Consider the following 116,449-nt stretch of genomic DNA (forward strand, 5'->3'; position numbering starts at 1 on the left):
GAGATCGTGACCTGAGCCGAAGGCAGACGCTTAACCGACTGAGCCACCCAGGTGCCCCAGAGATAGGGTCTCCAAAGAGGTAAGTAAGGCAAAATGAGGTTATTTGGGTGGATCCTAATCCATTATGTGGTGTCTTTATAAGAAGAGATGAGATAGGGCGCCTGGGTGGCTCAGTCAGTGGAGCGACTGCCTTCGGCTCAGGTCATGATCCCAGGGTCCTGGGATGGAGCCCCGCATCTGGCTCCCTGCTCAGCAGGAAGCCTCCTTCTCCCTCTCCCACCCCCCACCCCCGCTTGTGTTCCCTCTCTCGCTGAGTCTTTCTCTGTCAAATAAATAAATAAACCTTAAAAAAAAAATAAACCATCCTCAAATGATCCTCTGGAGGCATCAGAAAGTTCTGGCTGAATGAATGAAAAATGTTCTTATTGGTGAATGATGCCTACAAATGTGTTTGATAAACAAACTAACAGATTTTTGCCTTGCAAACTCCTACTTACCCTTCAACATTCTCCTTAGATGCCCTCCGGGGGCATTAGGGTCTTGTGGCCACTTGGAAAGAAGCTCAGCCCTCCTCCGACTACAGGTCAATCGCCCTGGAGGAAAAACGGAAACCGAGGGGGTGGGGAAATTCTGTGGTCCCTCCTGTCACGATTTCCGGGGCCCCTTTTAACCCAGTCCTTCCTGCCTCCCCCTCCCTGCAGCTAGTGAGGCATCTGAAAGTGGGGCAGCCCTAGGGGCATATCCCGGCTGGGTTTCTGGGGCAGCAGGAAGGGGCCCATAAAGGCACCCTGAGGACTTCCTGGAGTAGGGGGCAGGCAGGCCAATCTGGGTGTGCAGATTTGGCATGGGGAACCTCGGGGCAAGCTTCAGATCCCGACTTTGATAAGGGTAGAAACACCACCTCACCTGCTCATACACCTGCTTTGGTTCCCCAGTGCCCTTGGGAGAAAGCCCAGCCCTTCAACCCGGCTCTGGAGGTCCCCGGCTGCCTTAGCACCTTCGTCTCTCCTGTGGAGCCCCAGACCTGCCATGTTCATCCTGATGTTCCCCAAAGCATCCCTTGAACTTTGCCTCTGCTGTGCCCTCAGCCAGGAATGCTCTTTCCATAAACGAGTTCAAGAGCCCCCTTCTCTGGGCCTCCCTCCGAACTCCCCCTTGGGACATCCCCAGCCTCTGCCCCTCCCTGCACCCAGCCCTGACGCCAAGGAGCTGGGGGCGTCTGTGTCCAGCTCTGCCCCCTCCTCCACTTTTCTCCCTCCCTCAGTGTCTTTCCAGTAGCTGCTCTGACTTTGGGGGGGCTGGGAAACAGCGGCAAAGGCCACTGGGGGTCCCCCAAAATGATTAATTATATCATCTGCCTGGTGGGCATTACCTGCCAGGAGCCCAGCCCTCCTTTATCCTCACGATCGCCTATTTTGCAGATGGGGTAGCTGAGGCCTGGAGGGGCCAACCTTGGTGGTGGCGCAGCGCTGGGGCATGAGGCTTACTCCCGAGATGCAAAGCTCAGCCTCGCGGCGGGGGCAGGGCAGGGGGAGCCCTCTGTCTGAATCCATCTCTTCATGTGCAGCTGGGGACTCGAGGGGTCTGGGCACTTCAGGGCTCAGTTTCTCCATCTGTGAAACGGGACACATAAATGGTGTCTCCTGGAGTAGGGGTCTCAGGATCCTCGAGAGGAGGCCAAGGGTTTGGCCCTATTTCTAACCATCGCTTCCATTTTTCTTTATGTTTCTCTCAAGCTGTCTCTGTCTTTGTCTCTGCCCTTCCTCCAGGCCACACACATCAGTCCTGCAGCCCACTCCACCCTCTGGCCTGGCCTACTGCCAGTCAAGGCTGCTCTGTGCAGGGTCATGGGGTCCCCGTCCCCATTGTGCCAGGCCTGGGACACTGCCTCTTTGTTCCCATGGCTCTGACCTCATGGCCTCCTGGGCGCCTGACCCTGACTGGCCCAGCTGACATCGGAGAACACTGGCTACTCATGGGGCTGGCACCTTCTGTCCAGCTAGGGCTTGGGCCAGCAGAATAGACCCCCAGATCCGTGGCCCTGGATCAGACTTGCCCCACGGGTGGGTTTGTGGCCGGGATAAGGCCACCGCCACCGAGCTGACTTCCTGGGTTTCTCTTTCAGTTTGACTTGCACCAGGAGGGGCCATGACACCTAACTTTTTTTTTTTTTTTTTTTTAATCTTTTAAGTCTTCTTTCTTACTCAGCTTCAACATGTTCAGGGGCGAGGACGGGGTGGCTGGCGGAAGTTCATCTGGGCCTGCAGGCCTCTGTGTGGGCTCAATGGGGCAGGCGTGGGCCAGGCTGGTCCCCCTCCTTCTGCTCCTGCTCCCAGGGCGAGGCGGTGAGTGCCCCACCCTGACACCATGGCTCTTGCTGGGCGGCAAGTGTGTGGAGGGTTGTGGACCTGGGATCTGGGGTAGGTTCTGTGTCTCTGTGCCTCAGTCTGTCCCTCTTGTCAAATGGGAGATTGGCTTCTAGGGTCAGACTTGGGCATCTGCACTCTGGTCTCGACTTTGTCTTCTGTGGAATGGGCGGAATCTCTGAATCTTTCTCTCTTCCCGGAGTTCTGTGAGAAATGCTAAGAAAAGGATAAGGAGGGGCGCCTGGGTGGCTCAGAGGGTTGGGCGTCTGCCTTCGGCTCACGTCATGATCCCAGGGTCCTGGGATCAAGCCCCACGTCTGGCTCCCTGCTCCACGGGGAGCCTGCTTCTCCCTTTCCCTCTGCCTGCCACTCGGCCTGCTTGTGCTCTCTCTCTCTGTCAAATGAATAAATAAAATTTTAAGGGCGCCTGGGTGGCTCAGTCGTTAGGCGTCTGCCTTCGGCTCAGGTCATGATCCCAGGGTCCTGGGATCGAGTCCCGCATCGGGCTCCCTGCTCGGCAGGGAGCCCGCTTCTCTTTCTACCCCTGCCTGCCACTCCCCCTGCTTGTGCTCTCTCTCAAATAAATAAATAAAATCTTTAAAAATAAATAAATAAATAATAAAATCTTTAAAAAAAAGAAAAAGGATAAGGAAAAGTATGTAGATAATTGATATACATGATCACTGATTATGTTTATAGTGTATCTCATATTATTATATTAAACATATGCACATACTGTCTCTCCATCTCGTGGAATCGAATGGGAAGGAGTCCAGACCCCTGCAGATGACTGGGTTTGAACTCTAATTCCAGCTCTGCTGTTGCTGCCGTGTGACCTCGGGCCACTACTTTGCCTCTCTGTGCCTCAGTTTCCCTCTCTGTAAACTGAGGATCAGCAAGGTTTCAGGGCCCTCAGGGGTCAGGCAGGGCTGGAGACCAGAGACTGGGAGGAGGACAGGGGATTCTAAGTCGCTTTGGAAGAGCAGCCTATGAGGTTGATGAGTGGATGAATGAGCGGGTGGGTGGATGGGTAGATGGGTAGATGGATGGAAAGGTGGATGGGTAGTAGGGCAGATGAATGCATGCATGCATGGTGGGTGGATGGGTGGAAGGTTGGATGTGTGGATGGATGGGAGGCTGGGTGGGTGAATCCATAGATGGGAGAGTGGATGGGTGGATGGATGGTCGCTTGGCAAGCCCCCAGCCTGAGCCCCTTCCCCATGCAGTGAAAGACTGGGAATGTCATTATCTCTTCGTTGTCTTTGCAGCTGAAGCCTGCAGTACCAGTGGGTGCTGTTTTCAGGACCCGCCGTATCCGGATGCAGACTCAGGTCTGAGACAATTCCCCATTGTGGGGAGAGGTCATGCTGGGTTCTGACTGATCCTTCCCTAGCAGGTCCTCTCTCAGCTCCCTCCTGCCCAGCCAAAGATTCAGGCCCACCTGAGGTCTAGCCTACTGTCAGCCTACTTTCAGACAGCCTACTGTCCTGTCCTCACCAAGCTCGGGTGTCCTGGGGGACCCCACCACGGGTCTGCTACCGAGCAGGCACTTTGTCCATTCTTTTGTGCAAGAACTATTTACTGAGCACCTACTGTGTGCAGACACAGTCCTAGGTGTGAAAGAATCAGCTACAAGCCCAGCTGACTTCCTGGGGTCACAGCCGAGTGTGGGAGGTGGATAAAAGGCAAACAAACACACAGCATACCAGAACATGCTATGAGAAACCAGACAGAGGAAGGTGGGGGACAGAGGAGGGGGCTGCTTCAGGCTGGCTGGTGGTCAAGGAGGTGACACTGAAGGAGAAACTGGAATGTTAAGATCTGGGGGAAAAGCATTCCAGGCAGCTGGCACAGCATGTGCAAAGGCCCGGAAGTGGGAGTGAGCCCGGTGTGTTTGAGGACTGGTGAGGAGGCTGGTGTGGGTGGAGCAGGGGGAGCAGGGGAGAAGGCAGGAGACAGGAGGAAAAGGTACAGGGAGGGTGCTGGGAGTGGGCTGAGGCTGAGGTTGACACCCGGTTACTTAAATGTCACAAAGATTCATCCCGAGTGCGCACCAGCAAGGAGGGCCCTCCTCCCCACTCTTGGTCCATTCTCAAACCTCTGGGATCTCCTCCAGGCTCGGCTTCAGGCCCCAGGGACCTGAACTGCTACCGGATAGTCAGCGCTGGTTATGAATGTTCCTGGAAGTATGAGGGCCCCGCGGCTGGGGTCAGCCACTTCCTGAGGTGCTGGTGAGGACCCCGCCCCAGTCCCCAAACCCCCACACGTCATCCCGCACTTGCTCCTGCCCCCATGCCCCTGCTCTCAGAGGTGTGGCCTTAGCAGGGTCCTTGCCCTTCCTGGAGGCTGAGTGTCTCATGTGAGAAGGGAGGGTGAGGACTCTATTTGGGGGGGGGCTGTCAATGTAGGTGGGCATCCAGGTTGGGTGGCAATGAAGGTCCCTCTAGTTCTTCCTTCCTCCTCACCCGCTCACCCATTTGTCCATCCTTCCATCCATTCATTCATTTCTTCCTTCCACCTGTGGCAGCCCATCTTGCAAGATTCTGGGGTCCCCCAAACCGCTCAGTTGCAGGGCTGATCCCCATAGAGTCCCCAGGCTGGGGGGCGGGGAGTCAAAGGGGCAGAAGAAGATGCTGGGATGTGATGCGCACCCTCTGCTGGGGCTGCTGAGCCACGCTGCGTGTCCCTAGGACGCCAAACTCAGCACCAACGCTCCCCTCGCGCAGCCTCAAGTCTGGGCACTGCTGCTACTTCGCCGCGGGCTCAGCCACCAGCCTGTGGTTCTCTGACCAGGACGGCATAGCTGTGTTTCAGCCCGTCACGCTCTGGGTGGAATCTCGAGCCGAGAACCGGACGCAGAAGTCGCCTAAGATCACCCTGAAGCTTCATAGCGCAGGTCAGCACCCTGTTCTCCTCCTCCCTGCTGCCCCTTCCTCACCCGCAGACGCCGCTGATCCCTGAGCCTAGATCTGCGCAGATTTGGGCCGGGGCTTGCTAATGCCAATGATTTTCGCATCAAACATTGTTGCGGAACATGGCAGAGTTTTTCACGGTCCCCTCGCCAATCCCCAGCTGCTGGATACTTCGGTTGCTTCCGGTTTCTCCCTGAAACTGTAATACTGCCGGGATCATGTTGGGTCTTCAATATCTGTTTTCACGACGCAGCCACGTACATATAAAACATCTAGAATTTGCACTGCTACTCTGCTACGCTGAGTCACAGGGGACATGAGCGAGGCCAACACAGTTTGCAGCTCTGGGCTGGGATTAGGGTGAGGTGAGGGAGGAAACTGCCTTGGGCACAAAATTGTAAGGGGGTGCCAAAAAACTCAGTAGTCAACATAAATAATTCTGTAAAGCAATATTAAAAAAAATCAAAATTAATGCCAAAAAAATCCGTGATGAACAAAATATCAAATTTTAAGATGAAGACAGGATCCGACCGTGTATTTGTACAACTTTGTCTTTCTTGCCTCCCTGGAGTCCTGTCCCTGTCTCTGCCCTCATGGAGCCCCGATTCAAGTGGGAGTGATGAACAGGAATGATTATTACATATGAGGAGATACTGCCGGGAGGTCAAGGAGGCCTCCAGCTCAAGCTGAGCCTGGAAGGATAAAAAGGATCCAACAAGAATAAAGTGTAGAGAAGTGTGTTCCAGGCAGAGGGCACAAGGGCATAGCAAGTGCAAAGGCCCTGAGGTAGAATCAGGCATGGTACGACCAAGATGCAGAAAGAATGATAGATGTTTCTTTTTAGGTCTGGGTCTAAAAAATTAGTAAGATTTCCCTAATAGTCCTCTAAAAAAAAGTAGATTCAATGAATTATCCTCTTGTCAGCAATTCACAAGAGTGCCCGCCTCAACAAAATGCTGCCACAAAGGAGTGTCAGTCTTGAATCTTTGATCCATAGAATCCCAGGCTTAGATGGAACCTGTAAGGGTTTCCCTGATGCACATACTGGGGACTCGGTTGGTTATCCTGGGTTGGGTGCGGCAGATTTTCCGAAATTTTCAGGACCAATAACTCGCACATATGCTGGCTTCCCTCCCCAACCCCCATCTTTGCTCCCAGTTAAATACGACCCTCCGTCAGCCAGCGACATCACCGTGTCTGGGTCCGCGGGGCAGGTGCTCTTGAAGTGGGAGACCCCAGCCCGCCAGGATGGCGCCGAGGTGCAGTTCCGGCACCGGACACCCGGCAGCCTGTGGAAGTTGGTGAGTTTATTCCCCAGGTCAGGAGAGAACACAGGCTTCTCCTCAGGGAACATGACCCCCAAATCAGTTTCACCATCTCTACATCTATCACCCCTCCCGCCTGGCCTCCACTCTTGCCCTGTAGCTAGCCTCTGGAGTCTCTTTGACACTCAGATCTCATCATGACCTCCTTTGCTCACACACCCTCCATTGCTCCCTATTACCTTCAAGAGGGCATCCTTTCCTCAGCTGGCCCCAGGTACGCTCACCCACCTGGCGCTTCCTCTGGCCCCCTCCAAATGGCCATCATTCTTCATCCATGCCCTCATTTCCAGACTCTGCCTTTGCCCATGCAGTCTCCTCCATCTGCACACCTTCTTCTCCATCTGAGCTCATGAGAATCCAGCCCATCTTCAGGGTCCAGCTCAAGGGCCACCTCTCTAGGAAGCTGCCCTTCCACTCACTCAGCTTCCTTCCTTCCTTTTCTTCTTCTTCTTCTTCTTCTTCTTCTTCTTCTTCTTCCTCTTCTTTTCTGAGATATAATTGACATATAACATTATATTGGTTTCAGGTGTACAACATCATTATTTGATATTTGTATATATTGTGAAATGATCACAATTAGTCTAGCTACTTTCCTTCACCATCTGAAGTACAAACCTTATGTCTTGTAAGAACTTTTACGATCTACTCTCCTAGGAACTTCCAAGTACATTATACAGTATTATGAACTATAATCACCATGCGGTACATGACATCCCTAGGACTTATTTATTTTATCACTGAAGTTTGTACCTTTTGATCCCCATTCCACCCACCCCCCAACCCCTGCCTCTGGTGACCACCAATCTGTTCTCCATGTCTATGAGTTCCATTTTGTTTTGCTTTAGATTCCACGTGTGCAAGAAATCCTATGGTATTTGTCTTTCTCTGACTTATTTCACTTAACATAATGCCCTAAAGGCCCAACCACATTGTCACACATGGCAGGGTTTCCTTCTTTTATAGCTGAATAATATTCCATTATATATATATATATATGCCACATGTTCTTTTTCCATTCTTCCGCCCCTGGACACTTAGGTTGCTTCTGTATCTTGGCCATTGTACATGATGCCGCAGTGAACATGGGGGCGGATATATCTTGAGTTAGTGTTTTCATTTCCAGATAAAAACCCAGAAGTGGAATGGCTGGATCATATTGTAGTTCTTTTTTTTTTTTAAGATTTTATTTATGGGGTGCCTGAGTGCCTCAGTCGTTAAGCATCTGCCTCCGGCTCAGGTCATGATCCCAGGGTCCTGGGATCGAGCCCCACATCGGGCTCCCTGCTCCGCGGGAAGCCTGCTTCTCCCTCTCCCACTCCCTCTGCTTGTGTTCCCTCTTTCGCTGTGTCTCTCTCTGTCAAATAAATAAAATCTTTAAAAAAAAGATTTTATTTATTATTTATTTGACAGAGAGAGAGAGCACAAGCAGGGGGAGCGGCAGGCAGAGGGAGAGGAAGAAGCAGGCTTCCCGCCGAGCAGGGAACCCGATGTGGGGCTCGATCCCGGGACCCTGGGATCACGAAGGCAGATACTTAACCAACTGAGCCACCCAGGCGCCTCTGTCTTGTGTCTTTTTGATGATAGTCATTCAAACTGAGGTGATATCTCCTTGTGGTTTTGATTTGCACTTCCCTGATGATGAGTGATGTTGCACGTGGTTTATCTACCTGTTGGCCATCTGTATGTCTTCCGTGAACCTTCATTCATTCCGCAGCTACCTTCTGCTGCTCCCCTCTGTTGCCCTCACGCAGAGCAAGCGGGGCCTGTAAGAGACCTCAGCCCTTGCTTATTAGGCTCCAAGAAACCCCTAGATTGGGAGAAGACAGAGACCTCCAGCCTCTGAATTGTGGTGTCTCCTCCTCCCTCAGACAGGGAGCATCTTGAGGCCAGGGAGCTACTCCAGCTTCAGCCTCATCTTCCCTCCCAATGTTGGGCTCCCCCTGAGCCTCAGTGACCCCATCAGGTGAATGGGATCAGTTAGAGACAGGTGATATGGGACCCTTGCTGGGGAGGGGTATCTCTCTCTTTTTTATTTCCAGCCCCCTAAGCACACTCTGCAGTAGACCCTGCATCCCCCCTTTTGCAGAGGAGGGAACTGAAGCTCAGGATGTTGGGGGACCCCTCCACATCAAACAGGGCATGGGGGGTAGGCCGTGTCCTAAACCTGACTTTCCTGACCTCCAACACCACTGACATACAGGTTTTTCCCTCCTAAAATAATTTTTGTAGGAAAGTACAGAATCATAATTTTGCCTCCTGAAATCTTTTTTTTTTTTAAAGATTTTATTTATTTATTCATGACAGAGAGAGAGAGAGAGAAGCAGGCTCCCCGCTGAGCAGGGAGCCCAATGCGAGACTCGATCCCAGGACCCTGGGATCATGACCTGAGCCGAAGGCAGACGCCCAACCCTCTGAGCCACCCAGGCGCCCGCCTCCTGAAATCTTTTAAGCAAAACTTACTTTGGGAATAATCTTAGATTTTCAGAAAAGTTCCAAGGAAGTAGCAGCTCCCCTAGAAACGGCCCCCAGCCTCCCCACATGCGAACATCTTACGTTTTTGAGTGCGTCTGTCCACAACTGAGACGAACATTGGAATGTTGCTAGGCACTAAACCAGAGATTATGCAGATATCCCCCGTTTTTCCACGCATGTCCTCTTTTTTTTTTTTTTTTTTAAACAAATGTCCTCTTTCTGTTCCTGGATCTAATCCAAGCTCCCACGTTGCGCTTAGAATAATTGTTTAAAATGGTTAAAGAGCTAATATTTTTTTCAAATATTTTTTTACCTTTTACCAAAAGTAAAACTACATATACATATGTATGATCTGGTCTTAGGGCAACTGCGGACATCAGGAGGATGCTGGCTTCGGTGAGAATAATAGTACCAACAACAGCGGCAGCATGCTAGCATTAATTGAGCACCCACTGTATGCCAGGCCCAGTGCTAAATTCTTTGTATGCTTGCTGGCCGGCCCCGTAGTTCAGTATTGGATTATTCTCATTTCACAGGTGAGGAAACAGCCTTGGGGGTGAGAAGCCATTCATTGATCAGGGTCGCATCCCATTGGGTTGGCCCAGCCTCGACTCCGACCTAGGGCCGGGGCAAGAATGGGAGATCTTGAGGCCACCCAAGAGGACAGGGCCTGGCCTATTCCCATGGTGGCCCAAGGGCCCAGCACACATTTGGCATTCAATAAGTGTATGATGGCTAAATGACGAGTGCCAAGCCCCAGGCACCCCCAGGTATGGGACAGCCCTTCAGCTTGATGTTTGGCCTATTTCCCCGCCAGAGTCCTGCCTATGCCCCTTGCGGACGGACGCTGCCCAGGAATTCCAGCTACGCAGGCGGCGACTCAGGCCGGGAGCCCCAGGAGACCCCTGGAGCAGCTGGAGCAGCCCCGTGTGTGTCCCCCCTGGTGAGAACACTCAGAGCCACAGGAACGGGGCAGGCATTAGAAATACAGCAGTGGGGATTAGAAATAAGGTGGCGGGTGTTAAAAATAAGGCAGAGGGAGAAATTCGTAGTAATTAGTAAAAGGTGGCAGGGCAGGGCTCCTGGGTGGCTCAGTCGGTTAAGCGTCTGCCTTCGGCTCAGGTCATGATCCCAGGGTCCTTGGGACCGAGCCCCGCATCGGGCTCCCTGCTCAGCAGGGAGTCTGCTTCTCCCGCTGCCCCTCTTCCTTCTCGTGCTATCTCTCATTCTCTCTCTCTCAAATAAATAAATAAAATCTTAAAAAAAAGTTCCATTTTAATCATTTTAAAGTGTAGGGTTTTTTTTTTTTAAGACCTTATTTATTTATTTGAGAGAGAGTGCACACGCATAGCAGGGGGAGGGGCAGAGGGATAGGGAGAGAGAGAATCTCAAGCAGCCTCCCCATCAAGCCTGGAGCCCGATCCCACAACCTGAAGACCATGACCTGAGCTGAAATCAAGAGCCCAATGCCTATCTGACTGAGCCACCCAGGCGCCTCTAAAGTGTACAGTTTTATGGCGTTAAGTATAGTCACGGTGTCGTAGACTAGATCTCCATGTTTCCGATTTTGAAAACTATTTAACGACCCATGGGAATCCTGTGTTTCAAGGGAGGGAAGGAACAGGTCCTGGGTCCCCGTGCGGGGTCTGCGGGAGGTGGCGGTGAGCAAGGGACCACCCCCAGCGTCACTGTCTTGCCACCCCATTGCAGAACATCCCCCAAAGCCCACCTTGAGGTTCTCGGTGGAGGCGCTCCGTCCACATGGGAGGAGGCAGGTGACCCTGCACGGGCAGGTAATGGGCCGTCACAACGCTGTGGGGTGGCCAGGGATGGAGCGAAGGAGACAAGAGGCTGGAGTCGGGGTGTGCAAGTGGGATACGGTGAGGGAAGGGACGTGGAGGTGGCAAGGACTCCAAGGACTGTGCGTTTAAATCTGCAGTTAATGGGGAGCAATGGAAGGTGTGTGAGCAGAGAAATATGACTGGGTTCAGGTGTTCACAGACTTCCCCTGGCTGCCATGGAGGGGGGAACAGACTGTGAGGGGCTAGGGTGGAAGGAGGCAGGCCGGGGTGGGCCATGTTGGTTTGGGTGGGAGATAATTTCTTTGAAATCCCCCAAACAACACATTAAGAGCAGTCTAATTAACCCCTGTTTTACAAAGAAGGAAACTGAGGCACAGAGGGAAAATTTCTTGCCCAAGTCAGGGGCAAAACCATCAGATGTTTCACCCACTGGCTTTACCATAACTAACTTGGCCAGGTCCCTAATGGGCTGGCACAGTAAGGCTGCAGTAAAGCTTTACTTCCTGCCTTTCCTCTCATTTGAATTCCCTTTCTTAGAAAACATTTCCCGGCTGGAGGTAACTGGGTCCAAAGATAGAAAAAACATTTTTTTCCTGGCTCTCCCTAGGTTTTGCCAAATTATTTTCCCTCCAAGCCAACATGCACTGGCCATGAATGCCTATTTCCCAGCAGCCTCGCCAGCATTGCGGGTTTTGTTTTGTTTTGTTTTGTTTGTTTTTTAAAAACTTTTGGCTCATGTCACAGACTGTGGTCCATGGATGAGTCTGTTCAGGGGCTGCACCCTGATGTTGGCCCATGGGCATGATGACTGTGTTCAGGTCTCCACAAACCATTTCTTACATTCACGACAGCTGCCCCAGCTTGAGCTTCCAGAAGGCTGCCTCGGGTCCAACTCCGGCGGGGAGGTGACCTACCGCGCCCGCCTGCACATGCTGTCCTGCACGTGTAAGACCAAGTCCACAATGACCTTTCAGCTGAGGAAACCACTCAACCTCTCTGGCGCAGCCTATGACCTGGCTGTTGTCTCCCAGAATCGCTTCGGCCCTGGCCCCAACCAGACGTGGCACATTCCTGCCCAAACCCACACCCACACAGGTGCCTCCTCTGGCCGGGGAGGGTTGCGGGAGGGCCTCTCAGAGCTCAGCACTTACTCTGAGCCTCCGCTAGACTAGGGTGAGGCAGGTGAGGCACAAAAATCAAACAGGTGTCTAATTTAGGAACGTGTCAAAATCACTAATTAAGGTACATACTGTTAAAATGCAATATTTAAAAAAAAAAAAACTCTAGCTGGCAAACTACAGCCCAGGCCAACCACCTGTCTTTGTAAATAAATTTTTCTGGGGCGGGGATCAGGGTGTGGTGAGTGAGGCCAGATGGCGCAAGTGCACGATTGATCCTATCTTCATTTAAAATCTTGATATTTGCTTATGTATATGTATAGACATGCTTAAAGATGTACCTATATTTATAGATATGAGGAAAAAAATCAAGACTTACATTTATATATACATGCACGTGAATACATATACATATGTTATTGAGGTGAAATTCACATAGCAACATTAGCCACTTTAGTAGGTACGATTCAGTGGCATTCCGGACATTCACAATGATGGGCAACCATCACCTCTGTCTAGTTCTAGAACATTTCTATCATCCCTAAAAGGAGACCCCATGCCCATCAGCAGTCACCCCCTGTCCCTTACCCCGGCCCCTGGCACCCACTAACCTGCTTTCTGTCTCTATGGATTTGCCCGTTCTGGACGTTCCATATACATGGGATCACACACACTGTGGCCTCTTGTGACCGGCTTCTCTCACCCAGCGTCATGTTTTTGAGGTTCCCCCGTGTTGTAGCGTGTGTCAGGGCTTCACTTCCTTTTCGTGGCTGAGTAATGTTGCACTGTGCGGATAGACCACGTGGTGTTTATCTGTTTATCCATTAATGAACATTTGGGCTTTTTCCACCTTTCGGCAATTAGGAAGAGTGCTCACCACATATTTTTGCATTCGTTTTTTTGATTCTTAAAAAATATTGCCTCGAAACAGTGTTTATCATGATGACTGAGTTCTTTGGTGCCTCCAGTTTTGTGCCTGATGCGTGCCTCACTCACCTCACCCTGGTCCTGGGCCTACTGAGCACCCAGCAGTCCTGTGAGGACAGGGCTGGTACAGTGATGCCCATTTCAGAGATAAGACCGCTGAGGCTCAGAGAGGGAAAGCCCCTTGTCATGGTGGCACAGCCGCGAGTCTGTCAGCTCCTGGCCTGGTTTGGGTCATGGCCCCACTGTGTGACCGTGCACCAGTGGCTCTCCCTCTCTGAGCCTCAGTTTCTGTATGATTGGGGTGCTCACGGTCCCACTTTGTAGTAGAGTGGCGCCCGTCAAGCACTCAGCACCAGCCTGGCGCATACAGCTGGTGCTCAGTAAATGGTAGTTGTTGTCCCTGGAATTGGAAACAGTGCCCACCTCCCTGAGGTTGTCGCTGATGCCCTTGCTGGAGGGAGTGGGGAGAGATGAGCCCCTGGGGACCAAGTGGGTGTGCCCTCAGGCCTGGGAGGCCCATCCTGCCCCAGACCCACCGCCACTGGGGGAGGCAGGTGGTGGGGGGCCGGGCATCTGCTAGAGCAGGAGAAGCCCCCCCCCAGGCTGGTGGGGTGCGGGGGTGCGGTACAGGCAGCACTGATGGTGGGCGTTTTGGCAGGGAACTCACGGTCAGACCTACCTCATTCAAACCGCCCTTGCTAGCCTAACCCTGCCTCTGTGCCCGGTCCCCAGCCCGGCAGCCCCGGGTATTGAGGAGACAGAGCTAGATACAGAAACTCGCAGCCCTGTGCGGTTAGAGTTTGGCGAGAGGGTGGGATGGGGCTATAGGAGCCTTGGACTGGCGGGGTGGGGGGGGCGGGGGAGGGGAGTGGAGCTGCTGTTCTGATGTGCCTCTCTCATCTCCTTCCAGAACCAGGGGCTCTGAATATCACTGTGGGAGCCAACGGGACCACCATGCACTGGCCAGCCCAGGCCGGGGCCAAGGCATATTGCATTGAGTGGCAACCCCAGGGCCAGGACAGGAACCTTACCAACTGCACACTGACTCCACCCCAGGACCCGGACCCTACCGGAATGGGTACCGTAACATCAGTCACCCCGCCTCTGCCTCCTCCCTTAGAGCCCCCGGTTGGCTCCAACCTACAGGGGCCGTGCGTGTGAGGTGCCTGAGGCCCAGAGCGGTCTTGCTCCTTGCCCAAGGTCACACAGAGGTGGGAACAGGCTGAGGCTTGGACCCTGCCACCCATGTGGGTCTGAAGCCTCCTGCCAGTATCCCGAGGTGTCAGGGTTTATAGCCCCGGGCAGATTGCACCCCAAGAGGTAATGAGTGTCACATCCCAGGGTGTTTGTTAAACAGCCACCTGTGCCAAAGAAGGTGGCAGCTCACAAGATGCTGGTGGCAAATTAATGAGGCCTCTGGAGAAAAAGGGGGAACCTTAGAGCCCCGGCAGCCTCTCACTCTCCCACTTCCTACCCTGGGCCTGGCCAGGGCCCCCGGAAACCTCAGCCTCAGCCTGGCCCTTGAGGGGTTCCTAGACTAGGGAGACAAGAGCTGGATCCAGATGCACCTGGCCCCATAGAGTCCGGGCTGGGCTGCAGGTGGGAGATGGGCTATGGGGAGAATAAGGAAGGGATCTTGGAAGAGGGGACATTGGTGCAAGGGCTTTGAAGCATGAGCAGGAGTGCTCTAGAAGTTCCTGGCATGCGGTACAGCTAATGCAAAGAGGCGGAGGTGGTGATACAACCTATTTACCAGCCTGGGCCTTGTCAATCCTTCTAGCAACCTACAGCTGGAGCAGAGGATCTGGGGCAATGGAGCAGAAGGTGTGTTACCACATCATGATCTTTGCCTCTCCACGCCCAGAGAAGCCCATCTCGTGGTCCACAGTCTTGTCCACCTACCACTTTGGGGGCAATGGTGAGTAGCCCACACCTGCAAGGGTGGTCTCTCTGGAGGGCTTGGTGGTGGCCCTGGGTGTCGGGAGGAGGGAACGAACACTTAGAGGCACTTACTCTGGGTCAGGCCTTGGCCAGAAGCCAGACGTGCAGAAGTCCCAGGGGATCCCGAAGACTCCCCGCCCCGAGCGGCATTGCCCCATTTCATAGATAAGAAAAGTGAGTCTCAGAGAGGGGCAGCGATGGGGCCTGAGTCATGGAGCCGGGATTCAAACCCAGGCCCGCCTGACTCTGTCGCCAAGCTTCCCTGGGTCTCTGGACAGTGCCAGGCTGGGCAGGCAGGAAACGTTCAGCCGGTGCTCTTGGAATTGACCATGGCGATGGTGCTAGTTGCAGCCTCGGGGGCCGGACGCCCACAACACGTGTTGGTGAAGAAGCTCAGCCAGGACTCCGTGTCTGTGGACTGGACACCATCCCCGCTGAGCACGTGCCCGGGGGTCCTGAAGGAGTACGTCGTGCGCTACCAGGATGAGGAGGAAAACCTCACGTCTGGTACGTGAGGCAGCGCGGGCTGGGCGGGGGTAAGAGGGGGCCTGGGGCCGACGTCTGCCTTGCTAGGGGACCCTGAGCACCTCACTGGCCCTCTCTGGGCCTTGGTTTTCCCACCCATAAAACAAGGTTGTTCGACTCAGAGAGGCCGGACTGCCCTTTCCGGACCCCCAGGAGGGCCCAGTGGGCAGCAGCTGTGGGCTCATGATGGACTCCATGTATGGATGGCAACCCTTTGCGAATTGGCAACTCGACTTCCATGGAGCGGGATGATGGTGTCCATTTCACAGATGGGGAAACTGAGGCCTGGAGAGGGATTCCTGCCCAAGGGTTAAGCAAGCCTGGATTTGGGCTCAGTCAGGTGCCCCTTCCTGCCCCTTGGGAGGGAAAGAAAGCAAAACGTACAGGGCAAGTCTCACCAGTGCTGGGGTTTCCTGCCGTTTCACACACTGGGGGCCCCACCTTCCATGCGGGGAACGCGGTCTTTCAGATATGGCCTCACCCAGCCACCTCCTGCAGCAACAGGCCAGGCCAGCAAGACCTGCCTCTTCGTGTCTCCGCCTTCTCACCCAGCACCCAGCAGCCATCAAGGCATGAATGCCGGGGTGGGGGGGGGGCTTGCTGGGGGGAATCTTCTAGCATCAGAGACACAGACATCCTGCCATCCTCTTGATCAACCATTATTTAGAGGGGGCAAAGGAGGCCAAGTGGGGTTCAGTGTCTTATTCAGGGTGGTGCAGCTGGAAGCAGCCCTTTTACCAATTTGCCAAAAGTCAAAATGCTGAAGATGAATGCGCCAAATGCCCATTGGCCAAATTGACCAATCCCCCTCCCCCCGCTCCAATTTCTTTTGAAGAATATTCCTCTTGAATATATGTATATACGAATAATATAGACTTAGGGTTCTAGGAATTGTTTTCTGCTTGATAACAGCCAACAACTGTATTCTCATTTTAAGGATTTTTACGGAGAGCTTTATTTGTTAAAGCCATCCAATTCCACAGCGTGTGCTGAGGTCCTGCTGTGTGCTGAGGTTGTAGGGACACTGAGGAAGCAAGATAGGCAAAGTTAATGCTGATCTTCACCCTAAAGACGGGAAGGAGGAGAGGGAGGAAACCATGGGGATATCTGGGGAAAGGGTGAGCGAGGTAGAGGAGGCGGGACTGCCAGTGCAAAGGCCCTGAGGTGCAACTGAACCTTTAGGGAGCTTGGACAATGGGGCTGGGTCCGGAAGTGAGCAAGGAGCCAGCAGAGGTCAGAATTTGAGAAAGATAGCATCATTCACGAAATAGTTGGGGGAAGAATATTCTTCCAAATAAGCTGAGGTGAATGGGTGCATTCGGAGTTTTCAGCAGGGGTGCCTGGCTGGTGCAGTCAGTTAAGTGTCCCACTCTTGGTTTCAGCTCAGGTGGTGATCTCAGGGTCATGAGATTGAGCCCTGCCTCGGGCTCCACGCTCAGCGCAGAGTCTGCTTGAGATTCTCTCTCCCTCTCTCTCTGCCCCTCCTGCTCGTGCTCTCGCTCTCTCTCTAAAATAAATAAATCTTAAATTAAAAAAAAAAAAGAATTTTTAGCAAAATGTGCTTGAGTCCCCCCTACCACTCCCAGGGTGTGGCTGCCCAGCCAGGACCTGGGCATCCCACCCCTGAGCCTGGCCTCCTGGGAGTAAAGGAAGTCTGGGGACCCAGGGTTGCCTCCCTCCCACAGAGCTGCCCGTGAAGCCCACAGAGACCCAGGTCACCCTTGGTGGCCTTCGGGCTGGCACAGCCTACACCGTGCAGGTTCGCGCAGACACGGCGACGCTGCAGGGCGCCTGGAGCCAGCCCCACCCATTCAGCATCGGTGAGTAGGAGAGCAGGGCCTGGGTATGTACCCAGCATGCACTGCCCCATCCCAAGCCTCCACAAGCAGCCCCACCCTGGCCCTGCTCCCCATGTATCTCCCACAGAAGAAAGTCCCAGCCCACTCTGCTCCCCCCTCCTTGTGCAGTTTCCCCTCATGGACCTTCTCTCACACTCCCATTGCCTTACCCATGCAGGCCCCTCTGCCTGGGATGTTTGTTCTCCCCGCTAACTCCTATTCATCCTTAAAACTCAGCTCAAAAGCTTCCTCCTCCAGGAAGCCTTCCATGCTTTCCCCTGGGTGCCCGCCCCTAGTTGTGACAATCCTTCCTTCCTGGCCTGACACCTTGGGAGTGGGTGAGGGTGTCTGTGTCCAGGCTCTGCTCCCCCAGCCTGGGGGCTCCAGGGGAGGGGGAGGGGGAGGGGGCTGGGGGCCATTTGTTGAGTGAATGAATGAATGAATATGAATGAATGAGTGTCTCTTTTGTCACAAAGATAAGGAGGTGGGCTCCGCTGTCTTGGGGTGTGTGGCCGGAAGATATCTGGAAACCAAATGATCCCTGTTCCTGCCATGGTCCTTTCCTCTTGCCCTCATAGAGCAGTCTGGTCTCAAGAGAACCAGTGAGTCAGGCTTGGCGTGGGGTGGCAGGTCTGGGTCCAGGGGAGCAATCACGTGAGCACAACCTGTGGGCACGTGGAGCTACAGTGTCCTGAGCCCTGTGTGCCAGGCCTTTATCCTGCAGACGCGGGGCAAGTGGGTTCCCTGGCCTCCTGCTTCACACATGAGGAACCAGCCACAGAGGGAACCACGGTGTGCCATGGTCAGCAGCGAGTTGCTGGAGGGTCCAGCCCTCCCAGCTCCCTTCCCTGTGAGAGGCAGCAGGTGTCCCTCCCCCAACTCAACCTCTCCCACTCCCAGAAGTCCAGGTTTCCCGGTTGTTCGATTTGTCCATACTCCTCGTGTCTCTGGGGAGCTTCGCCAGCATCCTTCTCCTGGGCGTCATTGGGTACCTCAGCCTGAACAGGTAATTTGCACCATCCCCCCCGAGATGATCCGTAATGGCAATAGTGATCATAGTCACTGCTCACACCGAGTCGGTATTTGTGCCCAGTTTACAGATGAGGAAACTGAGGCCCAGAGAGTCAGGCCCAAGGTATCCTGTAGTGGGGGCAGAGCTGGGATTTGAACCCAGGTCTGTCAGACTCCCGCACCCCCCACCCCCAATCCACATCCATTCTCCCTTTATAACCTAGCAGAGATGAAAAGAGTAAGTCAGAACAATTAAAAAGTAAGAACAGAGAGAAAACACTGCTCCTCTGACCAGCTGCCTTCCCTCCCCAGGGCTGCGCGGCACCTGTGCCCACCCCTGCCCACACCCTGCGCCAGCACTGTGGTCGAGTTCCCTAGCAGCCAGGGCAAGCAGGTAAGGGCTCCTTTTCTAATTTAAAGTCCTATTTCTTGGGTCTATATTCTGGGCAAGAGTAATGGCCATGCATTAACTCATTTTATTCTCCCCTAACCACTGACACAGGGACTCCAAAAACCTGTCCTATTTCACAGATAGGCAAGCAGAGGCCCAGACAGGAACCTCCTGTGGGTCATTTCCTAGCAGTAGAAACAACCTAAAGCGGCCTCAACAAAACAGAAACCTGATGGGGGATGGGGGGGTGGATTCCCCAGATGGTGGGCTTCAGGCATGGCTAGGTCTAGGAATCCAGAGACTGGGCATCCATTTGTCTGGACTGCTGTTCTGCCTGCAGGCTTCCCTCCCACTCAGGCTCAGCCTTTCCCCAGTGGAAGAAGGGTGTCCATTTTCCCCGTTCACTTTAGCAAAAGTTTCAGGGCCATCACAGATAGGTCTAGCGCAGGTCACATGCTCATCCCTGAGCCTATTGTGGATATCAGGGGCTGGAGTGCTCTGATTGGGTGGGCCAGGTCACATGTCCATCACTCAACTTGTGGTGGGGCCAGTGCCCAACCACATCAACAGTGAGAAGAGGAGCAATAATTTCCCAAAGAGAAAGGGGGTGTGTGTGAGGGTGGGGGCAGGGGGGCTTCCTAAAAGGGGCTGAAGGGGGAGTGTCATTGAGGCAGAGCTGATCCTCAAATTTTTAGGGATTTGAGGGAATTAAGCCAGCAGGAACCTGATCTGCTCCCTATGTGGTTGGAAAATAGGGCCCTGTCCTTAGCCTTGACCCCACCCTTCCTATCTAGGCTTGGCAGTGGACAAGCCCCGCAGACTTCCCAGAGGAGGTGTCCCTGAAAGAGGCCTTGGTGGTGAACATGTCCTGGGAAAAAGGTGAGGGAACTGACCTGGACACACCTGCTGGGGAGGTGAAGACACAGCTGCTTCGGGGCACTCCTGAACTGGCCTTGGACACAGAGCTGCCCCTGGAGGACAGGAGACAGGTGCAAAGCCACCCCGAGTCTCGGGCTCTGGGGCCGGGCAGGCAGGAGGGTCTGGAGGGCAACCCTGCCCAGGTGGCTGGACTCTCACCGCCCTTGGGAGACCTGATACAGACCCCCATATTCAGTGGCCCTTCGCATGTGGGCCCGGAGGCCTGAGGGAGAGAGGGGAAAATCGGCCTCCTCCTTCAGGCAGGAAGACGGAAGGGGGCTGATTATTAAGCAAACATTGCATACCCAGCCTGTTCCGTCTAGACACTCACGTGATGTCCTGATTCCCCGTAACCACCTCGAGAGGTACATGGCTATTCTATTTTACAGATATGACCACTGAGGCTCAGAGAGAGCAAGTGGCTAGCCTGAAGCTAGGGTAGCGCAGGCAGGAGTCAAACCTGGGCCGAGTGACCCCGTTTCCCCGTCGTGGCCCCTCCCCTCCGGCCAGCACAGGTTGCGCCACGCCCGTGGTGGGACCTCTAGGAAGCACCATGAAAAGGAAGCTGCCACACCCCCTGACACCCATGGGGAAGGGACAGAACTTTTCAGGGTAGAATAGATTGGAGGGGGGCCCAGAGGGGGCTCATGCCGATCCCAGGACCCTAGGCTGGATGCTGTGTCCCAGGAGCACTTGACGGGGAGTCCGGGCACAGAGCTCCTGCTGCACTGCAGGGTCCAACCCCGGAGGAGGATCGAGTCGTGGGAAAACAAGTGGGGCCTTAAGCGTTCGGAGGGAGGTGCTGGCCCCTCCTCCGCCTCAGTCTCCTCCCCCGTAGAATGGGGGTGAGGATAATATTGAACTCGCAGGTCTGTCAAGAGGGGTCTACGGCTTAATAAATGGGCCTTCTGTTGGGTAACCCTCCCCTGGCTGAAGCCTGCACGGACTGTTCAAAACTCCCCAGTAGGGGAGTTCATTCATTCATTCCACACGCATTTATTCATCTCTCCCTCTGGGCGCCCTCAGGAGCACCCGGTCTGGGGGAAACAGAACGGGATGATCACTCGGAGCTCTGCAGAGTCAGGAAGGGGCAAGGGGAGCGAAGGCCCGAGGGGGAGTGGGATTTGGTCCCCCCCAAAACAGGAGCTTTGGTTCTTCCCCCAGCTCCGCCCCTCTTAGTGGTCCATCGGTTCTCCGCCCAGGGCTCAGTTCAGGAATTGGGGTTCCCCCTTTCTCCTGACACCCAACGCCCCACAGCAGGAACGCGTGCCCCCCCATTCGCACCCGGAATCTGCCCTTCTCCAGTCCCCTCCCTCCCCGCATTGTTAAACGAGTCGTCTCGGATTCCCCCCATGGCCACCAGGTGGCAACAGCAACACGTGTCTCCCAGGCCTAGACGGGGTGCGGGGGGAACCCCCCCCCCGCCGCCTGCTGCGGAGTTTGCAAAACAGACTTTTCCGGTGTTAAGTGGGGGCGGGAGGGGCAGGGAGGGGTGGAGATTAGAACCCAGAGCCACTGGGTTGTGGCAAAAGGACCTGAAGCCTCTGGGTGAGAGGGGTCTGGCTCCACAGGCTGGGAGACTAGAGGTCCAGGCCCCGCCCCTTTGGGGGGCCCCAGTTTCCCATATATGCATCTAGATGGGGAGACAGAAGCCTTGGCCCTAATGACTGCTACCTGTTCCGCGCACGCTCCCTTCCTTGAATTTGCCACCTCCCTGCCAGGCAGGCCTTCCCTTGAGAATCAGTTCTCATTTTTTGGTGGCGGGACCAAGTGGGCAGACAGGAACGGATGCTGGGTCAGCGGCCTCGTAATAAAGACCTGAGTAAAAAAGCCCCCGGCTCAGAGCTACCCCCTCAAGTCCAGGACCCCACACCCACGCCTACCGTCCCTGTAAAACCTCCAGGAAAGCTAAAAGCCCCCACGTAGGCTGCCCCAGTCCTGGGCCCACACAGAACAACAGAACCCTGTTTGGTGGCCCCTGAAGTTAACAAACCCACACCTAGGCACAGACCCCTGCGTACAAGGAGTAGGAGATAGACATTTATTTAGCACCATCTGGAACTCTTGCTGCTGTGAATGGAAAAGATAGACACCTTGCTTCCACTTGGGCGGCGGGGAGGCTGAAACTGCCTTGGGAAATCTGAAGCTTTCAGGGAGGACAGCAGCCCAAACAGATGGCTCCCTTGTCCCTGGATCCAGCCATGCCTGAAGCCCACCATATATATATATATATATATATACCGAGGAGATACCCTTCTGGGTCTCTGTTTGCCTGCCTATATAATAGGAAGGGGTTCAGAGCACTGGTTTGGGGTTCCTACCTCAGTAGGTTGAGCAACCCTGCTTAGCGGGGCCCTGGCCCCCCGTTTTTTGAGCACCCGCTGTGTACTCACTACTCTAGGGTCTGAATATCCTTCCCTCAGCTCCTCCCAGAAGCTCCAGGAGTCAGGACTGTAGTAGACCCCATTTCACATCTGTATTCATTCCTTGATTTGTGAAGTCAGTGTTGAGCACCTACTGTATGCCAAACCCTGTCCTATACGGGTCGGAATCAGTTCTGTCATGAGGGGCTTCTGGTGGGCTGAGGAAGGCAGACGCTAATCTAATCACCAATAACCCCGAGAGAGTGACGAGCGAAAGTGTGAACAGTGGGTGAGAGAGAGCTTCCTGGAGGGGGTGATATCAAGATGGTGAGGGGAGGCCAGCAAAAGAGACAGCAAAGGCCCTGAGGCAGATGTGGTTGATGGGGGAGTGAGTGAGCCAGGGGGATAGAGGCCACTATTGGGGCCGAGGGAGTTTATTCCTAGGCTGGCGGTGGGGGGGGGGGGGCCTGGAGCAGGATTGTTGAGGCCCAATTTGTGAGTTGTTCAAAGATTCTTCCTGCTGCTGTTCACAGGAGCAGGACTCAGCCTTACTGGCCTCAGGGTTCTGGTCTGTAAAATGGATAAGGAGGCCTCTCCAGAGCCCTTGGCCCCTTCTCACTCCCTCTCCTCTGTCTCTATCTCTCTTAAGTCTTATCAGAGAGAGAGGCTGCCTCAGTTTACCTCCCCAGATACCTCCCTCCTCTATTTCTCCAGTGGCCTCTGCGTTTGGTCAGAAACATTGTCTCTGTCTCTGCCCTCGAGCCAGGATGGGGCTGCGGTATCAGCGGCCCCTGGGGACCCTGGGCTGTGGGAGATGACACACAGGACAGCCATGGCCTGGTGTCTCACACGTAACTGCCGGAGCCCTGCAGATGACAGGGATGCCCTGCCCCCAACTGTGCGCCTTTGTTCATTCCTCCTTTTTTGTTTTTCCGTGGTTTTTTTGTTTTTTTAGAGATATCCACATACCATACAAATCACCCTTGCAAAGTGAACAATTCCGTAGCATTTGATGCATTCACAACGTTGTGCAACCACCACCTTTGTCTAATTCCAGAACATTTTCATCACCTCAAAAGGAAACCCTGTGCCCACGAGCAGTCACTCCCCCTCCCGCCACCCCAGTCCCTGGCAACCACCAATCTGCTTTCTGTTTCTATGGATTGGCCTGTTGGGACATTTCCTATCCAGGGGATCACACAGCACATGGCCTTTTGTGTCTGTTCTTTTGTGGAAGAAACAGCATCATGTTTTTGAAGTTCATCCCCATTGTAGCATGAATCAGAACCTCATTCCTTTTTATGGCTGAATAATATTCCACTGTGGGGATGGATCGCTGTTTATTTCTTCATTCATTCCTTGGTGGGCACCCCCGGGGGGTTCCACCTTCTGGAGATTGTGAGCAGTCATTTCCGCTGCTGTGAGTATGGTTTACAGGCTTTGGTGTGAACACCTGTTTTTAATTTTCTTAGTACTAGCCTAGGCGTACAAATGTTGGGTCATAGGGTAATTCTGTGTTTAACTTTCCTTCTCGAGGTGCTGCCGATTCCCATCAGCAATGTGTGAGGGTTCAGATTTCCCCACATCTTCATCAATACCTGTTATTTCCCATTTGGGGGGCGGGGAGCCATCCTAGGGTGGGGTGGTGTCTCACTCTGGTTTGATTTGCCTTTCCCTGAGGACTGCTGGTGTTGAGCACCTTTTCGTGTGCTTATTGGCCATTTATTATATCTTTGGAGAAATCTCTATTTGAATCCTTTCCTTATTTTTAATTGGGTTATTTATCTTTTTTATTATTGAGTCCTAAGAGGTCTTTATATAGTCTGGATATTGATCCCTTGTCAGAAGATTTGTAAATATTTTCTCCCACTCTGTAGGCTACCTCTTCACTGTCTTAAGAGTGTCCTTCTAGACAAAAAAAAAAAAACAAAAAAAACAAAAAAACACTTTTTTTTTTTAATTTGATGGAGACCAATTTACGTGTTCCTTTGGTTGCTCGTGATTAGGTGTCATACCCAAGAATGCGCCTGGTCCTCGCGCATCTCTCCCATACTTCTGCCCCCGGCGTCTCCCTCTGGTCCGCAACCCCCCTCCCACTGGCGCTGGGGCATCTGCGCCCTAGTCCCCCAACCAGGAGGCCTCCCGGGCAGGCACCCAGCCGCCTCCATCAATGTTTCATAACGAACGGAGCGCACGGAACCTTGGCACTGACGTGGGAAACCCCGCCCGGAACCATCTGCCCCTTGGCGCCCCCTGTGGCCACGCGTGGGGGTCGCGACCGCGCTGGGCCCCACTGTCCCGGTGGACCAAGCAAGACCCGGGCGGGGTGGGGGTGGGGGGAGACGGCACTTGCTGGCCCCCGTGCTGGGGCGAGGGCGTGGGTCGCGCCCTGAGTCCTCCCCACCCTGGCCGGGAGCTGCTCCTGGCTCCCCGCCCGCCCTGGGCTGACCCTGCCGGCGGGAACCGCCTGCTACCGCGGGGCCGCTCCTGCCGAAACCAAAACACCCAGGAGGAGGGAAGAAAAACACTCCGGGAGGGCTGGTGGGGGAAGGGGGCAGTTGCCCATGTGCCTTCGGGTGGGGGTTGGGGGGAGGGTCACACCGTCTGCGCACAAACATCTCGCGGATCCGGGGCTGCCCTGGCTCCGCACCACCACCCCCATCCCCAGCTGGCTGTGCAGCCTGGGGCGCTCTGAGCCTCAGTTTCTCCATGGGTGAAATGGGTGGGGGAGAGGGAGCAAGGTGAAGCTGTCGCTAACGTCATCCACGATAATATTCAGGTCGTGGTTTGTAGGCGCCTGGGTGGCTCAGTCAGTTAAGCGTCAGCCTTCGGCTCAGGTCGTGATCCCAGGGTCCTGGGATCAAGCCCCGCATCGGGCTCCCTGCTCGGCGGGAAGCCTGCTTCTCCCTCTCTCTCTGCTTCTGTGCTCTCTTCTCTTTCAAATAAATAAATAAATACAAAAAAACCTTAAAAAAAAAAAAAGCCATGGTTTGCTCAAGAGCGCACAGAGATTTAATGCTCCACTCGGGAGCTGTTCTGGTCCAGGGATCAGGGGGGCTAATCCTGAGCCCCCAGCTTCCCATGGATTTGCAGGGCGGGGGTGGGGGGGGCTGTGTCTCCCTGACTGCATCCCCCTCCATCCTTCCCGTTTCTCTCCCTTTCTCTCCCGCCTCATCTCTCTCACTCCCTGTCTCTCCCTCAAGCCTGCCTGAGGATCTTCCAGACTACCCCTGAGCCAGCTGGGGGGTGGGGGTGGGGGTGTCAGTCTAGGTGCCTTCTGAAAGCCCAGATCCTAATGTCCCTGCATCTGTCCCCACTGTGGCCTCGGGGGTGGCTCCAGGAAGCCTGGGGCCCTCACTTGCTGTCCAGAAGACAGACCTGTCCAGAAGACAGACCCAAACTGCGGAAGAATCCCTCTCAAACCTCAGTAACCCAGCAGCTCAACATCCACAGTCTCACAATGCAGCCACACACACACACACACACACACACCCCTCCCCGCCGCCACGTTTTTAGATGGGGAAACTGAGGCCGGTATCACGACGAGTCTCATCCAGAGCTTCCAGCCCCAGGGGCATCACTAGTCATTCTGGTCCAGCCACCAGGCTCCATGGCTTCAGACTGCGCTCCAGTCTGCTGTCCCCTGGGCTTGACCCATAAATAGTTACTGCAAATGCTTCCACCCAGGGAAGGCTGGGCAACGACACTCTCACCTCCCCGAGCTGGTTTCCCAGTGGCTGTGGTCTGGCGGGTGGCCCAAGTCATGTCCCAGTGGCATTGGAGGCTGCCTGGTGCCAGCCAGGAGTGGGGCTGGAGGCAGGGTCTAAGGGGGAGCCTCTAGCCCATGAAGCACCTCATTGGCCCCACTCCCTGCCTTTCATCCTAACTGTGGGGGTGGGGGCACAGGAAGGGGGTCTCAGGCTGAGGGTCCCTTCTTCAGGAAACCCCCAGACCCCTGGGGACCCCCAGCTCTGGGTACCTCCTTCTGGCCTGGACTCTATGGAACTACGAAAATTTAGGCCTGAACCTTCCCAACCTGGGACCTTGGACTTCTCCCCACACAGGCAGGAACCTGAAAAGGTGGCTAAGAATGAATGAACGAAAGAGTGAACAATCCTACAACCACAGATACAGAAGGCCATACAGATCGAAACCTGAACTCTTAGCACACCCCGGGGGGCTCCCACCCTAGCCCCCATCTGATGGGGGTACTAAATAATACATTCTAGGGTGGGACATTTGATGCTGCTGCCCCACCCCCCAACCCCCAGGAATCCCAACAATAGGGTCTGGAGCCTGACGTCCTGGGTTCGATTCCCCCCTCTGCTGCTCATCAACCTGCATGACCACTCTGTCTCTCTGGGCTTCAGTTTCCCCTTCTGTAAAACAGAGATTGTGCCCTGGTCTCAGAGTCGCTGAGGGGAGTAAATGAACCTGTGTGAAGCTGGGTCAGGCCTATTGTCAACCATAAGTGGTGAGCGTCTTCCCTCTGACAAGACTGAAATTACAGAGGAAATCAGAGATGGAGCTATGGTGTTTGTATCAGGCGGAGGCTGACTGGCCTGGTGAGTCAGGGGAGGCCCCGAGTGTCCCTCCCAGACTCTGACCATCTCTTAACTTCTTGCTGTCACTTTCAGTCTCTCTTTTACCTAGATCCCTCTGCCCCCAGATCCTCACTTTACCTCCCTGTGATGAGGGATCAAACAGACATCCTTGACTCTCTTCTCCATTCTCCAGCAAAACTGCTCTTGAACCTGACCCATTCTCCCTACTTGGTCCAGCCCCAGTATCTATTCCTGGGACCAGCACAGGCACTGCCTCCCCGGTCTCCTTGCTTCTGCTCTCAGCCCCCATAGAATCTTCCCTTTGTGGTGGCCGGAATCAGACTTGTCCTTCCTCTCTCCAGAACCCTCTATGGCTCCCATCTTCCTTAGGGTAAAAGCCAAAGTCCACCTTGTAGCTACAGGACCCTGCTGGTCTTGCTGTTTCCCACCTCCCAGCCCCACCCCAGGATGTTGCCAGAGGCGCTTCGTCTCTTTGCAAGAAAGAATTCAAGGAGAGGGGCGCCTGGGTGGCTCAGTCGTTGAGTGTCTGCCTTCTGCTCAGGTCATGATCCCAGGGTCCTGGGATCCAGCCCTGCATCAGACTACCTGCTCAGTGGGAAGCCTGCTTCTCCCTCTCCCACTCCCCCTGCTTGTGTTCCCTCTCTCTCCGAGTCTCTCTCTGTCAAATAAATAAAAAAAAGAATTCAAGGAGAGACCAGACAACGATGGAGTGGTGCAACAAGGAACATAGAATTTAAGCGAAAGTACACTCTCTGAGATGTGAGAGCAGGCAAGCTCAAGGGAGAGCTCTTGGGCCTGGGGTTTGGTCTCTATGCTTTGCTGACAGTTGTTAACTAAGGGGTGGAATATTTATTTCTTGGGGAGGAGAGGTTTTGGGGAGCAGGGTTTTGCGCTTTTTTCTTTTTCTTTGTCTTGGGCCCGTCTAGTTCGATCTGGCTTTTTGTGGCTTTGTTTTGGAGAGGGGCCAGGACAGACCTCTGACTTTCCAGATAGCTGACCATGACTCACACTTTGCTGGCCTCCAGGCATCCTGTTAAAGCCTAACTAGCCGCCTACTCTAACACAATCCTTACTCCACTTGGTCCGCATTGACCTCCTGGAAACTCTTCCACATCCGGCACACTCCTGCCCCAGGGCCTTTGCACAGGCTGTGCCTCTGCCTGGGTCAGTCTTTCCCAAGACACCTGCATGTCTCCAGCACCTCCTTCTATTCAAGTCTCAGCTCCGATATCTGCTCACACTGCCCTTCTTTTTCTCTTGCCATCAACAGTCTGTTTTGTTCACAGCCATGCCAAACCAATGCGCTTAATCATTGTACTCACAAACAATCATATTTGTAACAAGAGTCGTTTACCAGGCGCTTACTGTGTGCCAGGCCCTGGGCCGGGGGTATGGGGACATAGCTGAGGACAACTGAGACATATCCCTGCCCTGGTGGGACGTATGGCCTGGGGGCAGGGAGGGAGATGGACAGAATGAATAAAATAGGCCATGTGGCCAGATGCAGCAGAGAGAGGGTCTTTTCCCCCATCAGCCTCCTGGAAGAGGTGGGTGGCATTGAGGCCCGAGGCCCGAGCTCCGAGCTCCGAGATGAGAATGAGGTTTCTTTGTGGGGAGGAGGTGTAGGGAGGTGATGTGGGGAGGACAGCAAGCCTGGACTCATGGGGCCCCCGGGGGGGGGCACGGGGAGGGGGTTGCTCTTCACGTTCAGAGCAACGGGCACCCTGGGACGTCTCAAGGCAGGTGACAGGATTTGATTCATGTCTCCCAAGGGAAAGAGCAGCTGTGTGGGTCTCCCCAGTTCACAGATGGGGAAACTGAGGCTCAGGGAGGTGGTGAATTCACTTACCCAGCATCTCCGAATTCAGTATCTCCAACCAGGAGCCTGCAAATCCCTCCCTTCCCCCTACCTAGTGCCGCCCAGTTGCAGGCAGGTAAACTGAGGCACAAAGGTGCCGTCACTTCCTAAGGTCCCCGGGAACACAGTCAGCCCTCCTCCACTCGCCTTGCCCCTCCCCGATGCAGCCTCACTGGGGGACTTTCTCACAGGGAGGAAATAGCAGCGGCTGGTTTCACAAGTGGGTGGCCAAAGCCTCAGTACCAGTTTCGGTTTGCAGATAGCGTCTGGCTCCAACCGCCTGCCCGCCTGGCTGCCCACCGCAGCCACGGCCCGGGAAGGCCTGCCGCGCCACCGTCTGCCTGCGAGATGGCTCAACAACCGGGCAGCTCCGGTGAAGCCGCGCAACCCGGGGCTGGAGCGGGGAGGGGCGGTCAGGGGTCTGCGGCCCACGTGGGCGGTGGAGCCAGGGGCCGGGGAGTGCGGGGAGTGCGGGGAGGGCCCCGAGCCATCCTCCCCACTGAGCTTGGATCACTCATTCAATCAACAGGCAACAATTACTTCATGCTTTGTTGAATTAGCACATTTTATTCTCCCAGGGAGCATGTATTAAGTGCTTACTGTTTGGCCGACTGTGTCCCAGGTGCTGGCTCATTTGATCACCCCCCACAGCCCCGTAGAAGGCAATGTGTGAGATTCCTGGGGCTGCTGGAACAAATGCCCATGAACCCTGCCTGGGTTTAAACCAACTTCTTCTCACACAGTCCGGGGCTGGGGTGGGGGATGGGGTGGGGCAGCGGTCTGGAATCAAAGCGGTCGCCAGGTGTGTTGCTCCTGGGGACTCAGACAGAAAGCCCATTCCAGGCCTCTCTCCCGGCTTATGGTGGCTTCCAGCAGCCCGTGGGGTTCCTTGGCTTGTGGCTGCATCACCCGGATTTCTGCCTCCAACTCCACATGGGCTTTGTCTCTCTCTTTCTCTTCTCTGTCTTTCATAAGATACCCCGTCATTGCATTTAGGGTCCCCGGAGTCCAGGATGATCTTGTCTCCAGATCCATAACTCATGACATCTGGAGGGACCCTTGTAAAAACGGGACCAAATAAATTTGAAGATCTAATTGGACTTATCAAGCCATGCATGCATGGGGCAGCATCGCACCTTGCAAGTAGAGGGGAGCTCAGAGGAGCTGTACAAAACGGAAGGTTTTTACCGGAAGGAGGATGGGGTAAGACAGTTATCAGCAAAAGAAAAGAAAGGGTTATTCCATGCAGGGCCACCTTCCCTTAGGGAGAACAGCAGGGGGACTGGTTAGGTGGATTATCTCTTCTTCCCTTGCGGGGTGGGATGGAGAGGGCCCACATGTCAGATAGCTCACTGGTGCTGATCAGAAAATTCCCGGCTGACTGGTTAAGACTTACATTCTGGGGGAGGTTGAAACTGCAATTAGGTTAGGTATTAAGGCCCTTTGTGGTGACTTGGCTGAGGTGAAACCATTTTGGGCCTGTGGTTTTCTTTTTAACACTCTTTAAGGTCATGTTCCAAGGTTCTGGGTAGACATTGGGGGCCACCATCTAACATTCTCCAGGCAGGTATTATCAGTTCTACTTTAGGGGAAACTGAGGCACAGAGAGATCAGGTTGCTGATCTGAAGGGCTAGGACTTAAACCCTGGCTGTCGGGAGCCTGAATCTATTCACTTCACTGCTCTGTAATCACCTATCTACTGTGGGCCAAATCTTTGCCAGAAGCTGGGGACACAGAGGCAAACAAGAATTGGCAGCATCAGGGACATGACCTGTGAACCTCAGGCTGATGGATGTTCAGTGTGTTAGGGTGTGATCCTAAGATCAAGGGTCCCCCGAAGTGGGCTGCATGGTGTCCTCCAAAAGACATATCCACCCAGAACCCTGTGAATGTGACCTTATTTGGAAATAGGGTCTCTGCAGATGTCATTAAGGTAAGGATCTCGAGATATGATCATCCTGGATTAGGGTGGACCATAAATCCAATGATAAGTGTCCTTATAAGATAAGAGAAAGGTGGGGGAAGATCTGAGACCAGAGAAGGCCAGGTAAAATGAAAGCAGAGACTGGGGCCAAAGACTGAGTTTTTGGTATGAAGTGATGTAAGGACCCAGGTGAATTGTTTTCAACATGGACTCTCACTTCAGAGATTCTTTTATAGAATAGTCTCCCTTCCCCAACTGCTGGGATAGACCTTCTCCATCTTGCAGCAAATTCCTGACCTGCACAGGGTGTCTGTGGGCATTTAATTCCAGTCCATTGGTCAACCTGTCTCTCCCTGTGCCAATATCCCTCTGACTTAATTGCAAGCTTTGTCATGGGTTCCCATATCTGGTAGGACAGGTAACACCACCTGTTCTGTGTAAGTATTCTATTTGCAATTGTCAGCTCTTCCAGGTAAATGTTTGAATCATCTTATCAAGTTCCCGAGGGAAAACCCTTGCTGTGACTTTGATTGAGATGGTGTTAAAAGTTCAGATGGGGGAAAAAAACCCAAACTTTCAGATGGGGAGAATCAGCATCCTTTGAGCCTTAGCCTCCCCATCCATGAATATGGTACATCCACCATCCCTGTTGCTTCCTTGGGATCTCTCTCTCTCTTTCTTTTTAAAGAATTTTATTTATTTATTTGAAAGAGAGAGAGAACATGAGCAGGGAGAGGGGCAGAGGGAGAAGCAGACTGCCCACTGAGCAGGGAGCCTGATTCTCGGGCTCGATCCCACGACCCTGGGATCATGACCTGAGCCGAAGGCAGACGCTTAACCGACTGAGCCACCCAGGCACTCTCCTTGGGATCTTTTAAGACAGCCATTTCTGTTTCCCTGAGGGGTTGAGAACACCACTTATTTCATTTATTTCTCTTTCCCATGTAGGGAGTCCTCCAACTGACCTTCTGTTTCACCAGGTTATCACTTCCCCCACTACATTCCTGGTATCACTGAGTTGCTTTGTTTGTTTGTCTGTTTTTGATTGGACCCATTTTCACATGGCCAGCATCTTCCCTTGTCGATTTGGGGGGTGCATATCAAGTTCATTTAAGCTCCTGGCCTATCTGTCCTCCTGTTCTCACTCTTGATGGAGGCCACGTTCAGAGACTTGTCCTGGTGAAATGATGGGTTTCTCCAGATCTGGTCGTTTGGATTCCAGCCCATTTCCTCAGGGACATCAATGATAAGGCCAGCCCCAGTCCCCCAGTCTCGGGGGATGGGATGAGAGCCCAGGTCCCCTAAAACTCAGGCCATTACTTCTCACTCCTCCTCGTTCCCTCTGTCTGACCTTCCCCCGCCCAGCCTTTCCCAGGAAGGCAGCTCATAGGACGGTGGTCACTCTGTATATTGCAACTGACACCCCAGGGTGAGGAAAGAGGCATCACTGCCAGGGTCATTCCAGCCTCGCTCCCAGCAGGTGTGGGGGTGTGCACCACCTCTTCCCGAAATGGCAGGGAGATGCCAGGAGCAGAATTCTGAGCCGCCTCCTTGAGGCTGCCTGGCGCCTCTGTCTCAGGCCTGGGGCATTCTCAGGGTTTTCTCGGCATCCCCTACTCTAGTGCCTCTGGGCTGGTCTCCAGGAAGAGCTGAGATTTCCCTCCATCCTGGACATCAGGCCTGGGATCAGACCCAGGAGCCCAGAGATCATTTTAAAATGCTTTGTGTTATGGAAAATTTCGAATTGCCCTGGAGTCAAGAACGCACAGTGATCCCCATGGGCTGTCCTGAGACTCACAGTGATCCAGGAGGCCCTGACCCCATTTCCATGACACTCCTTCCCCCTCGACCTTATTAGGGCACTGCTAATCCCAGGGTCATGCTCCTCACCCGAGATCTGAGATGCTTCTCTCAGGACAAGCCCAGCTCCAAAATCACAATCACCCTTGAAACCCTCTCTCTCTCCCTGTCTCTCCTTGTATCTCTGTCTCTCCCTGTCTCTCTTTATCTCTCTTTCCCCCAACTCTCTCTTTGTATCGCTTTCCTAGTCTCTCCCCCATCTCTCTGTCCTCTCTCCCTGTCTGTCTCATCTGTCTCCCACTGTCTGTCTGTCTCTCTCCCAGGTGGATTGGGTGCCATGTCTCACCTCCCCCAACTCCTGCATCTACCCCTGGGCCTCCAGTCTGAGTGGGAAGACTGTCCAACACTGTTGAACCTCCAGTCAATGGTTGACGGGCTGGACTTCGGAATGAGGCCAGAGTTGTACATGCTGGGCCCAACCCAGGGCTTGGCTGCCTTGCCCCGTCCATTCATCCCCATACTGACAGCCACATTGCTGAGTCCCCAGAGCTACCCCCAACCAAAGCTTCCCTCGAAGGGCCATGAGCTCCCCCATTGGTCACCCTGAGTCCAACTTCCTGAAGACCCGGGGACTCGGGGGCCTCAGGACACCGGCCTGGGCTCCTCAACACCCCCAAGATTGTTCTAGAATAGAAGCAGCACCACAAGTGGACCTCGTCAAGGGGCAGCTCTGCACTGGGCATGACTGTGCCATGCAAGCAAGGCTGCCCTGTAGATGAACAGCTCAAGCATGTGGACGTGGTGCGATGTGCGATCTCTCCATCTGTGGATTGCCCTCAGCAGAAAGAAAATACATACAGCAGAGAGGATAAAAGATACTAAATCCAATCCAGGATTTACTTATCCCTCCTTGATAGCACCTACTGCACCCCCCCAACCCACCCGGTCCCCATGTGGCCAGGGGGTTATGACCTCATTGTACAGCTGGGGAAACAGAGGCAGCGTCTCTGTGTGTGGCTTTGACAGCTGTGATATCTCTGTTCCTAAATTGACTGCTTTCATGAACTCTTTCCTGTGTTTACGTAACAGTGTGCTCGGGTGTATTGCACAAAGGCTTTGTATGTAGCGCGTTAATATGTACATGATTGAAAATACAGATGTGTTTTATTTTGAAGTGAGAAAAAGAACATGAACAGGCATGCCTGGACAGCTAGACTATAGTAAGAGCATTTTTCATCCTTCCGTAGCTATGACCAATCACACAAGTTCCTGGAACAGAAGACTTTGTATCAAGGCATTTGGATTTTGTTATGATGTTGCCTTTTCCCAATAGACTTAAAATAAAATATCAAATAACTATTTTAAAGGTCAGCTTTGTTAGGGCATAACTCACATACAATAGAGTACAGCTGGATGAGTTTTGACAAAGGCAGACAATCCTGAGACTATCAGTCTGGATAGATTTCCATTACCCAGAAAGTCCCCTTGCAGCTGATCCCCTCCTCCGGGTCTACATTAAGTAATAAATACCGGATGAACACATTTGCCTTTACCAACTAGAAACAGTGAGTTATAGATTCAACGGGTAGGGAAATGGAGATGCCTCATGCCACGGTCCCCCTGGGCTGGGGTGAAGGTCTGCCTATGGATATTGGCAATTGGCCAAAGTCCCATTTTATAGCCAGTACTACTGAAGCCAGAGACAAATGGCCCAGAGGGTCCAGTGGCCCCGATTCCAGCCCCAGACCCTGGGCCTCCATCGTCTCACCTCAAAAGCGAGGATAAAAAGAAAAGGTGGGGGGCGCCTGGGTGGCTCAGTCATTAAGCGTCTGCCTTCGGCTCAGGTCATGATCTCAGGGTCCTGGGATCGAGCCCCACATCGGGCTCCCTGCTCCGTGGGAAGCCTGCTTCTCCCTCTCCCACTCCCCCTGCTTGTGTTCCCTCTCTTGCTCTCTTTCTGTCAAATAAATAAATAAAATCTTAAAAAAAAAAAAGGAAAGGTGGGTGTTGCTATGGACTGAACGTGTCCCCCCAACATTCATAAATGAAAGCCCTGATCCCCAGTGTGATGTGTTGGGGGGAGGCTTGGGGAGGTGATTGGTGGGGAGCCCCTGTGATGGGATTAGTGCCCTTAGAAGCAGAGACACGGGAGAGCTGGCTTCCTCTCCCTGCTTTCTGCCATGTGAGGACACCGTGAGCAGATGGGTGTCCACAAACCCAGAAGCAGCCCTCACCAGACACCAAATCTCCTGGCACCTTGACCTTGGACTTGCCAGCCTCCGGAACTGGGAGAAGTCCATGTTTGCTGTTTAAGCTCCCCATTTATATAACGAAGATTTGCTGCATTGTGGGGTCACAGCCCTCAACCGGTAGCTTTGTCCTTCCGAATCTCGGTCTTCCTGTCCGTAAAACGGGGATACTTCTGGGACCAGCCTGTTGGGGGTTTTTGTGGCTAGTAGAGGTAGTTCCCAGCAAGGCTCGGCTGGGCATTTTTAGGCCTTAGCAGCTATGATGACTGTGGTTGTTACTGTTGCCATCCCGGCCCTGGTTCTCAGTCCTGAGAGTTCCCATCTGGGCAGCCCAAAGCTCTGCACTCTGCCTCCTGACTCCACCCAGCAGCTCGTGGTCTCATCTTCTCCCTGCTCTGTGTCCTGGGAGGCAGCCATGGCAATGTGGGGAGGAGGGTGCATTAGGCAGGGAGGTGGCTCAGGAAATTCCCGTGCAGAGGCGGGGCTGGGTGCTGTTCATCTCACCTGCCGCCCCCCTCCACCACCACTCTCCCCCGGCCCCCTCGCCAAGGATGTGCTCAGACTTTTATCCTTCCGCGTGAGGGCGATTGAGGGCTCCACATCTTGCCCAACTTGCCAGGCGACCCTGGCCATCCTAAACTTAGCCTTGACTATCTGCTGGAGCATGAAATTGTCAAAGGGAGCTGGGGGTGGCATGAAGCCAGCCCCTGAAATCATTATGTTCCCTCTCACCCCAGGACCTTTGCGTACACGGTGCCCACTGCCTAGGATTCTCTGTTCCCTGTTTGTACCTGCAAATCTCCTCCTCCAGGTCTCTGGCAAATGTCATCTCCCCCAGAAAGCCCTTCTGGACCTTACTCAGGGGGGTCCTAGCACTGAGTATCTCCCTTTGGCAGGTCTTGTCCAAGTTATAATTTTGCATTTATGATGATGACTGCATTAACATCCATCTCCCTTGTTGATGGGGAGCCCTGGGCAAGCGACGGTTGGAGTGCTTGGCGTACAGTAAATATTCAATAAAGAGTGATGGAATCGAATAGTGAATTCAAAACTGTTTATTGAATGTCATCTTACATTCAATCAACATCTCCCCTGAGCCTTTCAAGCATCCAGGTGCTGGGGACATGCTATGAATGAAGAATCCCCCTTCTTCCTGTGGCCCAGAGCCTCTTGCTGACATCCTAGTGAAACTCTTGAATGGTGCCATTCTTGTCACCCAGGCTCTGTTCCCCAGAGACACATGATGCGTTTATGAGCTCATCATCCGACCTTACTTGGGCTTATCCCCGAGATGAGGTCCTGGGGAAGACAAGGGTGGTGAACGTCAGTGCTAAGATGCATCAGGCCCTTTCTCTGTGCCTGGCCTGAGATCCCCTCAGGACCTTTACCACCTCCTGTCGGGAAGACATCATCAGAGGAGAGGCAGATGTGACAAATAGCACATCTCATTTTCTTGTTCGTTTGCTTTGCGGTTTTTAGTATAAGTAAATCCCACACAACATTTGGGATATACTTATACTGAAAATGTATCGCTTGATCGTTGAGCTCGCCGAGTAGACACCATAAGCAAAGCTTACTCGCCCGAGTGGAAAAAAATTTATGGACAAGAAATTATCCTCGAAATTAAATGGTGGCAGACATGCCCAAGGAATACTGCGGGAGTTCGATCCCTTTAGGAATCTTGTGATAGATTAAGGTGTGGTGATGGCAACCAGTGGGCTGCAGAGCAATACTGGAACGGCGGTAATACGAGGAAATTGTATCGTCATGTTAGAAACCTTGGAACGAGTATAAACAATGGGTGTGAGGGGCGCCTGGGTGGCTCAGTTGTTAAGCATCTGTCTTCGGCTCGGGTCATGATTCCAGGGTCCTGGGTTCGAGCCCCGTGTGAGGCTCCCTGCTCTTCGGGAAGCCTGCTTCTCCCTCTCCCTCTCCCCCTGCTTGTGTTCCCTCCCTCGTCTCTCGCTGTGTCTCTGTCAAATAAATAAATAAAAGCTTAAAAACAAAAACAAACAAACAAACAAACAATGGGTGTGTTCACCGGAAGAAATCAACTGCTTCCACATGTTCCTCTCCATAGCACCTGTTGTAGTAACAACATAAAAATCAGGTCATGTGCAAAAAAAAAACCCCCCCAAAACAAAAACGTGTTGGTTGTTTGTCTGAAATTCAATGTTACCTGGGTATCTTGTATTTTATCTGGCAACTTTGGTCCATCATCATGCCCGTGTTACAGATAGGGAAGCAGAGGCTCAGGGAAGTTAAGTGATGTGCGCAAGGTGGCACAGCCAGGGACGAGCAGAGAGAGAATGCGAGCCAGACCCTGGGACCCAACACCTGCGGACCTCAATTCTTGTCTCCAAAGAGCAGGTATGCGCCTGGGGGTCCTCAGTGAGCACAAACCTCGCCTTGCCTGGGCCAAGAATTCTTGCCACATTCCCACTCCTGGTGCCGGAGGCAGCCGCACAAGAGGGATCTGCAGGCCCAGGGCCCTCTGCAAACGCCTGCAAAGGGGCCCGTCCCCCCGGCCATCTGGACTCTGGCATCCGGAAGCTGGTCAGCTGGTCCCCTGTAAACAGCCGGTCTCATGTCACTGTAAACAGCTGGTGTCCAGAGTTGTTGTCACAGTGCCCAAGTCTCAGTGTGACTGCCCTGTGACTCGATACCCCGCCACCGGCCCCTGTCACTTGATACTCGGTAAACAGTGTCCTGAGAATGGGCAGCAGTGCCCCGTTTGGTCAGTGCGCTGCTTGAGCCAGGGGCTGGGTCCAACTTAAATGGGGTCCCGACACCTCATGAGCCATCCTCACTTGCTCTGTTCTAATACTCTGTAAACATCGAATCTTGATACCTGTTATTTGTCAGTGGTCAGATGCTGTTAGTGTCTGACTTGCTGTACTACGTCTTAGCTGGCTGACCTGGAAGCACTTTGAGCAGAGTTCCAACACCTTGTAAACAGTGAGTCCTGATACTTTCTTTGTTGCCCGTTGAGCACCTTATCCAGGGGCTGGCCGACGAGAGCTCTGGCCATAACCTAGAAGTGGCTTTTACACTTTTAAATGGTTGGAAACAGACCAAAAGAGGGTTTCGTGACCCATGGAAACGATCTGGGGCGCCTGGGTGGCTCGGTTGGTTGAGCGACTGCCTTCGGCTCAGGTCATGATCCTGGAGTCCCGGGATCGAGTCCCCGCATCGGGCTCCCTGCTCGGGGGGGTGGGGGGGTGGGGGGGTCTGCTTCTCCCTCTGACCTTCTTCCCTCTCGTGCTCTCTGTCTCTCATTCTCTCTCTCTCTCTCTCAAATAAATAAATAAAATTAAAAAAAAAGAAAAAAGAAAACAATCTGAAATTCAAGTTTCAGTGTTCACAAATAAAGTTTTATTGGGACACAGCCACGCCCACTCATTTGTGCCTGTATATGGCGGCTTTCAAGGGAGCAGTCGAGTGGCTGAGAGACTGCATGCCCCGCGAAACCTCAACTATTCATTATCTGACTTTTTATAGAGAAAGTACGTCAACTCCTGCTCTGAGCTCCTGGGCAGTCCCCGTTCTCTGTACTGCACTTCGTATCCTGTTGGTCATCTACGGTCCACAGTGTTCATATCCTGAGCAAACTACGAGCTCAATGGTCTGCAGTGTTCACATACTGGGCAAAGGTGTCCCCTCCCTTTGTAAGAGTCACATTGAGCCTGAAGCGCTGACATGCTCAGGGCTGCAAGTGTTAGGACTCTTGACAGCAAGTTGATGTGTCCTAACTGTGTCAACACCTCATGCCGGGAAAGGCAACCAAAAGGAGACCCAAAGGGTAACCGAGAATTGGGCAAAGGAAAAAAGAAGGATTTTGCCACCCGGGGGCAGGGCCTTGAACTCTGAGCCGAAGAGCTGGACAGTCTCCCGAGGGTGATGTGGAGCTCTGGCCATGTGGGAGCAGAAGAGGAGAGTGCTCTGCTGGACACAGGGATACTGCCTCTCTGTACCTTGGATTTCCCATCTATGCTGTTGGCCGACGTAGCCAGAATGACGAACCTTCTAACCTACTCTGGAAGGAAAGGGGAAAGATGATGCTGGGAGACCCTCCCATTTGGGGGAGGGGCGCTGTGCCCCCCCTTTGGAGCTCCCATTACAGAAAGGAGGTGGATGACGGCCACGAAGCCACTAATATGTCATACTTAGGAATTGCCAGAAGCACAAGAGAGGGGCTGAGAGAATGGGGCAGCTTTGGTCAGGGAGGCTGAGGGGCCTCTGAAGAGGGAAGAGTTGAACTTAGATCTGAGGAGATCTAAGAGGAGGAGGTAGGAGTCTTGTGAGGAGTGAGGGAAGGACTATCTGAGCAGAAGGAAGAGCAAGTGCAAAGGCCCTGAGGCCAAGCCACACAGGAGCTTGTGGGCTTTGTGGAGGGTATTTAAGGGATGGGATCTGAGCCTTGTTTCAAAAACCCTCGTGGCTGCCCTGGGGCTGGAGCACTGAGACACCAGCACGAAACCACCATTACACTGCCTGGGCCTTGGAATATCTCTGGTCCATTCCACAGATAAACCCGACTGGTATGGAGCTGCTGTGAGCCAAGGCCAGAAAGACCACGGGCCTGGGCAGGGGCGTTTCCAGAACACACGAGCCTCTGGATCAAGTGGAAATGTCTTGCCTGCCTTTCTAAACCACAGAATTTGGCAGGTTCTGAGGGTGATGTGGCAGTAGGAGTCACCTCCTGGGGATCGGGCATGGCGAAGGTACCTGGGCCAGCTCCAGAAAGTCAGCATGTGGGAAACATGGTCTTGTGTTCTTGGCTATGCAACTAAGAGGCCTCAGCCCTGGCCTGCCTGGAGGGGACAGACATGGCCAGATACCAAATGTCCTCAGCCCATGGTGTCAGGACTGGCCTGGAGAAAAGGGGCATTTGAGATGGGGTTTTGAAGGATGAGTAGAAGTTTGCCAGCAGGAGAACGACATCTCAGGAACATGGCATACAGGAGGCCCCGGTGGCTGAGTGATCCCAGACGGTCCCTGACCCTCAGGTATTTCCCCCACTTGATGTGAGCAAGGACAAAGCCTCTATGCATTGTCAGATCTGGCCGGCCCAGGCTTGAATTCAGCCTTTTCCACTTTTGGGGTGACTCTAGGTAAGTGAGACCCCACCAAGATTGGCCCTAGTTTACGGGAGAATAAACTGAGATTTATAGAGGGAGCCCACACATCCTAGGATGCAGAGGGAAGTAAGTGATCAAAGCTGAGTCAGGACTCAAGGAAAGGCAGGGGAACACTAAGAAATGGGGGGGGGGGTGACTTGCCCAAGGCCATTATCCTGAGGCCTGAGAGATGGAGGAGAATGGAGGGCAGAGTAGCTTGGTTAGTGGGCATAGCAGGTGCAAAGGCTCTGAGGTAAGAACATATTTAACAGGGCGCCTGGGTGGCTCAGTTGGTTAAGCGACTGCCTTCGGATCAGGTCATGATCCTGGAGTCCCGGGATCGAGTCCCGCATCGGGCTCCTTGCTCGGCGGAGAGTCTGCTTCTCCCTCTGACCTTCCCCCCTCTCATTCTCTCTCTCAAATAAATAAATAAAAAAGACCTTAAAAAAAAAAAAAGAACATATTTAACAGTCTCCAGGAAGAGCCAGGGGGCCAGAGGCCGATGAGTGAGGGCACAGACGGAGGGCAAGGAGAGCAGGATAGCCCAGCACAAGCCGGCTCTTGCCAGCACCCACCAGACCCCAGTGCCGACAGACACCTACGCCCAGCACCTAGACCCAGACTTGCAAATGCACCAACCGGCCCCCGTTTGCTTCCCGTACTGGCTGAGATGTGTCAACCCGAACTCCAGCACATGCAACGCATATGCACGTGCCTCTGGGCAACTCCACGGCCAAGGCTGACATGCAAACACACATGCGCACACTGGTGGGCTCTCTTTATCTCCAGGCTGCCTACAAACACACATGGGCCTGTGCACCCCCACCCCCCTCCAGCACAGCACACGTCATGAGGAGGCTCAGGAAGCGCTGCTGGGGGCTCCCTTGAGAGCTGGCTTCCTGTTTTCAAAGAGTCCAGGAACTGCTGAGGTAATGTTTTGGACAGACCCGGCCCCTCCTCCCCTGGCTCGGCACACCCCATCCAGTCCCACAGACCTTGTATTGCTTCTGTGCCCAGTACTGACCCGGTCCTACAGTGAAGTCGGGTTCCAGATGACAAACCCAAGGCTCAGAGAGGTGCGGCCACTATCCCAGGGTCACACAGGAAGGAAGAGGTGGTGCTGGGAGTCCAGACCCTGAACCCCACCCTGCCTCCTCCTGGAGCCCCATGCCCGGGGGGTGGGGACTTACAGATGGGGAAACGGGAAATGTTCCCTCCTGCCTTGGACTGTGGTCCTGTTCCCGGGCTCCCAGGGCCACCCTCACCCAGCCCCAGGCTCTCCTGCCCTGTGAACCCAACTCTCCCATTCACCACCCACCCATCTCTCTCCTCCGTGTCCCCAAAGATGGGCCACCTACACTACAAATGTTAAAGAAACGTCAGCTGCCAACAAAGCTGCCAGCAAAGACTTAGTCTCACCCTAAAGGGGCTGGTGAGGTTGCCTAGGAGCAAATAACCAAACACATCTACAGCTGCCCCTCTGTGCCCCAGCCCCACAGAGATGCAGGAATGGCTGAGGACACACCTGGCCCTCTCTTGCCTGCTGTGGTTGCACACGCTGTTCCCTCTGCTTGGAATGCCCTTCTCTAGCGCCCTGGTGAACTCCTCTTCATCCATCAAAACCCCAACTCCAGTGTCCTCTCCTCCTGGAAGCCCTCCCAGGGCCCTCTGGCCCTCGTCCTTCCCTCTGGCTCCACCCTCACTCCACAGGGCTAGGGGTGTCTGTGGATTTCACCACAATGACCTTGGGACTCTCGGTTCTGCCCCTCCTTGTGGTAGCAAAGATGGCTCTTATTCTCACCTCCAGGAGCCCCCAAACTCCTGGGGTGATTGGCCCACTCAGAGTCACATGCCTATTATTGAACCAATGCCTGAGTCTGTGGTCACAAAAGGCTCTACCTGGCCAGACCTGGTCACGTGTCCACACCTGGAGCCACTACCTGGCTGCATCTGCCCACCGAAAGGCAAGCAAAAAACTGTGACCAAGGACTAAGGGGTCCTCTGCCTGCCCCATCCTGGCTGGAGGGCCTTGGGCAAGTCACCTCATCTCTATGCCTCAGTTTCCCCACCTATGAATCGGGCTCAGCAGAGGGGCGGTATTGGAGCACTGGGGACCCACTGAGGCATGCCCCATCCCTCCCCTCCCCAACTCTGCTCGGCAGGCCCTGTTTGCCCTGTCCCCGCCCCGCCCCAGTCCTTTATTGTTGCTCTCTGTGAATCCCCCAACCCGCCAACCCCCCAGCCCCAAGGGTCTCCCAGCGAGGCAGGCCCTGATGGCCACTGGCTGAGTCACTTCTTCCTCCTGGGCCCCTTGCCCGGCCTGATGCTTTCTGGGGACTTTCCTGGCCTTGAACATCAGAAATGAGGTGGGGGAAGTGAGGGTGGAGGTGTGCGCGCACGCGGACAAGGCTGTGCACACCCTGGCGTGGGTTCAAAGCCCCGGTCCTGCACCCACCTGTGAGATGAGGGCATCTTGCCTGCTTCCCTTCCGAGTTGGGGGACTCCACACGTGAACACCCTGCAAGCCCTCACCCAGGGCCGCAGGCGCCCAGCGTGGTCAGTACTGTTGCACCTGTTGGCCGGCTTTACGCGCGTGTGCACGCACGTGCATGTGGGTCCGTGCTCATCGAGGTCTGGGCTGTGTGCCCCCGAGTTCGCAGGCCCATTTCTGTGTCTCCGTGTGTGTGTCTGTTTGTGTGTGCACGCGCGTCACAGCAGCCCCCGTGTGGAGCCCAGTGGGCCTAAAAGAGAGACCAAGCCCCTCACTGGAAAAGGTGCATCTAGGGGAGGGAACCCTCTGGGAACAGATGGGAGGGCTGGGATATGGCTGGTGTGTTGGGGGCGCAGGGGACCACGGCAGGAGGTGTGTGCGGGGGACGGCAGGGGCCGCAGGGTTAGGAGGGGGCAGGGCCGGGGGTTGGTCAGCCGTTGGAAGGGATGGGAGCTGTGCGTGGGAGCCTGGGTGGCTAAGGCAGAGCTGAGCTTTGGGATGAAATGGTATGAACTCTAAAATATTCACTGAGCACCTAGTGCGTGCCCAGTGCTGGGGATACAGCAGGGCTCTGGGGTAACAGACACCCTGCCAACAAACAAGTAAATATAGAACTCCGAGGAAGGGGAAAGATCAGGAAGCAAAAGGCATCAGGACAGGAGTAGGGGAATGGCGGGGCGTTCTGGCCCAGAGACAGGGAGGACGTCCTGAGGAGGTGATTTGTGATCTGAAGCCTGCCAGGGAGAAGGTCCTGGGCATACCTGGGGAGAGGGAGCTCCAGGTAGAAGGCACAGCAAGTGCAAAGCCCCTGAGGTAGGGATGAGCTGGCAGAGGGGCCCCATTCAGGAAGATCTAAGCCCAAAGTAGGGAGGGGAGGCATCAGGGGGCAGCAGTGGTGGGGAGCAAGGCCACCAGGACGGGCTGTCCTGTAACTGGAGCCGGACAGGAACCCTCCACTCCCACCCCACCCACCCCCAGGGCTCCCTGCTCGGGACAGAATGTGCTGGGAGGAGAGGCCAGCGGCTGTGCCTGGTGGCTGGAGCCGGGCAGCTGGAGGATTCCTGAACAGCATCCCAGCTGGGCCCCCTGCCAGCGAGGGCGGAAAACAAGCGGAGGGCGCCCTGCCTGCCTGTCACCCCATGGCCCAGGGGCCTGGCCAGGCCAGGGAAGGAGACAGAGATGCTAAAGGAGTCAGAGACTGAGAGACACTGAGAGATAATCCAGAGGCAGCGACGAAGTAATGAGTGAGAGAGAGAGATGCAGAGATGGTGAGCCAGGGACAGAGACAGGGGAGACAGAGACAATGAGAGAGTGACAGAAACATCGAGCAAAAGGGACAGTGTGAAAACAACATGGAGAGGAAGAGTGGGGGGGTAAGGAGGGTGAGGCAGAGACAGAGAGAGACCTGGTGTTTGACTCTCCGAACGGGTGACAAGTTCTGATTCTAGGGGGTCCTGGGAACAATGTAAGGCGGTAACATCCCCACCCCCATCAGAATCTTGGTCCACACCAGAGTCTGGGGGGTCTCCTCCAGTCAACAACCCCCCTTCATGCCTCTCATGCCTGCTGTGTGCTGGGGCCAGCCCTGCCCCAGCCCTGCCCTCAAAGCTTCAAACAAGTGAATATCTAAATAAAAAATTTCAGAGAGTGATCAGGGCTATGAAGACAATAGGATAGGGGGATGGGAGAAGGAGTAACAGGGAGGGGCACCTTTAGCCAGGAGGTTGGGGTGTTTCCTGAAAAGATGAGGCTAGGAGGTAGAGAAGAGTCCAGTCCTAGAGAAGAGTCTTTCAGCAGAGGGAGCCACATGTACAAAGGTCCTGAGGTAGGACCCAGCTTGGGATATCTGAGTGGCAGTCAAGATCCAGGGGAAGCTGGAAGGAGAGGTGGGTGAGAGATCTTAGGGGCCTAGAGAGGGGTGGGATTTTATTTTAGGAGAATATTTGGCCACCCTCCTCTCTACCCTGTGGGCCTCACTCTGTGTTCAGGGAGCTCCCTGAATTCTGGACGACCCAAGACGGCTCCATTCTGGTTTTTATTTATCCGAACCAGATAATCCACCTCTTCTAGGGATCAGGTTCCAGATAGTTGCAGACCCAGGAGTCCTGGGCACACGAGGTGGCTTATCCCCCCAAGCCTACTGGGGGAAGCCTTTCGTAAAAATGTACCCCCATCTGTTGTTGCAATAGACAGCTTAGACTCTTCTCCGTTTGGGAACACGGATCTGGAAGCTGGGATCTTGTGTCCTGCACACCCAGGGCGACAGGGATCTTACCTCTTTCTGAGACCAAGAGGGGGTCTGGGGTGACTGTGCTGTGTGGGTGTATCTCCCCTCTGCTGGGCCCAAAGGAACCCTCAGTCTGACAGGCTCCGAACTTGATGCCAGGCCAACTGCCCAGGGCAGATGCTGCTGGACAGGGAGGGCTGGGTAAACCCCAGGACCAGAAGCAGGTGGAAATCAGGACCCAAATTCAGACCAGAGATGGGAGGCAGTTGAGGCGGTGGTGGAGAGGTAGCCCAGAGTCCCAGATGAGGAAACTGGCTCAGAAGCAAGCGACTTGCTGGTGGTCATACCTGCCAGTGTCCAACCCCGCCCCTCAGCCCTGCCACTCGTCATCCCAGACCGCCACTGAATTTTCACTGCCTTGGGCAAACTGTGAGCCCAGCTAGAGCTATTGGAAGGGGTTCTAACTTGGCCCCGCCCTGCTGAGGGCGGGGCCTCGGGCCTGGGGCGTGGCCTGAGCGCAGACCCTGCAGGGACCACCACCACGGGTGCCGCCAATCACTGAGGCGTGGGGGTTCTGAGTGGCGACCCCGGACCCTGCACGAGTCACCTCACTCTGTTGGATTCACTTTCCCTACTTTCAACGCCCAAAGACTCAACTTGCGTGCCGCCAGGGCTGCCTGGAAGCCCAGTGCGTATTCAAACAAATCCTTGGACACCCACGTCCACGGCAGCCGTAACCACAATCCCCGAAAGGTGGGAATGACCCAAACGTCTATCAGGGGGTAAAGGGACAATCAAAATGGGAGTCCATCCACACAACAGGATATTATTTGGCCATAAAGATTAGGAATGAAACATTGACGCAGGCTACCATGTGGATGAAACTTACCAGAGAAATTTAAGCTGAGTAGGAAGCCAAACACGAGTGAGGCCACACGGAACGTGATCCCATGTATAGGGAATGTCCAGAACAGGCAAATCCCCAGATCAGTGGGTGCTGGGAGTTTTGAGGGAAGGGGGTGGGCAGTGACCGCTCCTGGGAACGGGGCCTCCTCTGGGGTGATGGGAATGTCCTGGAGCTAGATGAGGTGACAGGTGCCTGACACTGTCAGTGCACGAAATGCCACCTAACTGTACACTTTAAAACGGCTCATTTCCCAGGGCGCCTGGGTGGCTCAGTTGTTAAGCATCTGCCTTCGGCTCAGGTCATGATCCCTGGGTCCTGGGATCGAGCCCCACATCGGGCTCCCTGCTCTGCGGGAAGCCTGCTTCTCCCTCTCCCACTCCCCCTGCTTGTGTTCCCTCTCTGTGTCTCTCTCTCTCTGTCAAATAACATCTTTAAAAAACAAAACAAGGGGCGCCTGGGTGGCTCAGATGGTTAAGTGTCTGCCTTCGGCTCAGGTCGTGACCCCAGGGTCCTGGGATCGAGTCCCGCATCGGGCTCCCTGCTCAGCGGGGAGCCTGCTTCTCCCTCTTCCTCTACCTCTGCCTCTCTCTCTCTGACTCTCATGAATAAATAAATAAAACATTAAAAAAATAAAAAACAAAAACAAAAAAACCCTGCTCATTTCCCAGTATATGAACCGTGTCTTGAAAACAAAAGCCTTCCCCCAATTCATGCTTCCAAGCCTCCGCGACTACGCTAGGGAAGGGGAAATGGGGTCCAGCTCCAACCTGAGCTCAGCCTCCCTATGTGTCCCTGAGCCTCAGTTTCTCCTGCTGGACAATGGGCCCCTCAACCCCTCCTCGGCCTGGCCTTCAATCCCGGAGATTCTGACCCAAGATGGAGGTCAAAGCCACTCAGCTTCTTTGGCAGCTGTGGGAAATAAACCAATAAGCCATCTCTTTCCCCACACTTTCATTTAAAAAACAAACAAACAAACAAACAAACAACTGTAAAAAAGAGAACAATTTAAGGCTGATCATTAACGTTGAGTCCCAGGCAGGGGCCCTGCCCCAGCCAGGGCTGAAACTCTACAACCCGGGGGGCTGGTCCGGCTGCCCCCTCATACTTTGTCCCTCCCTCCCTCCAGGTTTCCAGAGCTGCACTGGGCCTGCTGTTACCCCAGGCTGACCTCTGTCCCCAGGGCCTGGCTGAATGTCCTGAACTGGGTTTCCTGGGTTATACAATATGCAGACGAGGTCTCATGTCCTGGTGTACTTGGAGGAGCCCCCAGGCAGTCCCAGCCTGGGCCAGCAATCTCTCTCTGGCTTTCAAAGGCTGGAGCAGATGCCCCTGCCACCCACAGGTCCCACAAAAGCTTCAATGACTTGCATCCCTGAATGCCCCGTTCCTGGGCCCTCTCGCCTGCCCGACCTTGCCGTGTGGCCTCAACTGAGGCACTTGCCCTCTGAGCCCCAAAGGGGGTGATCTCCAAACATCACTCAGCTCTGACCTTCTCCGACTTCTTCCTCTTTGTTTGTCTGCCTGCTGAGCTGTCGTCATTCATTCATAGGCCAAGGCCTCAGCTAGAAGGCCCTTTGCTCCGGGAAGCCTTCTCTGCTCCGGGAAGCCTTCTCTGCTCCTGTTGGGACTCTCCCAGCCCTGGGGCTCTTCCTCTGGTCCCACGAGACTGGAAGTATTTATGTCTGGCTATTTCTCTCCCAGACTAGAGGCTCCTGGGGGACCCGAGCCCTGTCCATGAGCCAGCACAGACCGACAGGATCCGACTATGGGCATTTGATGCCTTACGAGGACCTGTCCAGATACATCAGATTCCAGACTGGCTCTTCCTCTGTCCTGTGTGATGTCAGAAAGCCATGCCCCGTTCTGAGACTCGGAGTCCCCAACTTCAATGCAGTCAGGTCAGCTGGCTCTTCTCCCAGCCTTTCCCCATGTCCATGGCAGCTGGAAGCACACGTGCGACCTCATCCCTTGAAGTATCCCCTCGCTGCTCAGCAGGTCATGCAGCGTGGCCTCATGGCCTCTGAGGGTGGGTTTGGATCCTCCTGAGAGAAACAGTTCCATCCAGTCTCGGGGGGGCACCAGAGGCTCAGAAACACCCCTCCGCTGCCCTGCTTATCTCTAACTCCCACACTCAGCCAAGGCGGGGGGCAACGTGTGGAGCAGACTGGGGTGCAAGGCGGGCTCAGGCCCCAAACTCATCTGAGTCCCACCCCCACCTGGGCTCCCAGGGCTTGGAGAGGCATGGGGGCTTCTGGGACCACCCCCCCACTCACCTCGGAGTACAGGGGTGGCGGGCGGTAGCGGAATTCCTGGATATAGGCCAAGAAGGGGCCTTCAAGGCTCATGTCGGTGTCCTGCAGTGGTGGAAAGGGGCTCTGCCCCGCGGCTGCCACCTCCCCGTCTGCCACCACTTCTGAGTACTCGGGAGGGGCTGCAAGTGAGAGAGATGGAGTGGGTGAGGCTGGTAGAGAAGAGGAGCCTCAGAATCGGGGACCATGGTCAGGAGCCAGCTTGGGCTGATTCTGGGGCTGCAGACCCTGAGGCTGAGATTCTGGCAGGACCTGTGGCTGCCTATGTAATCACCACTGTGCCCTTTTACAGATAGGGGCACTGAGGCTGGGGGGAGGAAGAGTCCACCTAGCAGCCGCCTCTCTGCCCACCCAGCCCCTGCAGCAGGACGGGGAGCTCACCCTCCGGCCGCTCTGGCAGGGCTCCCAGCCCCCAGTCTAGCAGGAAGCTGGCATGGCTGCCCACGCTGGATGAGCGGCTCCCGAAAGGGTGCAGGGGAATGGTGCCGATGACCAGCGGCAGCTCCAGCAGCAACTTGGACGTGCCGGGGATGTCCACGCAGACCTGGGGGGAATGAGCCATGAGGGAGAGTGCCCAGGCAGCCTTAGGGGGACTGGGCAGATGCAGCCACCCCTGCCCTCCTTGGACCAACGGGAGACTCTACCTTGAGGGAGTAGTCCACGTGCAGTACCCGGCACTGCAGGATGGAAGGACCCACAGGGGGGATCCGCAGCGCTCGGCCCTGCCACAGCGCCCGCCGCCCGGGGCCCACAGGCTCGCCCGCGAGACTGGCCACCACTGCTCGTTTCTGCTTGCGGGCCCCTCGAGCCATGAAGGTCTGCGTCTGGACCACGGCTGCCCGAGGAAGCACTGGGCGCGTGGAGCCATTGTCGATCTCCGCGAAGACTGGGATGACCTCACCTGTGGTGGGGTGCAGGGGGGCATCAGATTCCCCGTCTGCAGCCTTGAGGTCGGCCCTCTTCCCCATCCAGCCCCGCCTGCCTGGTACCTGGTGTGTAACCCTTTCGGTCGATTTTGGCGGAGAGGGAGACGAGACCACGGCTGCTGTACCAGGATCTGGCGACCTTCTCCAGAGCTCCAGCCTGAGGGGCCTGGGGGGTGGAGGAAAGGCATACAAACAGGTTACTTTGTGCAAACCACAGATCCCTTGGAGCTTCCAAACCACCCCCAGCTGAGGGAGGATTCGGGGGGCAGGGTTCCTGGTTTTTTCTTAACTACCAGGTACCGTCTGTGAAAATAAATCCACAAACAAAACCAATTTTATAAAGCTGAAGATAAAGTGAACAAACTAATTACTTAGTGTGTAATAAGTCCTCAAAAAGCCATTATTATCACAAACCCTGGCTGTCTCCTATTTCACAAATGAAGCCTTTGAGGCTCAGAGAGAGTGAGACACTTGCCCAGAGCCACACACCCAAATTGGTACAGGCAGGATCTGCACCCAGCTCCGCCCGACTCCAAAAGCATTCCCATGCCTGCCCCCCGCCCTGCCAGGGCCCAGCTGTGATTCCCACTTTGTGCAGGAAGCAAAGGGGTGAGGAACCTGTTGGGGTCACCCAGCAGCCAAGCCCCCACCTACAAAGCTCTCTCAACTCATCTGCCCTGGGAGCAGCCACTCACCAGCAGGGCAGGCGTGTTGATGTCCACCGGCTCAATGACAGTAAATACCTTCCTTGCCCGGCGGGCAGGGACCCAGGGCCGGTGCAGGGTGGCCTTGATGCAGTATCGGACACTGCCATGCTTACCCTCGAATGACGTCACCAGTGTCCTGCGGGGTAGAAAGAAGGGACTTCAAGGGGGAGAAAAACACAGACACGCAGGTGGCGGGTGGTCCCAGAGACTTAGGAGAATGAGAGACAGAGACACTGAAGGCCCCCCCGGGGGGGGGCAGTCTTGGGGTCCAGAGGGTCCCCAGAAACCCAGCAATGGAGACCTAAACAGGAAAGAAGCTGCGGGCGTAGGGATTCCCCTACAATCCCGCGCCCCAGATGCCGGACTTACGGAGGCAGCTGGAAGCTGAAGGGGAACTCGTGGCGCCCGGGAGGCAGCGTCGTGGTTTCTCCCGTGTCTGCAGGTAGGAGCAAGAGGGGGAGGCTCAGCGGCCGCTCCGAGTTCCAGGAGCGCGCAGCACGTGCGCCGCGTCGGGGTGGCCGGCCGGTACCTGGAGCGAGTAGCGTGGCACGGTGGCTCACGACCTCCACACGTTCGCTGTAGCTCTGCGTGTACGCGGTGCTCGAGCCCGCGCTGCGCGACTCGGTCCAGTGCACATGGGCGCGGCCCCGCGCGCGCAGCTTCAGGGCGCCCACGCGCGCCGGGCCCGCCAGCTCCAGCAGCACCCGGCCGGCAACGGCCTGCCCGCCGCTGAAAACCGGCTCGGCGCCCGCGCTCGCGCCATCCAGCTGCACCGCGAACACCTTCACCTTGTCGAACAGCATCGCGCCCGGGATGCGAACCCGCGACGCACAGACCCTGGCCTCGAACCCGCGACGCGGCGGCGCGAGGTGCCGAGGCTATAGCCTCAGAACGCGAACCTGCCCGGGGTGCGCAGGCGCACTTGCCGACCAGGTCAGAAATTCCTATGCGCCCTGCGCCGGCGCTGCCTTTATACGGCGGGCGGGGCGGGGCGAGACGCGGGCCCCACCCCCAGAAAGGAATACACCAATGGCGCGGCGAGGGGCGTGGCTTCGCCCAGGCGTGGAACGAAATAACAAACTCTGCAGCTGCCCTCTACCCTCGTGGACCCCTGCGTGAACCTGAAGCATCGCGGGCCCGAGCCGGTCTCTAGCGGACCCCGGGGGTAAAGCGGGGGAAACTTAGGGTCGGAGTTGGGCCCCGGGCTTGAGGTCACCCAGCAAGAGCACTCTGCCACTAGGTTTAATCATCAACTGGCCACCACTTGCAGATCTGACTCGAGGCATGTCCAGCCCCGCGCGGGAAGGCTGTGGAATGGCCTAGCCCCGACCGGGGCCTTGAGAGCCTAGGAATAGCCTGGGCGTCAGTTCCCCACTCTGAGCGAAGCGGGAAGGAGGAGGAAGTGGGTAGGGCCTCCCTCTGCTTGGGCACCTGCTGCACCCCCGTCTTGTGATTCGAATCCCGCTCAGCTGGATGACCCCGGGATAGTGACCACCTCTTGAACCTAAGTTTCCACGTTTGTCATTTGTAGAGCTGGAAGAAAATCGGCCCCGACCTCAGAGTATTGTGCATGAATCGCGGTGTAGCCTATGCTCGGACACCTTCCCCTTCCAGACAGCCTCGCTCCCAGGTCATCAATCCACTCCCCACATGTCACCACTTGGTCACGCCTCAGCGCTTTTGCCCAAGCTTTACCCACCACCCGATGTTCCTGTCGCAACTTGCGGCCGCCAGCAAACTCCTACGAGCCCCCTAGGCGTATCCCTTGGGCCCGCTCCTGGCACCCCCCCCCCAGCCCCAGTCCGCTCACAGAGCCAAGTGGAGGGGAGTCCCAGGAACCCCAGGGGCCAGGGCTGCAGTGTGCCCTTGAGATGGTATGACTCCTCTCTGGGCCTCAGTTTACTCACAGAAGAATCTCAAAGAGCGTTTCTGAGTAAAGGGTTTCCTGGTCGTGGTCTGCAGGGCGCCAGCGCCCTCTGGTGGCAGCGAGATGCGTAGCTGCTCGAACCTACCCCCTACCCTGGAGGCCACCGTTGAGGTGCCTTCAATGGCCCTGGGAACCTCCTGAGGCCTCGGAACTCCCAGTGGGGGGCAGTCATAACCGGACATAGTCCCCTGCAGTCAGAGTGACCATAGGGGCATTGGGTCAGAGCAGTACCTAAGGGAGGAACAGAGGCTGTAGACACAGCGATCAGCTTGGGGGGCTGCATGGAGGAGGGGACTCGGATTGAAATGACGGGCTAGTACCTTCTCCCAGGGCCAAGTGGAGCCCTGGAGGCTGTAAGCCCAGGAGGAGGTAGAGGATGTGGTGAGTCCTTTTCACAGATGGGTCCCCAGAGGCCCAAAGAGAGGCAGGGCCTCACTCGAGTTTACACAGCAGTTTTGCAAGCTTCACCCCAGTGTCTTAATGAAGCAGCTGGTTGAGTGGGACCAGGTGTGGGACCAATTTCCCTTAAGTCTCAGGGGAAAGGAAGTGCCTCCGAGGCCTCTTCCTGTCCCGCCCTAGGGCCCTCTAGGCCTGGGTTTCCACAGCTAGTAAGGGGACAGTCCCCACATCTGGGGCTGTGGGGCAAAGGCGCAAAGACTGAAAGGCTGTGGGCAAAGGATCTGCTGTGTACAGCCCTGCCTGTGCCCATTTTACAGAAGAGTATAGTGAGGTCTGGCTTAGCTGAGGGGGTGGCGAGGCAACCCTGGGAGCCAACAACCTACACAGCAAACACAGCTCAGTGCTGAGGCACAGACTCACCCCTGGCCTGCTCCTGACCGGCTGTGTGGCCTGAGTGTGAGGGACTGAAGTTCAGAGCTGGGAGACAGATGGGAGTCCTCTCAGCCTGATCTGACCCCACCCCAAGTCTCCTCCCTCTCAGGGATGCAAACCTACCTGCAAACACCACCAGAACTCCCCAACCAGGTCTGAACTCATTTCTGCAAGCACTAGGGGTAAACTGAGGGAGGAAGCACCAGTAGAACGTGAGGTAGGGGTCTTCTTTGGGAAATCAGGGACCCCAGGCTTTGAGTTAAAGGGGGATCCTTGGGTCCAGAGAGGAGGATGTCCTGACTCTACCCAGGGGTTCCCCAGACTCCGGAGAGTGGGGGGTCCCGCCGCATAGCATTTACCTGGAGGCCTTCCCGGCTTTGGAAAGGGTGGGGCGCCCAGACCCTGAGAGGGGCTCCTGGGAAAGAGGGTTTGGTTGGGGGCGGGGGGGTAGGAGGGTGTGTGTCCCGGCGAGAGGGTCCAGACCCTGGGGAGGAGGTCTCCACTTCTTAAGAAGGGTCACCCGGCCACAAGGCCTCTAAGTCGAAACTCTCAGGGCACTGGGGAGGAGCGCCCAGACCTGGGGAGAGGGCCCCGGGGGTATCCTGGCTGGCGGGAGCCGGAGGGGGGGCGGTGCGGAGCGAGCGGCTCACCTCGAAGCAGCAGCTGCCGCCGCCGCAAGTACGTCTCGGCAGCCGCGTAGTCGCTGGACACAGCGTTGACACCCACGCTTCGGCCCTCGAGCCAGTGCGTCGCCGCCCCGCCGCGTGCCGCCACCTCGAGCGCTCTCACCCGCAGCGGCGCCGCCGCCTCCAGCAGCACCCGGCCGCACAGCCGCTCCCCGCCGCGGTACGCGCCGCCGGGGCCCCGGGCCAGCTCCAGCGCGAAGCTGCGCACGCCCCCCGGGCGCATGGCGCAGGCCTGGGCGCACGGCGGGGAGGGCGTCCCCCGGGCCGCGGCTGGGCGTGTCGGCCCCCCCTCCGGCGGCTCGGCGCCCTTCCTCGCGGCCCCGGGCGCCCCCGAGCTCCCTCCGGCCCCCAGCGAACTCCGGCCGGCGCCCGGGGCTCCCGGCCGGCGCGTTGGCCGCCGACTTCCTGGTCCTCGGCGTCCGCCCCCGTGACGCGCCCCGGCCGCCGGGGACGTGCCGCCCGCGTCCCCGCGCTGTTGACTTTGCCACCCCTCCCCCCACCCCCCAGAGCGGGGCGGGCCCTGTTCTTGTAGGGTCGGCGCTGTTGAGTCAGAGGTGGATGTGGCTGGCCCCGAGCAGAGCAGCCAGCTGGCTATCTGGTGGCTTCATGTGTCCCCCACCCGGCACCGCCCCGGCCTTACCCTCTGGTCTCCATGGCTGTTCTCGACACACACCAAACTCAAGGCTTGCCTCCTGGCTTTTGCACGGACAGTTCCCCTGCTAGGAACGCCCTTCCCTACGTGGGCTCTCCCATCTCCCCATCCCCACCCCCATGCCCAAATGTCACCTTCTCAGAGTCCCCTAATCACACTCTGGTCTTCTTTCTTTATGGCTCTGGTCGTGTTTGTGACTGCTGTGTTTTTTTGTGCCTCGTCCTCCATCAGACTAGGTGCTCCCCGAAGGTGGGCACTGTGCCCTGTTCTCCTCAACAGATCTTAACAGATGGGAAAACTGAGGCTCTCATAGGGGGCAGCCTCTGCCCAAGAAGCACCCAGCGGTGGCAGTCAGGACTCCCAACGCAGGTCTGGAGCCCACCGGCTCCTCCCCAGTCTTCTGGGTCTTGCGCCCAAGCTATCACCTGAACTAGGTGACTAATGGCTTTATCAGAGGCTGCCAGGGCCCGAGGCTCTCAACCGGGTCCCGACTAGCCTCCCCAGGAGCCAGGCTTCTATCTCTCTGCTATGCCCGGAGCCCAGCGGCTGCCAAGGGCCTGCCATCCCTGCCTCACTCCAGCACACTGAGCCCAAGGCCTGGAGGGACCTTTGTGATTCTACTGGTGTCCAGAACCTTCCCCTCCAGCCTGCCCTGAGGCCACTCTAACCCCGGAATCACACTATACCCTCCCCCAAGTCCAGGTTCTTCACTTTGGCCTATGGGCCGGAGTTTGAATCCTGCCTCCCCTCCATCCCCCACCCTGTTCTGGAGCCCAGGCAGGTGGCTTCAGTTCTCTGACCCTCAGTTTCCCCCATCCTACCCTAGTCAGGTTCTGGTGAAGAATTGTGGTAATTTACATCAAATCCCCTGTGTAGGGCAAGTGTTCAACATATGTCCAGCGAAGATGGAATGGTCCTCCTCACTCATGTCACCTTCCTCACTGGACCATGGTCCCCCTGGAGCTTGGCCCACACTGGGTGCTCCAGCAAAGTCGGCTGCTGGAATGGGAAGCGAAGGATGTCTCCCCGATCTGCTGCCTCCAGCAGTCCCCTGTTGGGACTGATGCCGATGTCCTCAGGCGTACCCAACTGAGCTCAGGCTTGGAGGGCTACCAGGCTAGGAAAGTCACGGGACGGGCTCTGCTAAATCCCCACATTTGTTCTGAGCCCAGGAGTCAGGTGGTCACCTCCCATGTCCTGATTATGAGCTCCCATAGTTATGCAAAACAGGCAACTGGGTGGGTCCTGCTTTATTCAGAACTGGCAAGGACCCCTCTCCTGGTTGCTCCATGCCCACCAGGGGCCTGGGGAGAGTCGGGGTGGGGGGGGGCCAGGGGACCAAAGGAAGCTCCTGGCTCCCCCCCAGCTCCAATCAGGGAGGAAGCGGGCAGTGGCCCACCCCTGCCCTCGCCTGCGGTCCGGCCCTGTCTTTTGCCCAGACAGTCTGGGTGGGGAGGGCCCTGGTCCACTCAGCCCAACTCAGCTTCGGCTCCTTGAACTCCAAGAGGCGCCACTGTACAGGGCTTCCTGGATGGCGTGGAGGTGGCGGCCACACGATGGCCAAGATTGAGGGGTCTGGTGGTGGGCAGGGTTGTCACCCGCAGTCTGAAGGGGCCACGGGTGGCCACTGGCATGGGGGGCTCCGGGCTGCCTGGTCCAGGGGTCCGGGGCCAGGCCGGGGAGGCAGGGGTGGTGGGGGCGGGCGTATGGCTTGGGCGATGAGGCCGGGCAGGGCCTGCAGGGAGGTGCCCAGTGCATCCAGGCGGCTTTCAAGGGCAGCCAGGCGGGCCTCAAGCTCCTCGTGCTGGGCGTGCAGCTCGGACATGAGGTCGTACAGGACATTCTGGGTCTGCCAGAGACAGAGTGGGAGAGAAAGGAGAGGCCAAGTGAGAGGGAGGGACAGACACAGAGAGAGATGGGTGACCAGCCCCAGTTGGTGGGAGCCCACTAATAGGGACCCAAGTGGGAGACAACTGTGAGGACACCTTAACCCCACAGGTCTCTTGCTGCACCCCAGGGAATGGTAGGTAGGAGAAGAGGCAAGAGGAGAGACAGGTCTTGAATGCCAGGCTGGGGGCCAGCAGGCCTGGGGAAGGTTGGGGGAGGTCCTGGGGTGGATGTGGCCAGAGCTGCCCTGAGGGGATGAACTGGCCACCAGACACACGATGCCAAAGGGTGGGTCTTACTGGCCACCAGGCACATGACGCCAAAGGGTGGTCTTCCTGGGTGCTGCCTTCACCCAGGGGAACCACGGCCTACAGAGCTTGGGGGGTGGGGGACAGGGGCAGGTTCCGGGCTGACGCTGCTCCAGGCTGGGGATGTGGTTGAGAGGGAGGAGGCTCAGTTGCGAACTGCCCCACTGCACCCCACAGTAGACTGGGGAGGGGAGAGGGTCAGTGGGGGGACCATTCCAGGGATCTGACCCAATCACAGACTGGGGAGCCTAGCAGCCGCAATTACGGTTGCAGTAGGTGATGGGGTATCCGCACCACCTTGACTGCTCCCCACCACCCAGCAAGCAGGAGCTGGTTCTGCCACTGTCCCCGTGGGCCCAGGAAGGGAAGGCTGGCCACTCCAGACAGACCTGGGTGCAATGCCAACCTTGCCACCAGGTGGCGGTAGAACATTGTTCCTCCATCTCTAACCTCAACTAGGTGTTGACCAGACCCCCAGGCAGACAGCGGCTCAGCACCCCGCGGCCTGACACGGGAGGATGGATGCTGAGGTGGGGAAAGAGCCCCCACCCCCTCGCTTCATGGAAGCGGGACAGGACGAGGCACCTACCACAGCACCTTGCTGCGTTCCACCCCTGGCCTCTCCCCTCCAGCCTCCGTGCCTGAGCCTCAGTGGTGGCCCCCACCATGTCTTGTGACTGGCCCACATGCCCCAGCCCCAGGGCGAACACACACGTTGGGGGCCCTCTCACCCACAGTCCCCAGGGCCAGAGGGTAACATCTGGAGGCAGCCAGCCTCTGATGGTTTTTTTCTGGCCTCTCTGAGGTTTAAAGTCTTCAAAACTTGTAATACACCTTGTACTTGTGGCAGAGTACACAAATTAAATCAGCAATCTTGGGTAGGAGTGCATTAAAGTTTAATGCTGGAAAACATTTTACCCTTGTTAAATTTTAGAAATTAGGAACCCATATAATCCCATCCATTTAAAGCCTTACTTCAAAGCAGGCTTTGTTAAATGTACTCTGACAGGGGCATACTACTACCATGTTTGCAAGGTTTAAATAACTTCGAAAAATTCAAACTTCAATCACCTATGCTAACGGAAGGAAGAGCGATATGGATAATCCAAATTATAATAACTAGTGCCTGAGTTTTTCAAAGGCATTTCATATGTATTTCTAGCTATAATCTCATAGGACATCAAATTAGTTTGGCAAGGGTTTCTGTATCTCTTAGGATTATGTTCTTTCTACTACCAACTGAGTGATTTCTTCAGGGGTCTACAATATGGCTTTTTTTTCCCCTCTATAATGTTTCTTTCCAAATTAAATTTATGTAGGTTAATATTATACTGCATTCTCTTGATAATGATGAAAAGAATGAGTTCAAAACGCTCTGGGTATAAGAAGAATAGGACTTAACATCTTCCAAAGATAATATTAAATGAACCTCAGACTAATTAACTGATTAGGGGATGGAGCCAGTGAGCAGAGTTCACACGTGAACTACTTGTGAAAGGTAGGCCGCTGCTCAGAAGGGAGCTCGGAATAGTGGGACGAATATTCTAAGAGCCTGCCTGACTGAAGTTGCGTCAACTGTCCCATCTTTAGTGGATGAATAAAAAGTGGGAAATGGGGTCAGGCTTGATAATAAAACCAACAGAGAGATTAGTTTGTGACATAAACTGGTCTTAGCTCTTGCAACCAACTTTAATTTCCTAAGAGATGTTTAATTGCTGCATAAATAAGCTTTCTGCTGATTCTATCATTTGAATTTATATCCATAGCAAAATAATTCCGCTTTTCTCTTCAATTTTAGAGCCTGTACGTAGATATGCCTAAAACAAAAGGACACTTCACCAGTTTCGCCCACTAATTAGATATTCTGATGAAAGCTATTTTATTAGATACTATTTTTTTTCTTTTTTAATAAAAGAGCTGCCAAAGTTAAAAAGTGGTCAACATGCAAAGGTAGATTCCTAGCATCTCTCTTATATTCAGAACCTCCGGACCCTTGCAGACAGGGCCTGTCTCCCCCGGAGGCTGGTCCCTGCCTGCTTTGCATCCCTTGCCTGCGGCAGCTGTCTGTCCTATAGGCACCACCACTACTCCTTCCCTGGCAGAAGGTGGGCTCAGTTCTTCTCCTCCCATGGGGGCCTGAGCAGACACCCCGCCCAGCCCCACCCTGCTCACCTTGGCCAGGTCGGCGAGAGTGTTGGCCTGGTCATTCAGCTTCCCCTGCTCAATCTTCACGCTCCGGAGCCTAGGGGACAGGTGGGTAGGTGGGGTTGTGGGTGGAGGCTGCAGGGGGAGTGGGGTCCTTCATGCACCCACCCCACCTGGGGTCGCCTTGTGAGACGTGCAGAGAGGGGGATGGGGTGGGAGTTAGGGTCGGGCCCCATGCAGCCTGTTCCCTCCCAGCACACATCAGGTGGCAAGGCCTGGAGGGGTGGCTAAACCATCTCCCACAGTGTCCCCCTTTTAGCCATGTCCACACGGCCTGATTCAGGATGTCCCGGGGAACTTGGACCCCCCCCACCCTGGCCTCCGGCCTAGGTGAAGACTGCACAGGTCTGCAGTGTGGATACAAGCCCTGGCTACTGCCTGAGGCCAGGGGTAGCGCTCCACGAAAGCTGCCCTGGGCCTGTGCCCTGCCCCATGACCACCATGCACCCCTTACCCCCAGGAAGAGACTTACTTCTGAGCTCTGGCGGGACCCGGCAGAGCAGAGAGAAATCACAAGGTAATTTTAACCTCAGTGCAGCTGGGTGGCACATGCCCAACCCTGCCCGCCTCCCACCCGCACAACCCCAGGACCAGGCTGGGGGCCCTGGGTGGCTGCGAGGGCCATGCCAGCCCCTTGGGGATGCATCTCTTCTCTTCCCCTCCCTCCAACAGTGCCCCCCAGCAAATGCAGCTGATTTCAGCCTGTGGGCCCGCTGTATCCTCGTGTGTGCCAGGCACCTGGCCCCAGAGGTGGCATTTAGTCCGGAGAACTACGCCCATGCTGTTTCCCAAGGCGGGGAGGTAACGAGGCAGAGAGAGGCAAAGCCGTGCCCACCGGCCCTCTAGCAGGATTTGAACCATACCTGTACCTGCCACTCAGCCTTCGCACCTTGGCCTCCCAACAGCTGTAGTGGGATGGGGAGTTGGCCACAGAGTGTCCTTGACCCTCATCCCCATCCCTGGTGTAGTGAAACCAGCCCAGGGAAACAGTTCCAGGTAGGACTCCTCCTCACTGGTCCAGACTCAATCCCTGCGTGCCTACATGTGATAGATGCTCGGGGAGGCCCTTCAGGGCCCATCTATGCTGGGTACTCGGACCCCTGGTAGGGCCCAGCCCTCCGCTGGAGAAACGGTGGGTACAAACACCCCAGCCCTGGAGGTCTGAGGCTGCCCTGACTGGAAGTGGAGGCCTGCCGAGCTCCAGGGTGCCTTTCCCAGGGAAGTCAGTCTTGACCTCTTTGCAACCTCCATGTTATGTGTTGGACAGTGTCCCCCCAAAAAGATATATTGAAGCCCTACCCCCAGGACCTCAGAATGTGACCTTATTTGGAAACAGGGTCTTTCTAGATCTAACCAAGTTAAAATGAAGTCTTGGGGTAGGCCCTAATGCAATATGACTGGCATCCTTATAAAAAGGGGGACATTTTCACACAGACATGCACAGAGGGAGGATGATGTGAAGACACAGGGGGAAGGCCATGTGAAGATGGGGGACTGGAGCGATATATCCAGAAGCCAAGGACCACCGGAGGCTGCCAGAAGCTAGGAAAGGCCTGGAACAGATCTTCCCCTAGGGCCTTCAGAGGGAAAACGGCCTTGCCAACTCTTTGGTTTTGGACTTCTGGCCTCTGGAACAGTGAGATCATAATTGGGGCGCCTGGGTGGCTCAGTTGGTTAAGCATCTGCCTTCGGCTCAGGCTGTGATCCTGGGGTCCTAGGATCGAGCCCCTCATCAGGGTCTCTGCTCCGCAGGGAGTTTGCTTCTCCCTTTCCCTCTGCCCCTCCCCCTACTTGCTCTCTCTCTCTGTCAAATAAATAAATAAATAAATAAAATCTTGAAAAATAATAATTTAGGGGCACCTGGGTGGCTCAGTCCTCAGGCGTCTGCCTTCGGCTCAGGTCATGATCCCAGGGTCCTGGGATCGAGCCCCGCATGGGGCTCCCTGCTCCGCGGGAAGCCTGCTTCTCCCTCTCCCACTCCCCCTGCTTGTGCTCCCTCTCTCACTGTCTTTATCTCTGTCAAATAAATAAATAAAATCTTAAAAATAATAATAATTAGAAAAAATAAATTCTCTTGTTTGAAATCACCCAGTTTGTGGTACTTTGTTCCAGCATCCTTAGCAAATCCATACAGTCTCCAAACACATGCTGTGCTCCTCAATCCATCCTGAGACCATTTCTTCCTTTTCACTGGCTGCTCACACAGTGCTCCCATCATGGAGAGTCCCCAGCTCAAGAACATGCCTGGGCTCCCTCATGCCTGTATATCAGACCTCCAGTCTCCCTGGCGCCATGCTCATTCCTACCTTCCCACCATTGCCCGGACTGTGGACAATCCTTGGTATGCCTGCCCACCTTTTGGTTTTGTAACCAAATTCCATCCACACTTCAGGCCCTCATTCAAACTTCTTTGATTTCCTCAGCTTTACAGGGCATCTTGTTTTTTTGTTTTGTTTTGTTGCTGAGAAGGAAGTAGGTTTAGAGGGGACCTAGGGCACCTGGCTCACTCAGTCGGGGGAGTGTGCGACTCTTGATCTTGGGGTCCTGAGTTCAAGTCCCATGTTGGGAGTAGAGATTACTTAACAATAAAACCATAAAATAAATAAATAAATAGATGGATAGGTAGATAGATAAATCAATAAATTAAGAGTGGGACAGCCCCACCCCAGAACAAAGGGACATGGGTAGCTCACAGAGCAGGTGCCTTCCTCCACAGACTCGGCTCTCAAGTCCCCTCCTCCCACTTCCCCCAACAACCTTCTGGAACATTCCTTGGGGCAAAGTCCAGGGCAGGGCCAAGTCTGTGTCCCCCATGCCTGGCACACCAGCTGGCACAGGAAATGCTGGTGCAATAACAAATGAACGTTATCAAGGGCGGTAATGACAACATCGCTATTTCCCATGTGTAGAAAACACTGTATGGCAGGTCCACATAGTTGAGTCCCCAACTGTGTTAGATCCATATGTCATCCCTGGAGGAAAGGCACATGAATTACCACTGTCTCCACTTTAGAGATAAGAAAATGAAGCTTGGAATAGCACAGTCACTTGCCCAGGCCCCACAGTTAGGTGGCAGACAGCAGACTGGGACCCAGTGGTTGGTGAACAACAGTAGGGGGGTCAACAAGGAGGGGGTCTCTGTCCTCAAGGGCCTTGGGGTCTTGTGAGGAGGTAGGACTAAGACCTGGATACAGTGAGGTTGAGTAGGTGTGGTACCAGCTCCTCTCCCTGCTTTTTAGATGATGGTGGGGGCAGACGCAGGAGCAGGGGTTGGGGGGCTACCATGTGTTACCAGGGACTATGCCAGGCATTCCTACCTATCATCCCATTTAGATCTCCCTGCAGTCTCGTGAAGTAGAGACTGTTATCATTCACAACCAATCTAATTATAACAGTAAACACAATAAATATAAATGGACTAAACTCTCTAGCTAAAAGACAGACAGTTAAGAGCCCCAGGAAACTTTGGGGGCAATGGACCTGCTTTTTATCTTGACTGTGGTAACTGTTTCAGGGGTGTGTGTATATATAATATATATGATCAGACTGTCCGTTTTATTTTATTTTTTTAAAAGACTTTATTTGTTGGAGAGAGAGGGAGCACAAGCAGGGGAAACCACAGGCAGAGGGAGAAAAGCAGGCTCCCTGCTGAGCGAGGAGCCCAACGAAGGACTCAATCCCAGGACCGACCCTGAGATCGTGACCTGAGCCGAAGGCAGATGCTTAACCAACGGAGCCACCCAGGCGCCCCATGTTCCATACATCCTATATGTGGCTACTAAGCACTTGAAATGTGGCTGGTCTGAATACAAATGGACTATAAATGTAAAATACACAATAGACTTTGAAGATTTAGTGTCGAAAACTTTCTAAAATATCTCATTAATTATTTTTATATGAATCATATTAAAATATTTTGCATATATTGAATGAATATATTAAAATTTATGTAACTGGGCGCCTGGGTGGCTCAGTTGGTGTGGCGACTGCCTTCGGCTCAGGTCATGATCCCCGAGTCCCCCGATCGAGTCCCGCATCGGGCTCCCTGCTCAGCGGGGAGTCTGTTTCTCCCTCTGACTGTACCCCCTCTTGTGCCCTCTCTCTCTCACTCTCAAATAAAATTTAAAAATTAAAAAAAATTATGTAACTTGTTTTCTTTTACTTTTTTTTAAATGTGGCTACTAGAAAATTTAAAATTATATAGTGGTTTACATGATATTTCTAGTGGACAGTGATTGGCATATTAGAGCCTGGCCCAGCCCAAATGTGGCCAGCTGCCTATTGGAGAAAATAAAGTTTTATTAGAGCATGGTCCACCCACTCCTCTTTACCGCACTCCTGCTACAACAGCAGAGTAGAGTAGTTGCGACAGACTGTCTGGTCCACAAAGCCTCAAATATTTACTCTCTGGCCCTTACAGGTAAAGTCTGCCAGCTCCAGCTGTACACTGGGCTCACTGGAGGAACTTAAACTTAAGCCCAGGGTGCATCCCAGACTCTGCTGTGACTGGCGTTGGGTGCAGCCTGTAGGATTTTTAAAGCCCTGTGGGTGGTTCCAGTGAGCAGCGAAGGATGAGAACTAACTACTTGATTAAAAAATTCTCAGGACAGCGGCGCCTGGGTGGCTTAGTTGTTAAGCATCTGTCTTCAGCTCAGGTCATGATCCCGGGATCCTGGGATCGAGCCCCGTGTTGGGCTCCCTGCTCAGCGGGAAGCCTGCTTCTCCCTCTCCCACTCTCCCTGCTTGTGTTCCCTCTCTCGCTGTGTCTCTCTCTGTCAAACAAATAAAATCTTCAAAAAAAAGAATTCTCAGGACAAAGGGACAACAGAGAAAATCAAGTAATTTCTAATTACCCCACTTGATCACATGGATCAGGACACAAAGTAAATTCTGAGCTTCCTAGCAGCCAAAGCAAAAAAGGGAAATTGCTTAATATCTAAAAGATAAAATAATTTTGGCTATTTTGGAGAATAAAATATGCTTCTTGCCATTTATGTTCGGTGGACTGCCAGACCTTTTTTTTTTAGGACTTTATTTATTTGAGAGAGAGCACAAGCAGGGGAAGGGAAGAGGGACAAGCAGACTCCCTGCTGAGTGAGGAGCCCGACACAGGGCTTGATCCTGGACCCTGCGATCACGACCTGAGCCGAAGGCAAATGCTTAACTGACTGAGCCACCCGGGTGCCCCTGAGTTGGCTGACTTATCAAAGGTGATTGCCCTAGACAAGTTCTGGGCCCATCACCTGCCTCCTTCTGACCATCCCACCATCCCACCCAGCACAGAGGCTGCAAGCCCCAGCCAACTGACCACCCAGAATGGGAGGGGCCGTGACGAGGCCATGCTGAGCTGTCTGGCCTGGCCCATAGCCTCCTCCCGAGGACCACAGCTGCCTCTGCATCAGGTGGACACAGAAACGTGAGCGGGAAAGGTGCTGGACTTACTGATGGATGGCTTGGAGGAACTTACGCTGGTGTTTCCGAACCCGGGCGTGGTCTGGCTTCTTCACCAGCCTGGTGTGTTTGTAGATGAGCCACGTCTCCCTGAGAACGTTAGCAGCGGCATTTTTTACCTGGGCCCAGAAAAAGAACAGTTTCTCAAGGTAGGCACAAAACTGTAGAAGGTTCTGGAAACTTCCAGACACTCTAAGAAACTCCTAGAAATGCCCCTCTGCGGTCCTGGACATGTAAGGCGAGGCCATGTTTACATGTCCACGTCTCTGTTCTCTGGGTCTGTGTGTGCGCACTTCATTTATATCATTCAGCATGGGCCAGACCCTTTCTATATACCTTGCAAATGTTAAATCAGTGAATCTAAACATGCTGGTATCTCTCTCACCTTATACAAGGGGAAATTGAGGCACAGAGAGGTTGACCTGCCAAGGTCAGACAGCTCATAGATTGTATCTGGCTGACTGGCCCTAAAATGCCTGCCTATTGCCGTGTGGCTCAGGGTGGGCTGATGATTGGGCACATGGGTGGACACCCGGGGCCACTGCTGTGTCTCTGTGTGTGGCTCATGAACAACCGCATGGGCAGCAGAGCACGAGCCAGTGCAGTGACCTGTGGGCTTGTAGACATGCCCGCTGTGTACAGAAGTAAGGTGGGGGGGGGGGGGCGCCTGGGTGGCTCAGTTGATTAAGCGACTGCCTTCAGCTCAGGTCATGATCCTGGATTCCTGGGATCGAGTCCCACGTCGGGCTCCCTGCTCAGCAGGGAGTCTGCTTCTCCCTCTGACCCTCTCCCCTCTCATGCTCTCTCTCTATCTCATTCTCTCTCTCAAATAAATAAATAAATAATCTTTAAAAAACAAACAAACAAAAAGAAGTAAGGTGGGGAGGGTCCGCCCTTGATGACTGGGAGAGGAAGTGGCTGTGATGCACGTCTTTACCCGCTTGGTGAGCTGAGTGTCCATCATGAAGTTGTGCACGTGTTTCTCTGCCTTGGTGAGCTCCAGTTTCCGGGCCACCACGGCCACCACGAGTGCTGTGCAGCCAGCCCCCTGCATGTGGAGGGTGGGGAACACATCAGTGTCCTGCCTCATGTAGGTCCCAGGCCACAGGCAGGACACCCTCCCTCCTCTGGGAAGCCTGCCCTGATTCCACCCTCACCTTTACCCTCCAAGCCCACAGAGCTGGCAGATCCCACCTGTTGAGGTCACTGACTCCCAGCCCCACCTGCTTACTATCAGTTGAATGTCTTAAGCGACTGAGCCACCCAGGTGCCCCTATCAGTTGAATGTCTTATTTGATCCCCAAGAGCTCTGGGAGGTAAGAACACTCTTATCCCTGCTGGGCAGAGGGGGAAATTGAGGCTCAGAGACAAGGAAGGATCTGCAGGTAAATTCAGCACTGATGACCATGGAGGAGGGAGAATTTGGAAGCATTTCCATCAAGGCTTTGGGGTCTGGGTGCTGGGGACAGAGACCCAGAGGACATGTCTTTCTACACTCATGGTAGGGGTCAGCTGGCAGGTGAGAAAGCAGCGTGAGGGAAGGGTAAGGCTGACTGCCTGGGGCGGGGGTGGGGCATTTGCAGGTAGGAAGAAGCAAAGTAGAGGTCCCAGGAGGTGGGGAAGTGGAGGGGACGATGCCTCTCCCATGGCAGGCTCCCCGCTTGATGCAACCACATTCCCCAGGATGCCCTAAATGGGAGCCAGACCTCCTGGCTAAAGAGGTCAGAGAGGACTCGCTCGTCTACTGGGGAGCAGCCTAGGGGTGACAGAGGGCAGGAGTGAGGACCCAAGAGAGAGGAGAGGGCTGACAGGTGGAGGGGGGGTCAGCAAAAAGTGACATCGGGAGGGTCTGCCACCAAGAAGCAGGGGCCGGGGAGCCTAGAACACGCAGGAGGTGTCATTAGCTCCAGAAGTGCCCAAGGCAGGTGGCAGGAGCAGGTGAGCCCAGGTGGTCCCCACCTGCACTGAAGTCTATTCCTGGTGCCTTACCTGCCAGGCTGCTACCTCGAAGAAGGAAGGAGGGAGAGGCTGGGCTCAGCCCCTGGGGCTTGGGGGGCGGGGGGCCGGGGTGGGAGGTGCTGGGCTGTAGTCCAGTTGTTCTTAGGGATGGAAGGAAACACTTATGGGGAGGGGTGGGCAAGGGCCAGGGACACCATCGGATGGTCCTGGGCAGGTCCGGATGGCCACATGCCCAACCCGGGTGGGATGGGCACAAGGTCACCCTCTGAAAAAACCCTGTCGTGGGTTCCTGGGGTCCAATCTCGGAAAAAGCCCTGTCCACTGGGGCAAAGAAAAGTGCTGGAAGCCTCCACATGGAATACTATGCATGTGGGAAAAAAGGTCATCTGCCGGCTCTGCACAAGAGCATGGAAACCATGTCCGGCCAAAGACGCCGGGCTCAGAGGGGCCACACTGGGATGCCCTGAAGTTCAAGAACAGGCAAATGCATGGCTGCTGAGATACTGGGAGGGGCAGTGACTGGGAGGGGACACACTTGGGCAAGGGTGGAAGAGGAAAGAGCTGACAGAAGGGCTCGAGACCGGGGCGCCTGGGTGGTGCAGCTGGTTAAGTGACTGACTCTTGATTTCGGCTCAGGTCATGATCTCGGGGGCCTGGGATCAAGCCCCGTGTTGGGCTCCACGCTCAGTGCGGAGTCTGCTTGTCTCTCTCCCTCTGCTCCTCTCCCTGCTCGTGCTCTCTTTCTCTCAAAGAAAGAAAGACAGAAGAGCTGGAGACCGACCCAAGCATGACCGCTCGTGTGTGTGCCAGGCGCGAGGGCAGCTAGCAAGATCTACGGGCCACGCACGGATCTCATTTTCTGGAAGGAGGCAGGTCCCAGAGAACGGAACTCAGCTTTTCTTCCATTTTGGCTTGGGCTTTCTGGGTTTGACCTCACCCTGCCCGAATACTTCTCTTTGCTCGTTTCGCAAAGTTCATTTGCTTGTTGTGGGGGGTTGGACTGTGGCCGATCTTTCCCCCTCTCCCCTCTTGCAAAATAACATAGGCAAATCGGTGTGATGCCATTTCACAAGAGAGGGGCCGTGTCAGCTCGGCCAGGGGAAAGGAGGCCCTGGTTGGGGGAGGAAGACGACATGGACCCCTGGCTTATGCCCAAACGGCTTAGAGGGGATGAGGGGTGAAGGGGGGACAGAGCCACGGGCCTCGGGGGATAGTGACAACTGAGCACAGTCTACAGGCCACGAGACAGGATGGGTAGAACCACTGCAAGATAGCCCTCCCGTCTGCAGTAGGAAAGGACACTGTTGTGGGGATGCGGCCTTGTTTTCGCAAGAACAAATGCATCTCTCTGTGCAGACAAGGAAGGATACACTCCAAGGAGTGGCCTGGGGTGGAACCTGAGGGTGGGATCAGGTTGGCTTCTATGGCCTACTGGTGTTCCCTGACTTTCACAAATGAACATGTTATTAACTGGGCGTTGGGGAGAGGAGTAGGGGACCGTGCACCCAACACTTCATAATCCAAAACATGGAAAAGCATTTGTGAAGGGGGTGGAAGTTTGGAGAAAGAAGGTTCCAGAAGGAAGGGATGAGCAGGAAAACTGATGATGGCATCAGGGGAAGAAGGTGCTCCATATCAACGGTTGCCCACACTCACAGACGGCCTTGAGAAGTCTTTGGGGGAGATGGGGTGCTGCCAGGGTCCATTAAGTCACATGAGACAAACTTCACACCATCAGGGCTCAGCGGGGTGCTTGGGATACCCCAGTAGTCAGGCAAGGACGGGGAACTGGGCTGTGATGCACAACCCAGAGGGTGTTGACTGGGTGTCCACAGCATTCATGGTTCTAGGCATTTTACATAAAGGAACAGACTGGAACCTTACAATGAGAAGTGGGCACTGGTTACAACGGGGGAAACTGAGGCATGGAAGCATCAAGCCCCTCGCCCTGGACTCAAGGGCTGTGAATTAAGCAGGTTGCAGAGAATAAAGGGCAAAGAAAACTCTGTGCTAAGAGTGGGCCACAGCGTCTAGCCCTGTGGGCACCACAGGAGCCACATACCTAGGGCTGGAAGGAACCAAGAAGAGATGCCCCCAGGAAGCCCAAGGGTGCAGATTCTGAGTCATGGCAGAGGTAAGGAGGAGGGGGGTGAAGGGGCAGGATGACACAAGGAGGAACTCTGATGCATTATAGCTCGCAATGGGGTGAGCTCCCCACCAGCAGGGGGTATGCAAGTGCCCTTGCCCTTACCATGATGCCAGTGAGCAGGCACACGCCCTTCCCGCAGTAGGTGTGGGGCACCATGTCACCATAGCCGATGGAGAGGAAGGTGATGGAGATGAGCCACATGGCCCCCAAAAAGTTGCTGGTCACTTCCTGCTTGTCGTGGTACCTGAGGGGAGCCGGGGAAGGCCCAGTCAGTCCACACTGGTCTCTCTGCGTTCATCATCCCCCTGGGGCAGGCAGCACCAGGACACCAGGGCCCCGGGTCCACCCGGCCGTGTGGGGACCTTGACTGCAAGGAGCTGATCCCTCTGAGGGCTCAAAGTAATAAAGGCACCACTGTGGGGCAGGGAGAGGGGGGTGGTTAGCATCCTCCTAAGGGTACCACGGGGCAGAAGGCACCCACGCTCTCCTCCCAGCATCCCTTCCAATCTTCTCCCTTCACCCACCCCCTGAGCTACTGCCCAGGATGTGTGCCCTCCCTGGCCCTGGCTCTGGGGCCGAGCGGGCCAAGTGAGGGTACGTCCACACATGTGCACACGATCCCCCTCCCAAAGACAGACACACAGACAGATGCAGACACAGGTGGCCACGGGCACCAGAAGCGGCAGGGAGTGGCGGTGAGGGTTCAGGTCAGACACCGGGAAGAACTTCCCCAACCAGCAAGGCCCCATGGGGGTAAGAGGACCACGGGGACCCAGGAGGCCGGAGGACTGCAGTATTGCAGGACTTGGGAGAAAAAGGGAAGTCATTATGTTTGGGGCAGCACCTATTGCCCCAATCCGGGCCTGGGGTTTGCTTGGGAGTGAGGAGGGAGGGGGCAGCTAGACACGGTGGGGAGGCCTGGGGCTAACCTTTTGGTATGGGGGGGCCCCAAGGGACAGGGTTTTGTCCCCCATCATAGCCAACCCTGTGAACCTGGTCACGTGGGCTACAAACAAGTTCTACCAATGGTCAGCCCAGGCTGGGGGTCTGTGGGGTCAGCTCAAGGGTTCTGCTCTAGCCCAGCCCTCAGCCTGCAAAGCCCCTCCAGCTCAGGGAGCCCTTTCCAGGTGACCAACTCCTTCCCAGGCCTCAGGCCCTGACTGGGGGGTTGGGGGTTGGGGGGGGAGGAGTTCAAGGTTAGAGGTCAACTGAGGTGGCACAGAGGTGGTGGACAGGGGCAGGACAGGGGAAGCTGGTGGGGAGGGCTGGAGTCAGGGGCTGGAGAAAGGGAGATGACAGATGCCCCAAAGGGGGATGGGAGCGATGGAGCCCTTCCCAGCAGGTCTGGTGTTTGGGAGTCCCTGCCCACCCCTGGGGGCCCGATGCCACTCCGGGGTCCTCTGCCTGGGCTGCAGTCTGCTTGCTGGGTGAGGGGGACCCGGGACTGAATCCTATCTTTCACTGAGGCGCCTGAGCCCCAGGTTACCCTGGCCTCCACCTCTCGGTCAACCAGCACCCCACACACAGGGGACAAGAGGGAGGCCCCCCAGCAGTGGGTGGGGGAGCCCTGGGCCTGGCTGGAGCTGTGGTGGGGGCTGCAGGACCACCCAGGACTACCTAGGACCAGGGAGTGGGGGGCATGCGGGAGGCAGGGTGGGGGTGGGACAGAGCCGCAGGGGCGGAGCGAGGCAGGCGAGGGGGCTTCAAGCAGCATCATAGGGCTCAGAATTTAGGATTGGCTGCCCCCCTGGTCCTGCCCCGTTCCCTGCCCCAACTCGGGGACCCAGACTGCACCTCAAGGATGCCTGATGAGGGGTGCCCCTCTCTCACTCCCCAGACCACAAACCTGACCCCCCCCAACAGGGTGGGGGATGGGCTGTGGGTACTGGCATGGTGGTACATCAGGGGTCCAAGGAGACCTTGTCGGGTCCCGAGATGGTAGGCCTCGATGACAACAAGAGCTGGGGCCTCCCCGCCATGAGCCCCACATCAGGCTGAGGCAGGGGCCATGGAGAGAGGCATAAACGGGTGAAGACTGGGGTCCTGGGGGGCAGGTCCAGCCCAGGGACCCCCCAGGAAGCCCAGTCCCAGCACCACAGGCCACAGACCCCTCCAGGGCCTTCCCCAGCAAGGCATGAGGTAGAAGAGGCTCCTTCCCAGGCAAGGCACCCCCGCGCCCTGAGAGGCCCAGTGGGGACCTTCCCTCTCCTGAAGCACCCGGCGGGTCTCCAGAGCCGACCGGGAATCAGGCCTCGGGAATGTCCCTTTGCCCCAGAGTCTCCGCTTCCTCATCTGTAAGCTGGTTTGATGGACTGCACCTTTCCAGGGCTGTTCAGAACAAACCCCGGGCAGGGAGAGGTACTAAAGCCTGGGCCAGTTTTTATTTACCCCCGACCCAGTCAACTCTTGGGAAGGGATGTCCCAGTCCCCCAAGGTCAGCTGTCCAAACAAAACCCTCCTCCCAACCTTGGACACAAGGCCCGCCAGGATGCTCAGTGGATGCGGCCCAAGAGCAGCCTGCCTCCCGCCGTCCTCAGTCCGACCACAAACTTGCCTGCCCCGGCCCTGCTGGGACTCGGGGTTGGTCACGGCCACCCCGCCTCACCTCCCTATGCCCTCCCCTTGTGGCAGCTAATCTTAAATTCCTGGCGGGCAGAAGGGCAGCAGCTCTGTGCACACAGCTCGGCCAAGGGTAGGACTCACATGTTTTCCCTACAGTCCGGTGGGGCGGGCAGAGGGGAGAAGGAGAGCAGGTTAAACTGTGGGGGGAAACAGGCAGATGGGGGCCGTCCTGCTCCAGCTGCCTCCACTGCCCCGGGCCAGAGGTCAGAGGTCGGCTGCTGGCAGCCGAGGAGCAGAGAAAGGAGCGTAAGACCCCCCTCCCTGGGGGAGAGGGCCGGTGTCCCAGAGGGGTGGGGGTGGGGGCGGGGCACGCCAGGCTGGAGTCCCGGGGATGAGGGGGCTGCGCTCGAGGGATGGTCACTGAGGCCAGGAAGTGGGGGTAGGGGGTGGGTATCCCATGGGTGGGTGGGGGAACCCTGGAGCGACGGGTGGGCGCGGCGGGCGCCGGGGGCGGGGGGGAGGGGGGCGTACCTCTCACAGACTCGCACGGTCCAGGCGGCGATGATCCAGGAGGAGATGCTGAAGACGAGCAGCACGGTGCCCGGGCAGATGGTCATGAGCGTCTTCATGACAAAGCGTGTGTTGAAGGTGATCTTGTTGAGGGCGCCGATGCTGCGGCTGGAAGCGTCTGTGAATATCTTGCTGTGCAGCAGCATGACGCGGCCCAGCAGGTAGAGGCGCAGGAACATGGGGACGGACAGCAGCACGTCCACGTCGGCCTCGGCCGCCGACGGTGCGTACGTGAAGGCCAGCCGCGCCGTCCACGTGAAGCGGTAGTGGCCGGGCACCGGGTGGATGGCGCACACGGCGAGCTCCAGAGAGATGAGGAAGACGCGCTCGCACGTCATGGCGATGCGCCAGTCGTCTGCCCCGTTGTCCACCATGAACAGCTGCGGAGGGCGGGCGGTGGTGGGGCTCGCACTCGAGCGCGCGCCCCCGCAATGAGACCCCAGCCCGAGGCCGCCCCCCCGCCCCGCCCCGTGTGGCTTTTACAAGAAACGTGGCCTTGGATGCGAAACTCCCTAGCTCGCGGGGTTAGCCACAATTCCAATTAAGTGGGGGACAGGCGCTCCCAAAAAAGGAAAACACAGCGTCACCAATGACCCAGCCAGCTCACTCCTAGGTATATAACGCAAGAGAGACGAAAACAGGCATTGGAACACATCCCCGTAGGCGAACAACTGTGGAAAGTGGGAACAACCCACGCGGCCGTCTATGGATGAATAGATTACCAAAACGGGGTCCTTCCATACAATGGAATATTACTCAGCCCTCCGGGGGCGCCTGGACGGCTCAGTTGGTTAAGTGTGGGGCTCTTGATTTCGGTTCAGGTCATGACCTCGGGTGGTGAGATCGAGCCCTGCATCAGGCTCTGTGCTGAATGTGGGGGTCTGCCTCTCCCTCTGAGATCTTCCTCTCCCTCTGCCCCTCCCCCCACTCTCTCTCTCAAATGAACAAATAAAATCTTTTGTAAAAACGTGGGGAGGGGTGCCTGGGTGGCTCAGTCGGTTAAGCGTCTGCCTTCAGCTCAGGGCATGATCCCAGGGTCCTGGGATCCAGCCCCACATCAGGGTCCCTGTTCAGCAGGAGTCTGCTTCTCCCTTTGACCCTCTCCCCTCTTGTGCTCTCTCTCAAATGAATGAATAAAATCTTTTAAAAAAGGGCGGGGATGAGCTCTGATACTTGCTACAACATGGAAGAACCTCATAAACATGCTGAATTGAAGAAGGCAGTCACAAAAGGTCACCACCCAGAGCCAAGGGGGCAACGCGGCCACCCCAGTGGGCTCAGAAGCTGGAGCCCTGAGCCCAAGAGGATTATTCTGGAGCAAATCTGATGGAATTTGCCTTGCTAGCTCTTTGACATGCTCAGCACCTGACACCTTTTCTTCTTTCGGATTTCTCTCTTTAGGAATGGGAATGTCTAGCCTATTCCTGTCCCAGCCCTATATTTTGGGAGACAATGACTTGTCTGGCTCTCAGCTGGAGAGGAAGTGAGCCTTAGTCTTACCGGTAACTGATACTTAATGGAGGCTTGCGACCTGGAGCTGGTGCCGGGATGGAGTAAGACTCCGCGGGCTGTTGGGATGCAGTGAATGCACTTTGCTTGGGAGGAGGACAGGAACTTGGGGGATGGGCCGGTGGGTGGAGTGTTCTAGACTGTCCCCTCAAAGTTCATAAGTGGAAGCCCTAACTCCCATTGTGACTGTATTTGGAGAGAGAGCCTTTAAAGAATTAAGGTTAGGGCGCCTGGGTGGCTCAGTTGGTTAAGCGACTGCCTTCGGCTCAGGTCATGATCCTGGAGTCCCCGGATCGAGTCCCACATCGGGCTCCCTGCTCAGCGGGGAGTCTGCTTCTCCCTCTGACCCTCCCTCCTCTCATGTGCTCTCTCTCATTCTCTCCTCAAATAAATAAATAAAATCTTTAAAAAAAATAAAAAAAAGAATTAAGGTTAAATGGGGTCATCAGGGAGGGGCCCTGATCCTACAGGACTGTGTCCTCTTAAGAGGGCCACACATGTGCACACACAGAGACAGCCGAGAGGACACAGGGAGAAGGCAGCTGCCCGCAAGCCTAGGAGAGGGGCCTCAGCAGAAAGCAACCCTGCCAGCACCTGACCTTGGACTTCTAGCCCCAGAACTGTGAGAATACGTTTCTGTTGTTTAAGCCCCTCGGCTGGGGCTTTGTTATGGCAGCCCAAGCACACTCACACAGTGCTTCAGTTTTTGGTTTTGTTTTAAAGATTTTATTTATTTATTTATTTGAGAGAGAGAGAGAGAGCGCGCGCATACACACCCATGAGCAGGGGGTGGGGCAGAGGAGGCCGGAGGGGGAAAGAATCTCAAGCCGACTCGGCGCTGAGCTGAGCATGGAGTCCAACTCGGGCTCGATCTCACGACCCTGAGATCAATGCCTGAGCCAAAACCAAGAGTCAGATGCTTAACCGACTGAGCCAGGTGCCCCAGGGCTTCATTTTTGTTTTTTAAATGATTGAATCCTACTCCATTGTATAGACATTCGACATTTTATTTATCCATCCACCAGCTGATCTGGACTGTGTCCGCTGTTTGGTATTGTGAATAGGGCTGCTATGTACACATGAGTACAAGTTCCGTGTGGATGTAGGTTTTCATTTCTCCTGGATGTCGTGGAATCACTGGGTCGTATGGTACCTCCATGCTTCACTGTATGAGGAACTGACCATTGTCCCCAGCTGCCGTACCTTAAGAACTGCTTCCTTCCAGCTCACGTATCACTGGCCCCTCCCCTGCCCCCTGCCACATCCAGGGCCCCTCCTTTGTGCCAGACCCTGGGTATCCCCAAGGATGTCTACAGGTGGTGCAACCCAGGCAGGATTTTCCTACACCCGTCTCCCACCAGACCATGGCTCCTTGAGGTCAGAGGTCAGAGGCCAGAGGCCAGACTCTGGAGCCAGACCTGATACCCTTTGGCATCCCCAGACCCTGGTACCAGCTGCAGGTGACCTCTGCCTGCTGTGGGCACAGGTGCCCAACATGCCCTGCCTGAGCTGGGCTCTCTGGGGCCCACCGAGGTTTCAATTAACTCCCGAAATAGGAGAACAAGCTCTCTGACATGTAATAAACCTTTCAAATGCAGGGTCTGATCGAATAGGAACAGAAGCCTGGTGTTACAAACACTGGTTTCCAAGGCTGCCAAACCTCGGAAGACCCCAGCTCATCTCCAGCTCCCTCACTGTTCTTTTTTTTTTTTCCAAATAGTCAATGAAAAGTAAAACATAGGCATTCCAAAGAAATTTGGAGTGATCTAAAGGGTGTGTCTTCACCGAGGTCTTTTTTCCTTTTTTCTAGAAAGACGCTATTGGTCCTTTATGTTTTAGGGGGCTAGGGTCCCAGGTGGCTGGCGTGGAGGGGGGGGGGGTCTCTGGGGCATGGGGCGGGGAGCTGCCCGGGCCAGCTGGGCACTGACCTGGATCTCCCGGGCGTGGTAGAGGATGACCAGGCCCAGCAGGATGACCGTAGAGAGGCTGATGAGGCATTTGAGTGCAAATGAGTACAGGGACTCCTGGGGGCAGAGAGAGAAAGAGCAGAGGGCAGGAGGGCAAGGATGTTGGGGGGTGGGCGGCCCTCCTGACCCCCCACCTGGGCTCTCCACTCAGGAAGCCATGCTCCTGTCCTTACTCCTTAGGCGTTGGGGTGATGGCAAGGCTGGCCTGTACTTCGGAGCGTATAAGGCCTGGCCTCCTAAAGGCCTATACCATGTGGCAATTTATGAGGTCTTGCCTCCTGTAGGCACAGGACTTCACAGTTTATACGGCCTCATCCACCTTCACTGTTTCATAGTTTACAGGCTCACGTGCCCTGATCTCTCTCTGTCCTCACACACCCTCGGGCGGCATGAGGGGACACACAGCCAGGCTCATAACCCAGCCCAACCACTCTCAGAAGGAGAGGCTCTTTCCGGGCTCTGTGGCTCAGGCCTTCTTTGGGGCTCTCCTGTCCCAGGCCCGGCCCGAGGGACAGCCCCCCTCCCCCACCTTAAGCCAGGGTGTGACCTCTTGGTGCAGGGCAGAAGGAATGGGCTGGAGCCTAACTCCCCCGTGTGCAGCCTGCCTGCTACCCCCAGGAGGTGGGCGCAGTGGGAGGCCCAGTTTCCCAGTTTCTAGGCCCCCTCGCCCCAGCATCCCCCACCTGCTTCTCCTGCGGCCAACGTGGTCCCTAATCCCGTGCCCAAGGGGTGGTGGGGGAGCCAGGCGGGCCCAGAGGGGCCTCCCTGGGGTGCCGTGGGGAAGGGCCGTGCCTACCTTGGTGTAGACCCCCCAAGACAGCTCCGTCTCGGTCACCATCACAACGATGCCGAACATGCCGAAGATGAGGGCGTAGTCGCTGAGGCGTTTCCGCTTCTCAAAGAGTGCCCGCCGGTGGCCCAGGCGGTGGCCGACGTTCGGGGTCTTCCCTGAGTCCCTCCTCCTGCCTGCCTCATCCTCTTCATCGTCCTCCTCGTCTTCCTGGTCCTGGGGCTGTCCCCGGGGACTGCCAGGTGAGGGCTGGGCTGGCTCGCTCTTGGCCACCACTACCTGGAGGCTCGGGCCGTGTGGGGGCTGGGGGGGGTGGCCGGCCTCGGGCTCCGAAGGGTCTCTGCCCAGGGCACCCGGCCCACTGCCCAGCGGCCGCCCCCCACAGCCATTGTGGCTGTGACTGTGGCTGTTCATGGCTATGTGGGTGCCGGCCTTGGGCTCGCTGGAGGCCGCCCGGGGCCCAGCATGGCTCAGAGAGTGGGCTCCTGCGCTGACCTGAGGGGCATAAGGGACACAGTCATGGCAGGGCCTGGCCAACTGACCAGAGGGCCATGAACCATTGCCACCACCCCAGAACACTCTGAGGCTCAGAAAGCATGAACCCAGAGTGGCTGACACGCGGCTTGGCCATTCCGAGTCAGCCTACATTCCTCCCCTGCTCAAAAAGCCTCCCAAGGCTCCTGAGTGCCGTTGCATAAAAACCAAAGTCCTCACTGGGGCCATTAGGTCCTCTGCGGTCTGGCTCCTACCCACCTCAGCCTTCTCCCTCTCCCCAGAGTCATTCCCTTCCAGCCACATAAGCATCCCCGTCACCAGATCTGGACAAGCCTGGTCCTGCCTGGGGCCTTTGCACCTGCTGTGCCCTCTGCCTAGAACACCCCCTTACCGAAACTTTGCCCACTGATGTTCTGTCTCCGGGTACCTAGAACAATGCCTAGCACACAGCTGACACTCAGTAAATACTTCTGAATGTCTGGAGATGGAATCTGCCAGCAGGTTTGCCGGGGAGGGCCAGAGGCTGTGTAAGTGTGTGGTCAGGAGGCGGTTCCAATCCAGGCTTGACTCCTTCTGACCTTCAGGCTCTTGGACAAGTTAATCTCACCCTACTGAGCCTCCAGTTCCTCCCCTAGAGCTGTCCAAAAGCCTGAACACACATCAGTGTGGGGATATTAGGACCATGGCTGTGGCTATGAGACCACATAGAGACCCCTGCTCCCTCCTGCCTGGGTGCAAGGAGGTCTGTGATCTCCAAAGAGATTCCATGACCAGTGTGGCAACCTAGTATTCAGCTCTGAGATCCCAGAATTGATTCTATAGGGCCTTAGGAGATGTGCTCAGCCTGGCCCTGTGACCTCAGGTCAGCCTCAGTTTCCCCACCAGGCTACCAAAGAGCAGACTGATCACCCCGATATCCTTGAATTCTGCCCTTGCATAAAGGCAGTGTCCTCTGGCATCATGTTCGAGAGCAAGGACCCTGATGACAGTAACACATATATGATGAGCCTGCCTGGAGTCTCGCCTCTGGGGTCACAATTTGCTAGACCCTCGCCCACACTCCCACCCCACCATCTCCCCCTCCCACAAGCTGATGTTTAGTGAACATCTACTACATGCCAGGCTCTGGTCTTCCCACAAATTTTCTCCTCCATCCTCACAATGCCCCCAAGAAGGGGGTCCAGTTTTATAGCTAGGGAAACTGAGGCACTGTGCTATAAAGGGGCCATCTTCTTATAGGGCAGATTCTAGACTGGGCCGCCTTGTGAGATTCCCCCAACAAGGGCTGTCCCCTTTGAAAAGGCCAGGCTGGCGTGCGCTATGGGCCCCTACGTACCAGGCCCAAGAGAGAGGGCCGTGTATACACAAAGGATGCCTCCCCAGCCTGGAAACCACACTCCATGGGGGACAGACACAGAAAATGTCACACCAGGACAGGCCAAGACGAGCCATGCCACCTTGGCCAGGGATCCACCGCATGCACCGCGGGACCTCCTGTGCCCCTTGTCTGGCATCTCCCCAGACAGCATCTGTCCCACCCACATTTCCCAGATGCTGGTGCCAGCACAGAGTAGGAGCACAAGAAACGTTCCTTCCACGGCAGAGTGACCTCATGAGTATCAGAACATGTCCCTTGCCTCGCCACCCCCAGCCATTACATCAACCAGGCCGCGGCCACCTGTGGCCTGAGGCTTCTGCTGATGAGGCCTGGCGCACACAGGTCATGGTTTACACGGGCTGGTCTCCTGCAGGCCCAGTACTTCAGTTTATAAGGCTGACCTTGGCCCTGATCTCTCGCTCCACCTTCACGAACTCTCAGGTGCCACTCTCCTACTGGGCTAGGGCCCCTGCTTGCCACCCGGAGGGCCATTAGCTGCTAGGTGGGGCCGAGAGCTTGTCACCGGGATGCACACAGCAATCCCAGACCCTGTTCTCATCCAGGAGATGAGGAAACCCCAGGCACCACTCCTACCATCTCTCCTGAGAGTGCAGAAGGTCCTCACCTGGGGCTCAGGGGCACAGGCAGGAGAGGCAAGTAGCCTGGCAGACAGAGCCTGGAGGGGGTGGGGGTGCTGCAAACGACCTTCCGAAACGCACTGATGAAGATGCAATTTGGGGATGTGACTCAGCCGCCCGATGCACAGGCCAAATTCAGCCGTGTGCCCGCCATGCTCCTCCTTGCCTGACAGCCTGGTCCTAAGGTGCCCTGGGCAGGGAGGGGTTGGGGGGAAGGGTACAGGTGGCCTCCGGGAGGGAGGGAGGCAGGGGCTTCCCGGGGCTCATGACGTTAATGTATACCTAGCGCTTATTGTGGGCTTTATTGAGCTGTTTATCAGAATCATCACACTTACTCCCCATTGCCACTCAGTGAGGCAGGTGGCAATCCTGCTCCCATTTCACAGATGGGAGACAAGGCTCAGAGAGGTTTAGCAACTTGCCCAAGGTCACAAAGCCAGGAAGGGCAAGAACTAAGTTGGTGCCATCTGGGGGGCAGTGGGTGGCAGGATCTGCCAACTTCCCTCTTGACAAGCCACCATCTGGAAAGGGAGCCAGCCTGGCCCTGCCCTTGAAGGGCCACAGAGCTTGAGACACAGGCATGGTGGGTGCCTGACCCTTTCCATGATCTCAGAGGACACAGAAGGACAGAGTGGCCTGCCTGAGATTCCATAGAAGGGGGCAGCTTCTGCGAGTCTGGGTGGGACCAGAGGGCCCAGGGCACAAGAGACCCCGCACCTTCCAAGGTCTGTCTTCCCCTCCCCCACTGCAACTGGGCCCCAAGCTGGGGTCCCTGGGCCCCTCAGGAATTCCCAAAGAACCAGGAGCCCCTCTGAAACTCTGGCCAAGGTTTAGATGTCTACAGAAGGGTGTATTTTTCTGGGTGAAGGCCGTGGGTTTGCCAATGAGTTCTAAAAGGTTAGAAACACGCTGTTGAGCTGCATCTGGTTTTGAGGGTCCCTGGAATCACCAAAACCACCTAACATGTCTGCGGCATGAAACCTCTGTTCTCTGAAGGCTGGGATGGGAGGATGAGCCGAGCCCCAGCTTTCACACCATCCCAAGAGACGCTGTGGGAATCTTGTGAGCCACACAGGGAAGGGGGCCCCCAGGAGGACTCCTGAGGAGTCGGAGGAGGTAGGCAGGTGGCAGGGAACAGGGCAGCTGGCTCCTCCAAGGCTTCCCACCCAAAAGAAATATAACCTGGCCAGACCCCAAAGGTCCTTGAGTGAGCCCTTTCACAAATGACGAGTTGGTGCAGTGGCGGCCTGGGAGGGACCCTTGGGCGTCCTAGCCAGGATGAAGTCACTGCCCTCTCCTCAGCTGCCTCTTCAGCAAACGGAAGACTCGGTGCCCCCCGCAGCAGGTCAGCGGCCAGGATGGAAGTGAGATCTCACGTGGAAAACGCTTAGCGCGCAGCCGCGGGTACGCTTCTGGCGGCACTGTTGCCCAGTGCCGCACTCCGTCCTTCAGAGCTGGGCAAGAAGGTGCCCCCTGCCTGTCAGTCTCCAAGGCAGAGCCCCTTTGGGGTGAAATGCCCACCCCACCACTTCTAGGAACCATGGCCAGAGCATCACATGGCGGAATCTTCCAGGATGTGTGGGTAAGCTGTGGGGCGTCTGTCCCTGTGGAGGGTGGGTAAGGACCCCAAGACACCCCACCCACCAGCACTCTTCTGGCCCTAGCTCTGCAGGGTGGACAGGATCCACTTGCCCTCCCAGCCCTGAGCTGCCCGGAAGTGGGTACAGTTAAGGCACGGACTGCCCAATTCCCTTGGGCGCACACCCCCCCCCCCCATCACCACCAGTCAGGAACCTACCAGCAGTCAGCAGGGTGCAATTAGCCTGCCCGGCTCTCCCCATGGCTGCCTCCAACAGCGCCCTCCGCTCTGACCCATCTCCATCAGCATCTCCCATTTGGCCCCCAGCCTCCAGCACTCACATCTGCAGCCCTGCCCTCCAGGACAGCCAAGGCAGTGCCCTGTCTGGGGTACCCCAACCTCTGTCCAGGGACAGCTGGCAGACCCAGCTCCCTGGCCCTGCAGGGGCGACCCTGACGGCAGAATCTAGGCAGTCGTGGTGAGGGTCTCCTCCCTCCTATTCCCAAGTCAGTCCCAGGTCACTGCCTTCACCCCAAGAGCTCTCCCCACCGTATCTATGGAGTTTGGAGACTCATTGCTTTACCCCCGCCAAAGTGAACCCAGTACCTTTCCCCTCCGGAATGGGGGGTCCGTGAATCTCCACTCACTCAGGCAGTGCACATACATACATTCCCTCCTCTCTGTGTCCCTTGGGTGCCAGACCCTACGGAGACCCTCTGTCCTGGCCCCTGTCCTGAACCGCGTCCCCCTCCGGGACGTGCCTCCCTCCTTGGGCGCTCCCGTCCGTCCCACCTCGTACCTGCAGGGCTCGGCTCCCACGGGCAGAGGAGGCTGGAGGGGAGAGGGTCCCGCGCGGCCGCAGACCCTCGCGTGGGGGCCGGGGCCGCAGACGGGGCGGGCAGCAGACGGCGGACGCGCGGCCCGGAGGCGGCCGGGCGGGGGGCGGCGGCGGGTGCATTCCCCGCCGCCCTGTCCACGGGCCCGGCCGGGGGCGAGCGCCCGCCCGGGCCGGGAGAGGAGGGGGCGGTGCGACGCGGGCGGAGCCGCCGATTGGTCGAGCCCGGGTTGGCACCGCCCCCGGCGACCCCGCAAGCCCCGCCTACATTTAAAGATCCCACATTCCCGGGAGCCCCCTTCAGCCCCCAGCGCTCAGCTGGTCCTCAAACTCGCTCTCTGGCTGGACGCAATGGAGGGGACCTGACTTAGCGAAGCGACAGCTCCCGCCCCCGACAGCTCTCGGTAACTCCTAGCCACCTTTCCAAAATCGAGTCCCCAAACTCCAACCATCCCTCAATCCCTCAAATACACGCATTTGCGGAGGGGATAACTTTGCAAAGCGACTGGACACCTCCCTCCTGAAATGACCTCCTCAGACGTCCTGCTTGCAATCTATTGCTGAGTGCAGGGTGCCTAGGACCCTGACGTGGGGGCTTCTAAGAGTTGAGGGGGTGCCTGCTAGGGCCATGGGTTCAAGGCATCTTCTGTGAGACTTAGCCCCTCCTCCCACTTCTAACCCTTACCACCAATACCAGGAGGGCAGGCCAGCGGAAGCCTGCTTGGGGGGTGTCCAAAACCATGCTCCTTTCTCCTGGCACAGAGGGTGTCCTTGGGCGACTCATTCATTCAACTTAATAATGGCTGGAAGGGGCCTTGGGAACCGGGGGGGGCGGGGGGGGGACGAGGAGGGGGAGCTCTTTCCTCCTCCTCCCCTAGGCTGCCAAACTATCTAGGCCTTACCCTGTCCCCGCCTGGCTGGGGTGACTGAGTCCAGCTCTGACCCCCCCCCGTCTCTCTCCCAGTCCCCCACTGTTTTCTTCCCAGCTTGGAGCTTGGGACAGGGTCAGGAACATCTGATTGCTCGTCACTGCCTATAGGCAGCTGATCTGTTTCCTCTGTGGTGTCCGGAAAAGAGCTAGACTGAATGAGGATGGCTGCCTGGGCAGGGGGTGGTCTCATGGGCCAGTGATGAGGCTGAGCAGGACCAGGTGATGGCCTGGGGTCGGTGGACAAGACTTCTGTATCTCATTCCCAGCCTGTTGGGGACACCCTGAAGAAGGCCTGGCTGTGGTGGCCGTGGAGGCCTGGGCACCGCAGGGGTGTCAGGATGGGGGACCCTAAATGGATGCATCCTCAGCCATGCTCGACGAGCAGCCATGCCTTCTGTAATCCCCATCCACCCATCCACTCACCAGCCCCCCACCCCAGGCCTGCCTGGGCTGCTGGGGGCTCTTTCTAAAGCACGGTTGTGCTGGAACCACCCACACCTCCCTCGGGACCTGGCACACATCCTTGTACTGCATTCAGTGCCCCAGCCCCTGCCAACCTGAGCCTGCCCCTGTGCGGATCTCTGCCCCACAAGGAGCATTCACACCATGCCCACGGACTGACTCCAGCCTGTGCAGGCTTCTGTGGAGTGCTCGCAGCATTGGATGCTTTTTGAATTCAAGTCCAACATGTAAACGTCCAGATATTCACAAAAGCATGGGCCACAGACCCTGGAGGCTCCTCTAGGCCCTCCCATCCTGAGCAGGCCCTGCAGGCTCTGCACCCGTCTTCTCTCTCCGGAAAGATCCCTCTTTCCCCTTTGGGCTCATCTGCCCTAAGGGATCAGGGACCCCCTTCAAGGGGCTAAACTTAGGATGGCTGACCTGGTGAATGACCACTGTCCACCCAAGTCTGCCCTCCTGCCTACCTGAACCTCACCCCTCGGAGACAAGGCTGGCCGAGGTGGATAGGGGTCAGGGGGATGGACGTGGGGCTGTGGGTGGGCACCATCTGAGATTTCACTGCAGACAGAGCCTCTTATCGGCCCATGGTTGGCTGGAAGAGACCAGAGGAGCCTACAAATGAACTTGTCAGTTGGGATACACAGGGGGACTCACATTCCCAGGAAATGGCCTAAAGAACAGGCAGGAGATGGGGTGGTGGGTGATCAGGAAGCCCCTCTTCCAGGGGCCTGAGGGCTGGGCCACAAGTCTAGGGCAGTGGCCAAGGGTCCAGGTGCAGGAGACCTGGGAGAGCCTCACAGGGGCTGAAGGACCCATAGGCTGCCTGAGTAGGGATGGACCGGCCACCTACCCCCTACCCCTAGCTGTGCATCCACAGAAATATCAGACCCACCTGGGGCCTGACAGATGGCTGCCCAGGAGGTTGGACCCTGAGTCCCCCATGAGTATGGAGATGGCAGGGTACGGAATATATTTACCCATTCATTCATTCATTCACATAGCCACCGAGCCCCTTGCCTGCGTGTGGTGCTGGGGATGCAGAGTCTGAGATACAAAGCTGTCCTTCTTGAAGCTGAATTTCTAGAACCCTGGGAACAACCCTCTCCAAACAAAAGGACCAGTAAGGATTCTAGATACGCAAGTATTAGAAAGCGATCCAGTGAAGTTGAGAAAGATAGGAACAGATGGGGAGACTTTGGGGTGGTCATGGGAGGCCTCCCAGGAGGGGAGACATTCCAAAGGGGCCAAGGAACCAGGCCCAGAAGAGCTAGAAGGGGGCACTGGGCGGGGGGCACTGCAAGGATCAAGATGCTGCGGTGGGACCAGGGGGGCATGTCTGAGGAAGAGAAGAGAGACCAGTGTGGCCAGAGGGAAGGGGCAAAAGGGGAGGACCGCGTCAGAGGCTGGCAGGGGTCCCACCTGCCGAGATGTGTGTCGGAGACGTGTGCATGAGGGCTCTGCGCAGGGTGCAAGTCATGGAGGGTTAAGTCCCCGAGGGTTCTGCGAATTGTAGGGGCAGGAAGGGGACCAGGAAGGCCCCAGGGAGCTGGGGCAGGCATCTTGGAGGGCTTGTTCCCGGGCTCTCTGGAACTCAGGGACTTAGAGGAGCGTCACTCATTTTATCAGTGTTTATTGAGCACCTCCTGTGTACAAGAGATGAACCTGAAGTGGAGACAGTGTGGTGCAGAAGACACACACAGAATCCCCCACACTCATGTTTTCAGCAGGCAAGATGAGATCTTGGGTCAACAAATACACACAACTGGCCCCTGCAGATGGTCCACGGGGGAAATGAGGCCAGGGAGTAGTGAGGAGGGGCTTTGCCTGGCAGCCCCTCGGTCCCTGCTCTGGAGGAGGAGGGGGGAGGGGGGTGACAGGCAAGCAGGGAAGCCGCTCTACCATCAGCACAGAATCCCCACAAAGCAGCCAAGGCCTGGGAGCCCTGCCCCCCTCCCCCCCACCCCCGGCCTCCAGCGACCTCCCCTGCGGCTGTCCTGGCGGCAGCTCCCCTATTCCAGACATCAGCGTCCCCTCCCTTCTCGCAGTCAGGCTGGAAGGCTCCAGACTAACTCTTCCTTTCTGGCCACGCCCACATCCAGTGGGACCTCAGTCCTGTCCATCCTTGCCCCTGAATTCGCCCCAGGACACCCCTTTGTCCCCATCCCTTGCAGCCCCTGCTTCAGCAAAGGCCCTGGGGGCAAAGGCAGGACTGAGCACAGTGTCCTGTTGCCTGGCCCTACTCGTCTGAAGAGTCTCCCCGCCAAATCCCAGTCCACCCAGAACCTCAGAATGCAACCTTATTTGGAAACAGGGTCTTTGCAGATACTGTTAAATGAACATGAAGTCATACTAGATTAGGGCGGGCCTTAACTCAGTGACCGGGGGTCCTCCTAAGAAGGCCATGTGAAGACAGATGCGGAGACTGGAGTGATGTGGCCAGAAGCCGCGGGACACCTGGAGCCCCCAGGAAGGGGAAGAACCAAAAAGAGCCTGCCCTAGAGCCTCCGGAGGGAACGTGGCCCTGCCCACACGTGGATTTCAGGCTCTGGCCTCCAGGACTGTGAGAGAAGACATTTCTGTTGTTTTAAGGTTGTGGGCCTTTGTTACTGCACCCCCTGGAAAGTCATGCAGTGGTCACAGACAAGGGCCCCTCCCTCGTTGAGCCTCAGGTCCCTTGGCAGGGCAGTGGGGGCCCTCCGAGGGCAGTGAGAGGGGCTAGGGAGCTAATCCCCTTCAAATGTGCTAGGTACAGAACTAGCGCTCACTGGATGCTCCTAGTTGCAGGATCTGAACGGTTCAAGTGACTTCCTGGTTTCTCTGGCTCCAGTCCTGTCTCTGCCAGGCACCCCCAGAGGGGTCTTTCCTTGCTAAAATCTCATCGTGTTGCTTCTAATTCTGAGTGCTCAGTGGCTCCCCAGGGCCCTCATGGTGTCCGTACAATTACACCCTCAGCACGACTCCAGCTGGACACCAGCAGGGGCCTACTTACCCTTCTAGACTTAGCTCAAAGAGCAAGAATACCTCTTCCAGGATGCTTTCCCAGATTTCCCAGAACATGACAAATCCCTCCCTCCCCATGGCTCCTCAGCGTTGGGTGGCAACCTGGCCACACACACTCCCTTCTCCATGCCCACCCAGTTCAGTCCCAGAATCTGCCCATTTCTCTCCCTCCCTGACTACGCAGTCCTGGCCCAGCCAACTCTACCCAGTTACCTCCTGGGTTCCCCTCTGGCCTTCTGCCACTTCGGCTCCTGCCCCAACAATCCCTGCTCTCCACAGTAGTCACGGAGGCTTTTGAAAATCATAAATCAGACCACCATGTCTCTCCCCTGCTCACACAGCCTCCATGGCTCCCCACTGCTCTGCAGTCCACCCCTTTACCTCAGCCCCTACGTGCAGACCCCTCTATCTTCCTCTTCCTCCTCTCTCCCCCTCGCTAATTCTGTTCCAGTTATAGCAGCCTCCTCACTGTTCCTCAAACATGTCAAACTCATTTCTGCCTCAGGACCCTTGCATGTGCTGTTCCTGCTGTCTGGTATGCTGTTCTCCCAGCTCCCACCTGGCTGGCCCCTCCTCCTCCGGGTGTGAGCTCATGATCACCTCCTTGGAGAGGCCCCTCTGCCCCGGTCATTCTCTAACACATCACTGTGTCTTATTTGCCTCCCAGTACGTCTTACAAGGGCTGATCTGGACCTGCTTCAGCCCCTGCTGTGTCGCCAGTGCCCAGCCCAGGGCACGCAGTACCTGCTCAGTGTTTGTTGACTGATTACATGACCCTACATATCTAGAACTGTTGCCTCCATTCTCCCCACACCCCCACTGGCAGCTCACTGTTGACCCTGAGCGTCAGGGCCAATGTTTGCGGGCAAAAGAAGGAGCAAGGAGCTGCTCCCTAAAAGCTGTCTCAGGGAGTAAGACCACAGAATCTGGGTGGTGGAGGCCTATGGGGTGGAGGACCTTCCAACCTGGGGCAATGCCCCCCTCCTGGCTGTGTGACACAAAGCAGGTCACCCAGATTCTCTGAGCGGGTTCCCCACCACCAGTGACTGGAGAAAACAGTCACTCTCTGGGGGCTTTAGAAGGCATAGTTGTTTTCTTGTTATATTTTGTTAGTATGATGTCAAAGGTTGGCACTTTTTTCTTTAAGTCACCAGTTTTTCTACCCAGCTCCTAGGTGACCTCTACTCCCAAACAATGCCGGAGTCTGGATTCACTCACCCTGGTGTGCAGGGGTCTCCCTGATGAGCCACCACCGAAGGGCCCGTCCCCTTCGGTCCTGTTGGATTACCAGTTGGCTGGCAGGGGGCTGAGCTGCCTTTCTTCTCCCTTCGACCTGTAAGGACCAGACATGGGGTGTGGGGTAGAGGCAGGGCCCCAGGACAGTGGGGTGCAGATAACCCCCAGACTGCAATAGTCTTTAGAGTAGATCTGTCTTCTGACTAGCTGAATTACCTTGTAAGTTTTAAGGAAACTGAAGATCAATGGTGTTGTCTGTCCAGTGGGGCCTTGTTTCCAGGCTCAGGCCCCTCGACGAGCCCCTGCCGATACCTCTAACCCATACCAGGCACCCTCCCTGGAAGCCCCACTTCCTTCCACAGGACACTGCACACTAAAGGCTTTATCTGCCTTTCCCCATGCTGTTCCCTGTCCTGCCCCCAGGTCTACCCCCTCCCCAATTCATTCACCACAGGGAGATCTAGGTGGGTGAAGCTGGGACAGGCTCGTGTGAGGATGAAGGAGGTAGGGATCCCTGACTTGACCAGCTGCATTCTTGGCCACCTCCAAATCCTCACCTGGTCTGTAGCTGCCCTGGGGTCTGTAAGGCCCTCAAGGAATTCACTCTGTACTGGGCTATTGCCAAAGCCCCTCTGTACCCAGGCCCCACCCTGGAGGAGGGGGCCAAAGAGGACACAGAGCAGCCCCATGGCTGAGAGGGGTGAGGGAGCTCCACCCCAAAATGGGACTGAAGGGGAAACACGGTCGGAAGTGGACGTCCCTGTTGCCCTCCCTCTTGCTGGGGGTCTGGAATGTGGCCAGTGGCCCCCTGGACAGCTCAGGGGGGCCCTGGATCTGACTCTGGCCCTGGGAGAACAGGGCGATTGTCCAAGGTCACCCGGTGGGTCGGTGTGTCAGAGTGGAGATTACTCTATCAGCTCTGGAAGTACCCCTTGCCCTCCCTCCCCATCTCCCCCTCATTAGCCAGACTTCTGAGCTCTCGGGCAGCCTGAGGAGGCTGGGGAAGAAGATCTAGGAGGGACAAGAGACCTGAGAACCTGGAGGGAGCCAGGTGAGGGGCTTGTCCACTCAGTCCTGTCTGGGCCTCCAGCAGGGTGCAGTGACTTGGAGAGAGTATGGACACCCCCCCCCCCCGCCCCAGTTCCAGACAGGGCCCTCAAGCCCCACCCTGACGGTTAAACGCAGGGAGCAGAGGACCCTAGTGCTGACACCACGAGCTGAGTTCTGGGGTTAGCGAGTCCAACACAAACACAGCTCTGCCTCTGCCCAGTTGGGTGACCTTGGGTAAGTGCTAACCCTCTCTGGCCTCTGTCCCTTTCCCAGTCAATGGGGTGGGGGCGGGGGAGGGCGGAGCTTAGGAGAGAAAGCACAGCCAGAGCTCCCACGCACAGTAGGCTGGCAGGTGTTGGGGGGGGTTCCCTTCCACTCTGCAGTGGGCCAGCCAGGGGAATCCCCACCACACTCAGTGGGAGCTGGAAAGGACTGAGGGGCAGGGAGCAAACGAGTGGGTCCTCCCTCCCCCCCATTACCCCTCCCCTCTGCAAGCGCCGGAGGGTCCCCTTGTCTCCACCTTCACCTCTGTGGGGGGACGTCTCCGCATTTCAAATTCCCGGAGCTGTAGCCCCCTCCTCATTAAGGGTATGCAGGGGGCGTCTGGAGTGACTTGGGGCTTGGAGTTGGGCGGGGGGGTGGGGGATGGAAGGGGTTTCCCTCCCTCCCGCATCTCCCCCTTTGAATTCCCGAAGTCGGGGCAAACCCTGACCAAAACGCCCACCAAGGAGAAGGGGAGCGCCGCTGGGACCTCCGCCCTGTAAACCGCCCCCCGCCCCAATGCCCCACTACTGCCTACTCACCGGCCAGAGACGGCCGCCGCCGCCGGAGCCCCAGCGCCTGGCCCGAGCGCGAAGACAAGTGCACGGCCGGGCAAGGGCGTGTGAGCCGGGAGGGTGTGCGCGCGCCGCCGCAGAGCTGACCCCCTCCCCGCCGACCTGGGCCCCGCCCCGCCTCCCGGGGAGGGGCGCCTACCCGGAGCAGCGCGAGAGGCGGACTGCGGCGGCCACCGGGCGACCCCCTCTCGCACAACGCTTCTCCAGAAAGGGTGGGGAGGGAATCCCCCTCCCCGCAGGGGTGTAACAGCCAATCCCAAAGAACGCTCAAAGAGCTGGGAGGACCCTCTGCCGTTCCTGGCCCACGACGTTCATGTTACAGATGGGGAAACTGAGACCCAGAGATGGGGAGCCCCTGGCCGGGGCCCAGCGCCCCAGCAGCATAGAAATGCGGCTGCCCGCCTCTCTCTGGGGGTCGCTCCCCGGCGTCCGGGGAAGGAAAGGAGCCAGGGCCAGAAAGGAAGGCAATTAAGCCCCCAACCTTGAGCGGGCTGTGGGGCCTGGGAGGTCCAGGGGGAACCCGGAGGCCTCAGGGAGCTGGTGACGTTGCTGGGGCTAGAAGGTCCCAGTGAGGGAGGGGTACCTCGGGTGGCCACAAAACAAGCCACAGAAAACTTCTCTAATATCATTGTTGGGCTGTGACGTCCCCCTTCTCCCCGCACGATTCAGGGACCCCGCTGAACGTGAACAGCAGGGGCCTGGGCAGCGAGATTGTGAAGGTCACTGCCAAATTTTAAGAATGCGGCTCCCGGGGTTTGGGTCACTAGGGGATGGCGGAGGGGGCGCTGCTCAGGGCTCAGCCCCTCCTGCGACCTTGGTCCTGCTCCGGCCCCTCTCTGAGCCGATTTCTTTCTTGCGACTGGACAGCATCCACTTCTGGGGTCCCTCCAGCTCTCAGAGGTCTTGGGGCTGCCGGCTGCATTTTGCTGTTCTCCTCCAGCTCCCTCCCGGGAGGAGTGGTGCCCTCCCAGACCACCGAGCTCTCGCTCGTCGCCCCCTGCCCCCCGCAGCCCCACCCGCCCAGTCTCGGAACCCCCACCCACCTTCTGCCTTGGCCTGGGTTGAGGGGTTTTCCTCTGGGAGCCAGGAGGCTTCCACGAGCCTCCATCCTTTTTTTTTTGTTGTTTTTTTCCCCCCTCTTTTCTTCCATTCATTCTAAAAATAGCCCTCCCTCTCCAACCTTCCCCCCCCACCCCCCGCCGCCCGGAGCGTCTCCTGAAAGGTAATGCATTCCAAGGGTGGGGTCCCCGAGGCCGGGATTCCACCGCGCGGGCGGGGCTGGAGGATGCGGAGGGCAGGGAATGGGGTGGGGGGCGATTGGGAGCGCATCCCCCTCCTTCCCATTGTGTGTGAGATGCTCTCAGAAGGAGCCGCCAGCGTGACCGTGACCGTGTGTGGAGGGAAAAAGAACAAAGGGGCAGGGGACCTCTAGGGTATGCATTGTGGAGGCAGACAGAGGGAGGGCTAGGGGAACCGCGGGTACTCAACCGAAGAGGGGTCTCACCCAGTACCTCTGTGGGGATGACTCTCCACCCCGGGTGGGGGGGGCGAGTTGAGGTCCCTACCTTGGTCGGACACAGGGAGGGAGAGTAAAGAGCTAGCAGTTACAGGGCAGCTTCATGGAGGGAGGGGGAGTGCCCCTCCCTTGAACCCAGACAACTGCCCTGCGGCGCCCCCAGAACGCCCCAGCCAGTCCTGCTGCTGCTCTTGTCCACTGTCTCCCCAGTCCCTTCTCCATGACGCAGCTACAGAATTCCGTCCTCAGCTATGTGACTGATCATGTCCCTGTCCACAAAACCAGCACCCTCCTCCCTGAACCTAGAGAAGGTCCTGACTCTCCCCCTCCAAGTCCTGAGTGGTCTGGTTCACATTCCCTTTTGTCCCAGCACTAGGGCTATTTCCCTAGACCACCCCCCACACTGGGCCACACTCATGCTTCTGTCTTAATCTGTCCAGCCTCAGGGCCTTTGCATCCACTGTTCCTTCTGCCAGGATCACCCTTCCCTCACCCCCTATTGTCTTTCAGCCTGGTCTGAGGTCACCTCCTGCTCTGGGCACATCCCTCTAGTTGAGGATCTTCAATTCCTGGTGTGCTCTGTTACTTATTCACCTTCTGCCTGAATGTGCCCCCCCACCCCCAGCAACTTAGGCCTGGCTGATGAGAGGAGGGGCCAACTCTGACCCAGCACCACCCCAGGAGCTACCCAGCTCCAAACAGACAGATGTCACCACTGCCCCGCTAACCACCCTGGAAAGCACCCCTAGGACATGGCACAAAAGATCCAGCACCTGCTTCTGCAGGGGCAACACCTTCCACAGTGAAACTAAAAACACAGGCATCTAAATGTTGCCTCCCCCGACCCCAGGGATGGCGTAGCCCGTTTCCAGAATAACATACCGAGAGAAAAATGGCCCACAGGGACCGAGTTCCGGGCCTGTTGAGCAGAAGCCAGTACGGAGGTGTGTCCGTTCAGATGGCAAGTAAGTATGAAGAGCAAAGATGAGAACTGCAGGGAGGGGAGGCACTGGGGGCAGCCCTGGGCATGGGCCCTGGGGAGGGGAGTGACCTTGCCTTTGTTATTAGCTTTTCCATCATGTCTTCTTATATATATATATATATATACATATATATATATATATATATTGAAACCAAAGGGGAGGATAAAAGGAAAGTCGCTTTGTTGGAGGGTACAAAAGCTCAGAAGAGGGTATGTGCCCCCATGAGACAGAAAACGCAGCTGTGTTGAGAAATCAAACACCGGCCCCCCAATACTTGCCTCCATAAATTTACCCTGAAATGTTTGAGCACCTATTACAAATTTATATGCCCAGAGATTGAGGGTGAGTTCAGAGGGGGTGGGGATTCCTGGGGTCCTGAGAGTACAGAGCCCTGGGGGTTCTAGGAAAAGGTGATGGCTGGATGAGCAAGAACATGTGGCCTCAGCAGGGCCAAGCCTACAGCCAAGGGTTTGGAGGGCTTGTGGGGGTTGAGGGAGAGAGAAGGCCCTTGAAGATGGGTTGAGTGCCTTTTCTTTGCACATTTCACTGCCAGGCCAGGACTTGACCTCAGGCTGGTTGTTCAAGACCAGAAGGGTGGGAGATAGCATGGGAAGTGGGGGGGACCCAGCATGCAGGGATACGGGGAACCAGGGAGGGAAGAGACAAAGGCATCATCTGAGAGGTTTCAGAAAGCCTCAAAGCACAGGCGGGGGTGGGGCAATAAGGGGGTTTCAAATCAAGATTAGGTCTGCCAAATAAAATACAGGGCACAGAATGGGACATACTTATAAAAATAAAAAGTATTCGTTGTTTATCTGAAGTCAAGTTTAACTGGGCAAACTGTAGTTTTCTTTTCCAAACCTGGAAACCCTAGGCCCAGATCTCCTGGCTAAGCAAAACTGGGGTTTGCTGGGGGGAAGAGGAGGAGGGGCCCTATGGGTGTCCGTCCTCTCCCCTCCCATCCCCCCACGTGTTCCCTTCCTAAGCTTTTCTTTGTCCCCCACACGTTGTCCACGTCCCTTAACTGTTCAAGTTTCCCCCCTCCCCTCCTCTCTCTTCCTTTGTTGTCCCCCTCCTTCCACACACTCCCTCATTACCCCATCCCCCGACTCCTCCTCCTCATGCACCCGTCTCTCCACCTTCCCCAGCTCTTCGCCTTTCCCCCACCTTCTCTGGTACCCACCCCTCCTCCACGTCCCTTCACCATCCTCCCCTCCTCCAAAGCCCCTCTCTCCGCGATAACCTCCTCCCGGGACACCCACCCTCTCCTCTCCTCTGAGAGCCGCCCCCCCCTCCCCACCGCCGGTCCCCGGGGCGCACGAGGGGGAACCCCGGCCACCGGCGCCGAGCTCCACGCAGGCGCAGAACCGCCCGGCTTCCCTGAGGCCGCCGTCCCCTTCGCTGCGGCCCGCGCGCCACGTTGCCAAGGCGACGGCGAGGGCCGGAGCGGGAACCTCCGGAAGACCCCGCTCTCTCTCCCTCCTCCGCCACCTCCTCTACAAACCCCACTCTGGTTTGAGCCGGTTTCCCCACCCCGCCCCCAGTGCGCACTGCGGCGTGTGAGGATTCCCTTGCCCACAGGGCGGGGGTCGGGCAGGGATCGACGCATGCGTGCCGGGCGAGGCTTTCCCTCCCCGCCTAGCGCTCGACGGGAAAGCCCTAGCGCGTGAAGCGAGCACCCCCGCGCAGGCGCAGTGTGCGCGCGGCGTCCCCACGGCCCCGCCCGGTCGTCCCGGCAACGCGCGCGGGGAGGGCTGGGAGAACACGGAACTCCCGTCTCACGCCCCCTCCCGCGCACTGCCGCGGAGCCGGGGATTCCCTGCTGCCCGCGCTTGCGCGCGGGCCTGGGATTCCGCGGGGGCGGGGCCGGAGAAAGAAGGGGCTTTTCCGTGAAAGGGAACAAAGGTTATTACCACAGTCCTTTTGTCAGAGGACCGAAGGCGGTCCTCTCAGCTCCTGTCCTGAGTTTTACCTCCTCTCTGGTCCCCCGGCCGTCCCTCTGCAGCTCCCCAGGAGAGCTTGCCACACGCAGCTCCGATACCCTTCTTATATTGCTCCCCATCGCTCTGGGGTGAATTTCCGTTCCTCAGCCTGGCCTGCACGGAGGCCCCGCACGCCCAGCTGACATCTTCCTTCTGGTTAATCACCGTCAGTCGCCAGCCCTCCCTAATTCCCAACCACAAAGACCTCAACGTGGCCATGCAGGAGGCTCCTTTGCCAAGCCTTTCTTCGGGAGATGCCTTTCCCAGGCACCGTCTCGTTGATTCCCCAGATAGCCTGGGGTTAGATACTGTTTTAGTCCCATTAAAAATAAGAGGAAACCGAGGCTTAGACCCATTCAGGCCCTGGCCTAAGACCCCAGAGGTAGAAGGCAGAAGCCTCTATTTGTGGGGAGACATCTGGGCTCCTCCACCCCTTATTTAGCTGACACCTTCAACCCCCATTCCAGATCCCACTGCAGCCCCTGCTTGCTCCCCCGCAACCCTGGCAGCTTTCTTGGGTATGTGACACAGGCAGGTGACTTAGTTTTCCCGTCTGTAAAGGGGATAAATATCTCATGGGACTGTCCCAAGGGTTCGATGAAACATTACCATGGGCCCAGCATCCAGGGGATGGTTCTCACAGCTGGTCTGGTCCCCATTCAGTGGTCATCTTCCCCCTCCTAGCCCCCCCTCCCCCATGTTTCTTGGTGGACTTCTGCCTCACTTCCCTAACCCCCACAGGGTTTTCTGGGGTATTTCCTAGATTCCTCACATGCCTTCTGGCTGATGTCTTAGAGTTGGCTCCAGGATCTCCAAACTAAACCAGTGCTCCATATATGTTGGTTAGTGTTATGCCAGCTACCATCGTTTCAGGCACCTTCCATTCTGCATTTTAGCTGAACCCAATTATTAATGGCACCCCTCCCTTGAACAGGAGAGATAAACCTCCAGGCCTTCGCACAGGTGGTTCCTTCAGCCTTTTCTGTCCCTGTCTGTGTAGAGAATTCCTATGCATTCTTCAAGGCCCTCCCTCCATGAAACTGTCATGGCCCCCTCTGGCCCAGCTCTGACACCACACAGTTGGGGGGGGAATGGGGACCAGAGACCACAAAGGCAGCCTTGTGGGTGCAGGGAGGGTATTGCTTGGGTGGGAGCCATAGCAGTGACCTGGTAAATACTTAGACCCTGCCTAACACATGTGGGCCTATCTGGCTGCTGCCCCCCCTTTCTGCCAACTCTCCAAGGCCAACTAAGCTCTAGGAAGCCAGAACCAGGTGCAGATCTTACCCAGCCCTTCCCAAACATGCGGCCTCTGATGGGACACTTATTCCTACCCAGATCCACCTGCGTGCTCCAGCCTCCAGGCCCTTGCCTGCCTATGCGATGGAATCTGACTCATCTCCCACTCAAGCTCTGAAAAATCCTCCACTGGGAAGCCTGCCCAGGACTTGATCCAGATGCCTCCCATGTTGGAATAACACCAGAGCAGCCAGCATTTCCTGACCCCCAAGCACAGTATGTGACCTGGCTGCTGACTCTGAACCAGAATCTCAGGACGCTAACTACATCACCTCTAGCTTGCCTCTGGTTCTGCCCTGAAGTGCTCTGTGACCCAGAGCCAGTGCCTCAACCTCTCTGAGCAGTCCTGTTGCAGCAGCCCGGCAAGGCTTCCGGGAGTGGTGGTACAGGTCCCTTCATAGACAAGTGGCCCAGCCAGGTGGGGATGCCATAAGAGCCAGGCACAGGTCTCAGTTGGCTTGCTGCGACAGGAGGGCAGTTGGGGGGCCCTAATCTTCACTGGCTCTCCTCTCCCCACCACCCACAGAGACTTCAAGTACACACACTGCCTCACCGACTGCCTTTATTGGGCATCAGCCCCAGGGCTCCACGGGCGCAGGAAGGGGATGGTGGGCGTCACTTGAAGCAGGGACTCTGCAGCGGCAGGCATGGCCTACGCTGCCACGTAGCCCCCAGGACATTTGCCTCAGCTCCGGACCTCTCTGTAACCCACGTAGCTGACCCAGCAGGAGGGCGTGTGACGTCACGACCCTGACCGCCTGTGGGGCGGCTCCCCCAGTTCCGGGCTCACTTGGCGGCATTGAAGGGCACGGCCCGCTGGTTCATGGGGTTGTCTGGCGACCGCAGCCACTCCTTCTTGAGCAGCTGCTTCAGCTGCGACAGCCGCATATTGGGGTTTTCTTGCTTGAGCCGCGGCAGCTGCGCCTCCTCAAAGGCAGTGAAGGCCGCCCGCATGCGGCGCTCTGGGTGCCGGTCCGCAGCCTCTTCTGCCACGCTAGGGGAGGACGGTGGTGTTAGGGGGCGGGTCTATGGGGCGGCCCCGCCCCCAGATTCATAGCCCCGCCCCCATGCCCGAGCCCCGCCCATCACCTGAGCACCGCGATGGCATCCTCAATGGTGCGCGCTTCCACGCTGCCCTCCTCCAGCACGCGGCGGTTCACATTCTCCTCCAGCGGCACCTCCAAGTGGCTCTTGGCTTTCTCGGCTGGGGGTGGAAGGCAGCCAGGTGACAGAGACATGCACAGCGACAGAGAGAGATAAGCAGGGATGCAGAGTTCCAGAGAGATGACAGAGACCCAGTGGGGGAAGAGAGGGAGAGAAGAGGAGGCAGGCAGGCAAAGAAGGATGAGGAGCCCCCTTGCCCTCCCAGCCCCCTGCCCAGGCCACGCTGCCCTCCTGACTTTCCTGCAACCGGGCACACAAGAGGTGCCCCACTCACGGCTGCTGTCTCAGCCTCAAGGCACCTCATTAATGCCCTGGGGACCCCATGGGGCACAAGCCCAGGTCAGGTGCAGAGCAAGTAAATACACACGTGTGTGTGCCCATGCTCTCCGTGCTCAAAGCCAGGTCTGCCAGGCCACTGCCCACCCACGCTTCACCACACAGCCCAGGCAGCTTCTCTGGGGCTGAAGAAGGGCACCCTGCAGCCTCCTTCCCTGGCTAACTCTGGCGCCTCCGGAGCTCCTGGCTCCCTCTAGATTCAGCCAGGGTCAGCCTGTCCTTTACTGGGGAAAAAGGCAGCTCAAGAGTGGGCCGCAGCCCCACCTGGGTCCGGGGTTTCTTTGTGCTGGTGGTCTCGGCGGAGCGTCTCCTCAATCTGGGCCCGGGTGACCTTGTTGGGCACAGCCACGCGAGGGGCCTTGCCGCCCTTGAGCTTGGAGTCCTCCTCCTCCAGCAGACGCTGGGTCTCCTTCTTGCGCTCCAGCTGCTCCAGGCGCCGCTTCTCCTTCTCCTCCTGGGGGGGGAGGGAGTGGTCAGGAGCGGACCCCACCACTGGCACGGGTGGACCAAGGCCCTGCTGCAGGCTAGACCCTGTGCTAGGCACAGGGGGCACAGCTGGGGCACCATGGGATTACCTGAGGGTTCCCAGCCTATATGACTATGGGAACAACAGGGAACCCTGGCCACAGCAGGTGGGTGGCTCTCGAAGGAAAAGTGACACCTGGGCCGGAGGAGGAGCCAGCCAGGAGGAGAGCTAGAGGACAGGAAAGTCCTTAGTGGTGGGAATACAGGTGCAAAGGCCCATGATGCAGGAACCTCCTAGAGGCTGGTGTGGCTGGAGTAGGGAGGGGAAAATGTGGAAGGAGGCGAGGTGGGAGGGGTTTGTATTGGATTCCAAAGTCAACAGGAGCCAGGGAGGGTCTGAACACATTTATTGGCTAGAGCAGGGGTTCTGCCCTTAGGGGCAGTGTCCCCAGCCAAGTGTCACGAGGGACTGGTCCCACCTTTGCTCCCCAGGGAGACCCTGATGCCATCTGGCCTACAGGACTTGCCCTGGGTTGCTGCCCCTGCACCACACTAGGGGGCAGAGCCATGTTCTAGTTCATTTATAATGCAGGGCAGCCATAGGCTTGGAACATTCTGCCACCTCCCACCCACACCCGCACAGGGCCCTGCAGCCCATGCACCCCCACTTGCCTACCCTCTGCCTGCAACTCTGCCATCTGACTCCCATGCCTTGGGGATGGTCCCCACTCCTTCATTGCCCTCTGTGACACTCCTATAGTGGGACTAAGTGTTCCAGAAGACGACTCCATGCGCCTGAGGATACCCCCTGGGCCTCTGACCTCTACCCTGCCTGCCCAGCAGGAAAGTGGGGGAGAGGTTAAAGGTGAAGGGCGCTCACACCTGTGTTCAGGCACCTCAGGCAGGGCCACTGTGCTTTGATCCTCAGTTTAATCATCAATCAGACGTAATGTCCTCCCAAGGCCCCCTGACCCCCACATGGTGCTCATACAGCCCATGTTCATTCAGCCCTGCCTTGGCCTTGGCACTGGCTACTTTCTCCTCCTGGTGCACCAATGCAGCCTCCTTCCCTGGCTAACTCTGGCGCCTCCAGAGCTCCTGGCTCCCTATCAGGCTCCTCCACCCCATGGCTTTTTCCTGTGTTCCACAAGTCCCTGTTTCTCATCTCCTTACTAATGTGGTTTGTCCTGGAGGCAGGCCCTGGCCTGGGTTTTGAACAGCTGCCTTCTGGCCCCAGGCCCAGTACCCAGTAGGTGCTTAGTAAAAGGAAGCTGAATGAATGCATGAATTCCAAAAGGTTCCAATAACTCAGGAAAGACATGCAGCTTGTGGCCATTTGTCTCTAGGGACATGGGACCGGGGAGGGAACATGAGCATTTGTACTCTGACATTCAGCAAAATTTTTTGAAAAAGTCATTTGTAGTTTTTAAAAAAGAGCAATTAGCAATTGGCAGTTTCTGGTGATGGGAGACAGTAAGTCCACTTTGCAGAATATTCCAGAGCCCTAAGAAATGAGTCGCATAAATAACTGACATGGAACCCAGACAGGTGCTCATCGCCGAGTTGCTTAATATGGAACAAGTGGAGATGAAATGCTGACTTCCAGGTGGGGCGATGAAGTACAGCCCCAACCGTGGCTGATGCCTGGGGACCAGGAGAAATATGGCTGTGGGACTACATTTAGCTCAGGACATGGGCTTTGGGGTAGGCCATCGGGTGAGAAAGGTCTTTGGTGTCATGTGGGGGGAAGAGGTGTGTTATTTTTTAGCGTTTTGGAGTGAGCATGGATTTGCTTTTTTCTTTTCTTTTTTTTTTTTTTAAAGATTTTTTCCTCTTTTTTGTTTTGTTTTTTCTAAGTAGGCTCCATGCTGGGCATGGAGCTCAATGTGGGGCTTGAACTCACAACCCTGAGATCAAGATCTGAGCTGAGATCAAGAGTTGGAGGCTTTAAAGATTTTATTTTAGGGGCGCCTGGGTGGCTCAGTTGGTTAAGTGTCTGCCTTTGGCTCGGATCAGGATCCCGGGGTCCTGGGATTGAGACCTGCATCAGGCTCCCAGCTCAGTGGGGAGCCTGCCTCTCCCGCTCCCCCTGCTTGTGCTCTCTCTCTGTCAAATAAATAAATTTTATTTATTTTATATAAATTGTATTATTTATTTATTTGACAGGGAGAAAGAGGGCACGCATGCATGAGCAGGGGTAGGGGCAGAGGGAGAAACAGACTCCCCGCTGAGCAGTGAGCCCAACCTCTCTGGCTTTTCTCTCTGCATAATGGCTCTTTGGCAGACATTGTTTTTTCTTTTGGGTTTTCAACTTTCCTATACTGTCAAAATACTGATAGTCAAAAAGAAAACTGAAAGACCTCCGTGGACCCCATGCAGCACAGGATGTGGGGAGGGAACCAGTGACCAATGTCCAACTAAAAACAAGGTAGGATCCAGTCCCGCACAGGAAAACGATGGGAAAAACTCACAAAAGTGCCCAGGAACGCCAGGAATTGGGCAAGCAGGGACAGCATGTCACCCCTGCTACCTTCTGCCACTGTTAGTCTGGGCAAGAACCTCTGACCAGCCCAGGGGACCAGGAGCGACAGCTATAAATGGGTCTCTGGTGCCACCTACTGGGCCCAGCGAGTCAGTACCAGCCCTGATCCACTCCCCAGACACCAATTCGGTACCCGCTGTGCGTGACACTGGGGCCCATCAGGGGACAGACAGTCTTCTGTGTTTTTATACACACCTGGAAGAGCCGGCGAGCCCTGGGGCCAGCAGGGTGGATACAGGGGACCAATTACAGCATTCCTCAGCCTTGGCACTGCTGAGGTCTGCAGCTGGCTCGTTTCGTTACTCTGGGGCCATCCTGTACCCTGAAGTGTGTTGAGCAGCATGCCTGGCCCCCACCCACCACGATGCCAGTGGCACTTTCCACCCACTAGTTGTGACAATCCAAAATGTCTCCAGATGTGCCAAGTGTCTGCCGAGTGCAGAATCACACCACGATGAGACGTGCCAGTCTAGCCCCACCCTGACATTACATGAAGGAGAGAAATAAGCCCACACAGGGAAGTGGCTGCCTTGCCATTCCCTGAACATGCCAAGTCCTGGCCACTGCACGAGCCCCGGCCTCCACCTGCCTCCTTGCCCTTGCTCCAGGTCCCGTGCCTCCTCACCCTTCAAGCCAGAGCCCCAGGGGGCTTGCATGTTGGCTGCCCACCTTAGCCACAGATGCAGGCGCCTGGGAGCCACCCACCTTGCGCTGTTCCTTCCTCATGACGTGTTTGTCCTCATCCCGCCAATAGGCATCTTCCAGCTCCTTCTGCTTCCTGGCATCAGCTGCTGCCTTGGCCTCAGCCCTCCGTGCCCGGGCCGCTGCCGACTTGGTGTTCTCACCCTGGAACTTCTTGGGCATCCCTCGGCAGGCTGCGGGAGGGCAGGGACCAGTAAGCGGGGGCGGGGAGGGGGGAGGGGCACAGCCACCCTTGGGACCCCCCCCCCCAGCCTCACACTTGCACTCAGGATCCCCTTGGAGCCTCAAAGGCCTTGTTTGTAAAACGAGGGCTTGAGACTTTGTGATCTCCTTTTTGGGAAAACAATTTATTGAGGTGAAATGCCCACAACAAAAAACGAACCCTTTTAAAGTGCACAAATTTGGTGGCATTTAGAACATTCACAATGTTGTGCCACCATCACCTCTATCTAGTTCCAGAATACGTTCCCATCCCCCGCAAAAGGAAAGCCCGCGCCCACTAGCAGTCACACACCCTTCCCCCTCCCCCAGCCCCTGACAACCACTCATCTGCTTTCTGACTCTAGGGATTTGCCTCTTCTGGACGTTTCATATACATGGAATATGATACACTCTGTGGCCTTTTATGTCTGGCTTCTTTCACTCGGTGTGACGTTTTCAAGGTTCATCTGTGTTTTTTAGCATGGCAGGGCTTCATTCCTTTTTATGGCTGAGTAATATTCCACCGTCCAAATGGACCACATTTTGTTTATCTATCCACCACTGAAGGACATCTGGGTTGTTTCCACTTTTTGGCTCTTCGAGTCATGCCTCTGTGGCTCCCTGGGGGCCAGTCTGTGTGTGGCCCCTCCAATGCTGCCACTTATGAGGCCTCAGTCCCCAGGGCCCAGAGCCCCGAGGCCAAGTCCTCCCCACCCTGGGTAAGCAGCCGCCGTCAGCTGCTCCCGATGACCCAGCCCAGGCTCGCATGGAGGACCCTGGTCCGTGCAAGTCCCACGCTGGGTGCTGGGGAAGTGAGGCACACAAATGGCAGGCACCACCTCCCTCCACTAACACCTTCATATGGACCAACTCCATAGAATGCCTCCAAAGCTCTAAATGTGGGGACTGCCCTTGTTCCCACTCTGAGGTGGGGAAGTCAACGTACCTGGCCAGACTGCACAGCGCTAAGCCTCGGGTCTCACCTCCAAAGCCTGCCTTCCAGGTGAGGAAGGGAAGGCTGTGCGGCCCAGGCACATGCCTTCAGCTCTCTGGGCCTCAGTTTTCCTCATCTGGGAAATGGGCTGATGTCCCCCCACTCCAGGGTTGTTTGTTCCCCCTGAACATCTCCAGCTCAGTCCCCTTGGGGAAACAGGCCCAGCACCCAAGAATGAAGGGGAGAGAATATGGGGGTCACTCTGACTCAGGACCACCAGGCCACCCCATTCCAGCCTTCTAACTGTGTGACTTGTGGGGCGGGGGCTCCCACCTCATAGCCCTACTGGAAACTCTAACATCAGCTCCCATTTGCAGCAGTTGTGCACCCTGGGCTCAGTGCTTTATACACAGTGTCTGAGTGAATTCTCCCAATGCTGGTGTGTGGCAGCCGAGCTGAGATCCAAAGGATGGGTTAGAGGCAGCCCTGTGAGGGTGAAGGGATGGGACTTCCGGGCAGACGGCAGAGGATATGCAACGACCCTGCAGCAGACTCTCAATCCCAACTCTGTGCTCCTAACCACTGACCCACCTGAGGGTTCCAGCTGGCCCCTGGGGGAACATCAGTGCAGATCAGGATTCTGAGACCACTGAGGCCCCCCACTTAACATCAAGGGGTGGCCCCTTGGCCCAGGCAGAGACTGAGGAGAAAGCCCCATGGGGCAGAGCAGGGCAAAGTGGGGGAGATCAGTGGCCCCAGAAGACAGGGTTGAATACTGACTGCAGTCACCGCCGAAGTGCTCCCCCTGAGCTGACAGAGAGAGTTGGTTCCAGTTCCTCCCCGCACAGGATGCATGAGCTGCCACAGGGGGTATGCTAGCCTGATCCCGCACTAACCCCAGCTGCTCCTTGGCCCCTAAATCAAGCATTCATTACTGAGCATCTACAATCTACTCAACAGAACGCCCCCACCCTGGATTCCCCAGGGGAGTGCCAAGAACTGGAAGTCACTGTCCAAGTTACAGATTAGGAAACTCCCCACCCTACTCTCCCCCCATCTTCCACTCCCTTGTGGGTGGCAGCCACACCAGCCTCCCCGCCATTTTTCAAACATCCCAAGCAGGTTCTCGCCTCAGGGACTTTGCACTTGCTGTGCCCTCCACCTGGCTGGCTGCTCTTCACTCCTCTTTTTACCCAGTTAACTCTTATTTAAATTTCAGGGCCTAGCTCAGGTGTTTCTGCCTCCAGGAAGCCTCCCCCCTGAGACGCCCTCTCTCAGACCACAAATCTCCCTGAGGCACTTTGTTTGGGTTGCTATTTTGTTCATTTATATGATTATTTGACAAATGTCCATCTTTCTCAGCAGGCTGGGAGCTCTGTGAGGGCAAGGACTACCATGGTCACTGCTGTGTCCCCAGTGCCCTGTACAGGACGGGCTCAATAAATGTTCTGAGCAAATGAATGAACAAGTGTCTATTTCCAGAGTTCCATCAGTATTTACTTCACACTCTGGGTTGTGTCCAAGGTCAGCTTCTCACTGTTCTTCCCACTCACCTCCCTCTCCAGCCTCTGAGGCTCTGCTCTTGCTGCGCCCTCACCTGATGCACCCTCCGCCATTCCCTCCTCCTGCGAAAATCCTGCCCACTCACAGGGACTCTGCCCCAGCATCCTCTCCTCCCAGGTCATGCTGCTCAAGACCCCCAACTCCCCATCCCAAAACCTGACAGGCCGGGACGAAATGTTGATGTTCTCTCAATATTAATATGTTGAAACCCTAAAGCTCAGTGTGACTATCTTTGGAGACAGGGCCAGTGAGGAGGTGACAGAGATTAAGTGAAGTCATAAGGGTGGGGCCCTAATGGAATGGGGCTGATGTCCCTATAAAAGCAAAAGACACCAAAGCTTGCTCTCTCCGAAAGTCAGGAAGAGTGCCTGCACCAGGAACCAAACTGGCTGGCACTTTGATCTTAGACTTCCTATCCGTGAGCAAGTACATTTCTGCTGTTTAAGCCACCCCGTCTGTGGTATTTTTTTAATGGCAGCCTGAGTTAATACAGCTTTTCTTCTCCGTGTGGTAAATACTTACTCACACACACACTTTTGTCACTCAGTAAACATGCACTGAGCACCTAATATGTGTGGGACGCTGGGGAAAAGAGGCAGCACCGATCTGACTGCCAGGCTGGCTGGGAGACACACTAAGGGCGACAATTTGCCATGAGAACTGTGATGGGGACTTGCAGGGCGCTGGGGAAGCCTAGAGGGGTTTTCTGACCCAGCCTCGGGGCTAAGGGGTGTCAAAGGGCTTCCTGAAGGAGATATCTAAGAAAAGGCCTAAAAGTGTGAGGAGCTCCGAGGCCCCAGGAGTGTGAGGGAGGCAGGCTGGGAAGCGGGGATCTGTATTCCACGGTGAAGAAGATGCGGAGGGCGTTAGAAGCGGGAGGCGCAGATCTGCGGGTAAGAAGCCCGGGGTTGGTGAGGATGTGAACTGGAGCGGTGAGATAAGTAGGGAGCTCTGGCAGGGATCCGGGGAGTGGCGCTGGATGGGCAGGGGTGTGCATTTAGGAGGGAATCAAGACCCACGTGGTTGACTGGATGTAAAAGTAAAAGAGAATAGAAGATGGAAGTTCAACACAGCCTCTTCCCCGAAGCCCTCCCGCTACCCTTTCTGAGCTCTCCCTGCCCGTAGTCCCTCTCCCCAGCCCTGACCCCACTGCAAGATACTGGGGGGGGTGTCCGTACCCAGCTCTGTTACCCCCAAGCCTGGAAGGTGCTCAGAGGCAGGACCGGAGCTGGCTGGCCTCGAATAGGACGCAATTCCTCCGGGTCTCAGTCGCCCGCTCTGGGAAATGGGCACAGCCCCCGCGAGAGCCCTCTGGACTGGGCGGCCAAAGTGCCCCTGTCTCTGAGCGCCCTGCCTCCAGCCCTCCGCGGAGCGGAGGGGGATGCTCTCAGGCCAAGCCGCCCCGCCGCGCCCCCCGCCCCGCCCCCCCCCCACTCCCCGCACCCCGGCTCCGCCCGCGCCGCGGCCGCTCCTACCTCCTTCCCCCCGCGCTGGCCCGGTCGCGAATCCGTGACGCCACCGCGGGGCTTGCGCGCCGAGCTCCCGGAGGCGCGTGCCGATTACGTCTCGGCGCTGTCGTCCTCCTGGTGAGGGAACTGCTGCCCCGGCCTCCAACCCAGGCCCAGGTTATCGGCCATTTCTTTTCCTCCTCGAGAAGAGGGTATTTTATAAGGTTCCACTCCTTTCTCTCACTTCAGATATTGGCAAACTATGAGCGGAGGGTAAAAACTACAATCTAGAATATTGTCTTTACCAAGATGGCCATTGCCCGGATGAAATATGGCCGCCTCCACGTCACACGTGGTCTGGCGGCATCGGGCAGGAGTTGCCCGGCCACCAGGGCGCGCCAGAGCCCGCGGTCCACGCGCGGTGTCCAGACCGGCCAAGCCCACGGGAATCCTCGCAAACCTTTACTGTCGCTTAGCGCTTTGAAGGCGCTCTTCAAGTCCACACTCTCTGCTTCCCGCCTGCGAAGCTGGGGAGGGAGGGGGCAGGAGAAAGGGGCAGAGAAATTAACACACTCCACCCCGTTGAGGTAAGGAAATGGCTTAGAGAGACCGGGAACTGAATTTAGCCAAAATGAAACCGCAAGCAGCTCCCAGGAACTAGCCAGTCCCTCCTGAATTGCTCCACTCTCATCCACTCCCTCCAAACACACCTTGCTTATTTTATTCAACAATTAGTTTTGGGGGTCCAAATTGTCCGAGGCACCTACACTTTAGAGTTTCTTCATTTACTGAGGCATAGTGTCCTCATCTGTACAAATGGTAGTACAGGGGGTCCATTGTAAAATGGACCTGGCTGTGGGGAAAGAAGAAGGTTTTAGATCAGGGGCAGTTCAAGCAGGATGAGTTGACCACAGTCTCCGAAAGGCAACCCCAGTGACACTGCTGGAACCTCCCTGCTCTAAAGCCTGGTGGGTTCCCACTGTCCTGCAAGACTCCTTATAGCTCTCCATCTCATCCCTCTCCTGTTCCCCATTCTCCCTCAGCTCTAGCCACACCAGCCTCCTCTCTCCTAATTGCCAGGCATGATCCTGCTTCAGGGGGTTTGCCAGGGCTCTTCCCTCTGTCCCCAGCTTTTCCAATAACCAGCTCTTTCACTTCCTTCAGGCCTTGACCCAAATACCTCTTCCTGAGAAAGACCTCCCTGACTTCCGCAATTAGTTGATGCTCCAACCCCAGACATTTTTCTTTTTGTATTTCTGTCATAGTAGCAACTTGCTTTATTCATTTGTTGCCCTGTTTATTTTCTGCCTCTCCCATGTCTGTGATGTCTGGAGGATGGAACCCATGTAGCTGGAATGGTGTTTATCACCAAGAAGAAGGGGCACCTGGGTGGCTCAGTCCATTAAGCGTTTGCCTTCAGCTCAAGTCATGATCCTAGGGTCCTGGGATCGAGACCGGCATCGGGCTGCCTGCTCAGGGGGAAGCCTTCTTCTCCCTCTGCCCCTCCCCCTGCTCATGCTCTCTCTCTCTGTTTCTATCTCTCACTCTCTCTCAAATAAATAAATAAAATCTTAAAAAATATTTCACCAAGAAGAAGAGGCTGAGCATAAAACAGGTACAACTGACCCTTGAACAACACAGGGTTTAGGAGCACCGACCTCCATGCAGTCAAAAATTTGCCTATAACTTCTGAATCCCCAGAAAGTTAATTACTAATAATCTATTATTGACCTGAAGCATTACCAATAACAGTCAATTGATTAACATATATTTTGCATGTTATATGTATTACATAATGTATTCTTACAATAAAGTAAGCTAGAGAAAAGAAAACATTATTAAGAAAATTAGGGGCGCCTGGGTGGCTCAGTCGTTAAGCATCTGCCTTCAGCTCAGGTCATGATCCCAAGTGTCCTGGGATCAAGCCCCGTGTCGGGCTCCCTGCTCAGTGAGGAGCCTGCTTCCCCCTCTCTCTCTGCCCTCCAATCACTCTCTCTCTCTGTCTCTCTCAAAATCTTTAAAAAAATTTTTAAAAAGAAAAAAATTTTTTTTAAACATCATAAGGTAGAGGGATGCCTGGGTGGCTCAGCCAGTTAAGCATCTGCCTTCAGCTCAGGTCATGATCCCTGGGTCCTGGGATTGAGTCCTGCATCGGGCTCCTTGGTCAGCAGGGAGCCTGCTTCTCCATCTCCCTGCCACTCCCCCTGCTTGTGCTCTCTCTCTCTCTGACAAACAAATAAATAACATTTTTTAAAAACACTTTTAAAAAAAGAAAAGAAAATGACAAGGTAGAGAAAATACCAGTAGAGTTAGGGAAGGTAGAGAAAATAGTACTGTACTGTATTTTTTTAAAAATAATTTATTTACTAAGTAATCTCTACCCCCAATGTGGGGCTGGAACTCATGACCCTGAGATCAAGAATTGCATGGTCTAGGGAATCCTGGGTGGCTCAGTCGTTAAGTGTCTACCTTCGGCTTGGGTCATGATCTCAGGGTCCTGGGATCAAATCCTACATCGGACTCCCCGCTGATCGGACTCCCTGCTCAGCGGGGAGTCTGCTTCTCCCACTCTGCCTGCAGCTCCCCCTGCTTTGTGCTCTCTCGCTCTCTCTCTGACAAAGAAAAAAAAAAAAGAAAAGAAAGAATTGCATGCTCTACCAACTGAGCCAGCCAGGTACCCCAGAACTGTACTGCATTTATTGAAAAAAAAAATCCTTGTATAAGTGGGCCCATGCAGTTAAAAACCCATGTTGTTCAAGGGTCATCTTGATATTGTTCATTATCAGGGTGTGGGATGTTTGGAGGTGGCAAAGCCAACGCCTAGTGAACCTTCCACTGGTAAAGAGCCAGGTTTAAAAAAATAATAAATATTTTATTTTTAAAGATTTTATTTATTTATTTGACAGAGAGAGACATGGCAAGGGAAGGAACACAAGCAGGGGGAGTGGGAGAGAGAGAAGCAGGCTTCCCGCTGAGCAGGGAGCCTGATGCAGGGCTCGAATCCAGGACCCTGGGATCATGACCCGAGCCTAAGGCAGACGCCCAACGACTGAGCCACCCAGGCGCCCCAAAAATAATAAACATTTTAAAAAGAGACTGGCTTGTCACACTTTCCTGGGGGCAGGAAGCCTCTTACTTCATATTGACATAACTCAGAGGTGTAGGTCAAGTGAATCATTCCAGAACAAGCTAAATCTTCTGGAAGGTGACTTTTGCCACCAACCAGGCACCCTTGCTACAGGGTGCGGTTCCCAGGCCTGGGGATTCTTGGCTTCTATCATTGTGACATTCTATACCTCTTTGATGCTCATGTTCTCAACTAAGTATTGAGTTTCTACTTCGAGCTTGTGCTAGGAATACAGTGACAAGTTAGACAGACATGGTCCCTGGTCTTCTGGAGCTCACAGTCAGGAAGTCACACAAAAAAATCATGATCCTAACCACAGTCAGGAGCTATTCCCCATGTTGGGAGTGGGTTATGGAAGCCAGCAGCCTGGGTGATCAAAGAGGCCTACTCAGAGGGGGTGACGCTTAAGCAGAATTGGGTGAAGAAAGGACGAGAAAGGTATTCTGGGCAGGGGGAATAGCATGTGCAAAGGCTGGGTGATGAGGGTAAAGTGAGAAAGAAGAAAGCCGACTGTGACCTTGGTCAGCTTGGAATTGGCCTAGTATCCACAGTTAAGCCATGGTGTTCTCCTGTTGAATATAATCCCACAGATTGTCAGAAAAGACTGGTCTGGCCAGCATGGAGCAAGACAAAAACAAGAACCCTCTGACTGATCTGACCACAGACCAAAACAAAGTCATGATCCAAACCACAAAAAGGGCCAAACCTCCCCATCTGTCCCCTGGCTAACATGAGTGACATCTTCTTCCCACTAATCACAGCATTGGCCCCACCTGGTTCCCCTGACTCCTAGGTAAAAAGGGTCAAAATAAGGAGAGAATTGTCCCCACTTCCTTGAGCCCCCCCCTCAAGTCACCTAACATAAACCCCAGTTTCATAACAAGCCCTTCTTACTACCATCTTTCTGGGATGTTCCATGGAGCCTCACTGCAAGAAGCCAATGCATCCACCTTTGACTACAGGTGTGTTTCTGGTGGTTTTGGCTGAAGGGAGTCAATAGGGATGGAGGTTCGCCAAGACCCTCACTGCCCCCACCTGGGACCCTCCAAGGGCTCTTGGGAAGCATCTTTCCTTGCCTTTTCCACCTTCTGGTAGACGCAGGTGTCCCTCAGCTTGTGACCAATCTCTGCTTCCTTCTTCTCCTAGGCTTCTCTTGTGTCTCTTATAAAGACACCTGTCATTGGATTTAGGGCCCACCCTAAATCCAGGATGATCTCATCTTGAGACCCTTACCTTAATCACACATAAGAGGCCCTATTTCCAAATAAGGTCACAGTTGAGGTTCTGGGGGTCTGGAAGTGAACTTTGGGGGACCACCATTCCCTCAGGACAAGTGCCTTGAGGGTTGTGAGTCCGTGAGAGGAAAGGTCCGTTGGGAGAGCAGAGGCCGAGGCCCAGTAAGTCACCCTTGACTCAGCGCTGGTGGCTGAGGTGTTCGGAAGGTCTCCTCAAATCGACATCCTTTGGACAAACTTTTCACCATTCCGGAATCTTAAAGGGAAAAGAGAAAAGAGAAAACCCTAAAAGGTCATCTCCTCCAATTGATCCTATCTCTGTGTCTCCGAAAACTGTTTTTTTAGATCCATCTGCCTGGAGCCAGGGGGTGCATCCAGCCTCTGATGGGTATCGGCCAGCCTCTAGCAAAGTCCTGGAGACCCAAGGTTGCACATGCACTATCCCTTCTCCATCAAAAGCTGGCCCTCTTCTGGGCCAAGCACCCATGTCTTTCATATTTCTATCAGGCTAACTCGGACATGGCTCTCTCTGCCAGTACTGTCCCCACCGGGGACAATTTGGAATGCAATTTAGAATTGCAGTGGCCACTGTGGGGACTTTCACTGGACAGGGATCTAGAAACAGAAAGGAAAAAAACGGTCACAAAGAGATCATTTGTTGCATCTGTCTAAATAGAGCATTTGGCCAAACATAGGAGACACCCCTTTTGTTTGTTTCAGACCTCAGGGTGTCTGTAATAAGTGCTGGCTCTGCAATCTAGGGCTTGATGAGGTAGTCAAGGACCCAAATTAATGTCTTAAACTGAGTGTAGTAACTCTGTTTTGTGCGTGTGTGCGTGCATGTGCCAAATGGATTTTCCTCCACTGAAACTTCTCCCGTAAGGATCCTAAAGATCCTTTGACAGTGGAAATGTCAGGTCTGAAGATGACTCCCCTCACTTCTTTCTTCTGTCTTTCTCCTTTTACTTTAAAGCCGATTTAATGGAAATACCATTGTCTTTCTGTGCATGTTCTCAGAGCATCCACTCTAGCAAATGGGACAAAAATGGCTAAAAGACACAAAACCTGTGCATATGTGTTTATAACAGCACTGCAAACAATCTTCCAAAGATGGAGACAAACCAGATGCCCATCAACAGATGAATGGATGAACAAAACGTGGTTCATCCATACAGTGGAATATTCTTCAGCCATAAAAAGTAATGAAGCTCAGACACACGCTATGATGTGGAAGAACACCGAACACATTGTGCTGAGTGAGAGAAGCCAGGCTCAAAAGGCCACATGTTGTAGGATCCCATGTATATGAAATGTCCAGAACAGGCAAATACGTAGAGACAGAAAGCAGATTGGTGGCTGCCAGGGGCCGGGGAAGTGGGCAGGGGAGTGCCTGCTCATGGGGATGGGGTCTCCTTTTGGGGGGATGGGAATATTCTAGAACTAAACAGAGGTGATAGTTGTATTAAATACCACTGAATTTTGCCATGACTTTGGCACTGTCAGACCCTGAGCACAAACCCCAGTTAAGCTATGCTGCACCTGGACTCTGGACCCACAGAAAGTCCGAGATAAGAAATTTCAGCTGCTAAGTGTGTGGTCATCTGATGTGGCAGCAGTGGGAAAGGAATTTCATTTCTAAATAAGAAAGAGATACAAAACGCTGGTCATTAAACATAATTGTAATGTGCCTTTATTTTTTGCCATGTTTTTACTTAATACAACATGCAAACACTATATATCTACCATATATATATGATGTACGTGTACATGTATATATATATTATATATATATATAGTTTATTTTGTCAACATTTTCTGGTTTTGAAATGTACTAAAGTTATATAAGATGTTATTTTTCATGGTAGCTTCATGATCAGTACAGGGAACCACTCTGTACTATTTTTGCAACTTCTTGTGGGTCTTTAATCATTTCAAAATAAAAAATGGGGAAAAAAGACCTTTTCTTTTTTTTAAGATTTTATTTATTTATTTGAGAGAGAGAGAGAGTATGGGTCGGGAGAAAGGCAGAGGGAGAGGGAGAAGCAGATGCCCCGCTGAGCAGGGAGCCTGACGTGGGACGTGGCCGCAGGACCCTGGGATCATGACCTGAGCTGAAGGCAGACGCTTAACTCACTGAGCCACCCAGGCATCCAAAAAAGACCTTTTCTTAATCATGTCTGAGCACAGAGAAAAACAAGAACACCTTACAAACCACAAAAATGGCCAAAAGTCCCCCTTCCTGGCTACCAGGAACAACGGTCACTTATCACAGTTACAGCTGCAGCCTCACCCCATTCCCGTCTCCTAGATAAATATCAAGATGCCCAATCAGAGAGTCATTTCGCCCCCCTTCCTGTTTGGGGCCAATCCAGAGCAAAACTATCCTTCCTTGAACCCAATACAAACAAGCCCCTTCTTGTCCCCATGGTGTGTGTCTCCCTTGTTGTGACAAGCCCATAATGGACATATCCAGTGTGGTCCAACCAGAGCTTCTGCCAGGGTCTGGCCAGCCCACTGAGAGAGGGTGCCGTGGACAAGGCTGCCGGCCTTGGTCAGAGCCCAGAGTATGCTCAGAGGGACACGCTTGAAGGTTACTGTCCCTAAAATCCCCAAATTCTAGGAATCTGACACTTGAATACTCTAGAACTTTTTTCCTCTTAATTTGGAATAAAATATAGATAAACTCCATTTTAACCATATTTAAGTGCACAGTTCAGTGACATTAAGCACATTCATATTATTGTGCGGTCATCACCAGACTCCCTCCATAGAACTTTCTCCTCGTGTCAAACTGAAACTCTGTCCCCATGAAACACTAACTCCCCCCTGTTTCTTGGTTGGTCAAGCCAAAGGTTGGTAAATGTTGTTTATCTTTTTAAGGAATCAGCTCTTCATTTCATTGATCTTTTCTATTGTCTTTCTAGTCTCTAGTCATTTATTTCCACTCTGATCCTTATGATTTCCTTCCTCCTACTAATTTTAGGCTTTGTTTGTTCTTCTTTTTCTAGTTCTTTAGGTGTTAAGTTAGATTATTTATTTGTGGGTTTTTTTGGGGGGTTGCTTTTTTGGGGAGAGCCTGTGTTGCTATGAACTTCCTTCTTAGAACCCCTTTGGCTGCATCCCATAGATTTTGTTATGTTGTGTTTCTATTTTCATTTGTCTCTAGGTAATTTTTTTTCTCTCCTTTGATTTATTTGATGACCTATTGGTTGTTCGGCAACATCCTGTTGAATCTCCACATTTTTGTGGTCTTCCCAGTTGTCTTCTTGTAATTGATTTCTAGTTTCATACAGTGGTGGTCAGAAGAGTTGCTTGAAATGATTTCAATCTTGAATTTATGGAGACTTGCTTTGTGGCCTAACATGTGATATGGAATGTTCTGTAAATATATGTTAAGTCCATCTGGTCTAATGTGTCATTTAAGGCCACTGTTTCCTTATTGGTTTTCTGTTGGGATGACCTATCCCACGATGCAAGTGGAGTGTTAAAGCCCCCTACTATTATTTTATCACTGACAAGTTCTCCCTTTAGGTCTGTTAATATCTGTTTTATATATTTTGGTGGTTCTTTTTTTTTAGGATTTTATTTATTTATTTGAGAGAGAGAGGGGGCGAGAGTGAGGAGAGGAACAGAGAGGGAGGGAGAGAAAGGGAGAGAATTCCAAGGATACTCTGCACTGAACACGGAACCTGACACGGGGCTCGTTCTCACAATGCCGAGATTGTGACCTGAGCAGAAACCAAGAGCTAGCCGCTCAACTAACTGAGCCACCTGGGTGCCCCTATTTTGGTGCTTCTGTGTCAGGTTTATGTATATATATATATATATATACACACACACACATTATATATATATATATTTAGGTGTATAATATTTATAAATGTTATATCTTCTTGCTAAATTGGCCCTTTTATCATTATGTAATGCTCAAAGCAATCTTGAAAAAGAAAAAAGCTAGAGGTATCATGCTCCTTGATTTCAAATTATACTACAAAGCTATAGTAATCTAAATAGTATGGTGCTGGCATAAAAACAGACAGATCAATGGAACAGAATTGAGAGCCCAGAAAGAAACCTACACATATATGAACAGTTCATTTATGAAAAAGGAGCCAAGAACGTTCATTGAAGAAAGGAAAGTCTCTTCAATCAATGGTGCTGGGAAAACTGGACAGCCACATGAGGATAATGAAACTAAACCACTATCTTACACCATACACAAAAATTAACTCAAAATGGACTATTAAAGACTTGAATGTAAGACCTGAAGCCATAAAATTCCTAGAAGAAAACATAAGTGGTAGGCTCTTGACAGTGATCTTAGAGATGTGTTTGTGGGTCTGACTCCAAAGGCAAGATAAACAAAAACAAAAATAAGCAAATTGGTCTACATAAAACTGCACAGCAAAGGAAACCATCATCAAAATGCAAAGGCAACCTAAGGGACAGGAGAAGATATTTGCAAATCATATGTCCAATAAGGGGTTAATATCCAAAATATATAAAGAACTCCTACAACTCAATGATTTTTAAAAAACCCAATTAAAAAGTGGGCAGAGGATCTGAACAGATATTTTTTCCAAAGAAGACATACAGATGACCAACAGGCATATGAAAAGTGCTCAATGATGTGGACAACAAAGGCAGAAGAAAAAATTAAATTTCCTTATACTTATAGCCCATTAATAAGTCCTTGAAACAGGCAGAGTGACCTTCCTCTAGGAGCTCGACTGCCTCGATGTTAATACTTGGCTAAGGTCAAAATGTTATCATTATCATTATCGTTAACATTAACATTATCCTGACCTCCAGGATCCTATAAGTCTCCTTTATCTCTACTCCCCTCCAAGATATATGTTGGCAATTATCCTCTAAGCATATGGCCCTCTGATATACATCTGAAGGGTCTCATGACTGAGTTTTTACTAAACGAGTAATAAAATAAATAAAATAAAATTTTCCTTTTTATTTTTAAAAGATTTTATTTATTTATTTGACAGAGAGAGACACAGCGAGAGAGGGAACACAAGCAGGGGGAGTGGGAGAGGGAGAAGCAGGCTTCCCGCGGAGCAGGGAGCCCGATGCGGGGCTCGATCCCAGGACCCTGGGATCATGACCTGAGCCGAAGGCAGGCGCTTAACGACTGAACCACCCAGGCGCCCTAAAATTTTCCTTTTTAAAAAAGGATTGGGCGCCTGGGTGGCTCAGTTGGTTAAGCGACTGCCTTCGGCTCGGGTCATGATCCTGGAGTCCCGGGATCGAGTCCCGCATGGGGCTCCCTGCTCAGCGGGGAGTCTGCTTCTCCCTCTGACCCTCCCCCCCTCTCATGTGCTCTCTCTCTCTCTTTCATTCTGTCTCTCAAATAAATAAATAAAATCTTTAAAAAAATAAAAAAATAAAAAAAGATTTTATTTATTGGGGCGCCTGGGTGGCTCAGTCGGTTGGACATCTGCCTTTGGCTCAGGTCATGATCCCGGGGTCCTGAGATCGAGCCCCGCATCGGGGTCTCTGCTCAGCTGGGAATCCGCTTCTCTCTCTCCCACTCCCTCCGTGTGTGCTTGTGCTCTCTTGCTCTCACTCTCTTAAATAAACAAATAAAATCTTAAAATAATAAAAATTTAAAAAGATTTTATTTATTTGAGATAGCAGGCGCGAGAGCATGAGCAGGGGGGAAGGGCAGAGGGAGAGGGAGAAGCAGCTCCCTGCAGAGCATGGAGACCGATGTGGGGCTTGATCCCAGGACGCTGAGATCATGACCTGAGTCGAAGGCAGGCACCTAATGGACTGAGACACCCAGGTGCCCTAAAGGACCTTTTCCTAACAACAGCTAGCTCCCTCAAGGTCCTGGAAACCTTGCTTCCAAAATTCCTCAGAGACTTATGCTACCCCTTAACCCCCTCCCAACTTGAAAGTATATAATGAGTCACCTGTCACAACCCCAGGGCAGCTCTTTCTGCCCAGGGGTTCTGTCCACAAGCTTTAATAAAACCACCTTTTTGCACCAAAGACATCTCAAGAAATTCTTTCTTGATCGTTTGCTCTGAACCCCAACATTTCCGCATCATTCTGGTTCCGAACATGGCTTCGAGTCTTCTCATCTGGACTCTGAGCATTGAAGCAAACTTGGTGAGTTCTTTCTCTCCTCTTCCTTTACTTTCATTCCAGGGGCCCTTTAAGGAGTACGGTCTTACTGGAACACTTGCATGTCAATTGCTCAGGCTGCAATCCTCTAGCCCTTGGCTACTCTACAGGGACGAGAAAGTCTGCCTTTTGGGTGGAAGTTAGTACCCTGGCTGGAATGGTAATAAGACCCAGACACTTGATGCCCTCTCTTTATTCCTGTCCTTATACAAAGTTGTCTGTTTTGGGCATGGGACAGCCACCTAAGTCACCAGGATGGCTGCTGATCTTTAAGACTCCTGTGTGAGGTTTCCTTCTCATTGGTTTAATGTGATCCCTCCCACATCCCTGGTCTAGCCACTTCTGACCCCAATACCTCCACTCGGAGCCGGCCGAAACCAGTACTCGACTGAATTAAAACCCTGCAGAGGACCATTTCCTAAGGAAGTTGGCTGTAAAGACTACATTTCTTGGAATGTCGCTTAGACCACGATGGATTTCTATCTTCACTGTTTTCTGTCAGTGATCTCTACTAACCACCTCAACTACAAAATTGGGTAATTTACCCTTGGAAAACTTTTCTAGTGTTTTCTATTGGTTAAAAATGGCATGGCCTTCATAGCACAGTACAAGCTTTCACGGCATGGCATGGCACAGGATTTTGGTTCATTCACCAGACACCCATCTGTACCCAAATGCAATGGGGAAGGTGGGGGGAAGCTAGCATCTCTCCTGTGGGGACTTTTATGGCGGGAGAGTGATCATAGCTATTTCGTTCGAGGGATGCCTCCAGTCACTTTTGACACCTGGAACCTCTGACATATCCTGCATGGGATGCCACCTGGGAGTTGGGGGATTTTCTTGGTAATGGACCTTCTGGGCTTCTTTTTCAGTTCCTACGGCCTCTCCCTTGGGGAGCCTTTTAACCCACTGGAAACCATTTTGATTGTGAAATTTAAGAAGGGACTGATCTCCTGTAACATGGCATGGCCTCAGTATGGTCTATCAGTTAGATCTCCTCTGCAAGAAAGAGGGCAAATGGACGGAGGCACTGTAGGTCCAGGTTTCATGGCTCTAAATCAGGACCTGGATCTAAGGGCCTCTTGCAGAATGTGTCTGGTCAGTAACCAGGCCAGTAAAGTCCCTCCTGATATACTGCAGGATAATTATCTACATAGGACTCCTCCTGATAGAATTCAGGTTGCTGGGGGAACCCAGGCCATTCCTAATGAAGAGGACACTGACTCTCTCTCACTCTTCCTCCTCCTAATAGATATGGGGGCTTCTCCCTCATTCATTTCCCAGTTAATGGTTATCATAATTGGAGCCAACTGTCTTTGGTTAGTCTACCTCAGGACAGGGACTTTACTAAATATTTCCAAGCAGCTGCCAAAACTCCTTTTGTTTCAGGGAAGTTTCCTGTCTTCTCTGGCCCCATATAGACTGCCTATTTCCACTTTGGTGGGAAAAAAACACAAAACATGGTGTCTGCTGATCTGGCTGAGCTGATGAGGTTTAGGAACTGGAAAACATTTTTCTCCGCCTTCTGGCAGCTCTTCACCTCTTCTGCCTCCCCTCCACCCCCCCCCCCATTTCTGCACCATCTTGGGTGCATCCTGCACAACAGGCTTCTATACCATGCTCGGTGCCTCCAGCACCATTGGCTTCTCCTCCTACCCTCACTATCAAGGAGCAGAGAAGAGCACCCCCTGGACCTGACGTCATCCACTGCAGCTAAAGCATTGATTACTGAACATAGGTTTGTGCTTTTGACTTCTTATTGCAAAGAAACTAAGAATATTTGGGTCTGCTGGAGAGCATGCTTTGTGCTTAAATGTATCCATACATTTGCCATCTAAAGAATTCTGGTGTGACAGTTCCCAACTGGTTACTCCTTGGTTTTCTGTTTTTTCTTTTTTAAAGATTTTATTTATTTGTTTGACAGAGAGAGACACAACGAGAGAGGGAACACAAGCAGGGGGAGTGGGAGAAGGAGAAGCAGGCCTCCTGCAGGGCAGGGAGCCCAATGCGGGGCTGGATTCCAGGACCCTGGGATCATGACCTGAGCCGAAGGCAGACACTTAACAACTGAGCCACCCAGGTGCCCCAGACCATTTTTATACCTTCTTGGGAGAAATGGCTTGGGACAAAACCTGAATGCAAAGGAAAGTTGTAGAAGATTTGTGAAGGGAAATCTTTGGAGAGGAATTTTATGTGTGGTCAAGACAGACTAAGGTTAAAACGAATGGATTTTAAAAGTACACTGGTATCAGATTGAAATTCAGGGGGCAGTCGTTTGAGCACCCGGCTCTTGGTTTCAGTGCAGGTCATGGTCATGGGTTCCTGAGATGGAGCCCTGCATCAGGTACATCAGGCTCGGCACTGGGTTTAGAGTCAGCTTGAGATTCTCTCCCTCCCTCTGCCCCTCCCACAGCACACTCTCTATCTCTAAAATAAATAAAATCTTTAAAAAAAAACCCACCCAGATATGTTTTAAAAAATATTGAAATTCTGCTTTCTGTTAAAAAGACAAGTTTTTTTTCTTTTCTTTTTTAAAGATTTTATCTGTTTATTTGAGAGAGACAGGGAGAGAGGGTGGGAGGGAGCTGGGGGGAGAGGGAGAGAGTCTGAAGCAGACTCTACGCTGAGTGCAGAGCCCGACTCAGGGCTCAATCCCACAACTGGGAGACAATGACCTGAGCTGAAACCAAGAGTTGGATGCCTAACCAACCGAACCACCCAGGTGCCCCAAAAAGACAAGTTTTCTGGAATTGTTAGTCTGTTCTTGATAAGAAAATGTTAACAGAGTTGTTGTCTCTTTCCTTTGCCCAGAAAAACCAGTTTCTATGTTTTGTCTTTATCAAGTCTTTGATGATCCATACTTCTATTTAGACATGTGCTTTAGAACTTTCTAAGTTTTTTTAACAAACTTGATTTATACTGTAAACAAAGTCTCTTTGACTAATTAGGCTTGTTTATTTGGTATGTTAAGTTCTGGTATAAGGCCATCACTGGATACTCTAATTATTGAAGTGTTCTGTGTCACAGAAATGACTGAATTTCCTTGTCAATTGTATCATAATAAGCTCATATCAGGTTGTTAACAATGTCCATTTCTGAGTTTTTATCATTTATAATTATTCTTATTCTCTTGCAAAACGTGGTTTGTCTTCAAGGAGATTCATAAAAAGGCCTTTTAGGGCAAATCCAGGTATTTGATATCTTTAAGATCATAAACTAAAGTGGGTAAGAATTTCCAGACTAAAAAGCTGCATTCAAACTGAACAAGAATTAGTAAATGAAATTAAATGAACTGAGGAAGTTGATTATAGTGTTTGTGACTCATGTTTGAGAACTTGCTGGTTCTCTAATGTTTGCTCTTGCAGATTAAGGAAACTTTCTCTTAAGATATCTGTGATTTACAAAAATGTGATAAAGTATTCATTTGTGTTGGGCACCTGGGTGGCTCTGTTGGTTGAGCGTCTGCCTTTGGCTTGGGTTGTGATCCCAGGGTCCTGGGATGGAGCCCCACATCCATCGGGCTCCCTGCTCAGCGGGGAGCCTGCTTCTCCCTCTCCCTCTGCCTGCCACTCCCCCTGCTTGTGCTCTCTTTGTCAAATAAATAAATACAATCTTTTTTTAAAAAGTATTCATTTGTGAACAAATTGAACTTTTCTCTCTACCTGAGCCCTCTGAAATTCATTAAGTCCCAGTAAGTATTCTTTCTTCCATGGCAATCATCGTCATTTGCATAAGTTCAACAAGAATCTGTTCTCCTTGTAACGGGACACCATTGGAAACATTGGTTATTTTACCAAGGCTTTGACTGGAATGTCATATTTGAGAGACATGCATAGACTCAGATATGACCAGACAGTTTTAAGGAACTAAGGCTGACTTTATGCAACATGGAGCCATAAAGCCCCTTGGAAATGTTGGCCTCATA

General features: G+C 54.8%; 4 protein-coding genes across 13 annotated transcripts; 1 reads left to right on the plus strand and 3 right to left on the minus strand.

The window, feature by feature from the left end:
- Window positions 1-2,214: 2,214 nt before the first annotated feature.
- Window positions 2,215-33,895, plus strand: IL12RB1 (interleukin 12 receptor subunit beta 1). 7 transcript variants are annotated; one of them, XM_028087084.2, is made up of 16 exons: window positions 2,215-2,420; window positions 3,635-3,697; window positions 4,483-4,597; window positions 5,057-5,262; window positions 6,437-6,579; window positions 9,438-9,471; window positions 9,893-10,018; window positions 10,786-10,868; window positions 11,729-11,972; window positions 13,833-14,000; window positions 14,703-14,840; window positions 15,209-15,370; window positions 17,074-17,208; window positions 18,127-18,232; window positions 18,550-18,631; window positions 32,381-33,895. In XM_028087084.2, exons 1-16 carry the CDS (start codon window positions 2,216-2,218, stop codon window positions 32,468-32,470), a joined length of 2,100 nt encoding a protein of 699 aa, XP_027942885.1. In that variant the 5' UTR covers window position 2,215; the 3' UTR covers window positions 32,471-33,895. The 7 variants fall into 7 exon arrangements, with proteins under 7 accessions (XP_027942885.1, XP_027942878.1, XP_027942880.1 ...); XM_028087077.2 differs by lacking the exon at window positions 32,381-33,895 and adding an exon at window positions 19,423-23,655; XM_028087079.2 differs by lacking the exon at window positions 32,381-33,895 and adding an exon at window positions 19,423-23,655 and having other exon boundaries at window positions 5,093-5,262.
- Window positions 33,896-45,985: 12,090 nt separating this feature from the next.
- On the minus strand, window positions 45,986-52,849 carry ARRDC2 (arrestin domain containing 2). 2 transcript variants are annotated; one of them, XM_088029018.1, is made up of 9 exons: window positions 52,395-52,849; window positions 49,523-49,806; window positions 49,363-49,429; window positions 48,982-49,129; window positions 48,350-48,452; window positions 48,005-48,261; window positions 47,742-47,904; window positions 47,325-47,482; window positions 45,986-47,093 (listed from the first exon to the last, which is right to left on the minus strand). In XM_088029018.1, exons 1-9 carry the CDS (start codon window positions 52,658-52,660, stop codon window positions 47,040-47,042), a joined length of 1,500 nt encoding a protein of 499 aa, XP_087885144.1. In that variant the 5' UTR covers window positions 52,661-52,849; the 3' UTR covers window positions 45,986-47,039. The 2 variants fall into 2 exon arrangements, with proteins under 2 accessions (XP_087885144.1, XP_027942947.1); XM_028087146.2 differs by lacking the exon at window positions 49,523-49,806 and having other exon boundaries at window positions 52,402-52,847.
- A 1,834-nt stretch (window positions 52,850-54,683) lies between these two features.
- KCNN1 (potassium calcium-activated channel subfamily N member 1) lies at window positions 54,684-79,479 on the minus strand. Of its 2 annotated transcripts, none has more exons than XM_088029019.1 (9): window positions 79,336-79,479; window positions 74,453-74,941; window positions 73,618-73,713; window positions 70,142-70,560; window positions 67,151-67,292; window positions 63,878-63,988; window positions 62,932-63,059; window positions 57,457-57,526; window positions 54,684-54,938 (listed from the first exon to the last, which is right to left on the minus strand). In XM_088029019.1, exons 2-9 carry the CDS (start codon window positions 74,858-74,860, stop codon window positions 54,684-54,686), a joined length of 1,629 nt encoding a protein of 542 aa, XP_087885145.1. In that variant the 5' UTR covers window positions 74,861-74,941; window positions 79,336-79,479. The 2 variants fall into 2 exon arrangements, with proteins under 2 accessions (XP_087885145.1, XP_087885146.1); XM_088029020.1 differs by lacking the exon at window positions 79,336-79,479 and adding an exon at window positions 57,962-57,970 and having other exon boundaries at window positions 74,453-74,902.
- A 13,732-nt stretch (window positions 79,480-93,211) lies between these two features.
- Window positions 93,212-102,305, minus strand: CCDC124 (coiled-coil domain containing 124). 2 transcript variants are annotated; one of them, XM_028087261.2, is made up of 5 exons: window positions 102,049-102,305; window positions 97,879-98,048; window positions 94,431-94,620; window positions 93,756-93,870; window positions 93,212-93,660 (listed from the first exon to the last, which is right to left on the minus strand). In XM_028087261.2, the coding sequence occupies exons 2-5, from the start codon at window positions 98,035-98,037 to the stop codon at window positions 93,453-93,455; spliced, it is 672 nt and encodes a 223-aa protein (XP_027943062.1). In that variant the 5' UTR covers window positions 98,038-98,048; window positions 102,049-102,305; the 3' UTR covers window positions 93,212-93,452. The 2 variants fall into 2 exon arrangements, with proteins under 2 accessions (XP_027943062.1, XP_027943063.1); XM_028087262.2 differs by lacking the exon at window positions 102,049-102,305 and adding an exon at window positions 101,752-101,849.
- Between the last annotated feature and the right edge of the window lie 14,144 nt (window positions 102,306-116,449).

Source organism: Eumetopias jubatus, unplaced genomic scaffold (assembly GCF_037043125.1).
Source record: "Eumetopias jubatus isolate StellerSeaLion01/CBP00866 unplaced genomic scaffold, mEumJub1_p1.0 scaffold_1, whole genome shotgun sequence".
In the NCBI taxonomy this organism is placed as follows: Eukaryota; Metazoa; Chordata; class Mammalia; order Carnivora; family Otariidae; genus Eumetopias; species Eumetopias jubatus.

Coding starts and splice junctions, on each gene's coding strand:
- KCNN1 (XM_088029020.1), bottom strand. CDS start 74,860: ATGAACAGCCACAGTCACAGCCACAATGGCTGTGGGGGGCGGCCGCTG. Junction 73,714..74,452: donor CTTGGGGGGTCTACACCAAG/GTAGGCACGGCC, acceptor CTCTGCCCCCAG/GAGTCCCTGTACTCATTTGC. Junction 67,293..70,141: donor ACCGTGCGAGTCTGTGAGAG/GTACGCCCCCCT, acceptor GGCTCCCCTCAG/GTACCACGACAAGCAGGAAG.
- IL12RB1 (XM_028087077.2), top strand. CDS start 2,216: ATGTTCAGGGGCGAGGACGGGGTGGCTGGCGGAAGTTCATCTGGGCCT. Junction 5,263..6,436: donor CCTGAAGCTTCATAGCGCAG/GTCAGCACCCTG, acceptor CTTTGCTCCCAG/TTAAATACGACCCTCCGTCA. Junction 11,973..13,832: donor CCAAACCCACACCCACACAG/GTGCCTCCTCTG, acceptor ATCTCCTTCCAG/AACCAGGGGCTCTGAATATC.
- CCDC124 (XM_028087261.2), bottom strand. CDS start 98,037: ATGCCCAAGAAGTTCCAGGGTGAGAACACCAAGTCGGCAGCGGCCCGG. Junction 94,621..97,878: donor TGAGGAAGGAACAGCGCAAG/GTGGGTGGCTCC, acceptor CTCCCCCCCCAG/GAGGAGAAGGAGAAGCGGCG. Junction 93,661..93,755: donor GATGCCATCGCGGTGCTCAG/GTGATGGGCGGG, acceptor GTCCTCCCCTAG/CGTGGCAGAAGAGGCTGCGG.
- ARRDC2 (XM_088029018.1), bottom strand. CDS start 52,660: ATGCGCCCGGGGGGCGTGCGCAGCTTCGCGCTGGAGCTGGCCCGGGGC. Junction 48,262..48,349: donor CCGAAAGGGTTACACACCAG/GTACCAGGCAGG, acceptor ACCCCACCACAG/GTGAGGTCATCCCAGTCTTC. Junction 47,094..47,324: donor CGCCACCCCTGTACTCCGAG/GTGAGTGGGGGG, acceptor TGTTTCTCTCAG/GAGGATCCAAACCCACCCTC.